The 137,023-nt window shown below is 39.1% G+C and overlaps 4 protein-coding genes across 4 annotated transcripts in view; 3 read left to right on the forward strand and 1 right to left on the reverse strand.

Annotated features, from left to right (window-relative positions):
• LOC308139985 (CUB and sushi domain-containing protein 1-like) overlaps nucleotides 1-15,390 on the forward strand; it is a gene marked incomplete at both ends in the record, with an annotated part of 391,623 nt that extends 376,233 nt beyond the window's left edge. The window contains 13 exons of the mRNA XM_080509617.1: nucleotides 154-327; nucleotides 459-525; nucleotides 2,047-2,153; nucleotides 3,594-3,667; nucleotides 4,466-4,577; nucleotides 4,741-4,920; nucleotides 5,356-5,418; nucleotides 6,767-6,928; nucleotides 8,355-8,467; nucleotides 11,353-11,440; nucleotides 11,622-11,748; nucleotides 12,650-12,712; nucleotides 15,231-15,390. Of these exons, the coding sequence (XP_080365743.1) occupies nucleotides 154-327; nucleotides 459-525; nucleotides 2,047-2,153; nucleotides 3,594-3,667; nucleotides 4,466-4,577; nucleotides 4,741-4,920; nucleotides 5,356-5,418; nucleotides 6,767-6,928; nucleotides 8,355-8,467; nucleotides 11,353-11,440; nucleotides 11,622-11,748; nucleotides 12,650-12,712; nucleotides 15,231-15,390 (1,490 nt within the window). The remainder of the gene's footprint in view (nucleotides 1-153; nucleotides 328-458; nucleotides 526-2,046; nucleotides 2,154-3,593; nucleotides 3,668-4,465; nucleotides 4,578-4,740; nucleotides 4,921-5,355; nucleotides 5,419-6,766; nucleotides 6,929-8,354; nucleotides 8,468-11,352; nucleotides 11,441-11,621; nucleotides 11,749-12,649; nucleotides 12,713-15,230) is intronic.
• A 42,794-nt stretch (nucleotides 15,391-58,184) lies between these two features.
• Nucleotides 58,185-86,707, reverse strand: myom2b (myomesin 2b). The gene is made up of 39 exons (XM_080495914.1): nucleotides 86,572-86,707; nucleotides 84,193-84,296; nucleotides 81,872-81,929; nucleotides 81,401-81,555; nucleotides 81,129-81,215; nucleotides 78,929-79,017; nucleotides 78,438-78,488; nucleotides 78,107-78,271; nucleotides 77,522-77,683; nucleotides 77,231-77,372; nucleotides 76,305-76,504; nucleotides 75,757-75,810; nucleotides 75,535-75,662; nucleotides 75,110-75,293; nucleotides 74,794-74,968; nucleotides 74,562-74,683; nucleotides 74,240-74,427; nucleotides 73,944-74,070; nucleotides 73,623-73,801; nucleotides 72,716-72,830; nucleotides 72,291-72,453; nucleotides 72,066-72,172; nucleotides 71,074-71,118; nucleotides 70,534-70,670; nucleotides 70,217-70,361; nucleotides 69,675-69,737; nucleotides 69,299-69,366; nucleotides 67,480-67,593; nucleotides 67,006-67,093; nucleotides 65,998-66,036; nucleotides 64,831-64,936; nucleotides 64,094-64,160; nucleotides 63,536-63,632; nucleotides 62,946-62,982; nucleotides 61,317-61,339; nucleotides 61,181-61,236; nucleotides 61,016-61,105; nucleotides 58,925-59,050; nucleotides 58,185-58,685 (listed from the first exon to the last, which is right to left on the reverse strand). The coding sequence occupies exons 2-39, from the start codon at nucleotides 84,273-84,275 to the stop codon at nucleotides 58,482-58,484; spliced, it is 4,239 nt and encodes a 1,412-aa protein (XP_080352040.1). The 5' UTR covers nucleotides 84,276-84,296; nucleotides 86,572-86,707; the 3' UTR covers nucleotides 58,185-58,481.
• A 2,706-nt stretch (nucleotides 86,708-89,413) lies between these two features.
• On the forward strand, nucleotides 89,414-96,303 carry rnaset2 (ribonuclease T2). The gene is made up of 10 exons (XM_080495130.1): nucleotides 89,414-89,553; nucleotides 90,154-90,231; nucleotides 90,334-90,388; nucleotides 91,621-91,670; nucleotides 91,989-92,046; nucleotides 93,487-93,551; nucleotides 94,179-94,292; nucleotides 94,384-94,429; nucleotides 94,557-94,631; nucleotides 94,752-96,303. Exons 2-10 carry the CDS (start codon nucleotides 90,161-90,163, stop codon nucleotides 94,944-94,946), a joined length of 729 nt encoding a protein of 242 aa, XP_080351256.1. The 5' UTR covers nucleotides 89,414-89,553; nucleotides 90,154-90,160; the 3' UTR covers nucleotides 94,947-96,303.
• A 1,955-nt stretch (nucleotides 96,304-98,258) lies between these two features.
• rps6ka2 (ribosomal protein S6 kinase, polypeptide 2) lies at nucleotides 98,259-115,371 on the forward strand (the record flags this gene model as incomplete). The annotated part of the gene is made up of 22 exons (XM_080499205.1): nucleotides 98,259-98,414; nucleotides 101,579-101,695; nucleotides 103,163-103,244; nucleotides 103,943-104,023; nucleotides 104,493-104,572; nucleotides 104,959-105,065; nucleotides 105,167-105,204; nucleotides 105,293-105,435; nucleotides 106,643-106,713; nucleotides 106,984-107,072; nucleotides 107,499-107,563; nucleotides 109,731-109,833; nucleotides 110,208-110,350; nucleotides 110,719-110,841; nucleotides 111,367-111,456; nucleotides 111,626-111,784; nucleotides 112,238-112,399; nucleotides 112,498-112,574; nucleotides 113,390-113,507; nucleotides 113,623-113,679; nucleotides 113,902-113,982; nucleotides 115,222-115,371. Exons 1-22 carry the CDS (start codon nucleotides 98,310-98,312, stop codon nucleotides 115,369-115,371), a joined length of 2,241 nt encoding a protein of 746 aa, XP_080355331.1. The 5' UTR covers nucleotides 98,259-98,309.
• Nucleotides 115,372-137,023: the final 21,652 nt, after the last annotated feature.

Below are 137,023 nucleotides of genomic sequence, written 5' to 3' on the forward strand. Positions count from 1 at the left end.
TCCTCTTGTGTTTGTGTACATTAGGGTTTAAGGCCCTTTAAGTATTGTAAAAAAAAGGCCAAACACCCACACACACAGTTAAGTTATTTTCCACTGTACTTTCAATAAAACATGCTTTTCATTTATGTGTTTGTGTGTGCGTATGTCTTTCAGTGATCCAGTGTGGATCTCCTTCTCAAGTGCATTATGGGAAAGTTGAAGGTACCGACCATTCATGGGGCTCCAGTGTCAGCTACAGTTGCTTCCATGGTTATCAGCTGTCCACTCCAGCCGTGTTGAGCTGTGAGGGGAATGGGACTTGGACAGGAGACGTCCCGCAGTGTCTGCGTAAGTTTGCTGCTAATTTCACACACTTTGTACTGCTGCACTTTACCTCTGGGATTGGGCTGTGAACATTTCAGTCTTGTAGACAGATACACTAAGCAGGAAATCTAACTGTCAATATTGTGTCTTCAAAGCTATCCTGTGTGGGGATCCTGGCTCTCCTGGAGGAGGATTCAGAGAAGGAAACCTCTTCGCTTACCGGTCAGTAGAGAGGCGATTAATGTGTGTACTGGCGCATACAACATTCAAACAGGAACAGAAATAGTACACAAAGAGCAAAGCACAGTTCATGAGGGTATTATGAGAAGAACACCTTTACATAAAACAAAACCCACATCACTGTATTTTATTAAGATGAAGACTATAATCACAATTTAACTGCCTTCTAGCTGTGACTTTATGTCAGTAATAAATGAAAAATATGTGTCACAGTCTCTGAAAAGTGTTGGCAAACTGTTCCTACAGTTTATGTAAGCTGTTCTTACTGAAAAAGCTTGCTGTCCAGCACAAGTCGTCCTCACAGGTATCATACATTCCCCACTTGCCTCGAACCTTGAGTGTCTATCAACTTTTGTTTCCTGCTCTAAAAGAAGCACTAAAGTGGAGAAGGAGCAGAGCCATGCAGAATTGTACAGGCTAAACAAGCTTCTGTAAATCTGGTGCAATTGTCCCAGCTTTGTAAGTTGTTGTGTTGATTTCTAAGGCAGTAGCAGTGTCGATGGGTGTTTGGTTTCTTATAAAGCACACAAAGGGCCTGGTGGTATATCGACTGTGCAAGTGCTGCACAGGTGGACTGTGCACAGCTGCTCAAATGATATGACATTTATAATATAATGATGGCTGTGATGCATTTTGTCGCTATATTCGTGGTTGTACCTTATCTTCTGTCACAAGGCTTTGAGGTTTACAACAGTTGTTATCATGAACTATTTAACATATATGAGAAATAACTGCTCCACCAGCATCACTGAAAACAGCTTTTCTTCTTCAAAGTGAAATTATTCTATTTTTGCAAAAAATTGAACGAGACGTTTTTAAAGCACAAAATTGGTTTATGCTCTTTGTATTCCAGTGTGTTCTTCTAACTTAATTTACCTCCGATAACCATTGGTTATTTACCTTGCTTCCCTCAATAGAGAGTTATCCACCTTTTTTGCTACAACTAACTCCATTGCTCACACTAAATTCTGGTGAATCATGACAAGAACGAGATTTGACAACAAGAGGTGGTACATCTATTTTTTTCCTGGGACATGGTTGTGCAGGATATTAGTGCTTTTGAAGATCTAAGAACATCTACGGTTGGGAGCTTTTCTGTGTAGAGGAGCTTGTTCTTTCATAGGGATTTCCAGGTACTCCAGTTTCCTCCTATCATCCACTAGGTTAACTGGTCTGTCGAAACTGAGTGCGAATGAATGTGTTTGCCCTGAAGTGGACTGACGACCCGCCCGTCTTGTACTCTGCCTTCTCCTGTTGTTAGCTGAGATTGCCCCCACACCCCACCCCATCCCCACCCCCACCCCCACCCCAACAACAATGAATTGGATAATGTGCTGCTGATAATGCTACCTGGTCAAAGGGAAAAGCCAAACAAACTTCTAGGCTGTGGTATGAATGACATTGAGCTGTAAAATAAATCTATAAAGAAAGCAAAAAAATCAAAAAAGGAAGTGTAAACACACTATTAATATTGTACTCTGTTTCAATGGTTTTCTGTAAAAGGTCTGAGGTCAGGTTCTACTGCCAATCCCCCTACCTGCTGGTGGGCTCAGCATCCAGAGCATGCCAGGCTGATGGGATTTGGAGTGGCCAACAACCTGCCTGCATAGGTAAGCAAGAATAAAGAGATAAAAACCAAGGTCAACATGCAAACACTGAAAAAATTGAGTGCATGTGTCACTTTTGAGCAAAGGGATGACCTTGGATGAACTGCAGATGGACTGTATGAAGAATTAAACATTCAGTTTGGTCCTTTCAGATTTTAAATAAATGTTGCTTGAAAACCGGTGTTTTTTCATACATGGATGGCAAAAAGTTATATAGAAAGTTACAATCACTCACAGTGATTATAGGATGGACAAGAAGATGAAAAAGTAAAAATTTGGATTGATAGTGAGCAGGGCGGACAGGATTAAAAATGAACAGATCACAAGGTCAGCTGAGATTGAACATTGGCGATAAAGCAAGAGAAGTCACGTTGAGATGGTTTGGACATATGGTGAGGAGAGATAGTGTATATAAAGTATAAAGGATGTTGAAGATTGAGCTGACAGGCAGGAGGAGAAGAGGAAGACCTCCAGGCAATCCGTTGACGCAGTGAAAGAGGACATGGAGGTGGTTGTTGTCACAGTAGATTTGAGAAGGAGATCCTCACTTTCACTGGTGAAGTCTTAGCTGCATATCAGAGAACTCATATAATCATGTCTATTATATATAGAGTGGAGGATTTGTTTGTCCTCACTTGATTAAAAAAAACAGTTGAAATGCATTTCAACCACAAGCAGCAAATTCCTGCTGAAAAAGCATAAATCCTCTTTTAAAATAACAGAATGTTTGTATACATGTTCGAGACAATTTTGGCGGACATTAGATGTTTCAGTGCAAAAGGAAACATTTAAGCGACAGCTCATGAATAAAGTTGTGTGGAATCAGATTATTGGTAAACAGGATTGTGAAGATAACACACACATTTGTGCATTAGTATTCCTATGAAGCTGGAGCTTGAAGATATTATCTAATCGATAGATAAAGTGTGTAGTTTTGATGTCAGCATTTGGTTTCTAGAAAGATCGCATCTTGCAAAGCAGTCTTTCATTCTTGGAGTGAATTTGGAGTGAGTTTTTGCAGTAACGAGTCTGAAAGCATGACACTTACATTGGAACACGCTTTAAAATCACAAGGAATAATCTTTTTTTTGTTGTTCATCGTCTGCTACGGTTGAAGTGTTAAACTACCTGATAGTGCAACGTTTTCTGCATGAGGAATAATTTTTTTGGATTTGTTATGAAGTATTTAACTCTAAAACCAATCTGTGTGGCACCCATATACCTACAGATGAACTCTGGTATAACATCCTATATTTCACTACAAATTACTATAACAGCCTGAAACATCATGAGTATCTCCCTGGGTGATAAATTACTGGAACAACTTCACTCCATCGATTTAGCACTATAGTGATATTATTTTTTCTATCATTCAAAAGGATGTTTTAATTGACAACATTTGCCTGTATGTCTGTGTGTGCTTGTGTGTGCGTGTGTGTTTAGACCCAGCCTTTAACAGTTGTCGTGATCCAGGAACTCCAGCTTATGGTGTCCCAGTCGTGGCACAGGGCTTTCAGGTGAGAAATGTATTGGTTGATTGCAAAGCCTCTGTATAATGAATCAGATTACATGAAATACACAAAATCACACAAGCCAGAAAAGTCAGACATAACAAAATACCTCTACGTTAACATTGAACCATTAATCATGAGTGGAGTTACGTAACATAAAATATATTTTATTGACCCTGTAGACCCATTAGCAGTGTTTTATGTGATAAATTTATTAAATGGAAGCAACAATACAAATGTCTGCATTTCATTAGATGAGCCTATTACTTAAAAAAACAGTTCAAACAGTCAACATGCGGGGTGCCTTATCTAACGTGACCTCCTTTGTAAGGTTACACTTCAGCATTACTTTCTATTATCTCAACACATTATGTTGTTTGGAGAAGATATGAAAATGTTTCAAAGAGATTTATCGGCTTCCCAATCCTCAATAGACATACATGCAAATCCTTCATTTTCTGCAGGCATAATTGAATATCATCCACATTTCATACTTCTTCTGACACTTCTACAAAGAGATGTTGATGCTGTGGAAACAGATGGGAACACCAAGGGATGCCGGAGTAACACTTAGGTTTAACTGTTTTGGTAAATGTGATGATGGCATCCTCCACAAGGAGGAAAAGTTTCATATTCAGGTTGTTAAAAAAATCTGCTTTAGAGGTTGCGCTTATTATTTAAAGTAGTTTGTTTTTGCAATAAATGTTTATTTTAATTATATTATAATTCCCATTTGATGCGTAGTGGAGCAGGTTTTTAAAAGCTGGAATACAATACATCTGTTGTGCCTGCTATGATTTGTAGGTTGGTAGTAAGATTTCCTTCAAGTGCCGCAAAAACTACCACATCCTCGGTTCCACAACAAGAACGTGCCTAGAAAACCTAACCTGGAGTGGAACTCAACCTGAGTGCATAGGTAAGGCAAACTCTGTTGTACAATTCTGTGTCCTTGTTGAGGAGATTTATGAAATTTCTCATACAGTATTTGTCTTTCAGTTTTGTTTGAGAAACTTTCAAAGCTTTCAATCTGAGATGTGACTGTCAGAAATATATTTACTTCTTTCCTCTCTGTCGCTCAGCTCATTCATGCAGACAACCGGAAACTCCCAGTAATGTAGATGTGCGATCCATGGACCTGCCTACTCTGGGATATACGTTGATATACACTTGTCAGGATGGTTTCTATCTGGCCGGGGGATCGGAGCACAGAACCTGTAAAAGTGATGGAAGATGGTCAGGAAAACCACCTCTCTGTAAAGGTAATCAGATCCTATCTTGTGAACGCACAGCTTGTATGAGATGGAATGAAATTTAAAGTGGATGTCTGGCAAGGTGTAAGATAAATATAGATGATCATCATGACATGATTTCTGTGCTCCTGTAAAATCGTCTCAGGTCTAATAATGCTGGGGTGATATTCTTTTGGAGTGGCTGTGAATACTGTGATGTATGACAACAAAACAATAAGGTTTACATCCAGACAGGAAATAGAGGGCAAGCAGTTGTCTATGTTATGTTTTGCTTTTTTTTTTTGGTCCGTCAAACCGCAGAAATAGGAAATGTCAACAAAAAAGGAAATTGGATCTAGTACTTATCCTGTTTCCTCGGTTCTGTCTCATGTTGAATATATGTTCCCACACTGTCCATACTAAATGGGATGTCTGTAAACCTTTAAATATTTTATTATCTTTCAGTTGGAGTGAAAATCAATCCCAAAGGCAAAGGAGAGTCAGACGTCCAGAAGAACAAGATCCGTGGTATACACATATAAAGACGTTCATGCACAAGACAGCACATACACCACAGATGCACTGATAACAATAAAACTGTGTAAAAAGTTAAGAAATTCACATTTGTAAGATTGTTTCTTTGTTGTTCCAGTGCTTCATAGTAATCATCTGAAAGTCTGATTATTTCTCTTTCGAATTTTTCCACATCTGTGAAGAGCATATATTTGTATAAGCATCAGAGCTGAGTACATAGGTCGCAGCCATACAAAAATAGTATGAGCAAAAAAATCATCCACATCCCCTCTTCATCCCTTCGTCATGGTGATCAGCAGCCTGCTCACACACAGGTCAAAGGGAAAATCTGCTCCTCTGCCATATTCTTGAGGTACCGGTAATCCCTGACATCTCGCTCTTGGGGGCCGAGCATTGTCATCTTGGATAGAGTGTGATGGACTGTGGAGATACAGGATAGTCATCATGTTGATCTTTCTGCATGGAGAGAAGCTAATCCAGCTCCTGATTGTCAGTGTCTGTGGGCACAAGAAGCTAAATGTAAGACACAACAGAAAAGGCAAATAGACTATATTTGGCATTGGTAGAGATTTGGAAATTGTTTCATGGACCTTGCCCACACACTCAGCTTTGCTCATCCCACAAATGAACGATCCTTACAAATTCCATGTCAAAGGGAATTGATTAAGTTTTCCAATGATATAACATTTATGCCAAGAGAGCTTACAAAAATGACACAATCTTGCATGCATGTTTTACCTTTTATTTCAAAACATGTAAAAAAACATTTTAGATTTTAGTTTTCATCTTGTCAAAGTATTTTATAATATATCAGATTGACAGAATGAAAGTGGCTTGTGTGTTGAGAGCATTAGATGGAGTTAAAAAAAATCTCAAGGAAAATCTTTTGGCAAAATACCCTATAAAGTCATTAAGCTTGAAGTTGGCTTTTCATCTCTCTATTTTCTATAGAGCTGTTTACATTGTTAAATCGATGAATACAGTGAAAGAGTGTCAATAATAAAGAGGACAATGATTTTATTTGTAAACTGCTAAGTTTTCAGGATATCTGTCTTCAAGTGTGGAGTTTAGAGAGACAATGACTGAGCCACTCGATTATAAAGGAACCAGAGATATTAATGTTTGTGTTTGTTTCTTGACAAACTCTTGAGCGTAATCCTAATCCTGAGCCACGCTTTACCATCATCCCCTTGTTCATAACCTTTGTTGTGTAATAGCACTGCAACATCCTTACAAATGAGTATTTTGACATTGAAGCAGCAGCTTTTTGTAATCTTTACATAAAAAAACTGAAGCAAGCACTACATTCCCTCTTGTCTCTGTTTGTTTGTGTTCTTTACAGTTCCAGTGGACGTCTTTTCTCCAAACTCTGAGTGGAGCGGCTTCTATGAGTATCTTGGAAAGACGCAGACCACCACATTTACAGTTACGGGCTTCAATGTTTCGAGCGGCCGAGTCAACGTCACATTATTGGAGACAAGTGGAGTGTCAATCAGACTGTCAGGTAAAAAATATCAAGGAGCATACTCAAATTGAACTGTTAATTCTAATTTGACTATCTCAACAAAAGACCTGAAATTATGGGCGAAGACTTTTAAAAATCAATATAGATCTGAGCCAATATAAAACTGGGCCAAGAAACCAATTTCTCAACTCATTTTCATTTTCTCAAGTTAAACAATGCCTGTCGCTAGTCAAAAAAAGCATGTGAAAATTAAAATAATTTTCACAAATGACCAAGAACAAGATAAGGAGGTATAAAAAAAAAAGGTTGAAAAGCTTTATTTCATATGGCAAGAAATTAATGGTAATGAATTATAGATAATATGGGCCTGGCTAATTTTTACCTTTTGCATCACTATTGTTGAAAGAGGAATCACATCCCATGAATGGATGTGCCGTTTCAGATGTCAATACACAACAGGTTAATAAAGATTTAGCCTTCATTTATGTTTATTATTCAAGGTGGGACATGGATATATTGGCTGAGCAGGCTGAGCATGACACAAATGTATTATTATATTCACCTGTTTTCTGGCTCTATTTTCAAATGTTCACAAAAGATTTGTGGAACAGGCTTTGTCCAAGCCAGATATGAACAACTGACTGTGTTCCTGTTCTCATTGATTCTGACCCATGAGCCATTTACTTAAAAAATAAAGCATGAAATATTGGTTTTACAGGTGTTTTAAGGAGGAGGGTCATCAGATCACATTTGGACCTGCTATTCGTTGTAATTCCTCTGACATTAAATATATCATTAATCTACTGGAATGCATTCATGTCAATTCAATAGACTAATTAAAAAATGTTTTCCCATAAAACAGTCAGAAGTGCCATATCCTTGGAGTAGAAAATCTTGGTCGCAATTTGGTCCAAATTGTGGTGTTTATGTGGTCCTCGCAGTCGTCAATGTTGTTTGTCCCTGCTCGAAGCAAAAGCAATATGGGCCTGTTATGTTTTTTTGTTTTTTTTCCTAAGTTACTGTTGATGCTTGGTGCAGATATACCAGGTAACGCTACGCAATTTGACCTTGAGTACATAAAGTCAGTTCAACTTCAATCTATGATTTAGTTTTGCAAGGACACACAAGGTAAAGTAGCAGAAATCTTCCATGTTGGCTTTATAGTTAGCGAGACGAAAACTGTAGCTGAAGGATTAATGTCACTCTTTTCCCATTCATGTGTCATGTGCTTGGTGAAGGAAATATGATCATTGAAAATGGCAAGGTACCTCTTCTCCGTTTTGTCACATAACCTCTCTGTTTGTCTTTTGACTTATTTTTTTGTCTTGCCACTTCACCTACCACTCAATATGTTTCTCTTTCCCTCACAAAGGCCCTGCATTCATTTGCCATTATTGATTTTCCTTTCAGGGTCAGGGTCTAATTAACATATGTATATATTCTGTCTTTGTCACTATTTATTCAGGTACATATAAGTCAGAAGAAAACCAGCTGCTGTTGAAGGTCTACCAGGTGAAGGGGCCAACCGAGCATTACTACAGCAAGTTTAAAAATGACAACTGGGCCATGGATGGATATGTAAGGAATACTTTTTATTTCTATGCCAAGCAGTCTGAATCATATATATATATATATATATATTGAATATAAACAACTATTCAATAATAATACCATTTGATAAAATAGTTCATGTCAGAGGTCAATAAATGATTGAATTATCACTGTATTCTGCAGTGAGCACCTTCCGCCCTCTTTCACTCACCTCACACCCACAGGACCGGACAGAGTCTAGCGAAAGAGCCGTATTAAAATTCCACACAAAACCAAACAGCCACATTATGCTGAACAGATTTTGAAATGCATTTAAATGTAATTAGTCTCAAACGGAGATATGGGGTTGTTTACGAATAACTTTTCATGTTTTTGAGACAATGATATAGAAAACTAGATTCATATAAAATCTTCATCAGGAAAAGTTTCTGAAAGTCAACACGGTTCAAAAATCCCTGTACACATTTTAATATGTGGTAGGTGTAGTACTCACTACACATGCAATTTAATTGGAAAGATATCTTTTTTTATAAAGAATACTTAGCTCCTTTTTTAAATGTAACATGTCTTTTAATGTGTGAGAAATTAAAAACATTTAAGAGTGAAGCAATCTGCCCATTTTAAGGCAGCAGGTGCATCTCCTGCGTGTGTGGCATCTAATAACCGTCTGTCCTCTCAGGAATCATTTTTACCCAGTGGACGAACACATCCCAGTACTGTGGAAAAGTTCCAAATACTATTTCATACAATGTGCAGTAAACAGAAAACAAAACAAACAAACAAAAAAAAGTCAAATCAATTTTTGATGTGACCTCCCTTTGCCTTTAAAACCGCACCGATTCCCTCAGGTATACGTGTGCATGGAAGTACTTGGAAAGCAGGTTGCTTGAAACTTTCACAGTTCTTCTGTGGGTCTCAGAAGCCTCTGAGGCTTCTGTCTCTTCGTGTAATCTCAGTCCAGCTTTGTGATATTGAAATCAGAATGCTGTAGGAGCCATACCATCTGTAGTAGGAGTGTAAAAATCCTTTATGATTCTGGCTGCAGGTTTTGGAGTCGTGATGTTGAGTGACTCTGGGGTTGATCAGGCGCATACTTGATCGAACATCACTTCAGTCAGGAGAAACATATCCATTATGCTTGAAGGTCTTTAGGAGAGCTCCATGTCTTCCATTGTTTTTCAGAGGGAGAAAACTTTACTCCTCATTCTAATGAGATTATTATTCATTTTTGCAAATAAGCTGATTTGCTTTCTCGCCGAGTGCAAGGTGGAAGATCGATACCATTGTGAGCATTTGCATAAATACATGGGAACCAAATTCCTCCTACGAACACTACCAAAGCTCACTAATTAGGATGTTATAGCATGGTTTTTTTTTCATCCATAAGAAAATTGAAAAACAAGTTTCAACTATGGCAAAGCTATAACACATAATGTCTACATTGCATCTATAGATATGGAATTTACATAAGCAACCTGCTACATCTGTCAGTCATAACACAAAATGAGCGTGATGAATAAGTGTCTGAAAACCTGTCCTCCTTCCTTGGTATAGACTAGAGTAAACAACTCTCTGTCTTTCACACAGGCTGGGGTGAAAGCATGAACCAGGGAGTGATTTCAGACAGGATGTTGTTGTTGCCATGAGCTGCCCCGGCATGCAGCCGGGACTGTAGAAAGCCTAAATTGTTTCTATGTGTATCTCCCTCTATGACCACAAATCTGCACCTCAGTTACTATTGTGCAAATTTTTTGCATAATTGTATTCATTTTGTGTTCATCTTTATAGTCTTAATTGTAACAAATCATTATTTCAGCGTTCAAATATATCAGTCGTTTGTATAAAAAAGAACATGTAAACCTTTGAATTTAATTTCATATGACATTTAAAGCTGGGACTCCTTATATAGTATGTTTGCAGCTGGGGAATGGATCAAAAGACTCATTTTGTTTGACTTGTTGTCAGAACGAAAGAGTGAGTGAGATAGCAGGACTGAGTTGGGAAAGTGTGAAGGATAGCAGTGAACACACAACAAAGAAAGAAATATTTCATAAAGGACATACACTTTGTGAAGGAGGTCAAACAACACAGACACACACACACACAAAGGTGGTGTATATAGTTTTCTGAGTCAAGTATAACAATACAGCAGTTTGAAAATGAAATTGCAATTGTCATTGATCGGGGTTAAATAGTAAAGCAGCATTTTTTTTTTAAATATCTGATTGAGAAGAGACATGAAGCGATTGAAGTGATTAACTTACAGAGATGTACATTAAAATCATGCAGCATAATGGATGATAGTCGTTATTCAGCTGCTCCTTGCAGCAGATTGTGATCCACATCTTTGACTTGGCTCAAGTTTTTACTCCAGATGACTTTCTTGACACAAACCTCAGTGGGATTTGAACCCTGACCTTCCAGTCACTAGTTCGCATGAACCATAATGACGCGATGTTTACTGTCGTGATCTTATTGTCAACCCTACACCGAATGTAAGGTACTATACTGTGAGTCTTTTTTGAATTGTTGTGGAATTGTGGAAGGTTTTCACACTGATAATTCGAGTAATGCAATTGCTAGCTTAAAATTACGGTACATTTGAAATAAGGTTGACAGCTTAAACTGACAACTGTAAACCTTGTTTCATTCATCTGTTGTGAACTGCACAGGAAGGAAATTACATTATTATTCTGTTCTGTTCTAAAAATATTTCTACCCTATAGAAAGTACCACATGTCTCATGCATCCTATGGTACTTTGTACCCTCAACCATATAATCCTTTAATGCTGGGTTAATATATACAGTTCCTCCCACTGATCCTGTTAAACTATACTAAATTAGCAACCAGATTAACAATTATTGGTGATTAAAAAAATAATAATGCATTTCTAACTCTGTTGCATTTCAGGTCACTGCAGAATCAGACCAGAAGACGTTTGTCTACCAGGGGCACATTCACAGTAAAGACTTTGGCAAGTTCCACCTCACGAGACAAGGTATGGCTGGTGGTAACTTCAACACATAAATCTTACCCCTTTAGAGAGAATGAATCAGTCTTATTAAAGTGTAATAATGTTCATAATTATGTTTAACAAAAATCTAACTTGAAGCTCTGAAGACAGTGCCTTTTTTTTTTTTTAAAGCGCATTAAGTGATTGTCTCGGTTTTTGTCTCCAGGCCTTGTGACCACGGCACCCGACTCGTCAAACCCCTACACCAACAGCAGCTCGGTGGCAGCCGCCATCTTGGTTCCATTCTTCGCCCTCATCCTCTCTGGATTTGCCTTCTACCTCTATAAGCACAGGTAAACTAAATCCTCAACATCAGTCCATCAGCGGAAAACAAACAGTCAGCAAAGTAGAATCCAAAATGAGCATTTTGTCTTCTCGCTTCACCTGCTGTAAAAAGAAAATTCTGATGGCTTTGGATGCCCGAGCCCAAAGTAGAAGTGATAATAGGATGCATACACTTTAAAGTCCTGAGAGCTTGTATTTTGGAGTAATTAATTCTATATTTTTGAATACATCATCACATTGTAAAGTTCCTTTTTTCCCAACTGAGTAGAAGAAGTGTCTGTTTAAGACGTTGTAGATCCACAGGCAGGGTTACAGACATTTTAAAAAGTAATTATCTCCAAAACTCAAAGCGCACCATGGAGGTTAAATCTGATCGGCCTTAGATATTAATTGTTGTTCCTAGAAAGTTCACAGGAGACTTTCATTGCCTCAAGATGCCAAATGATTTATCCTGATACTTTGGGTAGAATTATGAGATCGCCGTGTGCATGGAAATATTCAGGCGTGTGCACCTCATTATTCAAAGTTATAAGTTAAGCCATGTTACTTATATAATTCTAAACATTATATATGTTTTTCTGTTGGCTTGTCATTTATGGAAGCTGTGTGCGGCAGTGTTCTATAATTGAATTTACTTAATTAACTTAATTTGATGTTATTCAAGAATTTCAGAAATACAAATCAGGGACAATCTTTTGGTGCTTCACAGTTCATTCTGTTCCTTGTGATATTTACTTGGATGACGGTGATGTTGGCGGCTTCACAGATAACCAACATAAACATCTGGCCTGATAGAACACTGGCTTATTTGGCTAATGGATGGTTAACTTTGTCATTACATCAGATTGTTTTGCTTGTTGGCTTGTGCAATGCTAGTGAATGTATATTAAAGCTGATGGTTGTACGCAGGACATTGTCTGCTGATACAGATGACAATGAGAGACCAAAAGACACCTGGGGGCCTGGCGGCAGGTAAGACTGGCACCCGTCATCCATCTGGTTCGAACGGCGACCAGACCTCCGCCCGCCGCCACATCCTCCATCAAACTTTTCATCTCTTGCCTTTTTTTTTCTGGCTTTTTCATGATTTTTAAAGGCTTCCTCATGCTGTTTAGTAAGGCTGCACAATTAACCAAAAAATGTCATTCCAATTTTCAGAACTAAAATCACGGTCTAATTGTAAATTGGAAGTGTGAACCAAAATGAATATCATTTGCGAGGTGAATGGAATAAGGGGGCTCCATTTATCAGCTAAAGGTAATTGGCGTGACATTTATGCTGAGGGAAAAACATGAAGAAATACATTTTTTGAGAGCAGTGCAGCACCAAAACAGCAGTCATTTACAATTCTAAGAAGGGTATTTAATTTTGCCTTTTATCTCATTGTCATCCCTCTGTCAGATATCATCAACAGCAAATGCAATACTTGACCTCTTATAGGCTGTTTGATTTAAAGGAAGTGATGTTTATGTACATTTTTCAAAACCAAGCTTACCAACATCATATAACTTCCCGGACAACATAATGGCAAGCCAACAGAAATAGAAATGATTCCTTTACAAAAAAAACATGCTGCAGTACCTTCAAATGAGAAACTCAAAGCAAGGTGCGTGTGCGTGCATGTGTGTGTGCGCGTATGCGTGCGTGTGCGCGTGCGTGCGCAGTTTTTGTGGTTGTGTTACATATGTCTGTACAGTATCTATAATACCGTCAAAGCAATTATATGTGCCATTTTTCATCCTCCCAATAAAATTAAACTATTGCACCTACAGCCACAACCAGTGCAGCAATCTAAGCTACTGCCACGCAGGGAGGTCTGGGATGTGTGTTGGTGTGCAGTTTTGTAAAGTAATGGGTTGAGCATGTAGGGTAGGCTTAGTGGCTCCCCAGGGTTGGATTTCTACCAGTGTGCACACACACACACACACACGCCCCCCCCCACACACACACACACACAGACGTACATACGCTCTTAATGAGGTCAGAGTCAAACAGCGTTTCAACTGCAGCACTCCTCCCTGCTAATAGTTCCACAGGGTTTGGGAGTAAGTGATTATATCTAACTGGATTATAGGACCTGATTACCCAAAAATGTAATCTGCGACAAACAGACGAATTAGGAGGTGGTAGTCATATTTCACCGTGTATCCGTTTGAACCCAAGCAGTAACTTTCATTAAAAAAAACTTCGTTCAGGCAGACTGGCTGATAATATATATACATATTTGGAACTCTAACCATTTGATGATAGCGGAATGCACACAGATGCACTCATGTGTGAGCAGTAGATGGGCACGGGGCAGCTGAGCTGCTGAAGCGGACAGTTATGGTACATGTTCTCACTCCAGCCATAATTTTCTTTGCAATTTATACATATTTTTTACAGTAACTTGCTCTTAGAAAGTTGGCACATTTGTTATCAGGCAAAAGTTGCTGACTTTTCGTAACAAGATGGGAAAGAGAAGAGTTATTTAAGGTGACGTTTTAACATTGATTTCAAATGTACAGATGTGTAAATTATCATAATGATAAAGAGATGGATTGAAACTGTTACAACAATAACTTCTAGGCAACCACTGCCTCACCTGATTTTATATATATATATATATATATATATATATATATATATATATATATATGCATAGATCTGTCTGCTGTTCATACCTCTGGTACTACTTACCATATCCTTTATTTCCCTTAACACCTGCTTTTTGAATTGGAAATGCTGAATAGGTTATGCAATGCACGTAAGCATGCAGTGTATACACTCTATTTTGAAATGTTAAACTTTTCACACTCATGGAAAAAGTACAAATTGTCAAGAGCAGATTTCTTGCAGTCAGCTAAAGTATTTTTATACCTGCAGTTCCTTATGAGTTATTTAAAAAGGTGGGGTCACAGTGGCTCCCAAACAAACTCATTTGCAATCCAGCTGAAGCAAGGCTATTTGGTATGTATCATCTGAACTCCCTGGCCTGTTTGGCTTGTTTGACATACACATGGCTCAGAAAAATATCCAAATATCGTCATACATTTCTTTAGTGAGAGTTGAGCTCCATAGATCCTGTAGGTTTTAGCTGGTTTTATTGTAAACTGTCTGCCTATGATTATACTACACAGTCCAAAAGCCAGTAGGAAAACTGGATATAAATTTGCCAACATGGCATCATTTTGACTGGGTTCTCAAATACAAGTGATCATTTCACACAACACAAGAGAGAAAATAAAAATCACCCCGTGCTTTATAAGATGATGCTTTAGCTATCAAGAACAGCAAGAGGAAAGAGAATCAACTAATTTTTACCAATGTGCCTGCTCTATCATGGGTTGTTATCTTTCCAGCTTCCAAAAATGTTTGTGTGGTTACTTTGTCATTTTGTTCTTCGAATGGCTGCACAATGGTTGTACTCTGCTTGTTTCAGCTAAATATTTAAAAAAGATGCTCATACCAATTTCATCCATCTAATGGTAGTTTGCTTTTTGTTTTTCAGGACACGTCCAAAGGTCCAGTTCAATGGTTATGTTGGCCACGAGAGCTCCAATGGTCAGGCATCCTTTGAAAATCCAATGTATGACACAAACATGAAGCCCACTGAGGCAAAGGCAGTACGATTTGATACCACACTCAATACAGTCTGCACTGTGGTATAATCCAGTATACTTGCCACTTCTTATCTGGTGGTTCAGTCCAACCTCTCTGCTGCGGTCTGCAGTATGGCTTAACCAAACACAAAAAGGAAGAACATACTTAGGATTTGGACTTGTTCCCATGAGCACTCAATGTGTAGGATGCTGGACCCCCGTCAGCAAAATCTACACAGCAATGCAGCTCGGCTCCACCTGAAACCTGAACAACGGTATTATTCATTTATAGGCACAGGAGATGGACAGGTCGCAACCAACATGTTGAGGAGGCGAGTAGACAGTGGCATTAAAAAACATGAAAGAATCCTTAGACCACGACTCCAGTTCAAAACTTCAAAGAAAATAACTTTCTCCGAGAACATGCTCTCTGTGTTGACTAACCTCAATACAATTAGAGCCTCCTAACAGAAAGGCCTTTTTCTGGCCCATAATTTCTGGTCCACAAGTACCCAACCTGTAGGCCGATCCAATTAAACCCCAAACCTTCATGTCAAATTTGCACAGTGGATGAAGCTTACTAATTCCTCCTGCTGTGAGTCAGTCATGGATTTGATCGATGTGAGGTTCTACCCTCAGGGGGAAGCACATAAACTATTTCAACCCTCAGCCTCTTCCTCATACTGGACGGATCACGTATGTAAACATAAACCATTATTGGTGCTGGACCAAAAAGCTCCCACTGGAAATCTGTCATCGTGGACTTGACAGGATGAGACTCTGATATAATGACTGTTTACAGACTCAATTTTGATGGAAAGTAATATTAATTCCACAGACTGCTGTGAAGTTGAAAACCAAACACAGTCAACGCAATGATCAAATAAACTAGATCAGTTCTTTTAAATGAATGACATTCTCAGTCCAACGGACTAATGCTAAACAGACGTGGGTCAAATAGAAGTCGCAGATGTATTTGAAATGTTTTAGCCTACTTGAAGAGCTGATTAAGATAGGTCTAATATAGCAGGACAATCAGAGTTTGGTCTGTTTAGTTATCAGATGATAAGGGATTTTCAAAAATGATCCTGTAATTATCTTACATTACACCACTTTATTGCCTTTTATGACATCTACTCACAGATCATGGCAAATAACTAGGCTAAAACATAACAATTGAAGCTTTTGCAAACCATGTGTTTCTTCTAAATTTACTCAAACTGTACTACACGCATAAGACCAGTCTTCTACAGTATTCCACAGTAGCACTAAGCAGACTGAGCTCAACCAGAAAACCAGACATTCGAGTTGCTGGGTCCGTGTACACAATGGACTGGTTTCCTGAGACCTGTCTAATATAATCAAAGTCTCAGACAAGGATTCTTGTTCTTGGACTCGCCCGGATTCTGTGCTTGGTGGCTGAACAAGTGGAAGCCTGGAGGCTATAAGCTGTCAGGATCATCGACTGCTGCAATCAGCTGTGGCCAAATCCAGGAAATGATTTGTCTTCTCCTAACTCTGGACAGGACTATCAGTCATGTGCTGACTGATTTTTTTTTTTGTTTGTTTTATTGTTGATTTTTTTGTTTTGTTTTTCTACAGTATATTCTCCAGCGACAAAATCTGAAATAGATGAACTGATTAACAGACAGACTGGTTGACTGACAGAAATGAGATGGGTACAGACTAAAGGACGGATAGACACCTCTGTCAGTTGAGCTGGAAGAGAGAGACAAGGACACGTTGCTGTGGGAAAAGAGGCTAATTGCTGTCTCTAATGTCTCTTCTGGCATTTTTCTTCAGTGAAGATATTGATGAACAGACTCATATGTTCAAAAGCCCAGTGGCCCCATGGGACTTCCCAAACCGCTGCTGCTGGGGACCCCCAAAATATAAACTTTATATAAACCGCACAAATTTTGCACTAGTATGTTTTTCTGACTGGGTTATGAAAAAATGAATAATTTTGGGGCCTGAAATGGGTTTGAAAAACGAGTCATTAAAAAGAGAATTTTATTCAAAAACTTCTATCTTTAAAAATATGATAAAAATGACTAAATACAGGGTTACAGAGTGTTTGTATATACACATTTATATTTCACACTCCCTGTTAGCAGACCACAGTGTGACCACATGCTAAACTGTTGTTTCTTTCTTTGCCATGACAACATTCTAGCTAACAAGAAAAGTGGGAACAGTTGAACTTTGGACCTCCAAGCTGGGGAAAAAAAATGGTGTTGCATTGTGATTTCCTCCCATTTTAGATCAGTGGATGTATAAAAGCTTTTACTGAATACTGTCACTGTTATTTAAGCAAATCTTTGGAAAGACCATCCAACATTGCCTACCGTGACCCACCGGGAGGATACTGCCTGTTTTACCTGCAAGCAGTTATCTGTACGGTCGAAACAAAAGATGAAATAACATCATAGTAGAAGCTTGTGGTAGTAGTCAGTATAAGCTTTCATCGGCTGTGACTGTTTCTCCAACTCTTTAAAAAAATGTGTGTTGTTGGCAACCTTTTCTACACACATTACCGTGCATCCTTCCAACACATTACATATCTGATGCACGAGATCTTGTTTCAACACACATTTTTTGGAAGAGCACACAGCTTATGTGTGAGGTTTATTTTGAGAATCAGTCACTTAACGGCAGACAGAAAACCAATACAGTATGAAGACAACATGCACAATTATTGTTGTCGAGAGTTTATCGTCCCCTCCCCCCCATTGAGCCCCTCCCATCGTTTGAGAAATACCTCGTGTGCAGAGAGTAAGTTACATCCTGCTTATCAATGCTGGAACCTCACTGCAACAAATACACAAGCTTAGCGAGTGCGACATAGTTGGCTTATTTCCCGGTGTTTTGAGTCAAAATGTCATTCCAACACCCCGAAGTCTGACAGATCCAAGAAAATGTATTCCTGTCAAATCACTTACCAAGCTTGTTATTTCTCGCAGTGTCCTCTCAAAATATTTTTTATTTTTCAAAAGATGCTGCACTTGGTTTGGGTCATCGATGTAACTGCTTTCTTAGTGTCTTTGAGTCTTTTAGTGTCTTCAGGCCTCATTGTCCGCACCCTGCACACCATTATGCCATCGTTTACACATCAAACATTTGCTTTAACATGCATGACTTTCATCTGTCACAATGAGATTTAATTATGTTTTGGGTTTTTTTGTGGGTTTTTCAGTCATTCAGCCACAATCCGTAATGCGGTCTATTCATTCATCATTACATCAAGTGGAGAGTATTATGTGCAAGAGTCAGGTGGTACAAATGTATGATTTTGTACATGAACCACGTTATATTACTAATAATATATATTATTATGCATTACTGTGGTAAACTCCCGACAAAAACTAATTACGCTGAAATTATTGGGTTTTCCCAAGAATTGCAATACTGGGGGGAAAAGCATTTGGTATCAGGAGGTTGTCACATCCACCTGTTTTGAGATAAGTGAGACTGAATTAACAAGCAAATAGCGACTTCCTATTTACATTTTCTGCTCATTTAATTAAACAAGAATCTACACCGGAGCTGAATGCTGCAAAATGAAACAATCCCGAAACAATGGTGATTATTTATAGAAGCATGACTGCAGCCTATTATTGGCATTATACTGTACATTGTCAGCTTGTCGCTTACAGCCTGGGTGCTCGGGTCATGGTCTGACAGCCAGAAATACGACAAGTGCAATCCAGCAGAAAATAAAGATGCGTTGATATGTGTGGTAGTAAAATTACTTACAAATGCTCGACAGCAGGGAAGACAGACATTCAAAACCTCTTTGCGGGAATGAACAAGACATCTGTAAACAACAGTAGAGCGTCTGCTCAAAAGATCATGAGCACTCCTCTCTCTGTTTTATTGCTAGAGTGCACCCTGTGCCTGTATTTAATTGATTTAATTAATTCAGTTGAGATTTCCTATGGAGTCAAAAGTGCATAATAGAGTCGGGAAATTAAAGGCTGCAAGGTTTCCTGAGGCATAATAAAGGGTCTAGTTTTTAACAATTAATGACAGATCGGATCTCCTGATGTGCCTAAAAGAGAAAATTCAGACTCCATGAAATCTATGTTTATTCTGGCGTGTCACAATCTAAAGTGTACCACAGAGGTATGATTTCACATCTGGCGTACCAGCAGAGGTTCGGCCAAATGCAAAGTGACTCTTAGGGCAGACGTATTAAGCAGAATTTTAACATTTGCGAAACTGTTCTGTAAGCGCCCATGAATGCCAGACAAGCTCCTTTTTTTTTATGAGTGCCAGCAATGATTTTTCCCCCCACTAACCCTTTAATGTTTCCCTCAGTAACCAGCTGTGTAGGGACAGATGTCAACTGCCATTTCGATGCCCATTTCTTGCAATAACTGCACTCACATGTTTTCTTGGGTGTTCACACATGGAGATTTTTATTATGAGTCCAAAGCTAAATTTGCCTTCTTTTTTTGTAATATCGGCTTTGGGTAAGTTATCTTTAATGCAAAACCATATAAGCAGTATGTGATTATTAAGTGTATATTTGAAGGCAGATGAATTATCGTGGTGAGCGCAGTCGTATAAGTCGTTTCTGTCCTGTTTCTAGCCAGATTGAATAGTTGACGCTATAGCTGAGTCATGGTCCATGTGCATACAAAATTGGAGTGAACTCAAAGATGGATTGCTGAAGTGCTTCATTAATACTATACAAAAAAAAAAAAAAAACAATGTTACATTTTACTCAACCTATTAAAAAAATCTAGTTTGAGAAAAACTTGAACATAGTCACCAAGATATTATCATCCAACTATAAACAAGAGACCATTTTTAATATTACAGCTTGTATTTGGTTCAAGTCATTTGCAAAACTGGAATGAGTAGGATTTCAGAGGACTAATTTATTATGCCCTTCTGTTTTTTAGTCTATTACATACAGAAAAAGATAAATAAATTTTTGCGCTTATCTGACAGGAACAGGGAAATGGACATGATGGTCATACAATTTAGTTTCTTTCTTTTGAATGATAGAGCGGGCAGGATTGGTTTCCAATAAATAGACTCAAATCTAGTTGCAAACGAAGGTTTATAATGTGATGTAAAGGCTTCAAGAGGAATACTCGAGACAGATTTCAATGGAAAAGGCACTGGATAAAAATCTTTGACAAAAATATGGTGTTGCTCTCACTCTCTTTCTCTCCTCCTCTTTTTAAGTTGCAGTGTGGGATTTCTAGCTGACCATAACCCATTCCTGCTGCAAAAGGCTTTGACGATATGGATAATGTCCTCCTCCCTGCAGACGTTTCTTTGTACAATTTGCCTAGAAGTTTCCAAAATAATCTTTCATTTGGCATTGTCAGCAGTCTGCTGATTTTCATAGCACGACAGCTGGCCACTAGTTGAAGAAAGATAACATAAAACTAGCCTCCAAATTTCAAAATACCAAGGTTGTTTCTGCTTCTTCAGCTAATACTTCTCACAGTTTGGAAAGAAGTTTCCATATTTGTCCCTCACTTTCTTTAAAGTGGTATTGTCAGCAGTCCTCATTGAAACAAAGGACCCCAGGTAGCGCTCAACTTGGAAAATACTGAAAATTGTAAATGTCACATTGCCTTTTTTATACACTGTCTCATGGCAAAGACAAGCTCTTTTTGCCACCAATTATTTAATACAGAATAGATTCAGTGCAGATATATGATATATCTGAATCACATCAAGATAGGAGGATAATTTAAACATTGGTGCAGAGGAGGACTGCAGAGTGACGTCACCCTACCTTTCCTGTAAAATAAGCTGTGAAATGTAGTTGCAGCACCACGTCGATATGAAGTCTGTCATCCCTGTGTCAATTTGAGCTTTTACTGTCATAATATTCTATGAATTTCTGGGATTGCATCAATAAATAGAAATCTGACCTTCCTCTCCTACTTTCCAAAAAACACACAATGTTTTTTTCAGGTGTTTGCAAAATCAATTTAGAAAATATAGTGACATACAGGTGCATTTAAAAATATATGTAATTTGAAAGTTTATTTTTCCTCATTGAAACTGTGAAATGTTCCTATATTTTAGAGGTATTTAAATGTTTAAAAAAACGTTTTTATTTTGTCATGATGTCATGAAATTGCAAAATATAGATTATCTAAATGAGGGTGTTTAATCCAATCAGATGTTTTTCCTTATTTTGTTTTTCAACCAAAGACTATACTCATCATAATTTCCATTCAGATTTTGCTTGAAACCTTCCAGCTTATTTGGTATTTTTGTTGACAAAAGTTATTAAACAATTAAAGTTGCAATTATAATATTTTCCTTTAGATGCACATGCATACCATACCACAGTTCAGTTGGGTGACCTTTTGGTGAATTCAGTCTATCCTCTTTGGATAGTACAAACTTCTCATGTCATACTTTTATCTTAGCTTCCCCAACCAGAACAAAGGAAGATGACTTTCATCATTTCAGCATGCGACTGGTTGTAGATCCTCACACCGCACATACATTCTGTGTTACATCCACAGTATAGACAACCACCCTTAGCAACATATTGACTGGCATGAGGTAAATGGCTATTGCTCATGCTGTAGGTGTGTACTCAAATATGTAGTTTAATTTGTTACAACCCCATATGGCACAGATACGTTGAGAAACTGTCGTCATCATTGTTTGAATCCTCATAACATGTTCATTTCCATCACCGTCATCCTTCATCATCATCATCATCATCATCATCATCATCATCATGTGCTGCTGAACTTGAAGTAGGTGCAAAATAAAAATAAAAAAAAAACATTTTTGTACAGAAATCTATTTTTTATGGAGAATTTGTTTAAAAAAAAAAACAAGAAACAAATTATTAAACATGCTGTACTTTTTATGAATAATGATGTAGGTACAAAAAAAATCTTGTTCATTAAGGTCAATGTTTTTACTGTTACACACCATGTAAAAATCTATGGTTCAAACTGAATATCAAATATTGAAATGTCATATGATCTCTTTTGTCCATTATGGCTGCTTTTACACAGGAACAAAACAAATCTTGTGAGAGTTAATTATCTTCATGCTCAAGAGACACTTATCCCTGGATCACACCTGCTAAGAAATTGTTATTCACACTCCAAAACACAGCTTGGGGCTGGCATCGTATGTGTGTCATTTAAATATTAAAGGTTTTGAGCATTCATTGAAAAAAAACAAAATAAAAAAATAAAAAAACATGTATATGTAGTGATAGGCTGAAAAGTTTCCTGTGGCTTCCTCTGTGCCAGCTGTGCCACAAGAGTCACTGCCAATTGGTAGTACTTGACATCTAAATATCGTTCACTCCCATTTTTTTAAAATTGATTTTGGAAACACACTTTTACTTGGAGTGGAAAACACCAGATGTTTGGAGTCATAATGTCATGAACAGTATTCACTGATGAGCTGAAAATGAGGCTTCCTTTAAAAGATGGTGTTCTTGTGTAAGAGCAGTCTTGTGCGGCTGTTCCTTATGTCTATGTGTGGGAGAGGGATGACTTTCACAGGCACAAAAGATTTTGGATGACGTGACCCCTTTACGGCCCAGAATTTGATAAACATGTCCATCTCATCAAGGAGGGAAAAAGGACATTGTGTTAAATTTAGGTTTTAGTAACATTAGCAAATTGGCAACAGTTTGGAGGCTCCTGTTTTGAGTGCCAATTCATTCAAGACTAGTATTTCAAGTTTGGAATCAAAGGATGGAGAAAGAAGATTTTTTTGCCCCTCTCCGAGATCGTGACAGAAGAAAAACATAATGCAGTGGTAATGGCTTAAAAAACAGTATGTGAATGCAGCCTCACGATCTGCTGTTAAAGAGACTCAGTTTATCTATCAGCTGTTTTGAAGACATTATTTGAGAATAAAGATTTTGATACAATAATAATTCTACTGGTGTGTCAATTTGTTTGTTGTTGTTTTTTTTTTTTCTCAATGAAATTGTGTTCGGTTGTACATGTTCTGCTGTGTACTGCAGACCATCTTGTCCCCAGGGTGCACTGCCCCCTCCATGTTGGAAAAAAGCTTTCTTCCTTTATAGACAGATGTGATTAATCCACCTCCCCCAACACCTTTAAATTTAGCACACATTATTCAATCAGTCCATTTCCTGTACCAATTTGTCCAATTCAGGGTCTCCAAACAGCAGACACACTCACATCTATAGTCAATGTAGCCACCTATTCAAACTAATAAAGGTTTGTGGACTGTGGCAGAAGAAAAAAAAACGGATTCACTGAGAAAACCCAGACATGCACACTGACAGCATGCACGGGAACTCTAGATTAGATGTGGCTACACTTATTTTAGATAATACAGTATATTGTTAAAAAGTCACTCTGGGTGTCAGTACACATAAAAAAGGGGAAAAAAGATTTTAACAGGTCATATTTATTGCCTTTTTAAAACTATTTACATAAGTATTGAGATCCTCTCTGCAAAACACATTGTGGTCTGATGTCTGTTTGTTACAATTGTCCTTGCTCTATGGCTGGAGCTTGATTAGAGTCCACCTGTGGAAAATTGGATGGATAAGACAGATTTTAGAAATGCACATTCCTCTGTATGTATTTTTGTAAAAACAACAGCCAAGTTGTGAAGTAAAAAAAAAACAACACTCTCAGCAGACCTCTGCTATAAAAACTGTGGAATGCCGCAGACCAAGGCAAGGGCATAAAACGATTTGTAAAGCTTTGAGTGTTCCCAGGAGCATACTGGCCTCAATAATCGTGAAAGGAAACAAGTCTGAAAACTGAGTAACACAGCAAGAAACCTCTCCAGCAGGGTGATGACCATAAACCCAACAGACCCTCTGACGACGCTTCAGAGACCCGCTGAAGAAACAAACAACCTGCAAAAGAATGACCATGTTGGCACCGTACAACGTGAAAACACTTCAGGACGTCAATCCAGAGCTGTGATTCGAAGAGTCGTTCACCATTTAATGTGTAAAAAAAAGACAAAACCAAACTATGATGATGGTGAATATGTGACCTTGAAGCAAGTCTCTGAATATCTTTGACAGTTGAAAAACTAAACTCTGTCAAACATCTGTTGGGAGACTTAATATAGCACAAATGAGGATATTTTTTGGTTGTTTTTAATTCACTCTGTCAAATTCGGAGAATGAGGAGTCCATGCATGCAAAACTTTGAAACTATCCCTTCAGATTCAAAGCTTTCATTGTCAGAGGGAAATCTACAGTCTTGAATTTTTAAAATAGGTTTTCACTTCTACTGTCACTCGAGCCGTTGAGTGAAGGTTGACGGACAGAAAAGGAGACTTGTCCCTTTGAGAAGGTAAAAGAGAATCCCAAATCCACTACAGCCAAAATCTTGTGCAGGTTGGTCTTTTTATTCAGTGGCACCTTAATCCTTTAATTACTATTACTTTAATAGCTGATAATCCATCAGTAATTCATTCCATCCAATGTTTTGAGTGAAAATGCGTTGATTTTGTGTTTTTGTTTGGGAAAACTTTTGACAACGTTTTGAAAACGATGGTCATTTTCACACACACACACACACACATATATATATATATAAAAATTTCCCTCTCGCCCTCCGCGGGCGGTCAGCTGTTTTTCTATTCCAAGCTCGGGTCCTCTACCAGAGGCCTGGGAGCTTGAGGGTCCCGCGCAGTATCTTTGTTGTTCCAAGTACTGCACTTTTCTGGACTGAGATGTCCGAGGTTGTTCCAGGGATCTGCTGTAGCCACTCCTCCAGTTTGGGGGTTACTGCCCCGAGTGCTCCAATTACCACGGGCACTACTATCACCTTCACTTTCCAAGCCCTCTCCAGCTCCTCTCTGAGCCCTTGGTATTTCTCAAGTTTCTCATGTTCCTTCTTTCTGATGTTACCATCACTTGGTATTGCTACATCCACCACGATTGCTTTCCTCTGCCCTTTATCAATCACCACAATGTCTGGTTGGTTCGCCATTATATATATATATATATATATATATATATATATATATATATATATATATATATATATGTATATATATATATCACGTCCATGCTTATGGGCCTTCTTGGGTGCAGTTTGCATGTTCACCCTGCGCTTGCATGACTTTACTCTTGGTAGGTCTAATTGATTATTACCAATTTGAGTGAGTGTGAGTGTGCCTACTCGCTCTCTGTTTGTCTTGTGACAGACTGGTGACCTGTTCAGGACATAGGATGTCTCTTTCAGTTGGTCAAATTATCCACCAGAAAGTTGTCGGTGCTGTGGCAGCTAAAATTTCTCAGCTTGCTTAGCAACATGGTGTCATAAAAAGTAATCCATGTCTTTCCGTCTTCATCCTGAGAAACTTGAAATGAGGTCTGTTTTCAATCATTTCATCATCAATCTTTGGCAGAGAGGCATTTATTTAGCGAAACATGGGTTGTTTTTGGTGCAGCAGGTAGAAAACTTGCATTGGATCTGATAACTGATCCTGAAGGAATTGGTATCAGGTACACAACAGATGGATTGACAATGACACTGATGCAAGAATCACGAAGGCCCATTCTGCAAGGCGGTGAGCCCATCAATCAGACTGAAGGTCTACAGAGCTGTCATCATCATCACACTCCTGCACACAAGTGAAACCTGGACTGTGTACCGAAGGCAATTGGTATGAAGCTGAACTGTTTCGACCTCGCAAGGTGGCGACAGACAAAGACACTCTGAAAGCCTCTATGAAAGACCTTAGAGTTGTCCACACCTCTTGGGAGACACTGGCCCAGAACTGAACAGTCCAGCATGGAGCAGTGGTAAAGGGAGCTACAACCTATGGAGCTTGCTCAAAAATATTACATGTTTACCATCTGCATACGTCTTTAATTGTTTAACTGACTGGCAAAGTGGTCATGAAATCTGTATTCATATCATCCATGCTTATTAATTACAAAGTGCTTGACCTATTGACAAAGTTATAATAAGATCAAACAACTAAGGAGAACAGGAACAATTTTTAAAAAAGGAAATTAGTACTGAATAAAATATATACAGATAAAACCGAATAGCTAAATATGTATACCCTTCATCCATTAAACACAAAGCTTTTATATTGCTTGACAGCCCTACATGATTTAATAAATCACCAGATTGTTTCTGTGTCACTTATTCCGCTTCTATTTGATAATTTAATGTTTTCTTTATGTCATATTCTTCTTTAATTTGCAAAATACTTTCTCCTCGTTTACCTTCTGTTCTGATATATTTTATAACAGAAATGCAGTCTGCAAATGAGTAGAGCACTTCTTTGTCTTCTAATCTCTTTCTGAGTTCTTTCTGTAAGATAAACTTGTAAAAATAAACTCTCTCATTCACTGTCCTCCTCAGAAATTCACACACAGACAAACACACTCGGTGCTGGCTCTTTAATTGCAAAGTTGCAAAGCCTGTCGAGGGAAATCAGCTGCACCCAACCAGGCGGGCAAGGTGGAACAGACCCAATGGAAATAGAGGCAAAGAGGAATGACCAAAAACGGTAAGTGTGTTCCAAGTGTTCCAATTGGACAAACGGATATCTGTTAGTAGTTTTAAAAAAAAACCAATGTTTTTAAAAGGTTCATGTCAGTGTCAGAGTCTGGTGTCAGGAAATATAATAATAATAATGCATAGGTTTTATATAGCGCTTTTCAGGACACTCAAAGCGCTTTACATTGCATTATTCATTCACTCCATACTCAGTGGTAAACTACGTATGTAGCCACAGCTGCCCTGGGGCAGACTGATGGAAGTGAGGCTGCCAATCTGCGCCATCAGTCCCTTCGCCCACCACCAACCACTCACTCACTCACTCTCACACTGCATCCATCTAGGCAGTTGGGGTTCAGTGTTTGGCCCAAGGACACTTTGGCATACAGACAGGCAGAGAGCAGAATCGAACCTGCGACCTTCTGATTGCCTTCTGCTCTGCCAACCGAGACATGCCGCTCCAATGTATCAGTTGTTTGTTGTTGTCTACACACTTCGATTTAAGTTTATCTCGTCAGTATCATTTAGAGGTTCCAGAAACCGTCACACTGGCTCATCCCCACTCTCTTTTGAAAAATCCCTGACTTGTAAAAAATAAAAAAGTACATCTATTCTATTCATATTTTTCTTTGTTCATATTATTGAGTTGAGAATTTGAAAATGTAATCTATCAAAAACACAAGAAGCCTCATATGTTACAGGAAAAAAACATTTCTCTCTTTTTCTTCATGACATTGATTTCTCTCTCAGTAGTGTATGTTCTCGCAAGATTGTCTGTCTCACAGCTGCAGTGTTTTCTATTTTTAATATTGTTTTGCTTTATAAAGAGATTAAACTTATTTTTAATGATATCAATTGAGGACAATGTAAAAAACCTTTAATTCGTAATTTTAATTGGATATAAAACATCTAAATAGTTTAAGCATATTTAATCAACTGTAACTTTGTATTGATTGTCAAGGTGTAGTCATAACATTTGTTTTTTAGATAAACTGGTTAGTATTGCATTAACTGAATTTTGAATAGTTTTCTCTACGACAAACCTTGGACTTCTTTAAGTTGTACTTTTCTCAACCAACGTTTCAATTTGGAGGCTTTTCCAAAAGGGTTAGACCGGTACAATTTATTTTAAAACTGTGACTCCAGTTTCATCTGTGGTTCCCCCTGTGTGTTACCTCAGCTCAAAATGTCATTCGTGATTCATCAGCCCTGCAGTACAGCAGTACAATGTTAAAATAACATCAAGATTATACTTGCTAAGTCATGTTAACACATTGCTGATAACATAAACTGAAGCAGTGGTTAAGTGAAAACAGTCTCCAAATGAACTCTGCCAAAACTGAGACACTTATCATCACCCCAGATAATACTACCCCCGCTATCAAACAGTACCTGGGTGAACTGAGCCTTTCAGCCAAAACAAAGCTGAGGAATTTAGGGGTGATGTTTAACGAGTTCATGTCACTGGAGCAACCTTGTAGACTGCTTTTTTCAGTTGTGTCACATCGCCAAGCTCAGGTCCATGATGTCCAAAGAAGAGCTTGAAATGATTTCTTATGCATTTTTGTCTTCACGCCAGGACTACTGCAACAGCCTCTTAAAATGTCTCAACAAAAAAAAGAGCTGGCTCAGTTGCAGTCAGTCCAAAACTCAGCTGCCAGACTCTTGACCTGCACCAGTAGGAGGGCCCATATTACCCCCGTGTTGATATCACTCCACTGGCTCCCTGTTGAGCATCGCATTGAATTCAAAATGTTGGTGCTAAGTTTCCGAGCCCTACATGGTCAAGCTCCCTCTTACATTGCTGACCTCATAAAGCTCTACAGCTCGACTCGGAGATTGAGATCGTCTGGGCAGAACGTGTTAATGGTTCTACGTACTTGTTTTCGAACTCGGGTAGACCGATCATTCAAAGCTGCCACACCCTGACTTTGGAATAAACTCCCACTCGACCTGCGCTCCCTGGACTCAGTGGACATCTTTAAAAAGTGCCTGAAAACACATTTATTTACAAACGCATACTGGTCCAATCGACTCATGCAGCCACCGACTGTCAGCATTTGTTGTGTTTTTTTAGGATGTTTTCTTATCTGCTTTTCTTATCAGCTGTTACTATGTTTTCAAGATGTTTTTCTTACCTGATTTTTACTCTGAAGCACTCTGTGAAAATAGTCTGTGAATCACAGCCTGTGATTGTCGGCATTTGTTGTGTTCTTTTTTCTTAAATGTTTTCTTATTTGTTTTTACTGTGACGCACAGATAAAATGTACTTACTTACTTACTTATTTACTTAAACTCAGTCGTGATATCCAGTGTTGATGACTTAATGTTGCTTTATCTTTTAAATTATAGAGACAAATACATCTGAAACAGCATGCTTTTTTTTTATATGATATCAAAATTGACAGAAGCTCAGCACTTGAAGGTAGTTTCATCTCCTAGTTACTTCTAATGTTTAAACCCTATATTTTAAGCACATACTTAATACTCATAGCATCCCAGACAACGACTTGGTAAATATTGATGTGTCTCAAAAAGTAGGAATACAATGGAAACAAGCATTTAACTTTAACACAAACAGTAAAATGTCAGCATATTTTAGATTCATCAGACATAAACTGAAGCATTCGTCGCCTCTGTTGCTTCATACTTCATAATGTTAGCTGATCCATCATGAAAATCAAAAATGAGATATTTTAAAATATCATAATATTTTACCGATGTTTTTGACTAGAGGTTATAATTAACACCATCAAAGTTTGAAGCCTGTGGAATTGAATTTTTAGTGTAAATTAAGCTGATTTTATAAGCAACAGACCAACAGCAAAAGACCTTATTATGAAGCTGTGACCATATTTCATTTACTGTTTGTTTGTTTGTTTTCTGCAAAACCTTAGCTAAACCTGCAATAACTAATAAAATAAGTTTTGAAGTCAATGTTCTGGTGCTGGAGTCAGATTGACTAGCACCCAGCAGGCTGCCTCTGTTACAGTGGTTCAATCCATCCTAAAGGTCTGCCAGTCAGCCCATGGAAACACTATTCACTGAGAAACTCACATATGCTCAATGGAGTTCCTCCTGAGGCGGTAAACCTTTGGGCATGTTGTGAAATGCTTGAGGACAAAAGACTCTAAACCTGTGATGATCAAAATGATTAAGAGCCATCCCTCCTACATCAAGGCAGCTCAGGCAGAAGTAGGAAATAAAAAAAAGTTCTAAATTCGACTGTTTTTGGCATTGAAGAATCAGTGGCTCCGTCAGCTGTTTTTAAAAGTAAATAGCTGGAAGTATGCATTAATGTGTCCCATTTAGTGTATACCTATATCCTGATAGTGCTCAACCCAGACAAAATCAATTTGCTTAAATGGCATTGAATTTTCATGACAGGGCCTTCACCTGTCTGCTGTTTGAGTGTTTGGAGACAAATACTGTACCTTTCAGGTCACGTCAGCCTTGTACCATCCTGAGGCTTTCAGCATTATCCACAATGACTTGCAGATGGAGAATATGTTAATAAAACAGAGATTTCCACCTTACAAACTCAAACCTTAGCCTGGATTGTAAAAAAAGAAAATCAGCTGCCATGCAAGGCAAATGTATTCAGTCCCTGCTACGTCAGTGAATAGCATTAACTTTGTCTGGTCCCTCAGTGGTGTACTGACAGAACATAACCACAAGCTTCCAACGTGTCTGTGAGGGGTTTAGCTGGAGTTGTTGAAGTTGTGATTCTGATGGTGAATAACATGGAAGTACTGTCAGTGTTTGACTTCCATCAGGTCCCCAGAAATACATCTGGGACAGCTTTACACTGCAGCTGTGAATGTTTAGTCCCCATTTGGTTTCTGGGCTGAAATGTTGGATCAATGTACCTCAGTACGCTGCTTGACCCTGACAAGTCTGTACGAAATGATAACTTTGAAAAGTATAAAGTCTAAAATAAACTATTTTGAAACTATGGTGTCTTAAAATTATTTTATTACCTTCTTGAAAAATTAAACAGACTATTATTCCTAGTAAATAGGGGATTTGCACATTAAAATATGGTGTTCTCATCACATGTAGAGTCACATGTAGAGTCATAAGATGCTGTATTTCTTGCTGGGACATGGTGCAGATGCAGCCTTCACATACACTGCTCAACTTTTTACATAAACTGATGATGAGCTGCTCTTTTTCATAGTGACTAGAGCTATATTTGGGCCGGATCTTGCCAGAACAAGATCCGGCACCGCCCAGATTTTGACTGGCGCATATTTGATTGGCTCTGGCACCTCATTACCAACAACAACAAAAAAATCCAACTCCTTTTTCACTTTTATGTGTTTAAACATTTTTTTTTTTTTAATATTATATATGGACAGCTGCGTATTTTTATTGAGTTGCAATCAGTAGAAATGTCATTGTGCACACAAAACTGAATGTAAAAATTGATTGCGGGTGAGGAGGAGGAGGAGGAGAGGGAATTTCCGGCGTTCCCACGCTACGTCACTCTAAACTGTGATTTTCTAAATTGTGAGCCTCCAGGGCTGTTTCTTTTTTGTGTGGCTGTTTTGGATGATTAAAAAGGTAAGCACGCTTTTTCTTTTAATTTTCTGCTGTGTTGCTTCTGATTCATGACGGGATTTGTGGCCTTATGGGTGTAAAAGTTGGTAAATATTTATTATTTGTAGATTTTTCTGTTCTGAAAGTATAGTGAAATTTGATGAGTGGATAAATTCACAGTAATTTTGCGCTGGGTGCTGAAACATGGCAGATTTGACAACTGTCACTCAGAGAGAGAGACGGATGTCGTTCTTTAATGCTGATTCATCAGTCTTTTATTAAACATTTAGGTTAATTGATTGATTGTGTTCACGTGATATTATTGGCCCGTTTAGTTAACAAAAGGCGCTTTAAAAATAGAAGTATTCCGTGACATTTTTGCCTCTGTTTTGCCGCCGGAGCAACACGCAGCCTGTGTTCAGGGACCTAATGATTTACAAATTAAGCACTGGACACAACCACTGGCTCCTTGAAGGTGAAATCTCACTAAATTATGACTATTGCACTGCTGAAGTAATACAATGAAGCATCACATACCACATGATTAAAATGGCCAATGTGATAATGTTTGGGAACACTTGATGTTTGTTTTTTTTTGTAATTATTGTTTGTTTCACCTTTATTTCAAAGTAGGGAATAACATACTTAAAAACATTTTTTTTTATTCTCGAGCCATAACTGCGATAAATGCACCCCAAAATTACTGGAGGATGAATGTATATTCAAAAGGCTCTGCAATGGTGGAAATGTGTGTGTGTATATGCTTGTTTTTAATTATTCTTATGTATATGTTTCTGCATGTAGCATCCAGTGAAAAGAAAAGTAGTCTAAGATATTATAACACACTGAAGACAAATAGTTTAGGGAGAAATATTACCACTTTGAACTGTAAAGTTTCTAAGTGATCCCGTCTATCTACCTGACAATTGCTGTGGCAAAAAGTAGGTAAAGCTCTACTACTTAGAGCCTTCTCAACCTCTAAAAGTATTGTATCATTAATTTCGGATATATTAAACAACCTTGACTAAAAGCCTGTTTAAAATACATCACTAAACCACTATACACTGTCAAAGTTCTGTTGAAATAAATAATTTCAATAGGTTCCGCTCACAATTGCCACATCAGTTTGTGCTGGGTAACGAAGACATTTTATTGAATATAAAATGTAGTTTATTAATTTTAAATGCACCTTACCCTGAAGCATACCTCAGGCTAACGGTGCCCTCAGGACACGCTCCTCAACCAGATGTAACACAGCAAATGAGTTAGCGGCCCACTATGCCGCATAGAGTTCATGTATATTTGCCCATGTCCTGATGTCTACAACAGTGGTAAGGAAAAGAGAAGCTTCATCTCCAGACAATTTGAGGCCATGAAGTGCAATTGGTTTAGGAAAAAAATGCTAATAGTTAGTTTACATGCTAGAAACGTTCTCTCAGTTAACAACGCCTTCTGTGCAACTCATCAGTTTGCTAACTATTTTTCTAGTCAACATAGACCAAACACCTTCCACTCAGTTGCTATGAAGCAAGGTGAGTGATGTGGTCTGCTACATGGTTGTCAGATGATGGTGAGAGCAGCATAAAAGTATACACTTCTGTCCCCCAACCGTCCCCGTCACTACTAGTCCTCACTGCACTAAGGTTCGCCTTGACTTTCAGACCCTGTGCTGCTGAATTGATTTGCCACACAACCTGTAGTTGTGAACATTTGAATTAGCTTCTCGAAAGCATGTCTCACCAATGCACTCAGCCATCATTCCTTTCCTGCTTTGAGTGTTTTGTGAGTGGTATATTTATCCATTTATTTATATAACCTTTTGACATGTCTGTTCTCATCTGCTACATCAACCAGCAGTCGCTGTCCGTGGTGCTGAACTGTGAACCTTTGCATACCAGACGCTATCCAAGCAACTGCATTAGTCTTTTGTTTGCAAAGGTCTGTTGGATCTTGGCCCAGAGAATAATATGCGCAGTGATATTCTGATTTTGTATGGTCATTTGTGTTTCTTAATGGACCTCTCTCATTGTTAGGGACACCCAATTATCATCATTTTTGTTCCAGCACCGACCAAACACATCAGTGCAGTGTTCATCAACAATTTAACCATCCGTCAATTCATCCATCATCTGTACCGCTCTATTTAACTTCTGGTCATAAGATACTTGAGCCAATCCCAGCTGACTGTGGGATATGGCAGGATACACCTTGGACAGGTCATCAGTTGACCAAGGAAAAGATCACCATACACTTAGAGTTAATAATTCGTTAAATGTTTCTGAACAGGAGAAACAATATTTAGAAAAGTCACACTCATGCAAACCCCATGCTAATAATTCCCCTAAGTTTAAGATAAAACTAGAAATATTCACACACACGCACACACACACACTCTCCTGGGCAACTCAGAATGAGTTATTCTTGAACGCTGTTTTTTAGGGCAGTGGGAGGAAATCAGAGTAGCTAGAAAAAGAAATCTGTGAGCAGAGACAGAACATGCAAGCTCCACACTGAAAGGCTCATAAGCAGATTCGAACCAAGGATTTTTATATATGATTCAAGAGTGTTTACTATTTTATTCCATCTTCATCAATTTCATCCTAAAATTAGTTCTGATGAATATTTTCCAAATATTAAAAATGTCATGTGTGACAGGGCAAACCTGAGTCATTCATGTAAATAGACATAATTTGAAAGTTTACAACTTCTAGTCTGAAGCCATATACAGTATGTTTGCTTTTCATTTCATTTCAGTGTGCACTATTAAACTTTACGTTAATAGTAATTGTTATTCTAAGCCGTACTTGACTTGACTTGAACTTGTCAGGCATAAAACTTGAAAAGTATTCATTAATATCATGAACTAATTATTCAATAGTGTCTTTTATTGGAGAATCCAGAATGTACAGCCCTAACGGGGACCTGTGATACAATTTGCATTTGAACTTGTGATCTTGCTAGCTGATGTAGAAGATCAGCACATTTCTTTTTTTCCCCCTCAAAAGCCTTAGATGTCTCATTCATGGCAGGGAGCTCATTAGTGTGCAGAAAACTATTAAATACAGTAAGCACCCTGCAAAACTTTTTTGTTGTTTTTTTTTTTTTAACGATGCAGAGATTATTGAAAATGTGCACAGACATCTCAGATACATGTTAAGCAGTTGTTTTCAGAATGTTACCTGGAAGGACATCACACTCAATCAACCCAACACTGGGGAGCTAATTATTACCGGGAAATGGGGCTTTTGTCCACCAGCCAAAACACAAATTGGTGACATTAAGACAATTACTTTCAGATACCGCCACCTCAAGCTAGGAAATACTGAGGGAATTCACAATCCATCTCTGATGAGAGTCAGCTATGGGCGTAGAAAGAACTATTATTGTGATATGAAAATAGAAAATGTGAGATGTATCATCACTTAATTAAGAATCAGTAGTATCCGCTATCAGTCAAATTCAAAATGTAGCATCTGTCTGCTGGCGCTTTCAGTGTGTTTACGTTGCTTTGACAGAAAACGTATTCAGGCAGATCCATTAAAAAAACACACACACACACAATGGTGCAATCTTGACGGAGGTTACTGATCATGCACTTGTTCCAGGACTGGACAACAGTCTGAACTTCTGTATAACATAATTGATGTATGAATTATGCTGTCTGATATTTCCTCCTTTGTTTAACTCTTTTTCTTATCCTCCTTACATTTCCTCGATACCGTTTCAGTCTTCTTTGAGCATGTAGACTTTGGAAGACTGGTGTTTTTTTTTACTGATGCTTGACCTGATAACTCAAAATTGTTTTCTGTTGGTGGACGCAAAGAGAAACGGAGAGCAGGTTGGTAACGTGTTTACTTTTCAACTCATTCCAGTATTCATGGTCATACACACGCATGGGTTCCCACACTGATACACTGGATGTACAGCATTTGGTACATTTAACAGGACTTACAGTATTGTGTTAATTTCACCTGAATCACTGGTTTATATATACCGGTACTGTGGATTAGCATGATTTTGCTTGGGTTCTTTTCGATGTAAACCTGAAAAACTAATACATAGATATATTAGCAAATATTAAAATTTACAAGTTATTAAAAAAAAATTAAGGAAGCTGAGGTGAGACTTGTTTGAACTTTTGTGTGCCATGATGACCTGGCTGAAGCAGATGGCCTCGAAGCTATTTCTCATTTATGTCTTGGTTGTCATTGTCTCCTCTCATTCTGCACACATTTCTCATTTACACTCCTAATTATTAAATCGTTACCCATGGCAATCATCAAGCACCATTTGTGTCGGTGCCTTCATGTTTTATAATATAATTTTCACATATTACAGTTTGAAGTGTAGCGTTGCTGATTACCACACCAATTCACTTCATTAGAATTAACACAGTGGCACCACAGCACATCAGGGAAGCTTTAAAAAAAAAAAAAAAAGGCAAAGAGATGTAGATGCCACTGCCATATGCCTTGAAAGCAAGATTAAAAAAGTAATTTATTTGTTTTTAGTTGAAAATAATTGTCATGATTTATAGTCTTTACAAATACCTTCATTTTCCATATGCTATCTCAAACAAATAATTCTACACTGTGTCTTTTTAAGCTGGTCCTCTCTTACTTTTAACAGCCTACCAACATGAGGCATGTTTATGCTAGTTTAAAGTGTCAGCTTTTCTTCCTTACAGAAACGGTTTTACATTCCTCAACCTCACATGCAAAATGACTTAAATGTGTATTATAGCAGTTAATCATGAGAGCAAGATACATGTAATTGAAACTACTGAAGTGCATTATGGGTTAACTTTGTTGGAAGTCTTGACGTATAATCAATGACACATAGATCTCATACAGTACGAAGCCTTTGTGGTTTGAAAATTACTGGATACAAACTGCTTAATTAAGTGCATTATCTGCCAGACACTCAATACCAGTTCAGGAGTGTTGCCCTTTTCTCAAACAAAACAAACACTGCTATCAGTGATGAAGTGTGTGTGTGTGTGTGTGTGTGTGTGTGTGTGTGTGTGTGTGTGTGTGTGTGTGTGTGTGTGTGTGTGTGTGTGTGTGTGTGTGTGTGTGTGTGTGTGTGTGTGTGTGTGTGTGTGTATGTGTGTCCATATGCACGTCATCATAGAACAAACATTTTTAATAAGATATTATATTTGTAATATAGATTGACTGATTGAGAATGCATAGTAAATAATGGACTAAGACACATGAGAAGATGTTAAATGTGGTATATTTAAAAAAAAACAAAAAACTGTTGATCAAAGTATTTTACAGATAGGCTACATTTGAAATACAGTTAAAGGAATACAAAAAAAATATTAAAAGGCTGATTCTAATTTCAACTAACAGGCAGTTCGTTCCTCATTTAATGCACTCACAGCACTTTAATCCAGCACTATAATTTGTTCACCAGCACTTTCAGAAGCACATAATACTTTAAGATCAGGCTATTTGCGCAAATATAAATGAAATTTGCACACCACACAATTGTTTTTAACATTTATGGAATCTTCTGTTGTCATCTGTAGATCTGGCCATCTGTGGAGGAAACACAACAATTAATTGATAAATTGAGTATTGTGCAATATATGTGTATTTAAGACTAGCTGATTCTTTCAGTTGATGTGTGTGCTGTGAATGTTTTAAGATGTGGGTGAGTGTAGTGTGGTCTGTGAGGAGAGTTTTCGCTTATCTTCTTCTCTTGTGTTCAGGATGGTGTCCAGGCAAAAGTTTTCTTGACACTGCTAAAGAAGGTTCCGGGCTGAACCAAGAGGAGGAGCATTTAGGGGGGTGGCACATAGTTTCAGCAGTGTTTAGGATGTAGTTTATTATTTAGGTGGTTTTTTTTTTTAGATTTGTCTGTTAATAGGGGTTTTCTTTCATTAAGTTATATTTATTGTTTTGGTTGGGAGGATTTTAACTTATAGTTTTAAGACACTAATGTTAACTTTTATCACCTATGAAGTTTTAATGGTTTCACCAAGTTGAAGGAACTGTATTTAAGTTGCCTTTTAACGTCATTCAGGGTTCTGCTGCTGGAGAAGCCACACTCCTCAATCCTCCAATGCACTTTTTGGCACGTTGCACTTTTTGTACTTTTGAAAATAAAAAGAACAAAAAGACTTGGACCACCCGAAAAGCTGACTCCATCATCACTAATTTGCTCACTGCTCAAACCGCTCTTCGGCCAGTCTGGGGCCATATTAGGGATCTGAGGCTTGCAAAATGAAACCATGTAAACCTGTCATTATATTTAAGTCATCAATACATCTGTCCAGCATTTTATCATAAGCCAAGTCAAGAGTCAACATACTCGTCTTTAAAGATGACGTATTCAGGTTTTGGTTGTCTGCTATGTCACTCAAGGGATAAAAAAAAAAAACATAATCTATGGAGCTGATATTCTCCCAGGTCTATTAGTTTGAACCATTATGACGCTAATATCATTCAGTCTTAGGAGACTTTAAGTGACTGCACAAAAAATGTAAACAGGAGCAACTCAGCCTTTAACTCATTATCGGGGAAGGAGCTCCAGCATCTATCCCTCGATAACATCAAAGATTAGAGCTGCTCCGAGTTTAATCTTTGGCAGACAGTTGTTGATTTACCAGGAGAACGTTATCACCATGAGGCTTTCTGTCACAGAATTTCATTATTATTGGTTTCAATGGAGAGTTTTAGTATAAAATCTAAATGCTGTTTCAGGGGGCTTTTCACACTGCCAAAAACATATCTTGGGGAGACACTGAAATGCTATTATGTACTTATTGTATTGGCCAGTCGCCTAAAATAGGAAATAGCAATGGATTTTGGCATCATTGCAGGGGTTCGGGCATGATTATCATTTTGGCATCATCCACGGCTGGCAGTGCGAGTGAATCATTTTTCCTCTTTTGCTCTTCCTCTCTCTTTTGTGTATACAGTATCTGCAACAAGGAATGGAAAAGTCAGGATTCCTGTCGGGCAAATGCCTCCCGAGTCTTTACTCATCTTCCATTCTGCTCTCTCCTATCTCATTGCTTTGCTTTTTTTTCCTGACTGAGCCTTTGGTCCTCTTTGCATTTTCTCTGACTCCTTTTTTTTCAACAAGGTTGTAACGTAGATCTTCAGCCTGATGATGGGGAACATTCAACATGGCACGAAGATATGGGAGCATATTTAAACCACACACACACACACACACACACACACACACACACACACACACACACACACACACACACACACACACACACACACACACACACACACACACACACACACACACACACACACACACACACACACACACACACACAGTCACAGACTACTTCACTGTAGGCATGAAACCTAACCAGTGTACTCTAAGAAAGGCTAAGAAAACAACAGAAGGGTTAAAACAAGTGAAGCGCGTCGTGCAGCAGTGGATCCCGACCTTTTTTTCCCTGGAGCCCTCCTGAGATTGACTCAAAGAAAGCCTGTAGACTCCCTCTCTCTGGAGCTAAAAACACATGACATCCCGACTCCTACCAACTATGAAAGCAGGGAACTTGAAAAGCAAAGCAACTACAAGAATCCACCTCTTCACATCAACAATAGGAGAATAATTAATGAACGCCTGTCTGGCTTACATACAGCAGCAAAGACATGAACCTTGTGAGTCTCCTGATCTCACGGCTTTAAAAAAAAAAATCCTGGGAAAAATCTTTTAAGAAATGTCACTGTGGGTTTTTTTTTTTTTTTTTTTTTAACTTCAGTCATGGTCAAGAAGGGCATGTCACGAATCAAGGCTGGACTCAGAATTATGCACGAAGGATCAGAGTTCAAAAAAGTTTATTAAATGGTCTTTTTTTGAGCCGGTGAACGTGTCCAAAAACAAATCCACAAGGCAGGTCAGAAACAGAAGCCATGCCCAAACATGAGAAGGTGGCGCGATGTCAAGACACAAGGCACAAGATGATCTTCTCCAGAGACATGAAGAAATCTGACGGAGCAAAGCTACACACTACTGAGATTCAAACATATCCTTTACAAATATCAAAAACATAAACGTCAATATTCTTGTCCAGTCATCATAATCATAACAGGATTTAAAGCTCACTTTCTAATAGGTTACAGGGATTCAGAAAGAAATCTCTATCCAAGTCATGAGCCCCATGTATTTTTAAGTAGGTAAAGTTTATTTATAAAGCGTACAAAGAGCACAGATAAAAATCACAAACTGCAGCCTTTAAACACAGTCGGTCTTCCCTTGCAGCTGCACGACAAATATGTATTGAGATTTAAGAAATTATTACGCACATATCATAATTAGGTAATTTATGTACTGTGTAGTGCTCCATTAAAATTAGAGATCAACTGAAATGACTCACAGCATTAACTGTTCAGATCACACACACACATACACACACGCACAGTATAAGTATATTTATAGGCAATATGTTGACAAATACCTAAGGTTTGGAGGTTTGAGTTTTCATATTTGATTTTTGTCAAGCTCTTTCACATAGAAGCAGCAACCTCAACATTCATTAAGATTCAGTTACCAGAGTCATTACAGATTTTAGCGACCCATTTCGTTGGGGAGTTATTTCAGTGGTATGTTGACTGACACATAGATTGATGTTCTTATCAACAGATCCATGCTGTTAGAGTGAATAAAAAGTACAGATGGCTGACTGGTAAAAGAGATGTTGAAAAGTAGTGGAGAAAGGATTAAAAGGTTTGAATAGAAACTAAAGAAGAAAAGTGACTTATCTGTTAACTCTGCCACAAACATGTCAGCCAGGCGAATGGGGCATTACAGCAACTGCTGGCTGCTGTAATAAGTAACTTTAGATTGGACCCTCCTCTAAATCATTGGTGTGTGTGTGTGTGTGTGTGTGTGTGTGTGTGTGTGTGTGTGTGTGTGTGTGTGTGTGTGTGTGTGTGTGTGTGTGTGTGTGTGTGTGTGTGTGCGTGCGTGCGTGCGTGCGCGCGCGCGTGCGTGCGTGTGCGTGCGTGCGTGCGTGCGTGTGTTTTCCTTTTGCCACTCCAGCAGCATCATTTCTGGTAATTAATAGCATCAAACAACTCTATACCTATCTGCTACTGTATTTTGACCAAATGTGGCCTTTGTAACAGGAATTAAACATCTTATCTCCATTATTGTTGTTTGCTATATGTACTTATATGTAAGAATATGTACTTAATACCTAGAGCTAATCTTAGAGGATTTTATTGTTGCCTTACCCTGTCATCATGTCTGGAGTCAGCAGTAGCACAAAATAGAAAATATGGTTATTTGAGAGACAAAAAGTCATTATTATGGTTAGCAAATGGCTGACTTGTGCTCCAATCTTCAAAAGTGAAGACTGTGTTATCTGATCATGTGATTGCCATTGAGGTCTGTCGTAACGATTTGTAGATGGGGGCTAACCAGGTCACAATAAAGTCATTAGTTAATAACTTGTTAAAATGGCAAAGGAACAATTAGGTAGATTGAATGATTACTTTTGTCCTCCTATGACAGGATTAGATTTCTACAAGTTTTAACCTCACTTGCTAATGTTACACGTCTAGTAACAGCCATTGTAGAAAAGTGTACCAACTTCAGGTCCTTAAAGATTTTTATGTTTGAATGTCTCTGACATTATGGAAGAATCATGTAATCCTTTTTAGAATTCAAAACCTGATGTAATGCAGGCTGCGGGTTGAATTTTATGAAAATCTATAGTAGATATATTATCTTGATTTCAGATTTTAATATAGGATAGATTAGAACTCTTCATCTCTTACTCTAGAGTTTCCAGGCTTGATCTTGTGTCATTCATTCTAACTTAGCTTTTTTTTTTTTTTTCGCAATGTCAAACAAGACACCGTCGTAACTTCTTTGATATAAGATTTTCAAACAAAATGGGATGATACATTTCACACAACTTAAATGTCACAAGAACTTCTTTGGAATTTTGGTTGCATTTTTCCACTCGAGAGGACACGTAGAAGAGGCCCACTCCATGATGCATCCAGTATTACACACTGTGGCAGCTGCATAACATGGACCTCCTTTCCCTCCTGCGAGCCGCTCAGCCCGGTTACATGGAGCAGCTTTTCTCTTTCATGAGCATCTGTGTTCATTGTGTCATGGATCAGCAGCCATTTATGGTGTTTGCATGCAAAAAGTTCACCGGGTGCTGCTTCTGACCACAGTGAGATCCAACTGGCTGTAGAAAATGAATAAATGGATTTACTAAGGCTGGCGCTACTTTAATCTATCCTGTGTCTGTCCTACAGTGATGAGATGTGGGGGGCATATTTTCAAGTGATTCTTATTTTACTCCTTTCTGCACCGTTTGACAGCAGTCAATAAGTTTTTGCCACTTACAGTTGAGACTCTTGAGCCTGACAGCAGCAGGTAGGTACCCAGGGAGGGATTATCATCTGATATAGTTCACTGAGTTGAATTCAGTTTTGCAAGAGGTTTTCTGGAGTCAAGATGAAAATAGTGGCCAGTAAAAATGGTTTTCCAAGCTGAGGGCATTCATATCATTTTTAGGGTTGCAAGCTGCTGAGAAATATTGCCCCATGTAAAAGTATAGTAAAATACTATGGCTGATCTACAGCGTTGAAGAAAGACCATTGATTGGAATGTGAAGAATACGATTCTATGCTTTGTTTCTCTGCAGGCACAAGCACTGTTGCTAAAACCACAGCCCCTTGTGTATCTCATTCAGGTTTTCATTCTCACCAGGTTCACCACCTTTTAATTTCCCCGGAATATATTTCCAAGATGATTTGAACAACCCACAATGGTACAAAGGTTTGACTACTGCAGCAATTCTATCTTTGAAAGCTGTGTCTGTGCTGTACAGCTGAAGATGTTTTCTCATTGTGCTTATTCTGTTTGCATATATTTTCTCAAGTGCTCGCGCATTGAGTCGTCAGGGCCAACGTGTAAAAGAGCTGGCCTTCCGCTCACAATGATTGCCGAACCCTGTCTTACTACAGATGTAACATTGTAACCTCGAGCAGTAACCAAAGCTTCTCTCTTAACGTGAGATTTGGATCTGTGCTCAGGCACTTAATGGATGAATATTCCAGTGTTGTCCAGTGTTCCAATGTTTCCGGCATTGATAACTATTTTCAGAAATGGTACCAAAAATATATAGTAGTTATTGTAGCTGAAGGATTCTATAACAATCATAACAGCTATTTTGTAAGTTCTCAGTCAGAGCATATGGTGTAGCAGAGCAGATACGCAAGCTGGTTGCATGGCTGCTTGAGCAGCTACCCAAAATCCCACTTTAAGCTCAACAAACATTATCAATTCAGTATGCCAATACAGCAAGGAAAATATGCTGACAGTGGGGAGGAGGAAGAGAAAGAGACAGTGGGAGCAAGAGATTAAAAAGGTGAGAGAAGAATGGAGAGAGGGTGCATGAACAGACCAAGCAGCCCGTGAAGCCTGTTTAGCTCTTGGTGCTCTAGATATGAAAGCAGCTGTCATAATCACCTGGCGCACACACACACACACACACACACACACACACACACACACACACACACACACACACACACACACACACACACACACACACACACACACACACACACACACACACACACACACACACACACACACACACACAAACTGCACTTAATTTATCTGTGGCCACATCATTGTTTAAGTGCTCCACCACATGTTTTTGATTGGACAGTCCGACAAGAAAAAAAAGTAAAAAATCTGTCACATACACACATTTTCTAAAAGCTTTCACAAAAGTTACAGCATCTTTCCAGATTGTTGATGATTGAAACATGTGTTACAGAAAAAATGTTAATTGTAATGCAAGTAAATTCAAAGAAAATATTACATTAACGCGGCACAGGTCAGTAGAATTGAACTAGTTACACTCTGCACTCATGTTGACTGAAGTGGTTAAATTGAATATTGTTCAGACCAGGCCCGGTCCTCAGTTTGTAGGTCATAGGGTTTTGTAGGGCTGTTGGTTCGAGCCCTGCTCTGGCCCTGACAAATGTGAGAAACCAAAACCATATGTTTCTCCCACTGGGGCGCAAGCACCAGGCATTGCAGCCATCACATGCATTGTGAGTGCAAATTGGTGAACGTGACTGTTAATGTGATTGCTGAAGAATTGAAACAGTGTTGTATGAATAAAGGTTCATTGACTATTTGCCCTTCCTGCTCGAGCTTTGTTGGTAGAGTTGGACTGTAATGGAAGTCCAACTCACCTCATCTGGGAAAAGTCGATGGGAAGGCGGTTGAAAAGTAGGCCTTTGCTCTTCCTTTGTTTCCAGCACGTCACAATAAATATCACTTCCAGTTGGCTGCCTATCCGCATCAGTGACATTTGTTTTTTTTATACAAAAATAACTTGAGTAAACGTCTTCAAAAGTGGCACAAATGTTCATTCTCGATAAAAATACAGAATGATTAGGTTCTTATACAAAAAAGAGGAAAGGTTGAGACCACTGTGACCTTATGTGGATCTTTTTTTTTGTGAAATATCAAGAAAATTTCAAGAGAATGTCCTAAAATTTGTGACAATTGTTCACAGAATATTCAAGATTGAATAGATAGATTCAAACAGTTAAGGGTCAAGGTCACCATGACTTTACCTTTTATGCATGTTTCGTCTCAAGAAAATGTCTGTTGTGTTTTATCAGTCTTTACCACAATACAATGTCAGTTTTGATTATATTTTCTAGTAACAACTGTCCATCATCTTTACCCGCAGTATAAAAGTTGGTGTTGTTTGGGGGCTGCGGTCCTTCCCAGCCAACTACCAGCATTAGTGGTGAACATTACATCACCATACTAACAATTTTATTGATACAAATTGTAGTGTCATAACTCAAATAAATTGATTGTTGCTTACTGACGGTCCAAAAAGACTATCTTACAAAAAAGAAAGTTACCATAGAAAAGTATTTTTGAGTGTATTTAATTCTGCAGATACACAGCATCTAGTTGACCAGTGAGAACGATCTTATAATTCTTGATCTTATTCTTGTAACAAAACCTACAACAGTTCCACAACAATACACTTTAGTCTGGAGTGTGATTGGAATAACTAATGTGATCACAATTGTATCATACATTTATATCTTTATATATGATTGTGCTGAGTAAAGGTCATTTAAATGGATTATTGCACAGACCTTCTTTCTCCATTAAACTGTGTCTGCCAGAATTCAGATGCTGCAGTCCTTTTCAAAGATATAGATTTTACGCTTAAATTTGAGGGCTCTCCTTGCTCTCAATTATTTTGCTGTTATGTGTCTCCGAGCACGGAGTCATAATATATTTGCCTAATTTCTGAGCATGCATTGCGACATTTGAAGTAGCAACTTAAAAGATCAGTGCAGCTCTGACCTATTCAGCGTACACACATGAAGCAAATGCACATTATGTACAGAGCCACCAACATGGCTGAATTATGTTCAGGACCACTGAGTATGTGACTCTTTCCTAAGGTCAAAATGCTTCAATACAGTCAAGGACTTGATACATACAATTCCTGTGCAGCTTGTTGATGGTTTTTTTACTCTACCAATATATGAAAGAAAAGAGCATAACAAGTACGGGTGGGTGCATCCCAGGCCCCCAGATTACTAGAGAGAGTAAGGAAAGTGTGTTTGGAGGAGCTGCGATTGTCTTGACAGTGATTGGTCATGACAGTGGAAGTGTATGGACCTGCTGCCAGGAGCAAGAGCACACACACTCACACACACACACATGCACGCACGCACGCACACACACACACACACACACACACACACACACACACACAAGAGGTACACACACTGCTTCATTGTATCTTCAATGAGCAACCGAATAAATCGAGTTTGTCTTTTTATGCTTAAGTTTCACTTACATTTTGCTCAGTGGAACTTGTGATTTTAATTTAATAGGTGCATTTTTACTCCCTCCACTAACTTTATTGTCAAGAGTGTAAGCTAAGCCTTTGTGAAGATGACCTCTTAATGCTTTTCAAACCTGAATAGCAGTTTAACAATGTAGATTACTTCCTTTATTCCTTAATCTTAAGATCAAAAGCTCGGGACAGTGCAATTCCCTGTGAATTTAAATGACGGTACTTCAAGTCATAGATGCATCCTGAAAGTGTTGGCCCCTCTCCTCCTGCTGGTTGAAATCCTCACAGACCCTCAACAGACTCAACTGTGGTTTGTGGCATTAAAGGAATCATACCTACCTGAGAAGGAAGTTTCAGGACAGAATGTGGGTTCTCTGCAGAGATCGATGTAAAGCATCACCAGAAACACCACAGATGAAGAGGAAGAGGAAGAAAAGAAGACCACCTCATGAGAGGTGTTCGGTTGCGGAGGAACATGGACACAGGAAAGGAGGAGGAGGTGCACAGTGTTAAACCAGTGCAGATTATATATTTGTATAAAATAAAAGACACATTGTAAAATACTTGATTCAATTTCAGAGAAAAATTTTAATTATTTTGTATAAGAGGGGAATGGTGATAGATAAATAGATTAAATAGAAATTAGGGACATGATTAAAGTTAAAACCAGTGGATTCATTTTGGTGATATAAGATATTTAATATACTACATGAATTCAGAATTGACCTCAGTTTGAACCGGGTCTCTTTCATAAAGGAGTCCAAGCTTAAGACCATCCTGAACAATGATTCTCACCCCCTCTATGGAGTCTTGGTCAGCAGCAGGAGCAGCTTCAGGAACAGATTCTTTTCAAGTGCAGTACAGAGCACCACAGGAGATCCTTCCTTCCTGTGTCAATACTACTCTATGACGCCTCCTTGTAAATAGTGGTTGGTGTGTTTTGGTTCATTTCATCCTTTCTGTGCTTATATTAGTCATAGTAATATTTAAAATTACTTATTTAATTTTCATCTTGTCTTATTTGATATACAACATTCTTTTCTATTCATTCTGTGTTCTATTCTGTGTGGAGCAAGACTTAAAGGATTTTACCACTGGGAAAAATAAAGTATTTATATTCCATTCTATTCTAAATATAAATTGTGGAATAGTTGAGTTTGTATCTGTAAAACTGCCTTGGGATGGCTATGTTGTATTTAATGCCATAGACATAAAATTGAATTGAATTGAATTGAATTGAATTGAATTGAATTAAGTGTTGTGGTATACAGTATTTGCCATTGCTGATAGTCATTTCATCATTTTAACTTATACAGGCATTATTATGAAGAGAAATCAGAATAATTCACAGGTTTATTAGGAGATCACATCAGTACAAAGCTGTTAAAATGTCAGTGTCAACTTTATTCAGAGTGTTTGCATTCATGTAAACCACTAATATTATCTTGTCATTTTTCACCAATGGAAGATACATGTAAAGACATTAATATAACAATTAAATCACCCCAAAGACCCATCGAAATGTGTCATTTGGATGAGCACTGACACTAAAGCCTAAATATGCAACTTGTTCTCAGCATGTTGGACCCAATTTCGTCCCTTGTATTTGACTACTGAGGATGTCCATGTATCATATTTACCCTGGCTGCTTTCTTTTCTATTTTTGTGTTGTAGCTAAACCTCAATAAGTTCAAATATCTGGTTACATTTTGTTTTTCATAAATATTGCATTATACAGTTTTATTTTCCATGTGTAATGCATAAAATTTATTTAGGTTGAATATGCAAGCATGGACATTTTTGAACGTCTACTTCACCAAATTGTGGGTTAACATAATTTATTTTACTGTCATAGACTAACCGCTATTTTATGGCATTGATATTTTCACAGAATTTAATGTGAACATAAAGCTATACACATTTGTATCATTATTGGAATAGTTCAAGCAACTGTACATTCATCAAAAATATAAATGAAAAATAGCAGATCAATTAACTTATACATTGTAAAAATATATAACAAAATCATTTGGATCATAAGGCTAAATGGCAGAGGTGTGAACAATATGTGGTGTCTGAGGTCTTGCAGAAGCGGTCAACAGGGAAAAAATATACCTGTAAGAGCCATTTAACATATTTTCATAATTTTGATATTCCAACCTCAGTAAAGTCCCTTTTGTTTTGTGATGTGGGAACTTTCACAAAGTACTATGTTATAAACAGACTCAAAAAGTGAATGTGACATTGTAAAATATAGTCACAACCAGGAGACCACGGACTTGTGCATGCAAATATAACAATTGTATAAAACAACAATAGCTCTTAATTTTTTTTTATTACAGTCAAACATTAGTATGAACCTCCAAAGTGTAGCAACATATTTTTTAACATCAGAAAAATGATCCCATGGCGAACTGTCTTGTCAGAAACCAGAATTTGTATTATCACTGTTTGTAAGTGTCTCCAAACATGCAGTGCAGCCCTGCTCTGACCTGTCTTCAGTCTCAGCTGTTGATGCTGCCCTGCTTCTCCCTCACTGGAGAAGTTCAGTCAAAACCTGATATATCAGATTCCATCGTGAATCTGAGTGTGCATCTTACTTTAAGTCTTAACGTTGTGCCATGTTTCCAGAATCTGCTGCCTGATGAAATTTCATTTAGCGAGAGTTTAATGAGCAGTGGATGTCATAGCAGTGATCCAGAGCTAACACAGAAAGCACAGAAATGTTGATATGAGAGAAGTTCGCTTGTTAGAACAATTCTCAGCATGCTTTTTTTTTTTTGCTAGTGCGTGGGGTCAAACCAAGAAGTACAAAAATGACCTTGCTGTTGTCTCTCTGGCTCTCTGAACAAGCAATTGAACACTTCTGCACAGTTTCCCTTTGGGGTTACGTTTGTTAACTTACTTCCATTATAACGATACTCTGGTGTTAGTCAGAGTTAGCAAAGGTAATTATATTCTTAACTTTTGGAAGGGTAGAGCTACTTTCCAAGTACTGATTTTACTTTCTTGAGGTGTAAACATTTGTTTAATTTATTGTTACAAACAATGCCCTTCTTAAAAACGCTGAACATTTTCTGGTGGTGGGGTCATATGCACATACATGCACAGACACATAAATGTCAGGCCTAATCTATTTAAGGTTTGCCTGTATAAAAATGGGGGCAAATTTGATCTTGTGCACAAATAAATTGAAGCCAGTCTATCCAATCTACTGACAGCATAGCTAATATGTGTGAACAGCAGGGACATTTCCTGATGGCCTGTTCAATTTTAAATTAACGGGACCTGAAAATCTGACCACAGACAAAAAACAATGCAAATTGGGGTCACCTGCTAATTGAGGAGAAAATATAGAAATACATAAATAGTACTTCTACTTGATATGTTTTATTGTTTGCTCAGGATATTTTTATGTAAGCAGGATGTGTATGAGTTGAATTGTAGACGTCAGACACTGTTTAGCATTGACCAGTTGCAAAACATCTCTAGACTGGGTTCTCAGGATGGATTACCTGAAAGCCCGACAGCAGAAGTCTGTTTGGGCCGAATTTAACAAATGGGTGTTGCGAAATGCAGCTACTCTGCATTCAAATATGACTATACAGTAGAACCTCTGAGGAGCGGACCTGGTAGGAGCGGATATCCTGTACTGGACAGACAGTGTCACTGTGCACGGATACATATTTAACTGTTAACACACCGTGATGAGCGGACAACCTGCCAAATGCGGACGACGGACAGGTTTTCCTGGCAAATTTCAAGCTGAGCGGACACTACAGTAAAACGGCCAAAATACTTGGGCTGGACTGGGTTATTGGAATATTCAGGCCACGGGTGATACACGACTGCATCCATACTACACTCCAGGTTCACTTCCATGCGCACTCCATAACGTAACATAACGATCCCAAAAATATCTCCACTTCTGCTGCCCGGCGTGCTCCACCTTTACTCAACTAGTGTACGTTTCACTTCAGGAGTTCTGAGCTGTCTGGCTCTTTATTTGCTTTTAAATTGTGATTGTTCAGGCGGGGAGATGAAGGATCTCCTCACACAAACATCAAGTAGGCTCTAGCACATGCACAGTCGGCGTGCACACACGTTCAACCACAGAGGGTCAGACCCTAGTGCACAGGGTGGATGACGATTTTGACGTCACGCGTCCTCTGCACACACAAAAGTTTCACTTTGCCTTTATAGGAAAGAACATAAGGCCCGCGGGCCAAAACCGACCAAGAGGCTCCAATTTGGTCCCGCCAAGCAAGGTGCTTATATAGGAAGTTTTTTTTAATATTTCATTGTATTTTGCACCAGAATGTTTAATTAAAATTGAATTTATGTTGAGATTGTAATAATTTGTAAATTCTTGCAAAGATATAGACAATTTCATTACATACACTGTGACCACAACAAAGAAAAACTTTGAAGTATAAATTTAAAGATTGTTATAGCAATCTTTTACCAGTCGATGAAACTGGACTGTATGTGGTCCCTGAAGTAAATTCAATCTTATTTGATTATTATTTTCTGTGCATCTTATGTACATGGGTATATATGTGTTTATATTATATACATATTTGTATTGGTTCGGTTATTTGCTTTTAAGAGATTTGTTCCGTTAACAAATGAGAAGCATTAACAAATGAGTGGCATAGTGACAGGTGTAAATTAGCTGGTCTGGTCTGTCCCTGCATAGCAACATAATAATTATACCGTTTCCCCCAGAGCCATGTCACCTACCTCTTCCACACATTACACTATATTGTGTGGCGTGCTGCTGTGATGCAGGCCAACTTTTCATTGTGAAATTGAATCATGATCAAAAATAACTTTCTTGAATAGAAAACAGAAGTAAAAACAACAAGAGAAATTAATGTCTGGCTCCACAGCCTGTAAAAGTTGATGTCACATTGTCTCATTCTGAAGAGAATATAATAGCACACTTACTGTCAGTGTCAAAAAGTGTCAAAGAGATCAAGAAGAAATAATGCAAATCGTGACAGCAATACAAGATTAAAATTAATTCTGAAATAGGTTTTTTACTTCTAAAGAAAGAGTTCAGAGGGTTAGAATTTGTTTTACTTTTGACTGTCCCCACAGAGATTAGGAAAGTTTTAGCTGATTTAAAACCACCAGCTGACCAAAGCAGAGGTTGAAACATTCAACACTGACTTTGGTGCTGGTTTTGCGCAGGACAGCCATGAGTAAAACAAAAGAGTTTACACGATTTACACACAGATGAAAAAAAAAGAAGTGTTGTAACAGGTGGAAAGGATCAAGGTAAATAATTTCATTTTATATTGTGAGAGGGTAAAAAGATCAGAGAGAGAGAGAGAGAGAGAGAGAGAGAGAGAGAGAAAAGAGAGAGAGGGGGAGAACAACCTGAAGGTTTGCTTTTTATCTGAAATGACGTAACTTTTATGTCATTTCGTGTTTTTATTGAATGGACTCAAAGAGGGAAAAGAAAGAGTATAAAATGGAGTGGCAGACAGAATGACATTGACTAAGAAGCAGTCTGAAAACAATGGATTTAGTATAACGTGAGGTGTGTTTCAACCTTGGATTTCACATAAATTACAGAATCCTTCGTCTCGCAGAAGAAATGGTACTCACCCAGGAAAACGTACATTTAATGCATGCATTGACCACTGGCCACTGGTTGGAGTTGTTCTCATTAGAGTGCCACTAGTGAATCTGATCCTCACCGTCTTGTGGATAGAAGTCCTTTCTTCTGATTGTAAGGTCACCACCCACTGTGCCCCATACATGCATATTAAAACACATTTTCACACAGAAGCATTGGTCCTTTGTGAAGTCAAATAGCTCACTTTACATTAGTGAAGCCTCCATCTGCCGTGATGTCTTTTATTCTCAAGTACCGTCTGTATTGGCTTCCTGTAAAATCTAGAATAGAAATAAAAATTCCCCCTTTTACATATAAATTGATTTAACTTTTTTCCAATGCTTCACCTGACCCCACATAGTACACTATGGGTGAAGAGTGAGTACTGTTATGCATTCATCCACAGAGAGAAAATTGTGGTTCAGTGTTTAGCTGAAGTACATTGACATATAGAAAAGGGGAGATTGGGGATTGAACAAGCACTCTTGCAATTGAAAGATTACCTGCATTATGCAACAGCAAGCAACAGCAGCACAAAAGTGCTTAACAATTAGTACGGTTAGTCCTAGATCATCCCAGCAGAAGGCTTTGTTCTCAGCGTGCTGCTTGCTGGAGCTTCCTATAGTTTGTAGACTGGAGGGCAGTTTTTATCCATCTGCTCCTCTTCCATATGGAATCATTGCAGTTAAATCAGAATTGACACTGTCATGTTCAAAGAAACTTCGGTCTGGTCCAGGTCAGCTTGAACCACTGTCATCTCTCTCTCGGTAACTTCCTGCAGGAGTTCTGACAACAAAGGAGTGCAACTACAATTTCAAGATCTAAGCCTCTTGCCATCAACCTCTTCCCGGTGCTTTTGCCTATGCCCATCACTATATAAATACAACTGTATGAAATTGAATTGTATGCAATCAAGCCAATAATTAGTTTTTTGAATTATGTTTACTCACATGTCAACATAATCCTGATGACATGTGTTTATGCTAATGTACATCATCTTTTTAAACTCCAAACAGTCCAAACTCTTCAAGCACACCATTGGACATTAGAAGGTTGCATACGTGTGAAAAAAGTGGATTCAAAGAAATGTGGATTCATTTAATTGCTTGTGAAAATACATAGCATTTTCAACCAAATATAAACACTTGGTCATATCTAATTCATTTACAAAACTAATGTGTGATATTCAGTGTTTTCTTGGTTCCTTTTTTTTTTTCAGACGAATGAAGAAAGGCCAAAAACATGGCAAAAATGGGTGATGGCTCTCAGCTGTGCTGTTTTCACATGGTGGCAACACAGAAAGTTGAATCTGAAGTGGCTGCATAGGTTGCACTGTAGGTTCTTCCTCTGGATCTGCCCCCAAGCCCGAGGACGTGCAGACACCTGTTCGAAGTGTTCTGCACTTCAACGCAAAAAGTGTGGAAGAACATCTGATGTATGGGAAGACAGGTGAGGCAAACCTGTTGTGCCTGCATTCACATAATAATCTCAGTGAGACAGCTGGCCCCCTCGTATCAGTGAAAAAATGAAAATTGCCAGTCGACAGGTTCCCCTGCCTGCGTGATTTCGACATGTTGACACGCATCAGGCACTGCACTGTTTCCAAGGTGCCCAAAATTCATCTGCCTGCAGTTTGGAAAGGAAATAAGGTACATTATTGTTCCACTGTGCACAGCAGTACATTTTGTAGCTCAATCATGTGGCAGTATAAATAGATTATTTGTGTCTTAATGATAGACTTTGCTAAACAGTCATCTCGTCTATCTGCTGTTCGGTCTCCATCTCTCCAGCTGCTTTTCCTCCAATTCCGTCTAATCTCTTTTCTCACAAAAAAAAAAAACGTCACCACAGCAACTTTATGCGCTCCTTCTTGTCTGCACCGTGCCAGTAACACCATTTTTAGGTGTGAATAGTGTTTTGAATGTCTATGTTTATATGCATGTGACACTGGGAGAGAGTTAAATGAGAAAAGAAAAAAAAACTTGAAGAAAAGGATAGAGAAGGTGGGGGACTTGCAAAGTGTCAGTGTGAGTCTGTCTGGTTGTCTGGGTGGGTGTGCCTGTGAAGCTGCAAAATCATTTAAATTGGGAAAGGAATGCAGGAATGCTCGCTCGTGATTCTGATCTGAGCCAAATTTCTCTGTCAGAAAAGTCCCCAACCAGCCGCCTTGCAATTTCACAGTGATTGGAGAAGGAGTGAGGGAGGAGAGCCTGGAAGAGGGAGGACACAGAAGAAGAAACCAGAGTTAGAAATGAATAGAGAATAGAGTGGGAAGTCATAGAAAGATTTTTTTTAAATTGTTTAAAAGGGTATGGTAATACCAAATTCATTCTTGTTTTTCACCTAGTTTTGAGAGAAAAACAAGGGATGTCAGATTGCTCTTGGGTGTCTTTTTGGGGATGGGGGTGGGGGGGGGGTCAACAGCTGAAGTTAAATTTCATATAATCTTCATTATTTGCCACTTACAGGGACTGCATTCAAACTCCCTGGAAAATTTTTTTTTTTACCAAAGTTTCACACATTACAAATCATTTTCTCTGCCCCCTCTGGGCTCACCATTTCCATTGAGGGCAAGGTGACACAGGCTCAGGGAGATCATGAGTCAGATTCATAAATGTGAGCAATTTTAGAGACTTCAATCACACTGAGCTGCAGGTGCTGGCCGGCTGCTTTCACAAGGAAAATATTTAAAAGTAAAAATAAAAGGGGGGCTTTCATAGTCTCAATGATGCCTCATAGGTCTATTTCTTTTATCTATATTACATGAAACTAGGATGGGTGAGCACATCACACCGTGAATGTTTTCACCACTGGAACCACTATAAAACAAGCCTTCCATGCCAAAACATCCGTAGCAACATCGACATAGAAAGAAGGGCTTGCATGTGGTTGTTTGCTATGATGCGATGAGCTTCCTGCACTATCTCTTCCTGTATGACTCCTCTGAGACCAAAGCACATCCTTGTGGTTCTTTCACACTGCAACATGATTTATTGCACCGTGTTGACACAAACTCTGCTTCTGGATTTAATGTAAGGACCCAAAGCAGCGTCGGGGTGGCATTATGGCTACGCACACTGTCCTTGGACCAGGGTTTAAGTCCCCATGTTGTCAAGCATCCACCCTGCTGAAGGCTCCAACAGCCAGGCACTGAGTCACTACAAGCTTGGGGAAAGCGGCTGTATCGCTGAGCAGCCCTGCAGAGAGAGAAACACAGTCACCTTTGAAAGCATCCCCTAATATCACTGGGAAAGTACCAGATGTGAACATGGAACTCACCTCCTTGTTGTGATGAATCATCTCCCACTTGATGCAAATCCAGCATTTGAAGTATGCAGTTTGTTTTAGGTGTGTGACAGAAATAGAAGTTTGCGACGAAAGAAATTGCCTGAAGAAAAGACTATTAATTTAATCGCATTGACATGCACAGTATGAATGAACCTAATCTGCTTACATCTCAAGAGATTTTTTTGTGTAGTCCAGATAGTGATACAGCAAAGCAGTGATAAAAAGAAAGTTGAGTTGCTATATATCGATTCCCCATCTCTTCAAAACATCATCTTGCATTTCCTACTGGCCTCATTTTGCTGTCGCCACCCTGACTTCTCCTGCTGTTCTTTGCTCTGTTTGTAAAGGTTAGTAAAGGTTATATCATCTGCATTTCTTGATTTGTGTTGTTTAAAGCAAATGTAGTGCTCTTCAGTCATGCAGCAGCAAGACTGAGGGTGATCTGATCATGAAATCCCAGAAAGAGGCTAGAAAAGACGGATGGTCAACCATTATTGTCTGGTTGTGTGAGGGGTTTACTGGATTGTCGTGTTTTATGACGGTGCCATATCAGCTGTCTTCATTATCTCAAGTTTTATGCTTATAACCAAACATTCACATTTTAATGATATGACAGCTCATTTGAGATTGGAGGTCTGGATGGGTTAGTGGACCAGGAACAAAAGGATTTATGCCGGTGTTGTGTTGATGTCAGGGCTGCATGGTGGTGTGGTGGCGTAGTGCTCTCGCCTCACAGTGTGAATATCCACAGTGGGAGCCTTGCTTTTCTCCCCTGAGCCTGATACACCAGTGTTCTTCCACCATCCAAAACCATGCACTTCTGGTGAATTGCAAGTAACGATCTGTGTGACGGAATGTCGCTCATTTTTTGCCCTGTGCAAGAATGGAGACATGTCCAGAGTTTACCAAGCCTTCACCCATACTGAAATAATCTACAGCAAAACGTGATCACCAAGTGTGGTATGAAAAGGTGAATTGAATTGATAGTGTTGTTGTCTTTATGGTGGCAGTGTAACAAAGTTATTAGCTTAAGGCCAAAAGAAAAATGCAAAACCACTATATATACTATACAGTGAGGTATCAGCCCAATCAACTTCATTTTCTCTCCATAGCAATCTCCCTGCACTGCTGCTACCTGCCATCTTCCCTCCTCCTCACACCCTTTCCTCTCTTAGGTCCTTCTTGCACTTGTTTTGCAGCTTTCTTTCTCCTCTCATCCACTTCCCTCTTCTTGTCCTTCTTTGCCCTTATGTATAGAGCTTGTTTCCACCTATAGTAAAATAAGGAAATCATCATCTTTGGAAGAAATGAAAAGAATAAATAACAAGTTTTCATCATGTACGTTTTCTCCTGCCTCTCCTCTCTGGCTGTCCTGTGTTTAGTCTTAACTCCTCTCTTCTTGTCTTTGCCTTGTTCCTCATAGCCCTCATTCTCTCATATGCCTCTCTCCTCCTCTCTGTTTTTGGCAAAAATCAGCAGTAATCAATATCATCATCACAATAATAACCATTTACCCTCACAATGCAAATTGCAAATTAAAAATGTGTATGTGCACGCATTTGTGTGCACAACAGTGATATTTTTTAAATGTGGCTTTGTGTGTCAGTGCACACCCACAAAATGTCTCTGCTCCGAGTTTATCTCATTGTTTGAACAGCGCTGCTTTAATTAGGACAGGCCTGTCTATCCGTGTGTGTGTGTGTGTGTGTGTGTGTGTGTGTGTGTGTGTGTGTGTGTGTGTGTGTGTGTGTGTGTGTGTGTGTGTGTGTGTGTGTGTGTGTGTGTGTGTGTGTGTGAGAGAGAGAAAAGTGGAAAACAGTGTGTGTGTACATGTACCCATAGTGCCCCCATGTGGACGGCTTGTAAAAGACATATTCTATAGTCTCGTTACACACACACACAAACACACACACACACACACACACACACACACACACACACACACACACACACACACACACACACACACACACACACACACACACACACACACACACGCCAATGACACGGTGTTATATTTGGAAACACAATTTCATGCTATCAGTACTGGCGAGCTCTTCCATTTAGATAGCAACTGTGTGTGTGTGTGTGTGTGTGTGTGTGTGTGTGTGTGTGTGTGTGTGTGTGTGTGTGTGTGTGTGTGTGTGTGTGTGTGTGTGTGTGTGTGTGTGTGTGTGTGTGTGTGTGTGTGTGTGTGTCTTTGCATCTGTTTGTGTGTCTATGAGGGCAGAGACAGTCCTCCCTGTGCTACCACTGAGGTTCTCAACTTCATTGAAATTAAAAGTGGGTTGCGATGGTAACATTTGGATTCTCACTAATTATGTTGATTAAAAATGTGAAAATAATTAAAAAGTCAGGAAAATGATCTCACAGCAGATGATCAGCAAAACATCTAAAAATGATTCAGATCACAGTCTCTTTCACTTCTCTCGCTCTAATACACACCAGTCTCATTCTCTTCCTGTCTTTCTCTGTCGCACTTCAGAAGCACTTCTTTGCCACGCAACACTGAATTATCCACATTCATCTCTCGCACTAGCTTCCTCTCACTCTGTTTCTCCCCTTCCTTCCACGCACACACAGGTGAATCTTGTCTCCATGTCCAAAAAAACAGAGCAGCAGTAACAATAGCGAAGTGCAGGAAAACAGCACCGCCTTCCCTGTAGTGCATCTCTGCTTTTCAGTCAGTCACTTGACTCATTTTCAAGTTGTTAAAAGCATGACATGCCTCGTCTCATACTGCCAGAGCAGAGACATCAGCAACAAAAGTAACACAAAACACCAGGAAACTCGCAGTCTCACTTTCTTTCGGTCTCTCCATTACTCCAGTTCTCTCACAGCCCATCTTTGGTCTCTGTCCCGCTGACAGAAGGAATAAACAGGCTCAGAAAAGTGTAATCTCTTTCTTTTATTAGCAACAGCAAGCACAGAAACAATGATTCTACCCTCTTCCCCTCCTTTTTCTCCTCTGTCTGCTCTTCCCCTCTTCTCAAGCTTTAATGAACCACAAATCTCATCAGCCATCTTTTTCTATCAGCTCTGCCATCGCTGCTCCTGTACTTCAGTATGAGTCTTCAAACATTACTTCTTAAAGTATGTCAACTGTCTGCTAATGACAAGGAGAACTGTTCATAATTTATATATACATAAGGTATGTATGATTACATACATACATAGATTGTATGTATTTATGTCCTAAAATACCTTGTGCTCACAATTGGAGTGGATATTAAGTAGAATTTGACAGTTGTTCGAAGCAGCAGCATTGGAGTGACAGTCCTGCTTCACAGCTCTGGTTTACTGGCTGGTGATTCACTGCCAGCTGATCTTCAGCATGTTCACTGTCTCACCATGGTGATGTTAAGGAGGACAAGGACGATGTTATATATTTGCAGCCATCAGCTGACAGTGTTGAAGAGGTGGTGGTATAATGACTGCTTTGTACACCCTGACCTGCTTCTCTTAAAATAAATAAATAAATAAATAAAAACAACACAGCATGAACATTGATCTTGTTGGATGGCAGAGGCAACTGGGAGCTGTGATATGGAGCCGGCATTGTTTTCTGTGTCAACATTACAGAAGAGAGATTTTCCACAACATGTTAATGTGTAAATCTCATGACAGCGAGGCCGAGCCAAGCCACTGATCATATGCAGGAGGCGTATAGGGAGAGCGGGCCCACCACTCTCCACTGGGCCGCAACGTAACTTGGCTTGGCCTCAACTTCAAAGAGTGGTGATGGTCGTGGTTTGCATTTGATATTATGTGAGAGAATTAAGAAATTCTGCCAAGGATGTCATAAAACATGGCACGTTGCACATCATCAAAAAACAAAACAAAACCGGGCAACAATGAGAGGAAGATTGTGTTTTTAAGCAGATATTCATGAGCGAGTCTCATTATGTTCAGTGTTCCTGTGACACCAGGAATCCTTTTGAGACCTTCTGAACAGAGGTGTCTATGGTGGTAACCAACATATTGAATGTATTGTGCACTTCATTATGCTCTATGTATTCATTTGTATATGGGACTTCAAACTGCCAGAATGCATTTAAAACACAATTCATTCATGTTTTTCAAACCATATCTTTATTCCACTTAATTATATTGAGCAAAATTCCAATTTTCTCCCGTTCAGATATGAGCAAAATTTGCCTTTTTTTTTTTTTTTATTAAAATTTTGCATGTTTTCGGTTTCTTACAGCAAACTTTATTTCACTCGGCCACAATTATAAGAATCTCCAATTTAGTACCAGAATGCATTCGGTTTCATAGCAGACAGACGGCACCAAATGGAAGCTTCTACGTTAAGTGTGGTCTACGTGTTCACCAGTGCGTGCCTCATTTATAACTGTCATGCTTTTTACTTCCTCCTGGTGGGAGTGGGACTCTTCACCCCTCTTCCCGGTGCTGCCTTCGGAGGCGCAGGGCTTGGAGCAGAGGGTGCGGGAGCGGGCTGGGTCTTTGGCTGTGGGAGCTCAATGGGGAGTTTAGGAGGGATGATTGTTTTAGGGGTCAGAGTTGGTTTTGCCTCAGGGATTTTCTCTCCGTGGCGGTACACGCTGACCTGGAAATAGAAAGAGAGAGAAAAAAAACACCATGATGTGGATAATTGCCAGTGCTGATATAACAAATGATTTCAGAAAGAAATTAATATTTAGACTTCCATAGTTTTTACATTGTACTGCAAATTTAAACATTAGAGGTGTGAAATATCATCCCTGTGGTCGCTTTGTAATGGAGCAAGATTTCTGTTACACACAGGAAAATGTATCATTTATCCAGCTACACAGCAGTCACACTTACCACTATATCCACAGATTCCCCTCCGTATTTATTCTGGACAATCATGGTATATCGGCCAGAATCCTCCATGGTAACACCTTTGATCGTCAGACTGGCAAACTTGCCCTGGTCCAGGGAGACCACGTACTAAAATAATGAAACCAGAGGTTAAAATAGCGAGAAAGGCAGCAGGGGGAGTTGAGTTTTGATTTATCATTTAAAGTGTGTGTCACTTAAAGTTTGATTTAAAAATTGATTTTTATCCAACTTGGAATAGCAGCGTGAGCTTTGATTTCTTTGTTCCAATTCGCCAAAGCTGAGTGCCGTCGCCTGCATCCAGTCCATTGTCAGTTTGATCTGACTGAGCCCTGTTACCTCACCCAAAATACGATGGGACTGAATATCAATGAAAACACACTCCATCTGAACTTCTCAAGGCCACTGAAACAAAACTATCCATGTTTAAAGCCTTTTGAGTGCACTCCAGATTACTTTCTCCTCACACCTGAGACTGAGTGAAGTGCTTACTCTGACTTGAACCTTGTGAGTGATGCAGACAAGAGTACAATATTTTAATTTCTGTCTCTCATTCCTGCCCACTCAGTTGTGAGGTCTGGGCGTTTATACATTTTTTGAGGAGTAGCACTTGCAACAGGCCAATTACATTGCTATTAAGAGAAACACTTGCCTTTAATTGTGAGAAATTCAAAGCTCTACTGGTATAAAATTCCTACAAAAAAAAGATCACTGTTTTGTAATTAACATGTTATGCGGTCTTGGATAATTGCATTCATTTATTAGCTCAATGTAGGTTAATCCGTGGGTTGCTTATTTCCTTTTTGTTGGACTGATGAAAGGAAGCTGCTGTATTGAAAAAAGAAATTATCTGGTAATTATTGCTATTTTTGTGATGGTAATAATACGAAGAACCCAAAATCTCATAGTTGCTGACAAAATGTACAAAAGCAAGTCCAATTCACCTTCATTCAAACCTGTGCAGTTCAATAGCTGTTTCTACATAAAAAATCTAATGGATCTGCATATATTTCCTTGTTTGTTTTTCTGTTCGCTTTATATCCTCTGTGGCCTTTGTGGTAACGAGGTAGAGGAGGGGCACTCCAGAGGTTTAAAAAACACATCACCAAGGATCTCGGCTCTTGTTTTAGACAGATTATTAGCAGGTGAGAGAATGAATAAAGAAAAGGGCTAACTTGAACAGAAATTCCTTCTGGACCGGAGTTTCTAAAACTTAAATCTTCAAAGCTGTAGGAGCCGCAGAATCCTGACGCTGTTGAAAGAGGCTCCGCTGACAGGGGACAGACTGCAGAATTACACTGGTTGGCAAGTAGGTCAATGAGTTGTGAATGGTAGATTTGCTCCGTATTATATGCTGATGATCAACGGCCTGGGTGAATGCAGTGCGCGAGTGAGTGGCTGGTGGTGGTCAGAGGGGTCGATGGCGTCGATGGCGCAGATTGGCGGCCTCACTTCAGTTAGCCTATGCCAGGGCAGCTGTGGCTACATACGTAGTTTACCTCCATCCAGTATGGAATGAATGAATAATGCAATGTAAAGTGTCTTTGAGTGTCCTTTAAACTGCTATAAAAAAAAAAAAAAACCTATGCATTATTTATTATTATTAGTTATATTTACATCCGCATTTTATAGGTATCTTGTCATATTTGCTCATTATGGAATTAGAAAGCTTCTGTCATGGTTGTAATTTGCATTATCACTCTGTTTGTGAGGCTTTCCAAATGCATTCAAAGCTAGAAAGTAACACAACATAATTTGGCTGAGCTGTCAGCGTGGAAATTCCATCACACCAATATGCAAGTTAATAGAAACATCATTTGCAAATTTCTTGGATCAATGAGATGATTAATCATGTGCGAAAAGACAGGAGCTGTGTTCTTGTTGGAGGTTAAAAAGCTCAGCATTAGAGATAGCAGCAATTTCTGTCAGGTAAGTGAAAGAACAAGGTCCTCAATGCAAACCTGCGTGCCGAACACATATAACCTATATACTTTAATTATGTGCTCCAATGACAAGTTAAAAACGTGTTGCGAAATGTATTGTGATTCCTATCACACCAACACTGCCAGTAATTACCTGATCATCGGGTTCCACTTCTGCTCCACTCTTCAGCCATGACACCTGAGGCTTGGGCTCTCCGCACACTGTACATGTCAAACTCAGAGTCTAAAGAAAGTAAAGAAATGTTGTTTTTCAGTACTTAGATAAAGATGATATACCTGTACACACTTTGACACCTACTTTCTTTTCCATGATTGTGACCACGTCGGGCAGACCGCCGATCACCTTGCCACGGTCTGAAACAAGCCAGTGTTAATATACTCAGTCATTACTTATTTAATACATGTGAACTGTACATGAAATACGGTGAACTCACTTTTCTCAGCAAAGGCTTCAGCCCTAAAACAAAAGTAAAATAATTTTTTTGTCATAGCAGTTAATTAGTACTCATCTCACTATCAATCTTCAAATTTCACAATAGAGACTCAGCAATTACAAATTCAACCCATGTGACATGCCCGAGCTAGATAAGCGTCAGTCCTGCCAAGCTGGTTCCGGGGTTTTTCTGTCCTCTGGCTCTCCATATTAGCTTCATGCACACACATATTACTTCAACTTCTGGTTGCCCAATAGCAGCCAGATGGGTTGCTACAAATTACTTGTGCTGAGAGCAAAGCCACATTATTAACTTATTCCGTTACTTAACAAGTTGTTTGGCTATTTGTGGAGAAAACAAAATTGAGATTGTTTTCAGAGGGCTGTCAGAGCAGCATGGCACAAGCAGAGGTCAGCCACAGGACAGATGGCCAGGGGAACTCTGCTCTACTCTTGGCATGTTGATGCTTAATCAAAAGGGCAATGGGGTGTCACCAGTTAAAATGTGTTTGTAAAATCTTGTGCTTAAATGTCTCTCTTTGAATGGTAATTACGAGTGGGATTTGGATGGTTTCCACTCTGCATGCAGTGTTTAGTGTTTGGAGTTTCAATCTTTTTTCTCTAAATGGATTTGTAAAATTCAGTGCATTGGGTTTGCTTTGGCCAAATTAGCCCAAGGACCCCAAAGGATCCCTGCTACCTCACTGTTTCTATTCATAACCTTGATTTTGACTCAAATTTTAATATGCTGGACTTTTTCCAGACAACAAGGCTTTGGACTTTTGGACTCACTCTAGTTCCTGAAATATTCAGCTTGAAGATGGAGGTGAGCTCAGCTCACGCTGTACTGGCCATCCAAGGACTAAAATACAGCTGCGTTTTCTCACAGGTGTCTAGTCTGTCCAAATACATCAGGTGCAAAGTTGACAGAAGCACCGAAAAGCAATCTAATACCTGGTTTCTACAGAATATATAAAGGTAAGCAGCTCAGGGTGCGGAAACACACAATTATATGTGACATAAACTATACTGTGTGACGTTAAAGACATATGATTGGTATCCAACTGATTCTGCTGCATGACAATAGCATCACATGCGTGTAGAATCAGAACTAAGTATCTAAACAAGAGAAAAACATTGTGTGTCATGCCCAGATCCCAGCATCATCCAGCCAGCCTGGGATCACACAAAAGAGAGAGCCGCCATGAAACCGCCTGAATCCACACAAGAATTCTGACCCCTGCAATCTTAAAAAAAGAGCCTACAGGGTGATGCCAGATATTCACAAGCATGTTGCACAGATAAAGAATTGAACTAATGCAGGGTTGGCTATGGTTCTGAAATACTGCAGTGGGATACAAGGCAGATAAACGATAAGCACTGCAACTGAAAAGTTTACCTGATGAAAAATAAAAGTTTATCAATCTGCATGCACATTGTAAACGAATGAGTTATGATTCTTATCTATATGAACAAAATGTATCCTTGTAAATCATTGTTTTAGGCTGATGGATGTTAAGCTTACAATTGTGGAACAGATGTGAACGAAACGGCAATTCGTCAGGAGCAAAGTTAGTCTGACTGCAATACAAATGCAAGCAAAGAGACACACTTGAGAGTTTGGTCTTACTTGAGTTTCTGGAACTCAGCATATGCCTTCTCATAAACTGTAAAAGACAAAAACACAAAGTGCCTGTCACCATTCACAGAACAAATGCCTCCTTACTTTATCTAAGAGGCATAATGACTAGTAAAATCAATTTTCTCAAAAACAGCCTTGGCTTGTTCGTTCATCAACAGCCACAACAGTGCTTGATAGTCAACATATTACAGTGAAATATCAATAAATGCTTTTGTGATAGCTTTTTGAGTTGACGTAATATGCTACATGTCACCAATGCATTCAACCTGAAGTTTTATTTTCTTCAGATAAATATTTGACATGCAAACATCATGTATCCGACATTAACACAAGCTAAGCAAACCTGCAGTTGAAGAGTATCCAGCAAACTTTTTTACAGCCAGGTTAAAGTCCTGCGGGGATGATTATTTGATACCCAAAGAACGGTTTCTGAATTCTTTGAAAGTTGTAGACAATAAATCGCACCCAAGAGGCCCACAAAAGAACAAGTGACTGCATTGTTCCTCTTCTTTACTGAATTATCAATAAAAGAGTAATTGATGCTGAGACTTGGAAAATACGAGAGGGCAAGTACTGACCATCACCGCTGAGGTCCAGAGTGCGTTTATGAGAGTTTTCGGAGTCAATGATCACAATGGAGTATGGACCTTTATCTTTCTCCACAGGCTCAACCACCTGTGAATGAATTAAAGAATACAGTCAACAAACCTTCCCGCTCAGGTTGAGCTTGATTATTTAAATGATGAGTGGTTACAATAGAGTTCACATCCCACACTCGGGGTCTGAACCCGGGTTACAATAGTCAGGATCAAAACGTAATCTGATGCGCCACCAAGGAGAGATAATAATGATAGCAATAGTCTTTCATTTTTTTGCCACTTTCTTACATGAGGTGCAAAGAGCTTTTACAAAAAGTGAGTGAAAACATATTAACAGAGACTAAGACTCAAACAAATGGCCAATAATAATTCCAATTATTAAAATGTATCTTAATATTTTGCAAATTTCTACCAATGCAGAAGCAATTTGGGAATTGTGTAAGTGGGACGTTCAAGGAAAGGGGGGTTTTATTCTCATCAAATCACCCATGTGTCATTGTAACATCCAGTTCAACATTGTGAGTTAGAAGATAATACCTCCATTGTTGCCATGGCAGGAGTTCCTCCAATCACAGTCTTTTCACTGTGGGACAATTTAGCCTCACTGAGGAGAACAAAGAGCAGAGATTATTGTGCATGTGTGTGTGTGGTGTTGTGATTCCAGTAGATGAAGCCTGGTTCAAAGGTAATGGAAAATCATGTTTACATGCCTCTCTGATGGTGCGCCCATCAATCACTGTGGACATTTTTCAAATTCAAGTCTCTTTAATTTTTTTCTCTCCCCCCTTTTTTCATTCTTTTCTGCCCTCTTTTTGATGTGTCCACTTGTTCCTACTCTACTACAGGCCTCTCCACATTGTATAATCTCTTGGGTAAGACAAAGTGCTTTTAGCAGCTGAAAAAGACTGTGCTCCTTTAGAGAAAATGATAGGGTTGTGATTCCTGTCACAAAACAGAGCAATTTTACTGCAATAAGCAGGATAATGAAAACACTTGTCAACCGCCATCACAACTTTTATTATGTGGCTTATTGTTTTTGCCACTCGTGGCAATTCAACTTGGGAGAAAGACAGAATCATGTGTTTGCGGTCAGCATGTTTATGGGAGGACTTAAGAGAAAACTGTAATTCCTGCTAAAAAAAATCTCTGCTATGACTGCAGATACTAGAGACACTTTTTTCTTTTTATTTACTTCCTATTCTTCAAACATGTACTGCTGCTACTGTTTGTAGTGGTGTTGTAGTAATATTAGTATTGTAAATCTGAATTCTTACCCGTGATACCAGGTGACGTTCATCTCTGAGGTGTAATACTTCATGTGACACTGTAGCTGAATGCCTGTTGCTGTGCAGTTAATCACCAGCTCTGCTGCAGTGGCTCCTAGAGGAGTTGATGGAGGTGATAGAGGTTCAGGAGAGCACACTTGCAATGAAAATCAAATACATGTTGGGCACTTGCTGTCGGATGTGACCTGGCCTTGCATCGCTGTGAGAGCTACAGCATGCAGGACAAAATTAATCAAATAAAATCAAAGTTCCATTTTCCAGCCATTTACTAGATGCATTTTAAGATGCCCCTTTTTATGTTACCTTTGTGCAACTTGGAGGGAGGAAAATTGTACTAATGAAGCAGAGTGTAGACTTTAGAGTGCAAGCTGTTTATGTGCTGCATTTAGGAAAACACTTCAGCCGTCAGACGTTTTATCAACTTCTTTTTAAAGCCATTGTGCTTAAAAGGGCATTTCATGCTACACTATGTCTACGTGGGACTTCGCTTAGTGCACATTACAAGTGGACAAGTGTGTCATCCACCTGGTCACATCACCATGGTTTCCCATTATCACAGTAATGAACCCTCTTCTCCTCTGCAACCACTGCTGTAACAGTTGCTGCAGAGCTGTCAAGTGACTGTCTCTTAAAATAGGAGTAAGATGCTCCTCCACACTGTCACTGTGACAGCGTAGAGGAATTTTAAAGTGATTTCACCGCATGATGGCATGATGGCCAAATGCTTCCAGCATGACAACTGCCACACACTGATAAGTGTGTGTATGTAGCAGTCAGATTTTAAATCGGAAACGTATTGGCCCGGTGATAGATCTCATAAATCTCTTATCACTGCAGTGTGATTGTGTCATGTTAAGTTTGGATAATTTGAACTGGTTCCCTCCAGTGGGAAGAGGATGATGTTGTTGATGCTTATGTGGATGTCTGTTCTTAACCTAATTCATTTTTGTGTATTTGCTGTGTGTGTGCGTGTGCGTGTGTGTGTGTGTGTGTGTGTGTGTGTGTGTGTGTGTGTGTGTGTGTGTGTGTGTGTGTGTGTGTGTGTGTGTGTGTGTGTGTGTGTGTGTGTGTGTGTGTGTGTGTGTGTGTGTGTGTGTGTGCGTGTGTGCGTGCCTGCGTGCCTGCGTGTGTGTAAGGAAGACAGAAGATACCTACCAGCCAGTTGGCTGAGCTTGTCTATGGCGTCCTCGAAGACTAGAAGAGAGGAAGAGTGGCATGGGGTCAGGCAAGAAGGCAATGGCACTGGAAAGGAACTATGCTGCCCTCTGGTGGCTGCTGTAAAAGGTTTAAATCAATACCATACTCTATCCTAATTATTTTCAACTTTACCAACATTGAAGAAGTCTCATGTCCTTGTGACTTTATAATCCTGCTGTGATGATTATTCATTCAAAACCCCCAGCCCTGTGGCAATGTCCTAGTCCAGAAGATACTCATACATACATTTTAAAGAGAATACAAGACAAGCAAGAAAGGTATGAGGAAAAAGTAATGTTATAATGGGAAATCATTAAGCACAGAGAAGTACAGGCTTTAAGAGTCCGGGTCTTAGGAGGTTAAAGATGACAGGGTGTCAAACTGAGTTTGCTTTAGATCGGGGGTGGGAAATCCTGGTCGTGGAGGGCTGCAGCCCTGCACGTTTTCAATGTGTCCTCACATCAACACAGCTGACAGCAATTATTGGCTCATTATCAAGCTTTCTGCAGAGCCTCATCATGATAACACAGGTGTGTCTGAGCAGGTAAACATAGAAAAGACCAGGATTGCCCACTCCTGCTCTTGATAAAAAATTTCCCTGGACAAATTTAATTGTACCTTCTTGAGAATCAGTATTCTCAGAAACAGAGCAAGCTGTCACATACAGAGAAGTATTTTCATTCAGCAGACAGAGAAACACAGTTGGAGTGGTGGGGTTAGTTAAACATTTATTAGTATACCATGTGCAGATAGAGTGTATTAAATTGGATCACATTGTTTTCCTGCCTCTGTATTAATGACCACTGAGTTATTTTGGGGGGGGGGGGGGTTAAGGAAAAGTAAACTTTTACTTGTTAATTTTGTCACAAGTAATTATTCATTTATATGTGTTAATTTAGACATGATTCAATCACGAGTTAAAACTTGGGCAGTAAGATTAATTAAGGAATAAGAAGAGATGTTTACCTTTTCCAGAAATATCAATTTGACTCATATCTTTCCCTCTGTCATCACTGATGGTAGCCTTGTAAATTCCTGATGTCTTCAGTGAAAACTGGAGAGAAAACAGGAAGAAACAGCAGGCACAGACTGGTAAACATGAATACATCTCACAGACATTCATATAAACCAATAATAAACAATATTTGTTCCATAAATCATTAGGAAATATAATTTTCATGTGGTTGGTTGCAGATACTAGATAAAGGTTTTCCTTTACAGGTAAAAGTCTTTAAGTAGCGTCATTCAACCAAATGTCTTTATTGTCTGTAAATCCACTGTTGACATCAGTGTGTGCAAAGACTCTGAGATTACAGTTAGAGTTGTTCGTTCAGTCAGCCAAGTTCTGTTTTTATTCACTCTATACACGCTGTTCCAGTTTTGGGGGAATTGTGTTCAGGAGTAATGTTGCTGTTAAACATTTTCTCATGAGGGATTTACTTGTTTAATTGTCAGTTTGCAAATTCCAGATCCAAGGTCTGGCTTCACATCTGGGATAATTTCCGTGTCCTCCTTGTACCAGTGGAACTCTGATTCCTTCTTCAAGTTAGCAACCTGCAATGAAAACACACAATAGTTAAACACGTAGTTTTACTTTCAATAATGTGTAGTCTTTCACCAATTTCATATTTCGAATCATTATCATTCAACACCACTAAACTTTTTCAGCAAACGGAATGAACTGTTTGAATGAATAAAACGTTTTTTTTTTACATTTTTATTTGAAATGATGTTAAGCTCAGAAGCTTATCATCTTGTGTTCGACGAAGTTCCTCATAGTTATATTTCCTGACTTACTGCCTTGTATTTGCATTCAATGATTTACTGATTTGCTGTTTAGTGGAACATATTCTTGGTATCTGTAATGTTTCTTGTGCAACTTGCTGCTATACAACCAAAAAGCAATATATTTCCAAACACATGCTGAACAGTTAGTAGAGCGTTTCTGCTAATTTTTTTCCCCTTCCAAACATATATTTGGCAATTGTGGTCAAAGATTTTCTTTCTAGTGTCATCTGTTCACACTTGATTCCAATATGACTCTGGCTCATCCAGATGTTACTTCGCATACACAAGATGATTCATCCATGCAGTGCGACATCATGGAAAAGTCCTGTGTCTGCCTCCTTCCTGCAGCTCTTCTGCAGTCCTATGGGGGATGTTTTGTGTCTCCTTTCTGCCCAGCAGACCAGAAAGTTTTCTTGGTCATCCAGATCCTGTATTGACTTCCACAGTTCTCCTTGACTGCTATTTCTTAATGACATTTCAGCCAGTGGAAACTGCAAGCTGGAAGTGGTTTGGAAGCTTTTTATAGCCTTCTCCTGCCATGTAGGCATCAGTTGGCTTCATTTCATTTCATTTTATTTCATTTCATTTCATTTTATGACAGTTGCTTTGAGAAGCTTATGGTTGTGGAATATTTCCATGAGATTTGAGCAGTCAGTCACTTTGTTACCTCTAGACATGTCATTGGCTGACAATTCGTATTTATAATTCTCCATATATTGCAAGAACTAGCAAATAATTAAAAAAACAACCAACTTGGGCATTCATGGGAGTTCTCAGACCGTGTAAGTATACACAACAAAAACGGTCTTTGATTTCTGTTTCTGTTCATGAACATAAATGTAGAAATGTATTTGCATTTTTAAAAAGGCTCTTTTTCAATGTGTTGGCTGCAGGGTTAGTATTTTCTTCTTTTCACTTCAAAAGTCAACGGAATATCAAATGGCCCAGGGGTGGCCAAATGTTTGCACATAACTGAATCTCTGCTTATCTACATAAGACATTCACTCTCATCCACTGGATGAAAAAAAGTTTATTTAAAATCCCCAAAACTTCAGGCTGTTTTCATTCTCAATTATATATATTATGCTCTAAACAATCATTGACACAAAAATACAAATAAAACGTATTTCTGCAGAAGGTTTGAGGTTGATGCCTCCTGTGGATTGGCATTCACAACCTAATATGTTTTTTACTACAAGAAACAACATTTCCATCCATCCAGCCATCCATCCATCCAACTAATTTCAAGCACACAGTTTTGGACTGTGAGAGGATACCAGTGTTCACACAGGGAGAACATTGAAGCTCAGAAACCGCCCCAAACGACTCAATTTTGTTTGTTTTCAGGCCAGACATTATCATAACAGCAACTGTGGCAACCTGCACAGAATCGCTAATCGGCTATCCAAGTCAGCCTCCCATTTGTTTAGAGCACAAATATTCAATAATCATTGAGTTCGGCTTTGTTTACCTTACAGACCAAAGTGACCGCGCAATCATCTCCAATCTGAAGTGACAGGAACTCACTGAAATGGGGACCTGTGATGGATAGAGTTGTTAGTGAGATGCCAATAAAAATGGGCATAAGCTTTTACAAATACCTTTTAGGTAAAAGCTTGTGTGTCTATGTGGTAACTGCTCTATAAATGTGAAATATATTTTAGCTAGCTCTTTCAAACGGGTCCATTTGACTTTTCATGTTCCAGCTCCAAAATTAAACATGGTTCACTTCCGTCTTCCATGTGTTCCTGCATATTTGCTGATTAGTCATGTCCCAGCAAACAGGGTGGTGTGTACAATAAAGCTCAATCCAAGATTAAAAGTGTCTGATGTTTTGTATTTCTTACCCTCCTTGACTCTGATGTATTCTCTCCTCTGGTATTCAGCCTCAGCCAGCGCTGCCTTGAAAGCTATGTGCACATACAGATACACATAAACAGAGAATAATTAAAAGATCAAAGTCTCACCAGTAGCTGCCATAGATTCTTTCTGTGGATTTCCCAGCTAATGGTCGCCTGCATGAGAGTGGAATCATAAGTTATGAAATTATGTGGATTTCAAAGTATACTTCATACATAAAGTTCAAACCCACCTTACAACTATCAGCTTATTACATTCCCATGATGTTATCCCTTGTGGTGGATATGAAGCAAATCTATTGCCAAATACATGTATGTACTGAATGCAAGTCATGTCCCAGTGGGTTTGCAAGCAAGCATCACCACTAATTAATAGGAGGAGAAATACACGAGTTTCAAATTGGAAAGTCATGTTTTCACACATAACGTGTTGCTGTGGTTGCAAATAGGTCAGTTTATATATGTTTTGTACCTGCTTATAAACACTGGGAATTATTGGTGGAGAAACAGTGAGATCTGGCCTCTCTTACCATCACCGATCAGAACCAATGAGCTCTGTGCTTTGCCTCCTCCATCAGTGATCTGGCAGGTAAATGTGCCCTCATTCTCCTCAGTGAAGCGATCCATGATGAACTCAATGACACCTGTAGCAACATCATGACCCATCTTGTTGGGCTGTCAAAAAACAAGAGCTGCATTTTAAAAAAAAAGACCCGCAGTACACTTGATAGTAGCCTCTGTGATTATAAATGTTTTTTCCTTTGTGGTTAAGCTTTTCATGTTGACAGAAATTGACAGATAGTCATGCAGACATCTGATGCTCATCTTGAACGACACTGCGTCTTACATCAGCTCCAGAGAGTTCCATGTTGTTTGCATAGAATTTATAGGTGACTTTTGGAGAAATCTCTTCAGCCTGCAGCCAGAACCTCACTCTGCCTCTCTCCATAATCTTATAGGCCAGCTCAGATTTCAGAGGGATGACTAGAGAGGAGAAAGGACGGTTAGGAGTCTGAAGACTTTAATGTGCTTGTTCAATTACTGGAGAGGGAAGTCGAATAGGCAAGAAGAGGAGAGGAGAGGAGAGGAGAGGTTGAGGCAAAAGAACAGAAGAGGTGAACGGTGGTTAGGCAGGTGATGCAAAAGCAGGTAAGACTTTTTGAATCAAATAAAAAAGAAAAATATGCCCCTAAAAGAATAAAGAAATCTGAGAGGTTCAAAGCAGTCAGAAGAAAGCAAAGTGAAAGCATGAAAAGCAGAGACAGAGAAATGGAGACAGTCAGTGAGTGAGATTAAGGCTCGGCCAAGAATAAGCATGAAAGAGGTGAGATTAAATGGGACAAAGAGAGATTATAAGAGCCTGACTGAGTCAGCCAGAGTTACCTACCTGGGTGTCTGATATCATAGCTGAGTGCCAGCAACTTTGTCAGTTCTGAATCAAAGAGAAAACACATCATTCTAAATCAAATGATAGCAAATTGTGAAATTATTGTACACTAATATCACCTGAGCATGTCCACCTCAAGTCAGACAATTCAACAGTTGGGTTGTGTTTATCACGAGGAGGAAGGTAAGTGCAATGATTAAAATTGAACTGAAGCAGTCAGGAAGATGTTGCATCATCGCTCAGTGTTGTTCAAAACACGACACTCCACCTTATTGAGCACTGAAACTTCTCCAACACACTGCTTCATGAGTTTTTCATATTACACTATTGGAGTGTTACCAAATGTCTACCTGTGACATAAGTGATATAAATGAATCCTTGTATAGTGGGAAATTCAGAAATTATTGTGCATTACAAGTGAAGTAACTGTAGGCCAAATAAGAAGCAATCAGTGGATGGCACACTGAATAACATATTATAGCCTCGCAGCACAGTGGTGCAATAGAGGGAAAAATATTGTGAAAGTTTCATACAGGGAACCCTTTTGCCAAGAAGACGTGAAGATAATACATATTCACTGCCCCCAGCTTGGAGAAATAATGTCAGCAATCCACTCTGCTAGTATCCATCAGATATTGAAATTTTTCGTTGTCTTCCAGCCAGCGAAATCGGTTGTAAGCACGGTTTAATTTCTTTCATCTTTATTGCATCTTACACAACACCTTCGTTCTTTGATACTCAGTTTACTTTTGACTTTGGTTTAGGTTTGAACCTTTGATGTAGTTGTCTGGGTGTTGCTATACGGCTGTTTAAATGTTCATGATCAAGGTATAAACAATCTTCCCCTGAGCCCCCTCCCTCCTGAGCTTGCCAGCAAGAATGGTTGTGCACCGCTTCTTCAGTCTAAGATTTGCCGAGTTATTATCATTAGGATTAATTTTGTTTAATTTTGGTAATTCGGCATCCATTTAAAATTCTTGAAAGAGTCCCACCTTCATTTGTGATCATATAGCTGGATGACACGCCAGTCGTGTTGGTGACAAATGCAGAAAAGGTTCCGATGTCCTCTTTATCAGGGTTCTTAAAGATCAGTTTGGAGCTGCAATGCCAGACAAAAGAAAGAGAGCAGATAAACAAAGACAGAGCAATGATGTACATACCTGTATTGATTCATTTGCATGGCAAATGCCTGGTTGTCTTTGGGTCAGTGATCTTACAGGCTGCCCTCGGTCTTAATCTCTACTCCCTTGGAGAAATCTGTGATTTCTTTGTAATCTTTCTTCCAGATGAACTGAGAGCCCTCGTTCATTTGGCAGGACTCAAAAGACAAAACAATGTCACCTGACTTCTCATCCACCACACAGGACACCTCCTGGGAACCTTAAAAACAATCACATATACTTATTAAACTGCAGCCATTTTTTTTTTTTAAGGAAGTTGAATCTGAGTCTTTGTTATTAGATATATTGCATTCATTTTATTTGTCCACTCTCTTTCAGCTTACCTTCAGCACTTTCAAAGCAGCATCGCTCCAATAACAACATCATACAGTGCAACCAAAACTAGGCTCTTAGCTGTATTATGTGGTACGAAGGAAATATTGAATTTTTGTATTCTCCAAATGTCTTTGACGAGAATTTACCTTCAACAGCCTTTGCAGTCACAAGGTCAGAGGCCATTGAGGCCATTCCCACTCCTGTAGCATTGACCGCACGTACTCTGAAGGCATAGCTACAGCCCTCCTCCAGACTCGTGACCTAGAGAAATACCAGACAACAAGGAATGCATATTCACATCCAGACCAGGTAAAGACCTGTAATGTGTGTCAAGAGGAGGAGGAGGAGGAGGAGGAGGAGCTGTTCACTCTCACATGCAGATTTGGTAATCTACAATCAGGCAGATTTGGTCAGGTTAATTAATAATGACATCAGAAACCGCTGTAGGTAAATACCCGCATTTCTGAAAACGTAGGAGAAGGTGACAGCAGTAATAAATTGTTCAACGCAGCAGCAACTGCACTGAGCAGTTGTAAAATATGATGCACTACAACACCAGCAGCATCCAGCCCTAGAAACATACATATTTAAATTATAAAACATGAACAAATTGTTATTGTTAAATAATAATTAGGATTCTGTGTTTTGTAAACCACTCTAAATACACTTGAAAAAAAGCCAGATGATCTAACGTGTTGACTGGCCTGAAAGTGTTACTTTTTACACGATCAACTAAAAATACTAATTTAACTAATTTAATATTTTGCAACGTATGTAACCCTAGTAATTGCTTACTATAACCACTAGATGTCACTGTAGCATAATATAATGGGGTTGCACTACTGCGCCACATGCAGGGTTGATAAAAGCACTACAGGATGGGACGGCATGTAATGTAATGTAATGTAATGTAATGTATGGAAGTGGGGCAACTATACAGTCACCAGCAGATGTTTAAAAAAAAATCTTTAGAGAGGGAAAAACACAAATCTGTAGTTTTTAAATTGAAGAAACATGAAATGTGCAATGTAAATTAATTTTAAATAAGCTCACCTTTAAGAAGCAATGACTGGTAGCTGTCTCATTAGCTGTAGTCCATTCATTAGTGCCCTTCTTGGCGTACTCAACATGATAGCCTGTGATTGGGCCAGAGCCAGTATAGACAGGTTTCTGCCACTCAACCAGCAGTGAATCATCTCTTACTTCACAGAATGTCATGTCATAGGCAGGACCTATAAGACACATAAAGTAAAAACAGAGGAAAAATAAACTCATTGGCATTGATAGATTTGCATGATGTCATGAAATGTTCCATCTGACTTTATGTTTGGCCGGAAACTGGACCAGTCGAGTCAGAGGATGCTATTTACTAACCCGGTTCTGGCATGTTCCACACATCACACTTGTAGTCAGCAGATGGTTTAGAAGCTGGTCCAAGGCCAGCTAGGTTGGCGGCATACACTTGGAACTGATAGACTGCTCCCTCTGTCAAGCCCTCCACCTGTCAATACAGTGTTAATATTCTAACTCAGCACTGCGAGTTTAAAGTTTGACAAACAAAACTGATCCCCCCTTTTTTTTTGCAGTATGTAAATTCCACCAAAGAATTGGAAAACCAATCCAAAACATGTCTTCATTCTGGTATGAATGCAAATTATGCAACTTTTTACCTTATACAGTCTTTCTGAGAGTGGTGGGATATGGATCTCTCGCCACATGTCTGTGCCACTGCGTCTTTTATCCGCATAATACTCCTTGATCGTTGCACCTCCACTGTGAAGTGGCTTCTTCCAGTTCAGAACCATGGAATGGCCATCACAGCTCAGTAGCGCAATATCATATGGAGAAGAAGGTGTGGCTGAAAAGATACCATTGAGTTTTAATTATTGACTTCAAATTTTATCAACTGACTGTGTTGACAAGGGCGGGATGATAATACAGCAAACGATGATTACATTTTGTAACAGTAACCTCAAATATTGGAATACTAACTCAGAGCAGCCTTGACAGTCAGAGGCGCAGACTCCTGGGATTCATCACTGAGGCCCAGTTCATTGATAGCCTGGACACGGAAGACATAGGTTTCTCCTTTTGTCAGACCACTAACCACAAACCTAAAGAAACACAAATCGTTGGAAGTTGGAATGATTTGTTTTATGCGATAGAAAAGGAAGAGCAAAAGAAGGCGTTCGTTTAGGTGTGATTGGATTAATTATATACATACTTGGTGCTCTTGTGAGGTTTGTGATTGGCTGAGGTCCAATCCTTAGACCCCTTCACACACTGATCAATGTAGTAACCAATCAGATTGTTTGGTTCCTTTGGAGGAGCCCACTGGATGAGAACAGAAGTATCTGTTTCTCTTGTTGCAATCACCTGACCAGGAGCCGATGGTACACCTGGAGAAAAGACATCAAATATAAGAATTCCCAATAAATCACAGTAAAAGATTGGCAACCACTGTCACAGTCTGGATTTGTTACACTGTTGTAGATATTATGTTGGGTACTAGAGTAACAGTAAGAACTGCTTGAACGGACCTTTGAGTTGCAGAGTCTGAATGAGGTCACTCGGCTGAGATGGCTCACTGCCTCCATAGATGTTGGCAGACAAAACTCTGAATCTATAGTCTTTTCCCTCTGTCAGGTCAAATACGGCATAACGAGGAGATCGAATTGGGACCTGAGTGTTAACACGCTGCCATGTGCCGCTTTCTGCCATGCACTGTGAATACAAACAGCATCAAAAAAAGAAAAACGGTTTAAATTACGGTAGGTATTTGCACCAATACGAGGGTCTTATCACAGTTTCGGTCGAAAACATTAACTTTTCTAGAAAATGTTTGTTCAACTCCAGTAATACAGCCTCAAAAAGTGTTGTCACTCACTCATCCAAACCACACATCAGAGTTCAACGTTGTTTGCAAAGACTCACAATATCACAGAACCCTCTGTGAACCTCTTACCTTCTCTATGTAGTACCACATAGGAGCTTTGCTGGAATAAGGTGGGGCTTTCCAGCTCAAAACGACGTATGTCCGGTCAATTTCATTGATACTGATTCCTGATGGAGCACCTGGAGGTTTTCCGTCTTCTACGCAAGGAAAAAAAAAATCGCAATAAATAAACATTTACAGTATATCAAACAGTGTAAAACATGAGAAAATGTGCTTGAATTGGAATCCCACCTTCAACTTCATCATGGTAAGACACAACATCCAGTTTTCCACCAAGCTTCTTGGCTACAGTGGATGAAGAGACACAATCAACACTGTGCTGAAGTAAATGCTGAAATTACACCAGACAGACAAATGCTAAGACATATTATTTGGAGAAAAGCCCTAAATTAATTTCAAAATGTTAAGCAGTTACTTTAAACCTGCACAGTTTTAAAAGCACATAAGCTACCTGGGTTTGTCTATCTTCTTCTAATGTTTTAAAGAGTGGCTAGGTATTGCATAGTTTTATAAGAACTTATAACTTCAAAAATAAATGTTAAAATGTGTTTTCCCCCCTATGGTGGGTAGCACATTGTCCTTTGTTGGCTTTGGTTGGAAAAAGGTCTTCAAACTTCAGATTCTTTAAAATATCTTGCAAAATTATAACTTCAAACCCAACCAAGAGTACAACGCCAGCAGTAAGTACATTTATGACCACAGGACACATTTATCTTCAGAGTTATATGTTTTTAAATGGAGGAATGTAAATGTTTCTGTATTAATTTGGTTCAACCAACCATGGAGCCTTTCAAACTCAGTGGGGTCCAGGGCAGCGATGGGATCAGACATGCGGGATGCTTTGCTGATTCCATGGGAATTGACAGCTCTGACTCTGAAGTAGTAGGAGTGTCCCTCAAACAGCCCAGACACTGGGTATTTACAAATCTTTATGGGGTGATCGTTGCATTGGGTCCAGTTCTCAGTTCCAACCTCACATCTAAAAACAATAAAAAGAAAAGGGAAAAAAAAACAAAAAACATTGGCAGACTTAAGAAGTTGGCATACAAAGAAAAAACAATGTGTACTTTGATTTTGTGAAGATGAATTATGATGCTATGTACTGTGTCATCATGTCAGAATACAGATGTTAGCATTGATAGGAGAAATAAGTATATGAGGTAGAGGGCTTTTAATCTGTTCAACATTGGGTTTCTTTTCTCCCCCAGTTGACGATCAATGAATGGATAACTTTTTTTTTTTACCATCAATAAAACTTAATGAAATAAATGTTGTTTGCAGTGGCTCTTGGCAAAGAAAATAAACTAAATAAAAAAGACAAAAGCATCAGAGGAGGTTAAATGCAACGTGGATTATTTGCTTGAGATATACATATGTTTGTAAGCAGACCATTAATATCTTAATTCTCATAGACAATTGCTTGCTTATCTTATAGTCATTTACAGTTACACTTAAAATATTTTAAGTTGAGAAGGACAAAAAAAAGTATTTATATATATATATATTTAATATTACTTGTGAAAATGCTCAAAAGAAGATCCCAAGAGGAATAAGGGAATCACGCACAATATAGAAAAAAGTGAGCCGCTCCCTTTTGATTAATATCCCCTATTTGTACAGATAATCAAGCAAACTAGAGTTGGTGACTCACAGTAATCAGTTGGTCAGTTTATCAATTTATGGTGTTTATGTCAGTAACGCCTACTTGTCCACAAAGTATCCCAGGATTGGACCCTCTGTGGTGGTATTAGGGGGCTTCCATGACACAATGACATAGTCTCTATTGGCATCATGGATTTTGATGTCCATGGGAGCACCGGGAGCAGCAGGGACTGGGGGAGGGCCATCTAGACAGGAAAGAATCGGATGATACCATTTTTGTTTTGAAAGATCAACAGACTGTTAGAAGTAAGAAATAATATAAATTAAAACGTCATAGTCAAATTTGGATAATTGCTCTTATATAGACAATAAGAGCTTTCTGAGCTTTCCTCACCTGCAACTGAGACAAACGCGCTGTGTTCTGCGGTTCCTCCTTTAGTAACCATACGGAGAGTGTAGAGGCCTTCATCGTCTTTGTAGAGGTTTGGAATAGTCAAGGTGGTGACTCCCCTGCCAGTTTCAATCTTCACCCATTTAGAGTCAAACAGGCGAGTTTCTAGAAAGGAGTTTAATGACTTCGTGTCACAAAACGTCTTCATTCTCTTAACAAAAATCACCTTAAATCTATATTGTGACTGGATAACAGAGTAATCCTTCACTAATTATAGATAATGTTTCACCGAACATAATAATCATGCATTCTAATATTAACATTTTACCTTTTGCTTCTTTTACTACACACCCAGAAGAAGTAATTGCCCATGAAGTGGGCATATATCACTGGTGTCTAGTTAACTACTTTCAATATAATTAATAAGCAATAAAAATAGGGTCCATAACATTTTCCCATTTTCCACTGCTATGCCTCTGGCTGCATGTCGATGAGATTGGGTCTGGCAGTCACCGTGGCAGTTAGTGTGTATTACTAGCAATTAGCGGGTAATTTCTTCATCATAAAAAGCTACTTAATAACAATTACCATCTCTATACCACTGTGCCTCGGGCTGCAGGTTGGCCAGGTTGGGGCTCAGGGTCATGGAAGCAGACAGAGTGGCTGATCCTCCCTCACTTGAAAACACTGGGCCAAACTTCTCCACAAAAGTAATGTGGATTTTAGTGTAATTGATCTTGGGAAGCATGGCGGCTGGGAGAACGGTGAAAGAAAGCAAAAACAATGACAGTGACAGGAGGTTACAGTTTGTCATGTAAAACAGTGTGTCATCAGTTTTTACTTCTATTTGGCAAACCTTTAACTTTTGTCATGTATTATTTAAAAATAAATACAAAATTGAGGTCAATATGATGCCTACCAGTGAAAGGCAACCACCCATAAGGGCAACACTCCTCTTCCTGCTTGTACCCTGCACAATTAAAATGAAACATTTCAAACATTAAACATTGATAGAGCAGCTTTTCCTAATCATAGCAGCTCAACAGCTGAACAATTGGACAGATGGCAGCATGCAGATGTGCAGTTATAGAACCAATGTTGCTCAGCTCAGCATTGTGACTTAATGTTCAAGTATTGTTATTCTTGCTGTTGATTAAATGATGTCCAATGTTGTTAGTAGTGTCATTACTATAACTGTTATTGAGCAGCATCAAAGACTTTATTAAATGCATTCAGAATGAATGTTTTCTGAACGTTAATGCAATGTTGGGTTGTTAAGATATTAGTTAGTTTAAATTTTCAGCTAAGAATTGAGATCTTGAGCCATTCTGGAATTCACTTGACAATAACCGGAGGTGAGGTTTGAATAGTGTCTTACAAGGCAAAATTGAAGGTGCAATATTGACTTACTCTTGACAACAATGGAGGCCTGAGAAGAGGCTTGTCCATGGCTGTTACGAGCCACAGCAGTGTACAGAGCTGTGTCGTCAGTGGTGCATCTGTAAAATAGTTTATAGAAACATTTCCACATTAGTATACATTAGCAGGAATCTTTTTTTCTCTCAAGATTTCTGATTACCCAATACATGAAATTGGAGGGTGTTTTCTATTACACTGTTACAAGCCCCTAGTCTGTCAGTCTGAAGTAATGTTGGCAGTTTTCTGTGAAAACATAAGGAACACCTAAATAACAGATGTACTACAAATCTGCGAGGACCTGCTTCAACTGGACCATTTGTAAAGCATGGAAGTAACGCCAGAGTGGATTTACTTTTACAAGGTGCACAAAGCCATTGCACCAAAAGAACAATTATTCTCCACATGAATGCATTATGCTGCCTGGGATAATCAGCAGCAAGGAAAGAGAAACAGAGACTGAGGAAAATCCCCATCCACTAATCTATCCAACCAAGAATTCCTTCTGCAGTTGTTCCGGGAAGCTATTGATTTAGAATCCTTTGTAAAGAGAGACCGTGTGTCCAGTCTGATCTTACCAGACAGAATCCAGATAAAAGTGGTAATGAAAGCAGAATCCCATTAGATTTGGTGATGGAGCCACAATATAGGAGGATGATCTTGGTTTTCTGTGAGTCGCTTTCACAAAAACCTTGATGCTTATGCAAATGTGTGGCATATATATATATATATATATATATATATATATCTTCTTGCTGTTCCTAGCTCTCTCTCTCTCTCTCTGATGCTACATTCACTAACACTTCTGCATTTTCATATCACTCCAGTATTTTCTGACATGCAAGTTTAACCTTGGACAGAACGCACTGGCCGAGGTATTCACAAGATGACTGTGCCATCATTAGTAAAATGAGATGCAGAGGAAAGATCACACTGTGTACTGAATCATTTTTGAAGTCAGAAGAACTCTTTAAAAAAAAAAAATCATGTTTATGTGAGAGTGCTGGGCTTTAGGGTGGGGTAAGGAGGAGACTCTTCAAGAGTTTCATGATGCAGGAATCCACAGAGGACAGGCTTTCTGTCAGAAGCTTGGCTTAAAATTGTGACAAGCGACTCGTAATTTGTAATTCAAAAGAGATTCATCCTTTAAGTCGTACCAGTCTATTTTTAAAACTTGGATCTCTTCCAAAGTCTTCCATGGGAACTGCCATTTCGACTATCCTAAAGCTTGAAAACAAAAACACACAGTAATATGTGTCTTGCATAATTTATCAAGCTGGTTAATTTTCTACAACTGAGGATGGTGATGGGGTTAGGAATACTTTTCTGCAAGAAGGTGGCCTAATGTCTGTTGGCTGGACTGTGTGTAACTGTGAGGAAAGGAGCTGAGGGGGACTGGATCCAAGGAAGGAGTGATGACTGAAAGAATCCGGGAGTGTCAGGTAGCACGGAGGTCAGCACTTGAACAGCTGAGCTTCCAAAGACTCGAGGGAGAGCGGGATATGCTCTGGTCGCCCGACTGTAACCACACCACACCACCCATCAACACACTCAGCTGACTCTACTGTCAATTTGTATGTAGCGCCTGATCTCTCTCAAAGGAGAGTTTCCGGTGGGTCATAATGAATCCTTGAGCCTGTTACTCGTCAGTCAGTATATTGGTTCTGAATCTCAATCACAAGTGAGTCCTTAGAAATGTATATACAGTATATACACATATATGCTCCTATATTGGCAACAAGACAGCCTTTTGGCTTATTTTCAGTTTGAGTTGTGTGTTTAATTGCCTCATTTAAAAAGACACTATTAACATGAGCATGCAGTCTGTGGTTGGATTTGTTTCATTTTATGTTCATTCTGATACATTGGTCTATTGTCAAAGAGCTCACATACATATTTATCATGTTCTCTCACAGCTTGTGTGTGCAATCTGACAAGTTTTCACATGACTGATCATTACATATGTCTAATCCTACAGTAGGAGATGGTGTGTTTTGGTTATTCCTTTAATCCCCACTGTGAGTAAATCCTTCAAAAAAATAGGTCCTGCATGTAATGTAATCAAAGTATTATGACTGTTAAACTCTTATTTTTAAGTGCAACTGGTTGAGCACCCCATTTATGTAATTCCTGATTATCAGACATTTCTGTTAAAACATATTGGAAGGTCTTTATTTCTTTGAATTCACTGTACCTTGGGATTTCGAGAGAGTGGCTTCCACCTTGAGCCTTAACTAAGTACTTTCCAGAGGACAGGTCCAGGATCACACCGTCTTTGTACCTAAAACATCGGGAAAATGAACAATAGCAAATAGTTAGAGAACTATTTTCTTTTCATCACAATGAAGTTTTACTGTCCCCGTATTTTCTATTAAAAAAAAAAAAAAGATCAATCCCATAAAATAATAAATGGTTGAATTGCAACAGTCATGACATTAAGGAAAATGTTTTTTTTGTCCCACTTACCATTTTACAATGGGCATGGGAAAACCCTCAACAGTGCAGAAGAGCTGGATCGGAGTGTGTTCAAACACTGTGTGAGATCTGAGTCTGAGGGGAAAATGTGGTCCCCTGATCATGGGCTCCTCGCGCACATATTTGTTCAGTTTCTTTGCACTTATCTAGAGATGCAAATAAGAAAGATATCTATTAATACAAGATAGTAACAAATGTTCTAATGTGTTACTAAGAATAAAAACAAAACATGGCAATTAAAGTGATCAATAAATGTTTAAAAAACTAATGACATATGTTTCTAACACACTAATAAAACAAGTAAACTCCACTGGATTAACATCTTGTTAGTACCATGCCATTGCATTATGATTTACAACTGCACAATGTTTCTCACTTTCCAATATATCAAGTCTATGTATTTGTTTTTTTTATTAACTTTAATATGCAAGTATAGATTTAATGACTAAAAAAGATTCTTACCACTTCTTGGATGTGAACTCGTGTTTTATGCTCATATCTGTCCTCCATCGCTTCAGAACTACAAACAAACAATAGGTTAGTTTCAATGATGGATAACCTTCTACAAAGTATGTCATGTTCCCTTAAAAATGCACTGTCAAATAAATATTCACACTAAATATTGACTCTAAGCATCAACAGCTTTGAATAAAATACTTTATGGCTTTTGTAAAGTCATTCTGTTATGCTATAGTCACATGGCAGTACACAATAGTACAGTGTGTTTCTCAGATATGTGAAGCCCTTTGAATCGAAACACATCTGAACAGGCTTTGCATCATTTCCATCACACAAAATGACAAAAGTCTATTCCAGCTGAAGCATTAAAATGATCCATACAATAATTGTTGCACGTGCAAAGGTACAGCTATCTACCAAGCAACGTGAGCTGTTCTCTGCAGTGCAGTGCAATACAAATTGAAATCAAGATGGATGCAGAGAAATCACAAGTTATCTACCAAATCCAGCTGGTGGTTTTTGAAACACAAGCAACTGTACCTCAATGGCGTGACCATGACAATTTAAGGACACTCTGATAAGTTTTACAGCCTGTGCATGTATGATTTGGAAGCTTAAATGGGGGGAAAAAATCCGGGCAAGTATGAGCCAGTTTTATGCAAAAAGAAAAGGTTTCCCTGACAGTGCAAGACTTTACGCAGCAGCTTATCAGCACACGCTGCTTTATGACTCCTTGGTGGGTGGATCCAAGACAGCAACCTAAAGAAAATGTAAGGTGTCTGCTCAGAGCTGATATGAGGAAGCTTTGAGGGTTGTTTTTTTTTTTGCAAGATGGTAAATCCAGAGATTCATGTCACTTAGTTAAGAGTCTGAGACAGAAGGTTTGTGCCACTGAGGATGTCGTTGTGTGGTTATCACCATCCTTTGTAATGTGAAAAATCTTGTAGGTAACAATTCTTTTCTGGTTGATTTAAACCAATTTTGTAATTGTTTCAAAAAAACATAAACAAGACATCAGAGAAGAACAAATAATGGCAGCACATTGTTTGTTTTATTTACTATGCTTTGTGAATAGCCAATTCTTATTTTTAGACGACTATGGCAGAGTCGCACATGAGAGCTGAAAGCTGAAACCTCACTGGCTTGCTTGTTCGAACTCAAGATTGTCGGCAAAGGAAACACAACTTGTAAGGAGCTCTAAGTCTGTGTTTTGCTGGTGTCAACAAAGCCTTTAAGCTATAAGTAACTGTGCCACTGCCATCAGAAGACAGTGCACAGTCTATTGAGGATCTTAGAAGCTCCAAAACAGTTGACTCTGTTATGTGTCAGTCTCATGAAGCAGTGGCAGGTAGAGCATTGTGGTGTGTCATGAGGGGGACAAAGCTATCTTCTATAAGTTATGTACTTCTGCTAAATGTGGATGGTAAATTGGGGTTTAACAAATTCTAATTGTAAAACTGGTGAAATAAACAACATGTGAATGTCACTGTGCTGCTCTGTGGAGGAGAGTAGACAAGTATACACGGAAACACAGCTAGACATAAAGAGAATACTCGCGGCAGAATGAAAAACTGTATTTCACTTGCGCCGTTTAAATGTGACTATAACTGTTCTCATCTGAAGATGGGAGAGCTAAAGCAAGGAAGCAAATCAGACATTTATCATTCAAGACACACTTCAAACTTACCTGTGCTTGAAACTCAAGATATAAAAATTAGTTAGGCTCTATATGAGTAGGAGCACTACAACTACCGTACATTAGTGAAATGAATCCAAAGCTCTTCACGAAGCTTCTTTTTTTTTTTTGAGGTTGCAATTGAAGTTGCTTCATTTGCATCATTTAGCTGCGTGTTAGCAAAAGTGTAGAAGAGAACAAGATTTTTTTTAAAGTGGTGAGTAAGAAATGAATACACACACACACACACACACACACACACACACACACACACACACACACACACACACACACACACACACACACACACACACACACACACACACACACACACACACACACACACACACACACACAGAATTTCAGGCAAAGACAGAACAGTTAGGCAACTAACATGAAGACAACAGATGACATGAGAAAGCGACAGCTCACAGAATGTGAGAAAAACTCTTTTCATAGTAACCCTGGATGTCTGGCTCAATTTGTGTTAAGGTAGACTAATTGTTAACCAGATTAGCCTTACTTACTTGAATTTACTACGTACTTATAGGGCTAAATCTGTTTGTTTAGTCATAGCAGAGCTCACAGCAGTTATTATTAGTAATAATAGAAGTTATAATTAGCGTTAGCATTAGAGAGGTTCCTGTACCTGCTGTACTCTTTCACCACATATTTGCTCTGTTTGTGGTGGTATTCATGGTCGTAACTTCCTCGTTTGAACCACATAGACATGGTGACACTGAAGACACTGACCTGTTGGATCATCAACACAGAAACACAAAGACTGACATAATACCAAAGTACAATATGTCATAATTTACAAGTCAAAACATCACAGACAAGCACAAGGGCTACCAACCCCCAAGATTGTTGAAGAGATCCCTGAAATAAGAAGCAGTCAAACAAGTACAAACATAAAGACGTTCGGATGAAGATGCTTGTGGGAAGATAATGCCAACAGTCTGGCAATTAAAATCAGCTTAATATTTCTATTCACTCAAAAAGATGAGCCCTCATGAAATGTGAGCACATAGGAGATGACAACACTTGTGTACTTACACACAAAGACAGTTTAGTGGAAACTCCAAGAGTAACAAGGGGACACTATGTTGGTTCGAGCAACACAGACACACGTAAACATAAATAAAAGGCATGAACACAAACTGTTGTTGGACGAGTAATATCAAGGAACATCAACTGACAGTACAGCTGCAGCGAACAGTGTCCCTCAGGTAAACTCTAGACACGAGACATTATAGTGAATATTTTTGTAAATTGAAGGGCAAAAAAATTGTAAATTAAAAAAGAAAGTTGTGAAGGGTACTTCGAGTGAAATGGGACGTTGCAAGTGATATTTCCACTGAACAAAAAAAGAAAGGGGAAAATTTTCACAATGCACAAGTTTCCACTGACATTTCACATTTATCTATTTGCACTGGAAATATCTGCTTTATTCAGCATTTAAAGAGCTCTCCCATTGAAGCATTTCATCAAATATACATGTGTGAAAGTGTGTTTTTATTCCAGCAATTCATGAAAATGAAACACATTCAGTCATTCTGTGGAATCAGGTTAAGATGGTAATGACTTTCTAACCAGTCCGTAGTCTTATCGTCATTATTTGGTCTCTCGAATGATCATGTCTGACTGTACAGAAACCAAAGCAACAGCATAACTTTGTCTTACATCATTCCTCCGCAGCGGTGTTTAATTGCCTTACATCACCTCCCGCTCCTCAGAGACCAGAAATAAGGTCAGATGAAACACGAAGCGATTTCCCTGATGCAGGCCTACAAAGACATGCTGCACTGGCAAAGATATTCCTATTACCACCTCTTTAAAATGGTTTATCCAGCTTTAGAGTCGCCACTGCCATCACCAAAATCATGCTAAAATACTTTCAACGCACCAAACTGTCAACAAAGCAGACAGTAAATCATACAGATGAAATCATATCTCATTATTTCCTGGCCTCTGATGTCTGAGAGCAATAAGCACAGTTAAATTCCCATGTAAGTTCCCAGTGTCGTATAGTAGTAGTATAGTTAAAGCTGCTGAAAATACATAGTCCTATTTGAGAATCTAGTTTATGGCTTCTCAAATTGTTATTGTTACTTATTTACTAAATTACTAAATTACTAAGCACTTTTTTATCACTCAAAATGTATTGTGTACATGCCATTTGAGCGTTAAACTCCACTATGGCTTATTTTAAATTGTACGAGAATAAAAACAACAACGCAATAGACTGCATTTAAATTAAATATGTCCTGTATGACAGTATCTTGGTGGAACACTCATATTCTGATGCCATCAGTCATCAAATACCTTTACTGCGATTGTCAATCCAACCAATATTGTAACAGCACAAATGTGTAACAGTAAACCTTTGCCATAACTGTGCAAATCTCTTTGGTTATGCAGCTCGTTCATAAACATTTTCCATTCAAATACCAAACACCATCAAGCACTTGCTCACTGTAGTATAAATACAGAGATACTGGCTGATTTGCACATTGCTACATTTAAGATGATATATTTGTCAGTGAAGGTAGGCACGAGGTCAAGTTCACATGAAGTCAACAGATTACAGGTTCACACAGTTCATTGTCCAACAGCCCAGTTTATTTCAAATTTCACTCTACACTATGATTCCCTTTGGACAAACCAGTGTTTTAGGTTTCTATTTGTGTTATAAACATAAACCTGTATCCGTGCTCTCTTGCCAGACAAAGTGAGCGGTCATTAAATGAGTCACGAGCAGAATGTCAGAAAGAGTCCTCTGTTGGTCATTCACTTATTCCCTCTGAATCACTGGACATTCTTCTTAATTAATGTGCTTTGTCATCCATCACTTTAAGGATCATTAGCTGTGGTTGAGGACTCTGACTCATCTCTGGCCTGGGCACTAGTCTGCTCTCCTATTCCACCTGCTACCCCTGGGCTTGACACATGAACACATTCAAAACTAGAGAGTACAATGAAGACAAGTCCAGATAACTCAATTTAAAAAAAATAAATTTCTTACCCCTTGAGATTTTCCTTAGCTGTGACTTCGGTTGTCAGCCTGAATCCACAGGGAGTCAGCCTAAACCAAGTACCAGGCCAGCAAAACCTCCACCCGTCCCTAACAGCACCCCACCTGCCTCTCCCTGAGACCTTATAAGGAGAGAGAGCTGCCTATATATAACCAGTATCCTTCAAGACTTGTGGCGACTAGAACCAGTAAACTATTTGATGAAATAGGGTTTATTCATAAGGGTTTTCTGTGGAAGTCTTATCTGCCCACCTGCTGGTCTTTGGCATGTTCTTCTCACAGCACAGTCCAAACAACTGGTTTTTCAAAGGTGACAGATGATGAAGACCATGCAAACAATTTGACCATGGGGGACGTTTTAGAAGGGCAATACCACACATTTACTCAACAGCATTTTTAGCTCCACACAACAGACAGCCACAATCAGTATCCTCACACTGCGCCTTTCATGTCCCAGCTTTTCATTCCTTTCAACTTGCAGAGACATTTTTATTGATTGGGTCACCATATTTAGACTGCATCTGAGAGTTTACAGCACATACGCCTCCAACCTCTGAGAATCTGCTCTCACTATAATGTTGTAATAGAAGATTAATGTTATGCATCCAGCTACTTTACATTTAAATCTAACAGCTTATTAGCCAGTAGTGAAATCCGTCAATCGATTTCTTTCTCAATCTGCACTTAAAATTGTCTTGAGACGCTGTGTCGCATAGTGAACTTTAGCCAGGGACTATTTATAAAACTAGCTACAGTTACAGCAAGACTATTCCTGACACAGTGGAGGAGCTGTAAAACACATTTCACATCAGAGAGAAAATCTTATGAGCAGACAAATCAGATCTATCTGATAAAAGGGAACACAAAGCTTGGCAGGGCAGTGGGATGGGGGATGATGATGTTATAGTTAACTGCCATAACTAAAAGAAAAAAAAGAAAATTAATGTAACAACAAAAAAAGCTATGTTTTTTCTTAAGGGTTTGTATTTTAACCACCTTCAGTCTGACATGCCATTTTCTATCACCGCGGGATTGTTAAAGTATTTAGTTACGTATCAATGAGATGTATACCAGTTACAGTCTTTCATTGCATTTAAATGGCCAATCAATTCTTCCAACTGTACAGATAAACAAAACTTCCAAGCCATAACCAATGGCCTTTGTCCTCCTACTCTACACATCAAACATAACAATACTAAAGACTTTCATTCCCAACTGACTCATATGATTTTTCTGAATGGCTGAAATTGCGGCAAAATTTACAAACAGGGCATTTTCGGGAGTTTCTGGATTAAAGGCTGATCTGGGATAATTCAGCGTTGCGTGGCACTGGAGCTGAGGCAAGGTGACTCTGGGCAACAGCAATGCATGTCCTGGACTCCATAACAGGGCAAACAGAGAAACGGACAATCACACGAGCTGATATTTATGAAGAGAACAAGAAGAACATGAAAACTCCACACAGTTGAAGGATTTTCTTGTGCGTGAGTGTGTGTGTGTGTGTGTGTGTGTGTGTGTGTGTGTGTGTGTGTGTGTGTGTGTGTGTGTGTGTGTGTGTGTGTGTGTGTGTGAGAGCGAGAGAGAGAGAGAGAGAGAGAGAGAGAGACCTGACCCCTTGGGGCCCTCTGTTGGTCATGCAGCGGATGTCATTCCTTAGTACTTTTCTGAGGGATGTATTACCAAGTATTTCGAAGATTGATAACATACAATAAGTACTTTTAGGCCATTTAATCGACCTGTGCTGCCTCCAGTCGTGGTGCACTGTGATATTCATTCTTTCTGGGCCACATTTTTTTGCCATTTATTCACCTTGACAGAAAGCCAGATCAATTACTCCCCAGACACCCTTAATTTCACAGACTCCCTGAGAAGGACTCTGGTTTTCTTACAATATAAAAGGAACCTCTAGGCACTTCATGTACTTACTAAATCAGGCCTGTCCAATTACCTTTGATATTGAATACATAACACATCATGGCTGAGATTAGAAGAAAGAAATAGTTCACTTTACTTCCAGAAATAGAGGCCCGTCAATACATTTAACTGAATATGAGCAGTCTCACACACAGAGAGCCAGGATTTTGGTCTTGGATTTGCACCCAGTAGGATCTGTAGGATTTTGACAGTAAACTATGCCAGCTGTCCCATTCTGTAACTAAAGAGTGTGCTCATTCTTGCTTCTGTAGACTTGTGTTTAGGTCACACATTTTCTGTTGACCTCAGCACAGAGAGTGGCAGTTGGCCAAGGAAACTGCAGCAGCTGTAGAAATTATTGCAGAGTGACAATACAAAATGTGGAGTGAATCATTCAGTAATGTATCACTCAGCACCAACTGTTTAAAAAAAACAAAAAAACGTGTAGAATCTTTGTACATTAAACAAAATAAAGATCCAGTGAATTGTTTAAAATGCAGGACTATTTATAATTTGTAACTGTAGTTGGGGAACACTCTGTTATTCTACAAAAACTGCCTACCTCCTCTCATCTAAAGCTATTAGAAGAGTTTATGTTGTTGTACAGTGTCCGTCACAATTTATAAGACAGCTATGTGTGTTCACATTCGCTTTTCAGCACAATCATGTTTCAATATATTTCTAATCTAAAATTAACAAAACAATATTCTAACTTTGGGCGACAAGATTTAGAAGGAGCGATTGTATAGCCGTACATAAGCAAACCTACAAGTCAATATAGTGTTAATAAATGGGCAACAAGCGCAGCCGGCGCAACCCGGTAAATAAATCAAGCAGCCACCAGCACAAGACGCTGACGCGTGAGCTGTGCTTGGCTTCTGATTGGCTGAGCAGACAGGTAGTGAAGGGGCTGTGGGACGTAAACATAAAAAGAATGTCGCTTGTCACTGTAACTTGTGTGTGAGAGAGTTTACCGAAACAATTTATTTAACCGGGAAACAGCTCCACGATCGTTTTAACCTCCACTTCGGGCGCACGACACGTCTTTCCAGAAACAAGGTGAGAGGAAATTAAGTTGCACAAACATGACAAAACAAACAAAGCGCGGTGGTGACAGCGAACACATTTACTGCAACTGATTTTTAATGTTTTTATTAAAGAGCTGTTCAACTAATTTTAAGTTAGAGTCTTGGCAAGGTTTCTGTAGTGTTTTTCTGTGGCTCGACATTGAATTTAACGTTGTGCTGCTTATGAACTCCAGTGTGTAGTGAACTTGTGTTTTCACAAGAGTCTTCTGCTGCACTTTATGCATTTTGCGAAGTGCTTCACAAAGCTGTCACGGGATGTTTTCCGTTAAAACGTGTCCCTGTGATAAATGTCCCACTTTTCTCCTTCCTTTCAACTTATTCTGCGTATCCAGTCCATTTATGCAGATTGTTTCATAAAATCATCTGCTCCATTAAGTTTGATGTTGCATACTTTATTCTCAATCTGTGGATGCAGCGATATTTATTATTGCACGCATATTGTATTAGTCCAGTCTTAATACCCTTTCTTTTGTGAAATGTAATGTTCATGCTACTGGAAAACTGGTCTTCTGATAGTCACTGCGAAGCTTTGGATAGAAGAAACACTTCCTGACCAATTATCTCGTTTCAGGTCAGCCATGAGGCTCAGCTCTCTTTTTCTTCTTTGTGTGGCTGCAGCCATGTCCTCTTCCTTTGTGGTCTCACCTCCGTAAGTAGCTGCAAACATATCGGGAATTACAGTAAATGGGCTATGTATTCTTCCAACACATAAACAGAATGGTCTCAGCTAAGAAATATGTGTGTATTTCAGTCATATGTGGAGCAAATTGATCCTGACCCACCACTGGCCAACCACCTTCTGTTCTGTAAGTTTGCCTGCCTTGTACACACAAACATGCACCATCATTTTAGAGTGTTACACTTATGAAGAGAGACATGAGCCAGTTTCAGTGACTCCAATGAACCCTTGGCAGCTATTTAGATTTTTAGTACATGCAGGACAAACTGTTCTGCATTTGTTGTAAGTGGCCAGATCAGTTTACAAATTGACTTCAATATATTGTGAATTTCAAACCCATACCTCTATTCCTGCATTCATCCTATTTACTACACCTGTATATTCTTGAAAGCAAAGGCTGGAGTTTATTGAAACAGAGGTCAGGAGGCAGGGCACACCCTGGCCAGGTTGCTAATCAGTTACAGAAATGACAAATAACCTAGACAACCATTTGCACACCCATTCACATCTACTGCCACACTTAAATCTGTCATTTTGAGCCACCTGTATTTGGACTAGTAACTGATACCATGGCACCCTGTGGAAATCTGTGCAGGATACTCAGTGAGCATGGCATATTTACTCATAAATCCAGCTAATAGCTTTTTCTGAACATATGCTCACCAAAACAACTGTGATTGCTTAATTAAATATTTATTCATCCTGGGATCAGAATCTTACCAATATATTTGTCTTCTGTCTGATTGTCTCGTGAATGTCACCTGACATGGAAGTTTGAGTCATCAGACTGTATGTCTCATAGTCTATCTGGTGTATGAGGCAACCTTCTGTTTTAGGCCACAAGAGTACTGAAAGTTTCAGTATTCAGTATCACAAAACAAACATTTTCAGCTGAAGAAGCTGTTCTGAGTCTGTCTTAAGGAACACATACTCAGTGTCATGTGGTTTGCCCTCACATGACTGTCTGATTTAATTTTGCAATGCCGGAGTTTTATAAAAGAAATGTTCTGTTTGTAACACATTGTCACACCATAAGGACAGGGTCTATTGTAGGACAAATGAATCGGAGTGTATTCCTTTTAAATCGATATAATTTCATACATCAGTCGTTGATTGTGTTTGTAGACCCTTAATCCAAAGCCACAAACTGATTAACTTCCACTGAGCAATGTGACAAGTTTTGTTAGGAAGAGGAACAACATATTTTGGTGGCGAGAACTACATGGATAATGTGCACAGACATACTATATTAGTAATCACCACCATGAGTTACAGAGACTGTAGTGGCAAATGTAGAATACTTCAGAATAGATTTTTGATTGTTTGGTTCCGATTAAGATGTTTTTGTTATGCTTTCAGATGGAACACTGTCATCTCAATATCAGCTACTGGACATTGCATGGACTGTGGTAAGCACGGGTGCATGTTATTGGGTCATAGTTGCAAATTTCAAATGAAGGAAATGTACTGATGGAAAGTTTTATTTCATAACAACATATTTCCTTATACAAACAGCTAAACCAAAGAAATGTGAACTATACACTATAAAAGGGAGCATTTGTATATGAATATTTTTTTAATGAAATTAATATGTAGCATATTAAATACTTGAGAAAAAAGGCTGGCAGTGGAGGAATTAATTATTTACGAACAATCAGTGTGGTTGTCATGTTTTTACCTTTGTTTTGCCTCTGTGAGTGAGTGAATTGTAAATGTTTGTTTTTCAGGCCAGATAAAGGGATTGACTGCAATTCATCATGGCATTTCAACTCATCTCAAATAGAGGTATGTTGCTATATAGGACATTCTGCAAATAACCGATAAAATACTTTCTCTCTCTGTTTCTTGCGGGAATTGATGAAAATTTGAGCAATCTTCATGTTCCTGCAGTGAAATTACTGCGACAACGGGTGGCTTATAGTCAAGTCCGTCCTATATATGTACTTTTTTATTTTAAAATTTTGCTGGTGTGACTTATATTCCGGTGTGCTCAATTGTCCGGAAAATACAGTATAAAAATCTGTCATACATTCAATAAAATACCAATTCATTTCATGTGAAAAACATATATAATTATTTCACTATTAAATTAATTATTTCATGGTCTGGCACTGCTTCATGAACTTATTATATCTGTTAAACTCCGGGCAGGGCGAATCAAACCCTTTGCTTTGGTCTGAAGAGTTTCAAAACATGACAGCTACATTACTGGAGGATCTAAAGTTTTGTTAAATAAAGTATCCAAACCAATGAAGAGATAGTTAGTGCAGCAATAGGAACCATGGTTGGTAATGTGTTGCTACAGGGACATGTTAGTGTGCGACACCTGGGATATCCGACCACGCTGAACGTAACCTCACGACCAGGATTTAAGAAAAAAAAAAGTTCTACCCCTGTCGGGTGGAAACAAGACGAGTCTGGAGTTTTACTGTAAGGAGCAGACTTATCGCCACCCATATAGCGCCACCCAGTGTGTCAGAACATGTCCACTAGTTCTGCAGCAATCCATTATCTGAGCTCGATCTGTTCTGACTTGATCTGGAGGGGAACCAATCAGGTGTAAGGATCCACCCACCGACTTTGATCGGTGAGTTTGATAGATAAAATAAACTCATGAAGCAGTGCAACACCGGACCATGAAATAATTAAATACTGTAATAATAAATGTCTTTTTTTTTTTTTTTTTTTTTTTATAAAATGAAATGGTATTTAGATTAATTAATGACACGTTTAAGTAATTATTTAATGGTTTATTGATTTTATTCAATTTTGGCACATTTAGTGTTCCAGAATAGCTTCTTTTTTTTTTTGTAAAGTTGTATTTGCTTAGGTATATTTTATGTACTGTCTTAAATCTGGTCTGATATTCAGATGGTGTCAGGACAACAAGGATGGAGGCAAATTTAATCTGTACAGTAACAAATGGGGGGAAAAGGGTTAGGGTTAGGGTTGGCTCTGCACACAATGTTAACTTCTTTAATTTGCTTTATGCACAAATCTACAAATATAGTTGTTTGTGTTTGCTGTAAAAATACATGACTATATATTACTTTCAAAGTAGTTCTGTTAAATCTTAATGTTTTATTCTATAGCAGATAAAGCATGAAGTACTAATTGTCACTGATGTAATTTAAGGAGTGAAAATGATTATTCCGAATACATTTTTAGTGTTGTTTTATAGAGACTCATACACACATGAACAAAACAAGTGCGTTGTACTTTCAGGACCTGCTACCAGACATGAAGAAGAGCTGGCCTGACCTGCTTAATCCATCATCTTCTGAATTCTGGTATGTTCATTCTGCCAGTCTGTATATCACTTTTTCTTTTTTTTATACCTTATTGCATCTGTTTTACAAGCTCCTGTCTTGTGGTATGACCAGTATGAGTGTTACAGGACTGCAATGTTTCATTTTAGTTTTTATGTGAAAATGATGCATAAGCTGCCATCAATGTGTGTATGAAATATATAACAGCTCAAAGACATCATTTACTAGACTTTGTTTTAAAATTCACAACACCTTTATTGACTGTTTTCTACTTTGTTGGTGACTTGAATTGATTTGATGTATGTATTCTTATTACCTTTTGCTTGCCAATGTATAGCTGTTTACGTTTTACTACTCTGCTTTAGACTATAACTTGGCATATTATGTAGTTTTAAAAGTTATTTCAAAAGTTGTTCTCAGTGAAACAGATATTAACAGAATCAAATACATCTCAGTTGCCACCTGTCTACACTACAAGTTAAAGACTTGATTTGCTGGAAACTTGTTTATATAAACACCCCTGCTGCCCGTTATTTGTTTTAAAGTTCAGAACAAACGTTATTATGAATAGGTTTTTGTAAGATCTGTCGGCCCTTTGAAAATGTGTCTATCAATTATAAACTGACTGCCTCATGTCTGTTTCAACAGGAAATATGAGTGGCACAAACACGGTACGTGTGCAGCCAAAGCCGAGTCTCTCAACAGTCAACATAAATACTTCAGCAAGGCGCTGGAGCTGTATCACAAGTTAGATTTGGATAGGTACAGAACACACACACACACACACACACACACACACGTTTCAAGTTGAGTGAACCCATTTTAATTTGATGATTTCTGTTTGTTATTTTAGCATCCTGAAGAAGTTTGATATCGTTCCTTCTGACAAGTACTACACCGTAGGTTCATGTGTATAATGTATCACACTATATTTGTCTTTTTTCATGAAAAGGTCAAACCTAAAAAAGGTCACCTGTCACCATAAAAATGTTCTTAAATCTGTCTACTCTTTATCTGTCTGTGTAGTTCTCACAAATCGAAAGAGTGATTGAAAACTTCTATGGCGTTACACCAAAGATCCAGTGTGTCCATCCATCACAGGTATGACCTCCTAGTTTTGTTCAAACACTTTGTCTATGTTTTTTTGTTTTTTTTTTACTTGTTAAAATGTCAGCTGCAAATATGTCAGATTTGTAATTAGTATGTTTTTGTATTTAACAGAATGCCGACGTCCAGATTTTGGGACAGATTGAAATCTGTTTCAATCCAGATTTCACCCTCCTGGACTGTGAGAAACAGCCTACCATGGATGAGTTCACCAAGGGAAGCTGGGACAGTCCCGTGGGTGTTGGCAAGCCATCTGGGTTCAGTGTGTGTGACCACTATATGCCAGTTTACTATCCACATTTTTCATAGGATGTGCACCGTACATATGCAAATGCAAAAACAACACACTACAAGCTGTTTTTAAATAAACAGACAGAAATTAATGGATTTTTTTTTTCCAATGATAGTTCTGGTTTGTTTGCTTACCTCAGGCTTCAAACTGCTTACAGTTTTGTTGCTAATTAAAATATTTTCAGTGATAGAACCTCCCTGTGCAATCTACAACTATGCTTGAACTTTGAAAAATTTGATTATACCAAGCACTTGAAACAATTATTTTTACAATGAGCATAAATCCCACGTACCCATCCTCCATGATAGGGATTATGCACATTTTGATTTTTACACATACAGTATATGAGTCCAAGTGTGTACCCAACATGTGTTTTCACCTGTACACTACATGTGAGAAGTGGGCAAACAAGCAGTCAGTGGTGTACAGTTCATGTACATTCATGGTTTACATTAGTCCACTGGTGTGCCACATTTCTTTTTGTTTAGTTATCTGTTCAATAGGCTATTAAGATATGTCTTAAATGCTTTTCTTTTTCCTGGAGTTCAAACTAAATATTTGCTGCAAATCAAATGTCAATGTTCAATTAGGTGTGATAAAGAGAGGATGCAAGTAATTTGGAATTCGACACTTTTTCACAACTAGTTGTCTATCTTTAATTTTGTTATTAAAGTTTTAATCCTACATTGAGAGTATAAAGAAACTCTGTTGTGTTATGTTGAGCCTAGTTTGAGTCTACTAGTCACTAGTTAGACAATGATTGATCAACTGTGACATTATGACCATTTATTGTAGAAATGTATACCACTGATTATCATAGAAACAGAACCAAGTAGTTCATTGTGAATCCACACCTCACGAAGACAGTCGATATGTACTGTATATAGTGGTTTTATTGTTTAGATCACTAAGATTAGATTTGCAAAGAATTGAGAAGCGGACTATTGGCCTTGGTTATGCTATTCTTTCTTCTATAATCAGTGCCTATCACCATACAATGGGGAAAAGACATTTGAATTGTTTCAGTTTATTTCCACATTGCTTTTAAAAGAAACTTTTGAAATGTGGGATTGGAGGATAAGCTCACAGACGTAATGCATTTTTCACAATATGTCACACAACCTGTCTGAAAATAAACACATTTCAGTCCTTTTTAGGATTCAACTTTGTATGGTGAGGTGTGTTTATTGTTCAGTTGTGGCTGTTTTTAACTACAGATTGATTATTTAAGTGTAAAGTTGTGGGATTTTAATGATATATATTTTTTTTTTGCAATTATATGTACTGTCATTTCTCAAATCAATGAAAGCACAAATGGCTCAACCATCAGCCCTGTTGTCATTATGTAACAAGTAAAATGGATTGAGTAAATAAAAGAGGATGTGTTCATTTTTTTGTCCATCTGAGTAATTGACAGTGAAGAAAATCTGCATAAACAGAGCTTGAGAATGATCTGTTTATGTGAAAGGAGCATCCGCAACAATGTGATGTGACGGGATGTATTGAATCCACGTTTGATTGTTTTGGATTTCAATGTAGTTAATATAGTATATTAATAGAAATATATTTGAGCCTGTCTGTCTTCCAATCTGCCCTTATCTACTCAGTGTGTATTAATATTAATGTTGTGATCTCCTTACAGAGCCTTAATCCCACTGGGACAAAGACACCCATCCATAATCCTGAATCCCCTCCCACAACCCAGCACAGCAGATTGACTAAACGCATCTGATAATATTTTCAATAGTGCTAAAGTGTTCTGAAATTATGTGCCAGTTATATTCAACTGTGGTTTAAATCCTGTCAAACACATACAAATGGTGTGATAGGTTGATTTAAAAGTGATATCCAGGTTATATGGACCAAACCTTATTTATAAAAGAAATAAAACTCAGTTTAGTTGTTGACACAAGACCGAAACACAGCAGCCATGCTCCTGTATCCCATGTTTTCGTCTTATAAAGCTGACCCCATCTATCCCATGTCTCTCTCTCTCTCTCTCTCTCTCTCTCTCTCTCTCTCTCTCTCTCTCTCTCTCTCTCTCTCTCGCTCTCTCTCTCTCGCTCTCTCTCTCTCTCTCCCTCCTTCCTTATGTAACACTGCAGTTCTGCAAAGCTGCTGATGTGACAGATCCAAATACCTACACACACACTCACCCACCAATGCCCAGCAGTCAACCGGATCACACTGCACTCCCAGCACGGCCTGTCCTTGTTCCTGTAATCATTATTGATCACAACATTGACTGGTGTCCTCCAGAGCTTTATTCAATTCTGATGCAATGTCACTGGATCTGAGCCATAATGCATTTTCATATGCTGCAGTGCTGCTTAAAGTTTACTTGAAATATTTTGCTCAGCCTGTGTGTGTGTGTGTGTGTGTGTGTGTGTGTGTGTGTGTGTGTGTGTGTGTGTGTGTGTGTGTGTGTGTGTGTGTGTGTGTGTGTGTGTGTGTGTGTGTGTGTGTGTGTGTGTGTGTGTGTGTGTGTGTGTGTGTGTCGGCGCAAAAGAAAAGGGGACAGAGGTAAGAGGGAGACCGGGAGAGGTAGCTGGGTTACACCATGTGACCTCACCAGCTGTTGCTGTATGCTGTTGGGAGACGAAGAAGGGAGGTGAGAGGCAGGGGCAGGGGGTAGAAAGCACGAGGGAGGGGTGAGGAGCTCGCCTGTACACAATGTGACTGGTGACAATCCCTTCTTCTGCAGGAGAGAGAGAAAGAGAGAGAGAGAGAGAGAGAGAGAGAGAGAGAGAGAGAGAGAGAGAGAGTGAGGGCAACAGGGGATGAAGGCAGACACGCACATGCACAGGCTGTGATATGAAGGGTGAGCTCTCTCTCTCTCTCTCACACACACACACACACACACACACACACACACACACACACACACACACACACACACACACACACACACACACACACACACACACACACCTCTCCTGATTCAGCGGAACAGATTTATCCGTCACCTCTCCCTGCAGCCTCACGCTGCGCGCCTGCTGCAAAACACAAGGCAATCCCAAACCCAGCAGCACCTGCCCCGTCCGTCATCCCTCTGTCTGGCTGCGCAGATTAACAGCTCTCTTACAACTCTGACCGGTGGTCACCGCAGCTTGGAGACGGACGCGGTGAGGGAGGGTGAGAGAGAGAGAGAGAGAGAGAGAGACGGACGACGGCCACCACCAAACGCACCAGAGACAGGAGGCGCATGCGAATGATGGGGAAACTAAAGAGCCACGACTGCATTGAGGAAAGGCCAATGGAGAAACTGCGGGATAAGTAGATAACCAATAAAAGCACTGTTTCTGCGTCTCTACCTTTGGACGGCCCTGGCAGGGAGATGTTCATCATTATGGGATAGATGCACAGCTCTTCTCGTTGCCATGGAAACCAGCACGCGAAAATTCACAGTGCGGCGATGGTTTTCTATTTACCTGAAGAACAAGGCAGCAAGGAACAAGAACAACACCGGATTCTGTCAACTTGAGGTTTGTCAGTTGTTGTTTTTTAAGCAGTGCCAATTTCAACCAACTACAGACAAGTGTGCATGTGTGTGAGGGGCGCTCATGTGACTGAAAACAACAAGGCATCAAGAAACAAACAAATACTGCCTGCTCACATGTATCGCAGATGATGTTAGGTGTGAGGAATCTGCCTGCACACCAGAAAGGGTGTAGGAAGGATGTATGTTGTGTGGAAGGTTGTGGAGTGGTTCAGGAGTCAGTGCTGCATACAGAGCTGCTGTTGCTGCTGCTGACCCTGTCAAGAATCCCCAAAACCAGCAGGACAAGGACATGCTGCGTATATAAAAGAACGAGATGGGTAGAGAGGTTACATGGAAATAGAGTCAGACAGGAATGCTATCAGGCAAACAAGCAGCAAGGTTGATAGATGAATGAAGACAGACAATGATTCAGTGGACAGCCTGCCACAGCAGTGGAGGTCTATTTATAGCACAAACAAACCAACAGGGGGGGGAAGGAGGGGGCAGCACTGTTTGCAACGCACTTACCTGTATGTTGAATATGCAAAGAAACAAACATCCTTCCCTCCAGGTTTTATTTTGTCCCGAGTAACACTTTTTTCAGAAGAGCACGTATACTTGTGTGATTGTTTGACCTTGTGGTTGTTTATGTGAGTTTGTTTACCTGCTTGCCAAATCTGCTGATATGCAAAATAATGTGCAAATAGTCTTTGTGGAGAGTTGTCACTCCCTCCAATGAACTGGAGATAAACAGGAATGGCAGCCTTGAACATTTCTCATTGATTTACATCACTTTAAAAAAAAAAAAAACATTTTTATATTTGAGCCATGCACTAATGAACAATGCAAAGGAAAGATTATTGGTTAAACATGAACCAAAATGGATCTACTGAGTTAAATTTAGGCTCTTTAGTTGCACATGACACATCATATTATAGGATTAATTAAAGGCCCTAAATGAAACCCAGCGAATGATAGTCCAATCTGTATGTTAGAAATTGTAAGCCATGTGCCAATTTGTTTTGATTGAATTTTATAGGAATGCCACATAAGTTGTTCAGTGTTAAAAGTTAAAACACATCCTCGATATGATTCAACACCCTGGGGTTGGAATTTGAGTGCACATAACTTTTGGGCAGAAAACCTTGTGTTGCACTCAAAGTAAACTATGTGTAGGTGTTATATATGTGGAAAAAAAACCCAAGCACATCTCATGGCACATGTTGGTTTTTCAGTTCAGAAAAAATGGATTGTCATCAAAATGTAATTCTCACTGAAACAGCACTCACAAGAGTTACAGAGATACACTTCTATTATATTCTGGAAAAGGAAAGACAACCCAGTTTGAATTCCTCTAAAATACTGATAAGGGATTTGGACTCATGAGTGTTGTATTGTCCAGGGTTGGGGGTTTTCTGTGACATCTTTGCATGTTGTCCGTGTGCATGCATGAATTTTCTCACATTGTCTAACAACATACTTCACTGGTGAACTGCTGTCACCAAATCAAGCGTCGTTATGGGTACCCTACCTTAAGCTCATTGTATGGCTCCAGACCCGTGCCACATTAGGTTTGTCATAGTAGTGAAGAAGACGGATGGATGGATGGATAGATGGATGGATGGATGGATGGATGGATGGGTGGATGGATGGATGGATGGATAGATGGATGGATGGATTTAGATTAAGCAAATGCGAAGAAAAGCCATACACTCCTTGAAACTGATGGAATTGTACTTTTAAATGTGCGATTAAAATTTGCAAGTCATGCTTGCCAGAACCTTCCCTCAGAAAATTCAGAGAACTGGAGCTGATCCCAGCTAACAATGGGTGACGGCACAGTACACCTTGAACAGGTTGCCAGTCCCTCACCGGGAAACAACAAAGAGACAAGTCGTCATGCATTTGCATTCCTGTATGCGACGAGTTTAAAGTGACTGATTTGCCTCATTCACATATTGTTGGATGTAGAAAAAAAAAATCAGAGACCCTGACATTACTATTTCAGAGCATATTAAATTAATTGATATTTAATTAGATAGTTATATAGAAAAAATATATATTTTTTCTGCTATTATTATAACATCTTCATGTGTAGATACTGTGCAATAAGTAAAAATAGGATTGTTTCTCCACAAACACAATTCACTAAAATGTTTCCATGGGGCTCACAAATTATATCACAATCTTATGTCACTATTGTACAGCTACACCCATCATGCTCAATTGTTCAGTACTGTACTCTGATAAGCTTTTAATTCAGATCAAATAAATTGAATTATTTATTTCATGGCCACCTACTAGAAAGCTTGCAACTGTAACGTTGCTGGTTCACATTATTTAATCCACTGAATAGATGAATAGATCTGCACTGTTGCTATGCGGCTATTTCGGCAGTTGATGTGTGACGTTTTCTCCTTTTTACAATGGGGATCAGTGGTCAATTGTGTTTGTGCTGTATCTTGAAAGAGCAACCACCAATAAATGAAAAACAAATCATTTTAAATCATGTGCTCAAGTGTGCTTTATGTTTGTGGGGAAACTGACAAGGAAGCAGATGTGTTTTCACCATTGCTTCAACTCTGTCACGAGAAAGATTGCATCACAGGAGTTGTTCACTCTGTGCAATGTTACTATTTTTAGGCTTAAGAATTATGTAGGCTTAAGACTTAAAATTCTAATATTGTCATAGGTTTTTACTAGACCTGTGAACATTTTCTACCTGATTGAAAGTGGGGACTTAAGCTGCTGACGCCAAAATGCCACTGACGGTTTTAGAGAATTACAACATATTGTCATACTGTTCTATCTGAGCTACGCCTCAGGTTGGCAGTTGATCATTCACTTCACTGAGCACACTCAATGGACTTGGAAGAGGCTGCTTACACAATGCATCACCACCAGTGACCTCAGCCTGTACATTTCCAACAACACAATGTGTCATCTGTCCTTTCACTGTACATTAAAAAGTGATTATCTGCAGAACATATTTATTTTTGAGACTTGTGTTCACTGTTGTGGACGTGTACTGCTAGCTGGATATTGTCATTTGTACCTGAGCTAATTTTTCTTTGGGTTGCCCTTTTAAATGTCTCAATGTTTTCTGTCTTTGTGGAAAAAGAAAATGAAAATATGTGGCAAGCCACCATTGTGTATCTCTTTTTTCAGGATGACAGTGTTCTTAAGGAGATTGACATCAGCCACCATGTTAAGGAGGGATGTGAGAAAGCCGACCCTTCTCAGTTCCAACTGCTGAAGGTGCTGGGACAGGGCTCCTATGGAAAGGTACTAAACCTATAAGTATATATAGTGGAATATATGTACATTCACTTATTTAAAGAGAGAAAGCAAACTACCACACAAAAGAATGACGTCCAAGGCCCAAAGCTCACAGGGACTCAAATGATGTATTCTTCAGTTACATGTGAACATTTGTTACATCTGTAAGATGTGAAAATGTTTTGCATAACTTCACACACTTACAGCATGTATTGTTAATAACAAAGTTGGCCACTGAAACTGCCTCCAGTGATGTGAGACGTCTTTATGGGAGACTTTGAATCCACCCTGTAGGAATTTGCTCCCACTCCAACACAAGAGCATTTAGGTCAGATAGTGAAGTGGGGCAAAACAACCTGGCTCACATTCAGCATTGTAATTCATCCCAAAGCTGTTGAACTGGGTTTGAATCAGAGCTCTGTGCAGACAGACAGGGTTCCTTGTCACAAAACTTTATAAAATCATTAGTCTTTGTGCAGCCACAAAATCATACGTGCACTATGAGTGGACAACATCATACGCTACAGCTTTAAGAGGAGCAGAACAACAAGAATCGGGAGATGTTGAAAGTTTATATCAATGATGTTTCCATATCTTAATTGTCTTTGGAATGATTTGAGCAATTCCATATTATTGCAGTTTTATACTTGTTAAGTTTGTCGTAACATTGCTAAGAAACATGATAAACAAATAAATAGATAAATGGATATATTTGTAGGTTGAAACTGCTATTTGAAAATATTTCGTGTCTAAAACTACACACAAAGTAAAGAGGTGTGATGCATCTGTTTAATGTTGGCCACAGTGTGGATGTAATTTCAGGGCTCAAACTGATCAATCATTCTCAGATTAAAAAAAATATATATTTCCAACTGTCTGCAGATTAGCTGCCGATACACTGGCTTCACAAATCGCTATTATTCATTCAAAACAGGAAAGCCCCATTGATTTGTCAGCGTTTGCGTAGATTATGGGTTTGACATGAAACCCTGGCAGATGCTTGGTGGGCGGATGATGTTTACAAGGCTGCGGGCAGGCACATGTGGTCAAGTCACAGTTTGGCCTGGACAGGATGTTCACTCGCAACATTGGCACTTGTTTTGCATCTGACAGCGTGTTTCAATCAAAGCTGTTGTCTGTGACACTGAAACAAATATGTGGCTTTCTGAAGAAATATAGTGGTAAATGGCATTTGCCTCAGCTTATTATCCTACCAAATGTAAGTAGTAGTGGATATGGGGTTTTAAGACGTGTTTGTGCCTTTATAAATAGTAAAATGACGCTCTACTGTTGGTGAGTGCTTCCGCTTAAAATGTGTTTAAACCCTCCCCCCCCCCCCCCCACTTTAACTATTGATATCTGAGTTTTCAAGTGATGATGCAATGTTGTTTTGGCTGGAAATTACATGGATTACTGTGAAGTGCTTTGGATTAAACGCAAGGATGACGGGTACATTTTAATGACAATTTCCAGGTGTTTCTGGTGAGAAAGATTAGAGGAGCGGATCGAGGACAGCTGTATGCCATGAAGGTCCTGAAGAAGGCCACATTGAAAGGTAATTCACACACCGTATCTGTGAGTCTTACTGAAAATGGAAAATTAAAACCATCACAATCAAGTGGAAAATAATGAATAATCAAATGCTGCAAATTAAAGTAATCTTTCCATTCACATACTCTGAGGATTCACTCACATACTGAGGATATATCCTGCTTTTGCTCCTCAAAGACAAAGATCTCCATTTATGTTGTTATTCGGATTGAAAAGAAATAATGTCAGATATATGAATGTGAAGGTTTACTCGGTGTCCTACATTTATGGGGATTTGGGTTAAAAGAGGTTTGTTTGTACTTTTGATTCTGATAAAACAATTTTGCTTTGACTGGGATTATTGCAAACGAGGATGTACTGTAAAAGCAGGTTGCGATGTCATGTGCTGATTTAGTTTCTTTTGTACAAGCTTTAATCCTCTTAACCTGCACTCCTGGAATTCAAAGAGTTACTGTCTCAGCCTGTCAAGGAGACAGATGCCACAACAACACTGTCATTGGGGCTTTCACTCCGACAGCAGTGAAACCTGCAGCATCTCAGAGCGGGTTTAATTCAATTCACAGTCATCAGCGATGGCAATGTATTTCCATCTCACAACACAACATTGTCAGGACTATAAATACACCACTTGATTGATTTACACACACTTAGCGACAACTGAAAGTAACAAAATAAACAAAGTGTCCTCTGCCTCCCTTTCAGTTCGAGATCGTGTGCGTTCCAAGATGGAGCGAGACATTCTGGCCGAGGTCAACCACCCGTTTATAGTGAAACTCCATTATGGTAATCATAAATCAACTTCAACTGTACCTTTCATAACAACACTGTTTGGTGTTACTTTTGAGGAATGTACTCTGACTCTCTTTGTATGTGTATGGGTTTTGTCCATGTACCTTCCTTCCACAGTCCAGAAACACAGATATGAGGCTAATTGGTGAATGTAAATGACCTGTTTTCAGGTGTTTCAGACACTAAAAGGTGTCAGAGAGCACGAGGAAAATATGCATACTTTTTAAGGATTAGATGAAGTTTAAAAATAGAACAGTGGTCTCCCCACCTCACAGAATCTGACCTGATCACTGTGTCTGTTATATGGCTGTATATAATTTGTGTGCGTGTGTGTGTGTGTGTGTGTGTGTGTGTGTGTGTGTGTGTGTGTGTGTGTGTGTGTGTGTGTGTGTGTGTGTGTGTGTGTGTGTGTGTGTGTGTGTGTGTGTGTGTGTGTGTGTGTATGTGTGTGTGTGTCTGTCAGCCTTTCAAACAGAAGGGAAACTCTATCTGATCCTGGACTTCCTCCGCGGAGGAGACCTTTTTACTCGTCTGTCGAAGGAGGTAGGTTCACAGGTCCACTGCTGATGGTTTTTCTGGCTCTCTTACAAAACTCAGATGGTTCACAGACTTATGAGACATTATTAAATACACTCCCACCATACTATTGTATTGTATATATAATGTACTGTCCATAGGTCTTGTTGAACGTTAAACACAAACAATAACCTCTTTGTGACAATAACCTAATTGTAACCTCTAGATTAAGTGTAGTAAAACATATTCAAATTAATATTTTCTACTCCTACAATAGACTTTTTTCACCAACACAGTAACTTAGTGTAGAATGACAATTTAGAAAATGTTATTGTGTGTGAATTTATGCTTTTACGCACACAGGCAATCTTTTCCATTACTTATTGCACTGGCATGTCTTTGTTTTGTTTCAGGTAATGTTTACAGAGGAGGATGTGAAGTTTTATCTTGCAGAGTTGGCTCTGGCCTTGGACCACCTCCACAGTTTGGGGATCATCTACAGGGACCTCAAACCTGAAAAGTACTGTCTCTGTTTTGGTTTTTTGGGGTTTTTTTTACATGTAGAATCAGAAAAACTAAATCTGATATTAATGTTTCTGTTTTGGTTGCCTTGCCCTTCAGTATTCTTCTGGATGAAGAAGGACACATTAAGATCACTGGTCAGTGCTTCCACATGCAAACAATCTATTTCTATGTCTGTACTTGTCTTTCTTCTGATATTTTCCGTTTCTGCCTCTATTTATTCAGACTTTGGTTTGAGCAAGGAAGCCATTGACCATGATAAAAGAGCATATTCCTTCTGTGGAACGATAGAGTACATGGCTCCAGAGGTCGTAAACAGAAGAGGGCATACACAAAGCGCTGACTGGTGGTCGTTTGGGGTACTTATGGTGAGAATCTTTGGTTTTAATTCTCTTTACACATTTTTCATGCACTTGTAATCAATCCTCTGTATATTTGATCTGTTTACTGACATGCATATTTTGTTTGATCATGAATCTATTGCATTTCATGAGCTTCAGACTCCTAGGCCCTTAGATAGCGTGCCAGTGTGTGTGGCCTTCTGGATTTATCATTCTTCTGGCTGTAAAGCTGTTTAATTAACATCTCTTGCAGATTAGATCCCATCACTTTCAGTAATTGGGCATCTGCTGGATTGTGCTTGTTTTGGTAGTCTGGTGGCTTATTTTACTAATACTGGGGAGGTGGTTAATATTCACTGACAGCTGGTAGTCACTACACCAGAGCACCAGAGAAGGATGTCACTCTCCGTCTGCCCTTGGCTGGTGTTCGGAATAAACGTTTTTGTGGGTTTCACAGATTTGGGGGAAATGTCACTGATAAGAAACACATTTTCTAATCAAAATTTGTTTTTATGTAGAATTTATCATGATTGCTATTGTTTAAAAACATTAAAATAAACCTTTTCATGAGGCAAAATAGTGATGCTGCATCACATGGACAAGTCAAGTTTTGGGCAGTGGTGGTATGTTTTAAACTTTTAATACTTTTTACTTTATTACTTGTAAACAGTTTAGTACAAACATGGGCCTGAATCATTCATAGAGGCTTTATGCTTTAGGCTGTCACCTACAAGAGAGTTGTTACAGTGACAATAAGACTTTACTGTTCAAAATGAAGAAGTGTTTGTAGGAGGGAACAATGCAGAGTCCGGGAGATCGCCAAAGGTTTTCACAATTTCTTTACCTCTCTGGGGTTACTATGAGTAGTGTAGGAGTGTTGTGCATTCTCTTTCACTGTGAATATTAATAATATACTAAATTAAACCAATTGCATTGAATGAAGTCATGTCCAGAAACAATGTGTCAAAGAACACTTTTAACTGGAAGAAGCTGCACATCACTGAGGGTCTCTGAGACCTTACAGGAAGAAAATTGGTGTAAAATTATTCCAGATCAATTCAACAGAAGGGAGCAGCTGAAATTCATCCAAAGCAAAGCTTTGCCTATTGTTCTTAGCGTGGTCTAAAAACAGGAACGTTTGAAGAACTGAGCAGACTTGTACCACCTCCACAGCACTGTGTGTTTAGCTGTTAGTCACCTGGCACATTCTCACATTTCTTTTCTGTTTCTGCAGTTTGAAATGTTGACAGGATCGTTGCCATTTCAAGGAAAAGATCGGAAAGAAACAATGGCACTCATTCTGAAGTAAGACTCATTTAATGTCTCATCCCATCACCACATATATTATTCCTAAATATTGGGAAATATATTTTCATTACTACTACTTTCAATTTATTTTCATTACTAGTTTTGCAAGAGTGAATTTCTTTCCATGTAGTATAAAAGTTTCATCACTGGTGGATGTTGACTTGTCTTCTGTTTATCTCCACCCATAAATTATCCTTTAATGAGCCACTTCAATTCCAGTACAACTGTACTCAACACAAGCCTGTTTTTTTTGTTCCATCTGTGCAGGGCTAAACTGGGAATGCCACAGTTTCTAAGTCCTGAAGTTCAGAGTTTATTGAGAGCACTCTTCAAGAGGAATCCTGCTAATCGACTTGGTACAGTACACATTAATCTCCAACGTTGACTGCCCAAACCAGTTCTCAAAACAGTACTAGAGCACATCTGTGCATGCTTGGCAGCACTGAATTATCGTGTGTCATCTTGTTTTTCATACAATAAGGGATTGAAATGCAACATATATAGATAGTACCAATTTAAAAACATTCATTTGTGAAAGTCTCAGGTAGCTACTGTTGTTTGTTTTTCTTTCATATAAACTTGATCCAGCACATCAAGCCATAGTGTCATGATACCAGACAAACCATCAACATTATTTATCTACTTTGTTCAATAGTATCATTATTTTTGCATGTCCATTTGCTGTGTTGCAATTATTATTATTACCGTATTTATTTTTTTATTTTTTTACTGTGTATGGATTTGGACAATGACAATATTTTCTTAATCTCAATGACTGACAGGTGCAGGACCGGATGGAGTAGAAGAAATAAAAAGACATCGCTTCTTTGCATCAATAGACTGGAATGTAAGCACTCATGTTACACAACCTGCACCATACATCACAAGAAAATCCGAATGGGATAAATATCTGTGCATCTCAAAAAGTATATAAAAAAGGTGAAAAGTTCCTTCCAGTTATTTCAAACTCAGAAACTGAAATATCACAATATCACACAGTTTCCAAGTTCAAAGACATTTTCAGGACATAAAACGGGAAATATATGGCTTTCCTATATACAATATATATATATATATATATATATATATATATATATATATATATATATAAGCTCAGTTCATCTTAGACTCTGTGGCTGTCATTGAAACCCTGCATTGAGTTGCCCACGATTATGAATCTTTTACCATCCTTGGCTTGAGATACCGCTTTGTGGCCAAATCTCAAACTTTCATTTCTGCCTGTTTTGCCCAACTTTATTACAACTAATCCTCTTATCTGTAACAGCCGCTCCGTCAGGAAGTGTGCTCATGCGCAGATGTTGCATCTGTGTTATCACCATCTGACCTTGACATCCACTCCTGGCCCGCGTGCTGCTCTAAATGGGATCGTACTTTCAACTGTAAGCGCTCTTACACAAAGTAGCCTGTCTAAAATAAGTGAATCATGCTCTGAGACTCGCATTATGTTTCAGGCAAACCTGAAAGCTTTTCCTGCATGCTGCCAAAGCTGCTCTCTGCATGCTTTAGAGAGCAGTTAAAAGCCACTCAGCTGGGTTACATCTGTGATTCACTTATGTAACTACAGTATAAGCTATACGGTTTATAATCGGCTAGTTGGGTTTTTTTTGCTCCTAAGCTGTATTGCAAAAACAGAAAATTATACAAAAACGTATGCATACAAGTGTGAGTTTGAAAACAAATTCTAAATTTAGCACATCACTTAAAATACACAATATTTTTCTCACAGTTGTCCACAGGGCTTGAATCTGCCTGCATTGCATGAACAGTTGACACTGATTTTCACCCACTATTATCTGCTTTACATACCCATTAATCTCTGACCTTACACCAGCTTTCAAACTCCCTGCGACACAACTACCTGCCTGCTTCCTGCCAAACGTCAAAGATTCACCAATCCCAGCTTACCATGGGCGGGGGAAGGGTACACTCTGGACAATCCATCACAGGGCAAACACATAGAGACAGACAACCACACACTCATGGCTCATGAGTGCCATGAGTATCTTCATATTTTAGAGGGAAAATTTAGGGTCACCAAAGGACTGTGGGAGAAACCAGAGTACTCAATCCATACAGAACATTCCTGCCGGTATTTGAACCCAGACCTTCTGACTGTGAGGCGGGTGAGCTACCCACTGCTCCACTGTGCAGCTGTCCTCCCTTATCTCTCTTTTATTTAAATGCTTTGATCTATTTACCAGTAGAGGCTTTTTAAAAATATCTCCCATGATGCTGATAAAAACCTTTCTGCAACCACACTGAATTTAATTTAAATAGCAAATAAACCTATTGTGTGGGACCAGCTGCACCATTAAAACACCCTTTGAATCTCTTGTTTTGTTTTTTTATTAACTTAATGTTGGAGAGTCAACAAAAGCCCTTGCAGGGCGATCACACGAGGCAACGACTCATGCTGCAGGAGTGACATCTGCAGGCTGAACACAGCACTGCATCAAAGCAAATAAAACCAGTGGGTGCAGCATCAATAGGGGAGCATAATAAAATGTACCCATATGATAGACGAGGGCTGCTGTAGAGGGCTGGGCCAATATATGTATATAAATTGTATTTATATACGTAGGTGTGGAGTCATTATTTGTCATTAAGTTGAGATCATCAAATGATCAGATGTGGCCTGGCGGCGGTAAAATACCCAGATCTTTGCAATAAGACATATATGGTGTCTATTACATATTTTACTTCTTTTCCACCACTGACCTTATTATTCTTTAATTCTCTTCTATTTTGCTTTGTTCTCCCTCCACCATCAAATATCATTGTCAGGTTGTGTCTCACTTTACATCGAAATCCGCAGTTACTTTGAAATATTTGCAATCCATATTTCATTTGGCTGAATAATAAGGAGAGGGAAACTGCTTTATAAGAAGAAAGTAACAGTTTATATCACTTTTTTCATGAAATATAATCCCAAGGATGACTCAATGTTGTGTTGTAAAATTGCACTTCCTCATGGTTGCTGTCTGTTTCTGTAGAAGTTGTACAAGAAAGAAATGAGACCCCCGTTCAAACCTACTGTAGGAAGACCTGAAGATACTTTTCATTTTGATCCCGAGTTCACCTCCAGAACACCAACTGGTAAGTAAAACAAATGTAACAGGGTTGAATTAAAAAAAATGTTTAAAAAGTTAAACTGTGAGAAAACACAAGAAATAACAGCTAACTCATACCACTTTCACAATAAAAACACCACACTGGCTATCAGTGGAATCAAAACACCATCTTCTAATGTGAAAAAGGGAAATTGAGTATTCAACTAATCAATGCAGTTGAGTGTGAGAAAAGGCATGTGTGCAGTGCGTTTGGGGTCATGTGTGTGAGACTCGTTTGATGGTTGAATCTAACAGACAATCTATTTTAAATTGAATAGCAAAAACTGAAGGTTTTCTGCAATTTGAGAATCCTTTAAACACGGTGCATTTATTCCTCTTGATGTCTTTTTGCACATTCAGATTCTCCCGGCATCCCTCCCAGCGCAAACACACACCAGTTGTTCCGTGGCTTCAGCTTCGTCGCGACAAATCAAAGCCAGGAGCCAAGCGTCGCCACTGTAGCATCCTCTCGACAGGAGGTGAACATCAACCCCATCGCACAGGTAAAAAGCATCCCGTTTCAAGGAAACAGCTCATGTAGCTCCACGTCTAATTAAATTATACACTCACACACTGTTCAGCTCGTTAACTATGTAAATAAATCACTGCTGCGTGAGTTAACTGCCAAGATAAATGAACTGAATAATTAAGAGATTGGTTATTTAATGTTCCTAACCTTGTTAAGCATCACCCAGATAAATCACTGACAGTTTCTATGTTACTTACTGCAACTGCCTAATGAACAAGGCAATTATGCCACAGCCTTATCGAACTCTTATATATGACTTATATGTGAACTATAATGATGTAAATCTTGTGTGTGCGTGCGTGCGTGCGTGCGTGTGTGTGTGCGCGTGTGTGTGTACTATAGCATCTCCGTGGTGATATGGCCTTCAGTGATGTTTATGAGCTGAAAGAAGAAGTCGGACAGTCGGGAACATCCACATCCAAGAGATGCCTGCACAGGGTCACTGCAGTGGAGTATTCAGTAAAGGTAATTCAATTAAACCAAATATACTGAGATGCAGGAAGAGAATGTTTGTTCCCTAAAGTTTCGATTTGGGTTTTTCGGTCCTGCGTGTGGCTAAAATGAAATGATGTTGTGATTAGTAACTCAAAGTATTTTAGACTTTATATATAATATCAATGCGGGGGGGGGGGGGGGGGGGGGGGGCTAGGGCAAAAAAGATTTAGAACCTCTGGTTTAAAGCACATACAAACAAACCAAAAACAAAGATTTTGAACTTTGTGGATGATTTTTTTTTTTTAATTGTCTATTGCACCTGAAGTATATTTTCTTATATCTTCTCATATATTGCACCAAAACTTAAAAGTAAATAATGTGATAGACCAAAATCCGACTTAAAAAGAAGCAATTGCAATATTTATTACAACTCTGCTCGTACTACAGGAGTTATACATAGTGGGATGTATTGTAAACTTAGAAAGGGCACTCTGATAATACATTCTGTGTTTTTCTCAAAAATGTTTGCATGCTGCATGTGTGTTTTTATGTCAGATCATTGAGAGAGCGAGAAGGGATCCATCAGAGGAAATCGAGATCCTGTTGAGATATGGACAGCATCCAAATATTATAGGTTTGAAGGATGTAAGTAATAACACCAACAGAGCAAAATGCTTTCAAATTTAAATGTGAAACAATCAAACTTTGTCTTTTTGTGTCGAAGAAGGAAGAACTTTGACTTTAGTCTAATTTTTCTTATACATAGCAGTGTGTTGTTTAATCTGTGTGCGACTCTGTGTCTGTGTGTTTCCAGGTGTTTGACGACGGCCAGTATGTGTTCCTCGTTCAGGACTTAGTGAGGGGTGAGGAGCTGCTGGACAGAGTTCTGACACAGCCAAGTTTCACTGAGAGAGACGCATCAGACATCATCTGTACGCTGACTAAAACTGTGGAGTATTTACACTCACAGGGGGTAAGTGGGAAATCGAGTGACAGATGGAAATCCCAATGTTCCTGCATAAATTATTCATTAAATAAAAATGTTTTAAAGTTTAAAGCTTTGTTGGCTATTTCTACATTTATAGCAAGTTTCATTGAATGGTTATATTTATGGCCTCCATTTAGACAAATCAGGCAAAAAAAAAAAAAATCAGATGTCATTAAAATGTTTTAAGATACTAATATTTATGGTTTATAAGCTTAATCAATAAAAAAATTAAATACTTGAGATATTTTACTTTATAATTATTATGTCAAAACCATATAGCTATTTCCCATTTTGAATTAAATTGTGGGAAAAATTTACTTTTCCACTGTATTCTGATTATTCTCTCCTCAGGGGCACCTGATGAAAAAAAGATGAAGCGATACAATAAGACTAAAATGTGTTATCTGCGTGTGTTTGTCCCCTCTTTCTCTGTCTCAGGTTGTGCATCGAGACCTGAAGCCGAGTAACATTCGCTACGCTGATGACAGCGGGCTCCCTGGGAGCATCAGGATTTGTGACTTTGGTTTCGCGAAACAGCTCCGAGCGGAAAACGGCCTGTTGATGACTCCCTGCTACACGGCGACGTTCATGGCTCCTGAGGTAGAGCAGCCAACACAGTCACAACAACACGACTTTCACAAATTTGGACACAGCTGTCAGAAACTACACTAACGGGGTGTTTGTGTGCGTTCGTGCAGGTCCTGAGGAAGCAGGGTTATGATGCAGCCTGTGACATCTGGAGCCTGGGGATTCTGCTCTACACCATGATCGCTGGGTCAGTTTAAATTTTAAAAGCACTTAAAACCAGCAGCGCTGACAAACTGGTGTCTAAATGTTGCGATTTTCTGCAAGCGTTCCCTCCGCTGCTGTAAAAAAGATGTCTTTAAACGCTGGGTGGAAGTCTAAATAAAACCCCTCTGCTGAAATAGCAGAGAGCAATATAAGGCAATGTGCTTCTCTCATGACATTTCATAGGTAATTGCTTTTCATGTACTCTGCTGCGAACACTCCTTCAGGAGTGTGAATAAAAGGTTTTCCCACAATATTGTATATCTTAACACCTGTTTCTGACTTTAAAAAAGTCACTACATGTAAATAATATTATTGCACTTCCAGAAAACCTGCATAATAAGGGCCATATAAAGAATTAAGCTCAATTAAAGAACTTTTAAACATTCGATTTAATGTTTAATGTTAGGTTCTCCCACATCATAAATAAGGACCGCAAGGTAAGTGGTTCACCTCAAAATGCTGTTATCTGAGCTATGTATACGCGTCGTCTTTGACAAAACACTTTTCCCCCGACCAGCATATCAATTCAATCCCCAGAACAGCCTTCTTCCAAATCCAGAACACAGTCTCCTCTTATAGCACACCAAAAACTAAATGAAAAATCACCACTCCAAACAACTATAACACTAAAAACTGTTACTGCTGTTGTGTTTTCTGGTTGTTGTTGTTTTTTTTTTGTTTTTTTTATGTGTGAGTGTTCTATTGAGCCACACAAATAAGAATTTCTGTCACAATCTGGGACAGACAAAAAAAAAAAAAAAAAATCCATCTAATCTGAATGTTTATTCCTGCGCTCAGTTTCAGCCCGTTCGCCAGCAGTCTGGAGGACACAGCCGAGGAGATCCTGGCTCAGATTGGCAGTGGGAAATTCATCATCACAGGAGGGAACTGGGACCTCGTGTCAGAAGCAGCCAAGGTTACATCGATATGTTTTCTGATGTGCATAAAAAAAAATTTTTTTTTAAAGGTTTTCTTTCTGGAAATCCTGAAACCAGTGTCACAATATACTAATATCAGCTCATGATTAACAGGACATTGCGATGAAGATGCTCCATGTGGATCCTCACCAGCGTCTGACTGCCCCACAGGTACCAATAACATCACCTACACTAGTTTCAAAGCCTTCTGTTGTGTTTTTTTTACTTTAGGATTTTTCATTTCGCATGATGTATCAAAAGTACATTACTTTGTCAGTTATTTAGAAAATAGTGATACAGAGTGAAATACATTGTTTCGAAATACGCGTGGCATTGCTAATTTCTAAAACTGTTTTTGTTGAAACGATACTTTTTCCTTGCGGCACTCTTCAGGTTCTCCGTCACCCCTGGGTTGTGGACAGAAGCCAACTTTCTGACAGTAGCCTCACCAGACAGGATGCACTTACTGTTAAGGTCAGAACATTTCATGTTTTAACTGATATGATCATTTTTCTTGAATTAAGATCGCATTTATTATTTTAAAATTCTTAATATTTATATACATTTGATTTAAGATTTGTTGCAGAAAAACTGAAGGGAAAAAAACCCATGATAAATAATGAGAGTGAAATGAAAAATCTGGCAGTTCTCTGGTATTATTGTCTGTTTTCGAAGGTGCCACAAGTGCTATACCATGACGGTCTTGCATGGGGGCACTGCAATGACTTCATGTATATAATTTCAATAAATGCTATTTATCATATTTATCATTTACCTTCTTATGGTTATGAAACTAGAGAGATAGACAACTATAAAGATTGAAATGTTTAAAATTACTGTAAGTGTGAAGTCAGTGTTTATATAAACTTTAGTGTGGTTTCAGTAGCTACTGCAGCTGCAATGATTCTGGTGGTTACTTGGCTACAACTGGATTTGCAAAATAACTGTACAGCATAATTTTCCAGAATCAAACATTTGCATGAATGGGCGAAGTAGTGAAAGTTCACATTTCAGCCTGATCTGAAGCAATACTTGTTGCTCCTTCTAAGCTATTACTCTCAGCTTTAAAGTATTGCTTGCTGTGTTTGACTTTCTTATTCTGCCTGAACTATGTCACTTCATTGAGAGCTTTGAAAATATTTTCCAATAGATTGAGTTTGTTTTTACAGCCAACAGAGGATGTCTGATATTTTTCTCTCAGGTCATTTATTTTTCCTTGCTCATGAGTTCCATTAATAACAGTCAAAACGGTTACAGATGGATGTCAATAAGAGTGTTATTTGTGTCAGGACCTGAATCAACTCCAACCACCAACAGCTATTGTATGGAAAAATAGATTATTTCATTTCATTAGGTACATTGGACCCATTTGTTCGAACTGAAATGTCCCTGACATCCCACAGCAGAAATATGCATTTAGAATAAAATTACTCACACTTTATATTGCATCCAAATTCTAATTTCAAAGGAGGTCCATTAGTTGTTTTTTTTTAAACTCACGTAGGATTACTGTATTTGTGCAACCTGGTGATTTTCTGAAACAATCATCATTTTTGGACCACAAGAACAGTTTTTATAAGTGATGCCAACAGTACTAGAGAATGTAGTTTTTCAACAGCCCATGAAGGGGCACTGTGCCACTGACTGTAGGAAAAACCTGCTGGCCTTTTTGAACGCTGTATTCATGCTGTGCATCATCTTTTATTCCACAAGGGGGCGCTGTGTGCCACTTACTCCGCTCTGAGGCGCTGTGTTCCTGCTCCAGTCCTGGAGCCGGTACAGTCCTCCAGCCTGGCTCAGCGGAGAGGGATGAAGAAACAGGGGAGTCCAAAGGTTTCCACAGACCCTAAAGAAAATGAATAGTCTTTATATAGTTTTTATTATTGAAACGCATTATTAAAGATAAGGTTTCCTTTGTCTTAAAAGCACAAAACATGCCATACATCCTTTACAATATAGAGTTTATTTGGATTGGCATCAATATTGTTTCTTGTTTACTCAAGTTAAAGTTAGAATTTAATTCCAAAATAAATTCGACACACTGCATACCATTTAAGATGTGCGCCTTTATGGCTAACTTGACTCTAAATTGACAAAGTATTGCACCTTAAAATACCCCAGAATAGGTTCAATTCATACTTCAAGAGGCCTTGATAGATCTTTTTAGTTCTGTGGGTATTATTACATGCTTAATTTACGAGACAGCACATGCACATTTACCTCCTTGTATTCATACAGGTCGGAAAACACAGCAATATTCATTCGCTTTGGTTCATATCTGTGGTACCTCCTGCTGTTTAAAGTCAGTATAAAGGTTAGAACACCCCCCCAAAAAAAGCTGAACTCAGTGACACACATTATACAATGAGTTTACCTAGATTTGTATGTCAAATATTAACACCATTTTCCACAGCCATGGATTTAATGTATACAATAGTTGAATGAGGTAGTGCCACTCAGACCGTCATGTGTTTACTCCTACTTTCTGAATTCTACAGATATGCATGATAAAAATGTAAATATTCTACCAAAGGGAATTATTTCTAAAACTCGCAATGCCACTGAGTCTTATTGTTCATAAATATGCTTAATAAGTTGTTGTATGTTCTATGTATCGTTGTCTTCCATAAATACAGCCTTTGAATCTTCTACATGTTTATTGCGAAATGTTTTCCTGCTGCACATGTCGAACCAGAAGGAACAGTGGGCTGTGAACGGATTTTAGCTTGTGTTTTGTCACATAAAATGTTACTTGGATAAAGAGGTTTCACTCGACAAGAGAGCGTCGTACAGGTCGTACACGCCATAGCAAATCTCTATACATTGCATTTTGAAATCAACCTTGTAGTTCATCGTCCTGTGCAGGCTTGTGTGTAGCTGTCAGTAGACTTCAATAGTGTCTGAAAGCCAAACCGTTTTGAGAACCACTGTGTCAGAAGTTTCTATATAGCTACTGTCGTTTTGCTGCTGCCCTGATTGTATCTGCTGAGACATACAATCATGAATACGAGGTAAGATTTGAACAGGGTGTCCGGCACATTTGAGTAGCACTTGATGTTGTACAGTTTAACAGCAGGAATTCAGATTATGATGCTTCACAAATTATACACACACTTGACTACCAGAAGTAAAACACAACAAGATTATGTGTTTGTGTGACCAATGAGCACTGTAGCAGAGATACAGTAATGCTGTACTGAAGATGTTTCCTGATACACATACACCGTATGTGTTGCACTGTACGGGTGTAGAAAGGGCCGGTGCACCTCTACGTATGCAGATAAGGTTGTTGACATTCTGTTGTACAACCGTAAGTTGGAGGTAACCCTGTACATATTGTTTACTAATTTTGATTGTATATAATGGTGTGTAAGACCAACAGAAATATATTAAATTGTGTATATATGTGGATATATATATAAATATATATATATACTGATTAGCAATCAGGAAGACTGTATATTTTGTGTTAGCAAATATATTGAGACTGCACATATTATAGTGTATTGTTCATTCATTTACCCAGAGTGTACATACTGTCAATAACTGGCCAATCATTGAAATAATTGGCTAAAATGCCAAAGTTTTCCAAATAAAAAGACTGAAAACTGCACTTAAAGTGTCTGTGTTTTATTTCACTATCGAATCATGACAAAGCAATTAAATTGTGGGTCAGGGTCATGTGGAAATGGTTTATCCACCTATTGTGTTACAGTAAATGCACTTCAATTTATGAATATCAATCAGCCTCTTTAGAAATGTTACATTTTATATTACAATCCAGTTGCCACTAAAAATTTAATTCACAGGTTTCATGGTATTAGTGATACCTGAACTAGGTGGGCTTCATGCAAAATGCAATAATTGGGGTCACTGTGATAAATTCATCATAAATTATGATACAAACAAAAAAAAAACTGAATTGCAAATTCAAAATGCAAATAAAAGTTAAAGTTCCAGCTGTGACAGTTGCCGACGATATTAGACAAATTCAAAGATATCTAACTCGCTTGGGAAGATGTTTGCTTTGTATTATCAATGGTTGCCGACAGCTGGGGCAATGTGGCTCAAGCTGTGAGACCGGCTGGCTCATCGTCCTACAAAAGCCCGGCTCCATTTAACTTAAATGGCAAGTCCTGATATCAATGACTCAGTATTCATAATCCCAGCATCTTGACCCAGGGCAACTGAGTGAAATTCAGCCATTACTGTATTGACCACATCCACGCTGTCACAAAGCAAAACATTTATGGGAGAAAGACTTATTAGTAAAGTGCAATATAAGATTTCACTTCTGTTATTTGGATTTACAAAGCCAATGCATGATTTTACTTGAATTCCTTTTCAACAACAGAAAAAACACATTAAAAGCTTTACAGTGTTTAAACTATAGAAGTAAAGATAAGGGACAAAAATGGCAACAATTAAAATATACTAAACTTTTTTTTTTGTATATTACATCCTGCCACAAGAAACAGTTTTCTAATTATTTAATAGCACAAGCCTCTTATAATATCAAAAAAGAATGGAAGGTGTCACTCTGAAATATGTGTACTCAAACATGTCTTTACAGAGATTCTGTTAAAGTTACTTTTACATTGCAAACGTCAAATGACCACGACTTATCTTCGTTATACACATAAAACATTTTTTGGGTGAATTCAGGAAGGAAAAGGTTTCACTCTAACATACCTTTGACTTTTTAACGGCAAGAAGTTGACGTAGTGTGTCATTCACGTCTTCTTCCCCAGGCATGAAGCTGCACGTTAGAGCCACTAGATGGCAACCCATCATAAGCCTATTTTCTCACTCCCTCCTTCCTTTCACTTCCTAAAAGTTGTCTTTGTGGAGATATAATCTTTAGGGGAAAAAAGAAGAAGCAGAAAGAAGAAAAAAAAAACTCTTTAATTTATATCAACCACCTGGCTCACACTCTATAAAAGCTTTTAGCAGGCGCTGAGCTGATGTGTCAGGTGGGTGTGGCGGGCTCATCAGGCCTGACATTTAAGTGCAGTAGTGCTCAGAGCAAAAGGGATTCTAGGATATGAGTAGATACCGATGACAAGCCCCCCTGTGAAGATGATTGCAGCGGAGTGACAAGAGGAGACCAAACAACAGATAGAGCAAGGAGAAGGTGTCGGGAGGGGAGAGATGAAAGGCAAACTAAAGAAAAAGAGCTCAGAGAAACAATAACTCAACCCACCAATTACAGCGTTGTCAGAATTTAGATTATCTTTCATGAAAGCACGACTTTAAAAATGTACTCAAGAGTTGAAGTTTCCCAGTTCAACCGTGCCTAATGTAAATTATATTTTATTGAGCTTTGATGTTACAACATCTTTACAGTGTTGGCATTGCATTTATGATTTCAAAAAAAATAGAGTAAAAATAATGGCTAAAAAAATAGTCTATTGACATTTTTTTTATTTATGAAAATACATAACATGAACTGTATGAATTGATTTGGGAACTTAATTCGCCACTGATCATACTAAAATATCCACATGTCAAAGTGTTTGTAAATAAGTTATAAAATATATTCTGCTGTTGTAACAGGACTTGGCCTTGACTGCTGATCTCGCTGTGAAAATATTTTCTTTAAAAAAAACATACCCACAACTGAAAAGTGCTTTTTAATTCACAATAGGTGTATATGTATCATTTATTTAAAAAAAAAAAAAAATAGAGAAGAAAACTGGTAGATTTAAAGTTGTTTTCATTGAATGATTCAAGACTATTTGATTGAAAACCCCAATTATTTCAATTCTCCTTTGAAAGACATTTTTCATTGAATTGAAAGAATTACAACACTATTAAGTTTTGTGTTTTGTTTTGTTTTGTTTTGTTTTGTTTTGTTTTGTTTTGTTTTGTTTTGTTTTGTTTTGTTTTGTTTTGTTTTGTTTTGTTTTGTTTTGTTTTGTTTTGTTTTTCACAATACTATATTTGATAAACAAAACGAGGAAAGGTTTTCAAATGGATGTAAGGCCAAGTGCTCATAGCGAGGTTGCTTTAAACGTCGTTTGAGTTTGGCTCTTTCTATTATTGTGAAGCAGAATTCACCAAGTAGCTGGTTGTTCACCAGCTACTCGGGAACATGAGCTGGGATTAAACCGTTGTGCAACAGGTTACTTTTACCATATACTTATGATGTGTTGTTGCAATAGTAATCGTTCAATATAGATAATAGAAAAGTTGTGTCAAGCACATATCATCAAATCTGGTGTCAAAAGGGCAAAACACAACAGTGTGTGGCCCTTTTATGTTATTATGAGAAGTGTGAAGCAATAGTCTTCTCTTGTAAAACTTTTATGTAGCTGAATGTCCAGCTCTTCTTTAATTCTGCTATCAGGATTTCATTATTATAGTACACTCATACATCTTGTTTTGTGACAAATTTAGCTATTTTGTATATGAAACATGAGCACACAAATACGAAATGAACGAATTACTGATTGACTACATCTGGAATATTTTCTTCACTCAAAAGCTACGTTTTCACTTTTGATGTTGAATGATGAATACAAGTACAAGTTAATTTGAATGTTTCTAAAACATTTACTGATGAAGCAAAAGAAAAAAGCATAGCAATCAAATTGAGGGATATCTATAATTTAATGCTAAAGTGGGAAAATTAAATTCTAAAAATGAAATCTCTCATTTAAATTGAGTAGAGATGATAACCTTAATGTAGAAATATTGTCAATAATTTTGCACTGATCATAAAGTAAGACATAAATAAACACAGCAAAAAGAGAACCCTATTAGATTGAAGTGCTATTGTTGTGTTCTGTAATGGTATGTGTTCCTCCTCGCTCCCATCACAATGTAGAAGATAAACGACATATACACTTTGACAGAGATGGAGATACCACCACCTATGGCACACACAGACACACACACACACACGCACACACATGCACGCACACGCACGCACACACACGCACACACACACGGACACCCTGTGGCACTACAGTTCGACCTGCCACTCGGACATTCACCGAATCAGACAGACAAATCTCTAACAGACGGCTCCTGACAAAGAGATTATCACCGTGACAGGAGAAGTGTGTGCAGCTGTGGGTGGTGGAGTTTATAGCAGAAGGAAGAAGGGGGTGGGGAGAAAACTCTCCGTACATTCACACGTTTGGCTCTTCTCTCGCGCCGTAACAGAAAACATAGTCAAAGCTCAACTTCTGTCTCTACAAGCTGCACTTGTGTGTCTGACTATCACCATCAGCACCTATGTGCATCCAATCACAGCCGATGCGCCTACTGTCAACACAGAGTCTGAGTACCTTCACCGTGTGTGACTGAAGAGTGTAGGTGAAAGGAAGATGACAGACTACAAAAGAGGCACTTGCAGCCACACCAATATCCATGTGTATAAACTAAGTTCAAATGTTTCAAAAAACAATACAGGGCATTTTAGTTCTCCTCATAAATCCCTGCAAAACATATTTGTCTTTTTAGGCAGTTTCTGTAAACAGTATCGTGGAATATGGATTTCACTTATGTAGCACTTTACACTGATAATCACATTCACCCATTCACACACCAACAGAGAGGGCTGTCATACAAGGCACTTAATCCATCCATTGGCAGCAGTTTGGGGTTCAGTGTCCTGCTCAAGGACATTTTGATGTGGGCAGGGAGAGATGGGGAATTGAACGCGCAACCTTCCAACTGAGAGTCGATCACTCAACCAACTGAGTCACAGCTGCTTCCACATGCTGCAATCGATTTCATGAAGTTACTGCTACACTTTTGAAACTTATATGTGTTCTTGAGCTTCCATGCCATAACTGCAACTACAACTACAACTACAACTACAACTATAAGTATAAGTATAAGTATAAGTATAAGTATAAGTATAAGTATAAGTATAAGTATAAGTATAAGTATAAGTATAACTATAACTATAACTATAACTATAGAGCTGTCGCTGCACTATTTATCTGTAAACTCTTTTCAGGCATTTTTAAACAAATGGTGTTCCTTCAAACACTGTAAAACACATTGTTTCTGTAGCTGCTGAGGTTATTTCCATGAATCAGCTGTGGGTGTGACAGACATGTACAGATCGTTGTCACTGCTCTGACAGTCAAGTCCTGTTTACAGGAAAGGCTGTGCATGTTGTTTGAGATTCCATAGAATGAGACCTAGAAAACATTCTCAAATCAAATGTTCCATTGCTTGAATTGTACTCAATTCTAAGTAAAAGAACTGTTGCAATACAGGTACTCTTGTATGTGATACTTATTCACCTCATTTAACTGCATTGTCAATAACAGGCTTTCAATGATCTTCATCTGTATACAAGCAAAAAGTACACTTTCAATATTCAAAGTAAATAAAAATTACCCTATAAAACATTTGTTCTGTAAAGAGATTTCAAAAATATATAATTGTTGCAATAATACAGTTCAAAAAGTGTGAATATGTTTTTTAATTGTGGACTTAAGTAGAGTTAAATAACATAATCGGTGGTAAAAATATAAGATCTTGATTATTCTGTGAAATAGACATATATATTTATTCACTTTTATATATAACTTTGAAAAGTTGGAAGAGTACTGAGTTTCAATCAATTATTAAATTATGATCACATTGTAATTACATAAAAGGTACCAAGTTGTCACTGTGACTGATGGACACAGTTTGATACTTCTTGGCACAGTTTTGAACAAACCACAAATTGCCGCAATAATGGTGATATAATCATGTAATCCAAACACAAATACATTCAGAAGTCAAAGGTGCCAGTGGAGGATAAGTGAAGCTCTGCAGAAAGTCAATTAATCTTTTCAGTGGTCCCCCTTCCCTCCGCCCTGCTTAAAAGCTTCATTTACCTCCTATGGAGAAGAGATAGAAACACCATTAGTGAGATGATGGCAGGACTGGAAAAGGGGAAAGGAGAATCTCACAGTTGGATGAGCTGAAACAGTATAGGCCCCCATTTCCACAAAAAGTGTGTGCACGCAAAAAGGCGAGAGCATCTTCAGCATGGGTGAGCTCAATTAGGTTCTATCTTGATTATCAAAAGGTAGAGGCGTACAACTTTTAAGGCGGAAGTGTGCCTTGAATCCTGGGGATGGCACAGAGTGGGCTGACCTGCAGAGTGAAGTGAGCAGACTTGGACTGATAAGATTGGTGAAGTGGCTGAGGGGCTTTTTGGTGCACAGAGGTGCTACTGAAGAAGGGATTAGTGGATAAGACCCCAACTATTATTTCCATATCTGAGCTGATGTCTCTTTGTGTGTGTGTGTGTGTGTGTGTGTGTGTGTGTGTGTGTGTGTGTGTGTGTGTGTGTGTGTGTGTGTGTGTGTGTGTGTGTGTGTGTGTGTGTGTGTGTGTGTGTGTGTGTGTGTGTGTGTGTGTGTGTGTGTGTGTGTGTGTGTGGCATTGGGACCCCAGCTGGATAAATGATATTCATGTGTGTTTACATGCACGCGTTTGGGTGTGTGAAATGCCAGTGAGCATATATGCTCTGCTTCACTGAGCTCGGCTGGGGACTGGAGCACAATTGGGGGCCTCTCTGTGTGAAAGAGGTCAAAATACACACACACACACACACACACACACACACACACACACACACACACACACACACACACACACACACACACACACACACACACACACACACACACACACACACACACACACACACACACACACACACACACACACAGACGCACGCATGCATATACAGCGGCACAAACACAAATAAGGAAGTTTGGCTGAATAATCAAGACTCTGATAATCAAACACTATGCAAATCAGTAAGTTTCTTCTAAGATAAAGTGACTCCCATATGTATGTCGAAGTGTGAACAACTCGGACTATTGACGGAAGAGTAACTCATATTACCTATATGTCACAATCTTGTCGCATTGGACTGCGTATTTCTTGACATTTATATTCAAGCCACCTGAGTTCACCAGTTTCAAAATTATGCAAGTTGAGGTGGGACATGTTTCCTTCTGTCCCTGCTGATCCTAATTATTGCAGGTCTGATCACGGGGCAGCAGGGTTTTACTCGGGTTAATAAAGTTGCTGCGAGAAGAAGGTCAAGTTGAATCGGTTGTCAGAGAGGACAGACATACCCAGGGCTGAAGACATGAAGGGGTAACTGCAGGCAGGAGGCCCAGTCTCCATCTTCTTAATTACAAGGAGCTCCCGGTGTTGACCCTAAGGACGAACGCCAGCCAATAGCGAGAATGCCGTTCAATACTTGTTCCATTATGTGCTCCGTGCAGCTCAGACTTCTTCAGGGGATCACAGGCCTCGAGCTGCATTCACGATAATCAAGCTAATCACTTACAGAAGACAGCAAAATGCACCATGGAGTAGCTGTGCTTCTGTTTGAATGTAGCACAAGGTCCACATGTTAATGTGTTTGTCTGCACTAGAGTGTAAACAAATGTTTTATCCCTGTTAACTAGGTCTCAGTTGGACCAAACCTATTTGGCATTGGTCCACTGATGCTGGTGTGTATGCATTTGGGGTTCGCTAATATTTACAGTATGCGAGCATATGTGTGCATGTTGTGGATGCGGCAGCCGGGGGGAGAGCATGCTGCTGCTACTGCTGCTGCTGCCGCTGCCCGCCGCTGCTGCTCACACTGGGCCTGTCTGCCTGGTGTGCCCCTTTCTGCACCAGCAGAGCTGGCAGTGCCTCCTGCCTCTGCCCAGCCGACTCACTGTGCGCCAGCTGGGCGCTACCAGGAGAGGCCCTCCGGAGAGAGGACGCAGGTCAGCTGTAACAGAGGGACACAGAGAGAGAGAGAGAGAGAGAGAGAGAGAGAGAGAGACAGAGACAGAGACAGAGACAGAAAGAGAGAGAGAAGAGGGGTACAGAAGTAAAAGCGCAAGTTTAGATGCACCAAAATGCAAAAATATACTGTGATAATAAAGGAGGGAACAGCATCATGGAGACATGCATCAAATAATCAAGTAGATAAAACTTTTAATTAAAATTAAAATTACTTAATCAATCCAGGTATTTGTGCATGAATAAGAAAAAATTACATTTAAGTAGACTGTCAGACTCCATTCATGTGGAATTTTGCCTTTGAAAATTGCTGAATTATTATACCTGTTTTCGGGAGGTTTACATTTAGAATCTCTACCCCACTCTGTGGCTTCCAAAAGCGTTTTGGTTTTCTTCTTTTTTTTATTTGACCCTTCAATTTTTACAAGTATTTTCACCATTGCTGCCTTTCTTAATGCAAATGTGACAAAGGATGGTAGACTAGTGCAAGAGCAGGACAATGAAACACTACAAAATTGTGAATATATACTTTGAGACACACATACTGTAGACTAACATCTACCAATTAACAAGGAGAGATACAGAAGGTAATTCAATGAGAATATTGTCCAAAAAATGTAAACTTATCTTATCATCTTATTGAAACCACTACCCATGAAAGTATCACAGTTATTTTTGGCATCACATATTGATGCCAAATACACATGTATGTAACACTGCTCAAAGGATAACAGCTGGTCTCCTACACCTCTTCGGTTGCATTCTCGTGATACACTTTAGGTCAAAGCCACACTACGCTGGCTCTGACACTGTGAAGCCACTGGGCTGCCCCTGCAGCACAAGAATCAGTGGAATCAAGTCATTACACCAGTAAGAGCAAATGAACTTCTATACCCTCACCTCCTTCCTCCTCCTACCCTCCTGCTCCACCACAGACACTCACTGAACACCCCACCCCGAGTCCATGCCTTCTCCAGAGCGCCCCCCCCCCCCCCCCCCCCCCCCCCCCCCCACCCCACCCCTTTCTCTGCAGGCCTTGGGTCTCTGGCTGGGGCAGGCTGGCACAGCTGTGCCGGGAGCCGTGCTGTCACATGCTGTTAGGGTGACAGCCACTCACACTTCATAATGTCCCTCTCACAGGTCACCGAGCGACAAGCTGGGTCACCTCGCTCTAGCAGGCAGCCCCAGGGGAGGCAGAGTGCCCCCGCCACCACTACCTCCCCAATCCCTCCCTCACCCACCACCTCACCAACAAATCACACACCTCCAAACCCTCCACCCTCTCAACGCCCAGGAAAATAGACAGGCGGGGGGGGGGCAGGTGAAGGAAAGGTGCTCTCTGTGTAGCTGGACTGGGGTACAACAATCTCTCCATCCCAGACTGTGCCAGGGTCACCATCAGGGTCAAGGTGTACATGCCACTGCAGTAGTTCTGATACAAGATAGAGTGGAGACGGTGGATTAGGGTCAATGTGAGCTGCTTGGATGGTGATTGTGGAACTGAGAACACCATGATAACATAGATGCATCTCAAAAAAGCTGAACATCATCAGAAGGTTGATTGTTCTGTCAGGTATACATAGACTTATAATCTTTTCTGTCTTCCATCTGCTTCCATATGACCTTTCCCCCGCTTCCTGTCCGTTACACCAACCATTCCCACGTCTTCCTTCACTGCATCTATGAACAGTCTCCCTGAGGTCTTTCTCTTCTCTCCCTGCCTCACAGATACATGGCCCATCCTTTCTGCAGTAGATCCACTATTAACAAATGATTACAATAAAAAAAATTTGGTAAAACATCTGATTTTATAAAGTATTTTAATGTTATGAGAGGCTGTATTCTTGATCTTTTATGACTTAAAAGTTAAAATGATAGTATTAAATAAAATGGTAATTTAAGTAACAAACCTAGATTATATGAAAGTTTCAGAGTTTCTATTTGACTATAGCGAAAAATAAATAACTTAAAAAATTCAGTTATATTTAAATTGAATGAGATTACATGCCATTTTAAAAAGCTGTATTATGTAGATGTTTTAGAAACCATGCTGTCTAAAAATGGATTTGAAAGTCTTGTCATCCGTCTGATGGGTAGAGGGACGGGATGAACCTGTGTAATGGCCACAGGAGAGCACCATATGCTCCTGACGTCCTGCCATCCAACTGTCATTAATGTGTATTATCTGTGCTCTCAACCTCGTTGTCTAATCTGATAGGAATACAAGTGTGAGCAGATGACATTAGGATCCCCCAGTAATGGGCCTAAACTGACAGTCGATCTAATTGGTTTGCCATTTTCACCTAATGCACAGCTTTGAGGGCAACACTATTAAATTGTGTCTGTCTCAATGTGTCACCTGAACAAAGGGGCCAGTACCTACTGATTGTTATAGAATTTGTAGGATCAAATTAGGCCTACCTTAAATGTAAATGCCCGCTGTCTTCAAAAGTGACAGTCAAAAAAAAAAAGAAGAAGAAAAGAAAACACTTAGAGAAGTGAGCAACATGCATGATAGCTGTACTGCCAATGAGAAATCAACAATGACGCAAGGCAATGTTCACAAAACTATTTTTCATCTTTCCGCACTAACAAACGACAAGTTAAGCATGTGAATTCGGGGGGCAGAGAAGCTAATTGGATGCAATGCCTGGAGTTGGCTTCAGCTGTGAGTGAGAGGCCTCATACCTAATTCCCGTTATTCAAACAGTCACACCCTGAGTGCGCTTAATTCACTGAAGGTGCGCACACACCCACTGAACAATGTGTAGCAATTAATTTCGCTCTCCCTCCCACATCTGGCGCTTCAGTGTGACCCTGCCTCTGCTGTGTCGTGTCGCTTAGGCTGGGCAAGCCTCTGCAATTTCACACGTAAAGGACCCCAATGAAACGTGAAAAGAATATGTGGCATTGTTAAATTGCATTAAAGAGTTTAAAACAGTAGATCTGCACCCCCGCCCCCTTCCTCTTGTTGGGGAGAAAACAAAGCAGTAAATGTGATCAAATGCTCAGTGACGAGACGTGACATAATGTAACATGCAGAGAGGATGCGATTGTACAAGGGGGAACAATTCATCACGGGGCCCTCTCCATTGAGGATAAACACCTCCGAGAGAAAGAGATGAACTTGATGCCAAAACAGGAGTCACGCAAAAGGGTCCCTCAGGCCTCTGTGGGTCATGCATTCATTTGACCCATTTGTTTTGAAATGTATGTATTCATGATGGCCTTAAGTGAGGATCAAATTCAGAAAAAAATTAAGAAATTCTTCAGATTTTGGACTATTTCAGAATGTTTGGATAATATAATTGTACTCTGCAAAGTTTGCGGCTCATTTTGTCATCCCAATCTCACGGTACATTTCTTCAAACATTGGTATGTAGTGATTCAGTATGACTACCCTCCTTAGATTTAACTTGGATTGTATTCCTCATTGTGTTGATACAATAACATTTTAGTGGCACTTTAAAAACTTTTCTTCTTTGAAACAACACAGGTTGACAGTCACAACTATCATTTCAAGTGTCAAAAAAAGTGTCAAATTATATATCAACACAATAAATGTTCTTGTAGTGAACTAGAGCCAATCCCAGCTGACTATAGGTGAAGTCAAAGTACCCCTTAGACGAGTTACCAGTCCATCACAGGGAAAAACAGAGAGAGAGACAAGAGTATCTGGACTGTCACAGGAAACCTGGAAAATCCATAAGGAAAACATTGAAGCTCCACACAGAAATGCGCCCCAAGTCAGCCCAGATTTGAACCAGGGACCTCCTAACCACATCAGCACAAGATGTGGCAAGTAATATAAAGCAACTTGACAAAGTGAAACCCAAAGTATTTAACCAAAAAAAAAAAAAAAAAAAGCAAAATTTGACATCTTTTCAAACCTTAAACACTGCCAACAACTAAAAGTCCCTTGTCCAAATCGGACAAATGCATCTGAATGCACGAAGAGCTTGATTTTACTGCACAAATAATCAATCACTCTCCAGCGACTTGCATTTGTGACCTATAAAGCTGGAGTCAGCAAAGTTGTTCGATCGTTATCCTCCCATTTCCTAAGTGCATGAATGCCGTATTTGTTAGAATATATTTTTTTGGGAAACAAGAAATTCGAAAGGTGGACAAAATATCAAGCTTCCATCATTTTACGATGATTAATTTACGTGTGTGGTTTTAATTCTGCATGTTGGATTGCACGTTAACATTCATAGTATCCTTTTCACAATTTTTTTTATATTGCATACGAACTGGCAGCATAAAATGTGAACACAAATAAAACAAATGACTTAGGTTTGCTCAAAAAAAAACTATTGAAGTGACACAAATGAAACAACGCATAATAATGAAATTGGCTTTTTTTTTTAAAGATTTTCTGATACTTCATAATCAAAAGTGGTACTCAAGAAACATAAGCGCCATAAGAGTCAATCATGAAAGCAATGTTTGCATCTATTAATACAAGTGAAAGTGTTCTCTATGATGTTCGCTGTTTTCCTTTTTTCCCCCCAAAACACATCATCTCCCCCTTTACTCCCCAACTGCACCACCTCTCTGTCTCTCTCTGTGATTCTCTCCCTCCCTGTGTGTGCCACTGTGCCAGTCACCCTGCTCTAGGGCTCTGGAGATATTTCAAACATAACTGGGAAATCAATCTTACAGCAAACTGAAGGAAAACATCGAATGTCATTGAGCAATAAGTATGAAGCCTGTCAGAGGTGGAGCTGAGAGCCCGGCCTGCGGCGAGTAAGGCCTGCCAGAGTCCCAGTGAGAGGCCTCGTCAGCTGGGCCCCCTGTTTCTCCACTAGCACGATCCTGCACACGTATACGCGCACACACGCACAGCAACTCTTCTCCAACAGTGACAAATACAATGCAGTTCATGCTGTTACATGCTTTTGTGGTTCACACCACTTTCACCTGTTTACTCTCTTTGTGTCAATCTAAGATATATAAAACATATTCCAAACACACACCAGCACAGAATTCTGCCTTGACAAATCGTGACAACATTCCGTTTTACTCGTGCTCAAAATTGAGTTTTTCGTTCAATTATACGTTTACTTTTTAAATCTAGTTTGCCAAGAAAGGCCTCACTAGGTTCAAAACCCACTATGATATATTCTAACTTGAGAATGCTGCAAGCTGCAACCACACAAAAGAACATATTGGTACAATCTCAAGGAGAAATGTTGTGAGGTAGTCAAATGAATTGGCCAGTTGATGTACAGATTATATAAAAAGGATATTTAGAGAGAGAAGGTGGGTACATTTGAAGAAAAATTCAAACGAAATGAAACGAAATGCAGCAAAGGTTTTGATCAAGTCTACAAAATCAGCCCACAAGGCTACATAAAGATCCAACTAACAATCAGAGATGCAATGACCAATTACCATCACTATATTTTAAGGTTAGACACATGTCATTTCAGTTTATGGAGCATGACTGTGGATAAGCAAGTCATCTTCCATTTGCAAGGTTCGATTATCCATCTCTCTCTCTCTCTCTCTCTCTCTCTCTCTCTCTCTCTCTCTCTCTCTCTCTCTCTGGCCATACGGCCACATGTCCTGGAGCAAAACACTGAACCTCAGATTTCTACCAACGGAAGGTAAACACCTTGCAAGGTGTGTGTGTGTGTGTGTGTGTGTGTGTGTGTGTGTGTGTGTGTGTGTGTGTGTGTGTGTGTGTGTGTGTGTGTGTGTGTGTGTGTGTGTGTGTGTGTGTGTGTGTGTGTGTGTGTGTGTGTGCGCATGTGCTCGCATGCCTGCGGGTGTATGTCCGCAAAGTGCTTAAAGATTGTTCAACCGATAATACGCTCAAACTACATTTACCATGTAGTCTTCAAAATGAATAAAGACCACCCAAAAATGTTTTGCTAAAATCATCAGCGGCCTTGGTTTCTGAATCTATATTACTAATCTACTGTTGTTGACTTTTTAGAGGAGAGGTGAATGTAGCTTGTTGAATAAAAAAAAAGAGGCATTGTTTTGTAAAACGTGTCTATGACCATATCAAAGTTTAAAGCCGTCCATCACATGACGTTGGAAAAAAAGGGCATACGCTCTGAAAGTGCATGTCCCTTAGCGCATGGTTTAGGCTTATCATTTACATCTAACAAGCAGCTGCAGGAGGACAGAAATGGAAAACATGAGAGGGAGATTGATTTCAGAAGGCAGGAGGGGAGAAGGGCAGGAGAAAGGGAGAGACCGGGCCAGACAGACAAGTGAAGGGAAGCAGAAGTTGATGAAACAAGATGTCACCACTGATGGGTCATTACACCCAAGTAAGCATGGGACACTTGCCGGGTCTACGCTGACCTCCCTCGCCTCCTCTCTCTTTATTTCTCCTGTGCAGACAATAACCGCATTCTTGGTTTCTCACCAACACCGTAGAGGCTCAGTGGTGATTATCCTCATGGTGCAACAAATCACTGCAGTTCAGTGTGGCGGCACTCTTAATTGGCTTTTTTTACATCTGCATACACATGTGTTTACATCTCCAGGTCAATTGAATTAGGCCCTATAATGAGCCTGGGCACTGAATATCTGAGGTGGCTGAGCACACTGAGGCATAAACAGGCACAAATCAGGTGAATCCAGTTAGGAGAGTTTACACTTAATGTCACATGCATCCAGTATATGTCTCACAGTCTCTTGCTACACCCATCCTCATTATCATAATCCAAGATGCATAGAGCTCAGGGCCACGCCGTCAATGATGCCAGATCAACGGGTCGAAGATACAAGGTCAAAAAGCGACACTAATCTACAAATCCCAAATGTGAGAGTTTAATAGTAAAGCTCAACCATTATTTGGTTTAAAGCTCACTCATTATGTAGAATCCCTATCACACAGCCACTGACCACATCCCTCTGATAAACCCGTTCAGACTTGAGGGTGTAGAAAGTGAGATGGTAATATGAAGAATAACTTTAGATGCCATTATTCAGAAATATGTCTCGGCTTGAGTGATGGGTATGAATTAGTGATCCGCAAGTGACTTGAAGCAATAATGAATAATGAAATGTTTGTTTCCGCTGATGGACAGAGGAGAATGGGGATGTGCGGTGATATGAAAATGACAGTGGAAGAATGATTGTTGAGCTGCTCAGTGGCAGGGAACAGGAACTTTATCACTGGCAGCACAAACAGATAGAAAAACTCAAGCATAAGAGATGTAAGGCGTCACACATTTTCACCTTTTATCAGCATGTCTTCTTACTCCAAAATCCAAAGAACCATTTTCAAAATGGTCAATTATTGTGCGCTAAAAATGTTTCCTATAGATGAAATTAAGCTTGTATAATATGTGCACCTTGTTCAGACGAGGAAAAAAAGGTCAGTTAGGAGCAAAACCTTATTACTCCAAAATTTCCAGTCCAAGCTTCCTTATCTCCATAATAATAAAATTAAAAAAAAACACCAAACTAATGTCGTCAGTGTCAGATAAGAGTTTGAGACATCACACATGAAGTGTGGAGGGGGGGCCCAGAGAGACTGCACAACTGCTTTCATGTGTGCATTTAGACTAGTGAGTGGAACTAAAACCTGGCCTGCGAACCAACACGCTCAGCTCCATTGGGACACACATAAGCGACAATAACAACCGAATTAACCATGCACATGCAGGCGTCAGTGTGCCGAGCTAATGCTGGTTAGCTCTCGGCGGCCTCGGGTCCACTCTGGTCCACTGATTCGAAGGACTACGATGGAGCATCATGCATCCAGGACCCTGCACTGTGAAATTAGACGGGGGTGTGAAGGTGGAAAACCCAAATAAGCATGAGGTTGGAACGCGGTTTTGTATCACGCTTTCTCGCCTGTCTCATGCCCACGCCTCAACACTGTCAACCCCGATAAAGAAGAAAACTGTACATGATCACAGGCATCTGAATTTCTTTGTTGTGACTAATGTGCCATCTTTTACTCTGGCTTGTCAAAGTACTGCCTCTCTCATCCGTGAGCTGCGTTATTAAACCTCAAAATAAATTCAGTTTAGAACACAGGGATGAAGTTTGGTTTTTTTTCCAACTTTTCTACACGTTACTTTAACACCAAGGAAACAAAGGTCAAGCAAAAAGTAAATCCTATATTATAGACAAACCCCCCCAACAGTGGTGCTGCACTTCCTCATAACTGAGCTCCTTTTTTTTCTCTCCTTTTGTTGTTTTCACTTCACTTTGACATACTGCAACTGAGGATTGCATCGCTATACTCTTTCATACGGTTTCCATCCATCTGAAATCCTCTTTTGACCTTTGACAGGCTGCCGCCTTCATGCTGGCAGCTCTAATAGCATCACACACACACACACACACACACACACACACACACACACACACACACACACACACACACACACATGCATTAATGTACTACACACACACACACACACACACACACACACACACACACACACACACACACACACACACACACACACACACACACACACACACACACACACACACACACACACACACACCTCCTCTGAGACTAAGTTGCAACCTTTCTTATGGCATCCCTCTAACACTGATAAATGAATTCTTCCTTCTTCTCCCTCACATGTGCAGCACAAAGGTCATACATGCATTAATGTACTAACACCCACCCACCCACACACACACACACACACACACACGCACGCACGCACACACGCACGCACGCACGCACGCACGCACACACACACCCACACACACACACACACACACACACACACAGACACACACACACACACACACGCACACACACACACACACACAGGGTCACAGACGTGTACAAGGAACAAAACCCATGTGGAAAAATAATGCACACCATGAATAGCAAGCAACATACACTGAAGAATCTCATATTTACCTGAACCTGAAGTGCCTTGGCTGTCTTGGTGGCATCTGAAGTGTTGACCCTCCAATGTAAGCTTCCATGACTACAAACACACATACGGAGCCGTCTGAAATAGTCATCATGGGCTGAAGGGAGATGCTCTCCACCACTCTCACCACACCAGGCCTAGTTATACTCTGCCTGTGTGAGGTACACTGATTACTGATATTACACACACACAAACACATACACACGCACACACACACACTACCTTCACTGCAGGGTATGAGTAAACTCACCATGCAGAAGCAGGTCGCTGCATTAAACACAAGCATATGCTAGCAAGGAGTCTTACTATGATCTTGCACACTGCACTCCACTAGACTGGGCTTCAGCACGCTACACTAGTCTGTATTCCACTGCATTACATTGGGACGGCTAGCACAGTGTAACAAGTGTGGGGCCCTCTGCTAGCAGGTTGCTAGGCTAGGCTAAAGCAAATCAGGGCCTCCTGCAGTCATTGGTGTGAGAACCCATTTTCACAGTTCACACCCGACCTGCTAATGGCTGATCATTCATTCACGCTCTCTGTTGATTGCACAGGCAGGGGGTTGGCCAATCGTACACTTCCCTAATGTACCGTACATAGTGAGGATAATCGGCGGGAGCAATAAGCATGCAAATGTTCTTTTGGCCATGAAAACTAATGTCTGGTAATCAGGGAATAATTCAGAGATGGACTTGGTGGTGTGTAGTTGGGACAGTAAACTTCACCGGGACATGAGACTTTCACAGAGTGTGTAATCTAGAGATGGTGAAGCTTGGAAAATGTAAATGTTTATTCCATCATCATTGTGGAGGAAAGGCTAACGGGTCGAATCTTTCCCCCATGTTTTTATTAAGCAACAGTGAACCTTACACAATACAGAAATGCTCACACAGATGCAGAACCCTGATAAAACTGCTTGATTTGCAGCTGATCTAAATGTTTGCAGTCACTGATGAATTATTATAACTTGAAATGAATATTTAGAATATGCACAAACTTTGGAAACTCCCCATTACCAATATATCCTGAAAAGTTTTCAGGATATATTGGACCAGACCATTTATCTGGTGTGACCTTTCTATTATGTTTGCAGTATTGCCATTTTTTTCAGTTGAGATCATTCAAGTAGCCACGCAGTAATAGGTGCAGTGGTTCACGCCCTCACCTCACAGCAAGAAGTCCAACATTTGACTCCACGGTTGGGAGTTTGCATGTTCTCCCTGTGCATGTGTGGGTTTTCTATTGGTACCCTGGTTCATTCCCACAGCCCCCCAAAAACATGCTTTTGGGTCATAGATGCTGAACTAGGTATTGTCAATGATTGTGAAATCCAGCAATAATTTTGTCATAAATTGTGTGATGAAGGCTTTGTGCTTCTACATTGAACCTCAGGCTCAATTCCACGTGAAGCACAGGGTCTCCCTGTATAGATCATCATGTGGACCAACAGTCTTGTCTGTCTATTGATTTAACATGTAGAATTTAAACTTGATCCTAGTAAAAAAAAAAAAATCTTATTCCATGGGGTCCTTTGTAGTTTCTATGTTGTGTTGTTCATTTTTCTAGTTTTTACTTTGAACTCTCTTTTTGTTGCTTCGAGATTTAAAGTCCCAGCTAGGGATTTGCAATAGAAATTAACGAGTCTATAAATGCTCTATTGTGTGGCTTTGATTTGTGCTACATGCTTGTTCTGATATAAAGTAGAATTTAGATAAAAACTAAAATAACAAACATATATTCTAACATATAGTTTGTAATACCAACTAAACACATTTTGTATGAAGAAAGAAAACAACCAGCAGAGTCATCAGAAATCATGTTACAGTCATGCTGAAGTAGGAGCTGTTCGCTAATATCAAACTTTTAACCCTATGCCCCTTAACTCTCATCCAAACCCTAAAATGTCATCACATGTGTGATGTTCCACTGTGCTGACCACAGTATCTGAGTATCTGACACTGAGAGACAAAACTGTAGTACAACTGTAACTCCATGTAAGCTCAGGGATAACATGTAAACTCTCCAAATGAAGTCAGGACTCAAACTGGTGACCTTTCATATTAATCATCAAACTGCTTTTGATTTGCCTTTTATAAACCTGCAAGAAAATCTTAATTTCATGAAAAATGTTCATGTAATTTTTTTTTTCCACAGAAAAAAACATACTCTGAAGTCTTTTTTCTTTCGGGGGGGAAAAAAAATTCTGAGTGACAAATACCCAACCTGACCTACTGAGTCTGGTTATGTTACTGATAAGTTAATGTAATGGCTGGGAAACTAAGTCTGAAAGAAGAGTGAAACCTTGCAATTTAAAAGTCCTTATTTCATTGGGCAGCTTGTCTGAGGCAGGATGGGGGACTTTAAGAGTAGAAACACATTTGACTCCCTATAATTAACATTAGTATACTTAGACAAATGCTGCACACGTTCTGCTGTGTGCTTGTGCTCACTGTATTTAGAAAGCCTAATTGACGTTAAGCTTGTATCAGTTTAGCATTTTCTGCGTCAGCAAGGAGCTGTGAGGCATGCTGATGTGGAACATGTTGCATCTGCCTCCCTCACAGGTTTTTCACAGTGCATTAGGAGAACCTTGTTGAATTTGTCTTTAAGATCAGACTGCATTTTCTGTGTGACTACACATCTTTACCCTGTGGATGAGCTGCACTCTTCTCCTCTGTCCATCTGGATATCCCAACTCATCCCAGGAAGTCCAGTCCTGCCAAACATGACAAACTTCCTCAACTAGACTGGATTATAGCATAGGGGGGATCGTGCAGCCACAGCCTCCGACTTAAATGCTCTCCAGGCTAAAAAAGAGAGGGATAGAGTTAGAGCCAAGGAAGCATAATTAATGTTCTTAATTGGGCCTTTGCTTACAGTGGAGACTGATAGTCCACTCATAGCCAGCCGTGGCTCCAGGGCCAATGCCATGCGCTGTTCATGACGTGAGTCCTGTGCCTGTCTGATCTTATACAGTTGCTGGCCTTTCCTCACAATGATACAACACAGACATTTGTGGGCAGTGGGGAAGAAACATTCAAACACTTATACACACACATTATATGCCTCATACTTCTGAAGCAGGTACCTCAGCACCTCATTCTCTCTTTACAACAGCTGAATGATGATTTAAGCCAAAACAAGTTCTCTTTGTATCTCATCTGGTTGAGCTTTTGTCCCCTACAAAATTTATTTAACCTCCAGAAGCTGCTCTCCCCCAGAGGTCTTACTTACAAGCACTCGCCTCCTCCCTCTGACCCGTGGCTTAGTGACATCAAATGGGCAACGAGGTGTAAATCCGCTGCTCTTAAAGGTCCCTGCTGCAGTTAAGTCAGGTGTGATACACAAAATTGTTGGTAAGGGGTGGATTGTTCAGTGTACGCATTTGCTCTCTGAGCGTATGTCCACAAAAGTGCTAGAAACATTTATTTTGACATAACTAAATGACAGAATATAAATGAGCTCATGTGGTTAAGAAGCATAACTCTCAGCCATCTTTTATATGGGTCCTTGTTGCATATCATACAACTCTTTGTCCTTTCCATGATTCCCAATAATACTCTCAAATCTTTAGGATAAAATGGCAAAATATATCACAAAGGTTTGATGAAAAAAAAACTTTTTTCATAATGTCAATGGTTTGTTTAATGTGGGCATAGCATAAAAGAAGCTATCACATTCTAAACAGATGTTGAAGTGCAGTGCTTCAAGTTGAATTAAAAGATATGAAAAGATGTTTTGACAGAGCAGAGCGGGCAAAACATAACAATATACTTAGAGGTGAAGTGTGAAGCAGAACTACTGTCCATTATTATAATTTTACACATCTATGAAGTTATACAAAAAGATAACGAACAATATATTGA

This window comes from Blennius ocellaris (genome assembly GCF_963422515.1).
Source record: "Blennius ocellaris genome assembly, chromosome: 1".
Lineage (NCBI taxonomy): Eukaryota > Metazoa > Chordata > Actinopteri > Blenniiformes > Blenniidae > Blennius > Blennius ocellaris.

Coding starts and splice junctions, on each gene's coding strand:
- rnaset2 (XM_080495130.1), top strand. CDS start 90,161: ATGAGGCTCAGCTCTCTTTTTCTTCTTTGTGTGGCTGCAGCCATGTCC. Junction 90,389..91,620: donor GGCCAACCACCTTCTGTTCT/GTAAGTTTGCCT, acceptor TTATGCTTTCAG/ATGGAACACTGTCATCTCAA. Junction 91,671..91,988: donor TGGACATTGCATGGACTGTG/GTAAGCACGGGT, acceptor TTTGTTTTTCAG/GCCAGATAAAGGGATTGACT.
- myom2b (XM_080495914.1), bottom strand. CDS start 84,275: ATGTCTATGTGGTTCAAACGAGGAAGTTACGACCATGAATACCACCAC. Junction 79,018..81,128: donor CACTCTCTCGAAATCCCAAG/GTACAGTGAATT, acceptor ACTATTTTACAG/ATGCACCACTGACGACACAG. Junction 74,428..74,561: donor GACTGTCAAGGCTGCTCTGA/GTTAGTATTCCA, acceptor GTATCTTTTCAG/CCACACCTTCTTCTCCATAT.